The sequence below is a fragment of the Eumetopias jubatus genome, unplaced genomic scaffold (assembly GCF_037043125.1).
Source record: "Eumetopias jubatus isolate StellerSeaLion01/CBP00866 unplaced genomic scaffold, mEumJub1_p1.0 scaffold_3, whole genome shotgun sequence".
In the NCBI taxonomy this organism is placed as follows: domain Eukaryota; kingdom Metazoa; phylum Chordata; class Mammalia; order Carnivora; family Otariidae; genus Eumetopias; species Eumetopias jubatus.
In genome coordinates this window covers 165,987,678-166,131,856 of record NW_028274809.1, presented here as the reverse complement: position 1 = coordinate 166,131,856, position 144,179 = coordinate 165,987,678, and the positions used below count along the sequence as shown (strand labels likewise).

At 36.0% G+C, this 144,179-nt stretch overlaps 1 protein-coding gene across 11 annotated transcripts; it reads left to right on the top strand.

Moving 5' to 3' along the window:
* Positions 1-44,768: 44,768 nt before the first annotated feature.
* RBM26 (RNA binding motif protein 26) lies at positions 44,769-121,397 on the top strand. 11 transcript variants are annotated; one of them, XM_088021882.1, is made up of 23 exons: positions 44,769-45,290; positions 73,993-74,111; positions 74,756-74,892; positions 77,764-77,852; positions 78,502-78,719; positions 80,441-80,701; positions 81,680-81,919; positions 82,340-82,510; positions 82,857-83,012; positions 88,443-88,554; positions 89,656-89,815; positions 91,443-91,607; positions 92,242-92,373; positions 93,597-93,668; positions 100,486-100,611; positions 100,950-101,024; positions 102,648-102,815; positions 104,451-104,555; positions 107,622-107,822; positions 110,512-110,598; positions 118,881-118,994; positions 120,048-120,115; positions 120,643-121,397. In XM_088021882.1, the coding sequence occupies exons 1-23, from the start codon at positions 45,220-45,222 to the stop codon at positions 120,746-120,748; spliced, it is 3,153 nt and encodes a 1,050-aa protein (XP_087878008.1). In that variant the 5' UTR covers positions 44,769-45,219; the 3' UTR covers positions 120,749-121,397. The 11 variants fall into 11 exon arrangements, with proteins under 11 accessions (XP_087878008.1, XP_027961886.1, XP_027961885.1 ...); XM_028106085.2 differs by lacking the exon at positions 120,048-120,115 and having other exon boundaries at positions 82,370-82,510; positions 82,872-83,012; XM_028106084.2 differs by lacking the exon at positions 120,048-120,115 and having other exon boundaries at positions 82,370-82,510; positions 92,251-92,373.
* Positions 121,398-144,179: the final 22,782 nt, after the last annotated feature.

The following is a 144,179-nucleotide window of genomic DNA, read 5'->3' as shown; positions in this document are numbered from 1 at the left end:
AGGAACTTGGATTTTATCCTGAAGGCAAGGGAAAGTCAGTTAAGGACTCAAATTAGAAATGTGATGAGATAAAATTTAAATTTACAATTAATCTGAGGATGAGGTGCATGTGTATTCAGATTCGGGGCATGTAGGAAACTGAAAAAGAGCTACAGTAATCCTTGCAGGAGTCATGGTCACCTGGAACCATGCCGGGACAGTAGGCTCTCAGAGGCAGGAATGAAACCCGAATACCTCAGAGATATTCAGAAGGCAGACCTGGCTAGATATCGTGAGGGTCTCAGCCCAGGATTTAGTAGGTCTGTGGAAATATCTTGAAGCCAATAGTTTAATATAATTTTCCAGGTATCCTGCTGATTAGTCAGGTGTGGGACATACTGGCTCAGACTGCTTCTCAGAGAACTTGAGTGTCCAAAAAAAAAAAAAGAGAGAGAGGATAGATGATGGCAATTAGAAGGCCCTGGGGAGCTTTGGTGAAAGATCAAAGAGCCACGACTGTTCACATGTCAAAGAAAGAAAAGCCACAGGGAGGGAGCAGCTAGGGAGTCAAGATCTTGGAATCCATCTCACAGAGGAAAGACTGAAGCGAAGGAGGATCTCAGTTCTGAGTTAGGAACTAAAGAAGAAAGGATAGGAACACAGACCCAAATAGTTGGGGAGAGAGGGCTAGGGACAGGATGGAAGGAATTCTACTATGTATCCGCCCCTAATCCCCCAGCGCTTTTCCTCAGTGAAGCAGCTGGGACCTTTTTCGGAAAAGGTTACGGTGCATAAGGAGGATGGCAAGAATCATGTAGAGGATGAGAGGGGGCTCGTGGGAGACACAGAAATGTGCTGTGGCCTCTCAGAGAGCACTATCAAAGGAAGAAACTGTGTGTTTGTACTGGCACAAAAGAGCACACTGTGATTTTATTCCCATAGAGTTGCCAGATTTAGCAAATAAAAATACAAGATCCCCATCTAAATTTGAATTTCAAATAAAAATGGGTAATTTTTTAGGATAAGTATGTCTTATACAATAGTCGGGATGAACTTTTTTTTTTTTAAAGATTTTATTTATTTATTTGAGAGAGAGAAACAGCATGAGAGGGGGGAGGGTCAGAGGGAGAAGCAGACTCCCCGCTGAGCAGGGAGCCCGATGTGGGACTCGATCCCAGGACTCCGGGATCATGACCTGAGCCAAAGGCAGTCGCTTAACCAACTGAGCCACCCAGGAGCCCCAGTCGGGACGACCCTAAACTAAAAATTTATTCATTAGTTATTTGAAATACAAATTTAACTTGGCAACCTGTATATTACCAGGCAACCCTATATGAGAACTAAAAAAATCAGGTGTGAGCATTAATGCCTAATACTTAAGGTTGAAATTTACTATAAAAATCCTCTTAATTCATTAATATTTGTTTTATTTGCAAGCATGACTCACTGTCAATAGCAGACAGATCAACAAACACATGCTCATAATGTGGCAACAACCACAGACTGGTTAGCTGTGACTATTGAGCTGCTTCTTTCCTACCTGTGGCATTTCCAGAAACATCCACCTTCACCTCTGACTTCAAGAATTAGTGTTTCTTCACAGTGAACCATCTGTTAGGTTTTTGTTATCCATATATGATAAAAATGTAATAATTTCTCTCACACAACCCTAAACCAGTTAACCTGATATTAGCTAAAAGTAGAGTAACCAACTGGCTCAGTTTGCCCAAAACTGAAGGTTTCCCAGGACTTGATATTTTCAGTTTTAACACTGGGAAAATCCCAGGCAAACCAGGATGGTTGGTCATCTGCTTGTCCATGGTAGATCCTTTATTTTTTATTTTCATTTTTTTAAGGATTTTATTTATTTATTGGACAGAGAGAGACACAGCGAGAGAAGGAACAGAAGCAGGGGGAGTGGGAGAGGGAGAAGCAGGCTTCTCGTGGAGCAAGAAGCCCGACGTGGGACCCAATCCCAGGACCCTGGGATCGTGACCTGAGCCGAAGGCAGACACTTAACGACTGAGCCACCCAGGCACCCCATGGTAGATCCTTTAAACCAGTGATGTCTTTACGTTGACTATTAAGCTTTAGTTCTCAAAGAATGATCATAATTTTTCTCCCCAAAGAGCCTCTTCACTACTTAAATTCTCTCTCTTTTATATAAAAGGTAAGAATGTACTTTAAAAAGAGTAGATTTTTTTTTAACATTTTATGTCATATCACATCTTAGTTCTTAGAACATTCTCACTGGAAAAGTCTGTCAATTATAAGATCATATATTTTCTAGGTTAATTGTTAGTGATGCCATTTTTAAATGATTGAGTTAAGGAGATAGTTGATCCTTCAACAGCTGACTTTATCCCTTTAAATACCAATTTGGAGATATCCAATGATCCATGAACAATACAGAATGACAAAATACATGTATATATCTGTATATATTTGTATCCTGAAAGCAAAATATAAACAACTGGTGACCTATCTTACTCTTAGAACTCAAAAATCTTAGTTTTGTACCTGGAATGAATTATCCTCACACAAATTTTATAAGAAAATACTCATTCTAGTGGCTCAAGCATGTCTTTACCGCAGGGCAGAAACAGACAACATAATTTGGGAGTTGTGCTTAGATGAATTAAAACCTTCATCAGGATAGCAATGTTCAGGTCCTGATTTACAGTTATGAGAGAGGCTAGCTGCCAAACAAATACTGATTTTCTTCTTCTTACTTAAAAACAAAACTTTGATTTTATTCCAGGTAGCAATATGAACAGCTAAAAGACTCCTTTTCACAGCCTCCACTGCAGCTAGACATGAAATCCAGAAAGGCCCCTTAAGAAAGGACCACCAGCTTGCATGAAGCCTTTTTACTTTCTCTTCTTTGTCTTGTTTCTTGCCTGGAACTCAAACAAGGTGGCTGGAATTTCAGCAGTCATCTTGGACCATAAGGAAACTTTGCAGATAGAAGCCATGGCTGCAAAAGGCACAGTAGGACTATAGGAACAGGCTGAGTGTCTGATGACTTTGGCACTGTCCTGTGAAATGTAGGCCACCCATCCCCAAACTTCTACCTGAGAGACAGTTAAAGATCCCCGTTTGTTGTTTGCCACTACCTGCTAAAGGTAAATCTCAACAGATACAACTGTTAATTGTGAATATAAATAAAGATGAGGTGTTCTTGGATTAGTTTATAATAGTAAAACGTATTGTTTACTGTCTTCCAATTTCTGAAATACTTCCTAAATATTATGTTATTTAATCCTCATAAAGATTTATGAGGTAGGTATTGTATATACTCTATTCTTCATATAAAGACATTTAACTCAGAAATGTTAAGGAACTTCCTCAGGGTCACAAACTAGAAAGTGGTAATATTGGAACTCAAACCCAGAAAGGCTGCCATGACTGCTCTGGTTCTAAACTTCTCAAAGGTGAAAAAAAAAAATACAATCCCAGGGACAGAAAGCAAAGCAAATTTTATAGTTTTGATAGATCAATCATTCATTTGTGAAATTATGAGTATTTATTATGATCTTTGCTCTTTAATAGAAGCTGATACATAGAAATAAGACACACATCCTGTCTTTAAAGCTCCTGGTTTATGGTGAAAGAATCTACCAAATATCCTTATGAATCTGCTTAATAATTCTGAGGACATTATGAAACAGAAGGTCTTCCATCAGAATCCTTGCAATCCTTATCAGTCCTCTCCTCATCTCTAGCTATAGGCTTCGCTATTGACTGATGATGCAATACAGGATTCTAGTGGACTCTGTTCACAACCATAGTCATCACTGATTTGTGTATGTATTTCCATGATTTTCTGACAGATGGCAGTAAAATGTCTTGTGAGTGTCTTTTTTCCTAAATTGCACAAGTGTACTATTTGGGCTAGGGGAAAGAGTGGTTATGTGCTCCTCTATTCTGGATACCCTGACTTGTGTTCTCCCACCCAAAGCACCCCAAAAGCACCCCCACAGCCCTAGGCCCCATCATATCCTAACCTTAACCCAACAGGCTATGTCCCAGACAGATTCCCATGTCCTAGAATTAAACTTTTCCTCTCCATTCAAAGTCTTGATATCATTCAGTGGTCAAGGTAATGAAGTCCATAAACTAAGTTATGATAAAAATGGAAATTAGTCTTTCTTCTTTGTTTTCTTTCTTATTAAGACACACTTGAACACTAAAAAGTCTTAATTCATAGAACTGTGTGTGTGTGTGTGTGTGTATGAGTGAGGAGGGGAAAGAAAGAGGAAAGGGAGAAAGTTTAGTAAAGTAATAGCAGTATTAAAAAATATATAGTACTCTTATTATAATCCCTTGCTTATCTCCATCTCATTCCCCAAGTGAAACTCTTTGAAATACTTAACACTTTTCTCTGGTACTTACCTCCATATTTCTAAACAATCTGCTGATACTGGTATGTCTTCTTTAATTTCAAATTTATTTATTAATATCCTATTATGATAAATGAGGATTTACATCTCTTATACCACCAATCCCACTTTCCTTAGATCTGCCAGTCTCCCGGGTGCCTGGGTGGCTCAGTTGGTTGAGTGGCTAACTCTGGATTTTGGCTCAGGTCATGATCTCAGGGTCATGGGATCCAGCCCCAAGTCATGCTCCGTGCTCAGCACAGAGTCTGCTTGTCCCTCTCCCTCTGCTCCTCCTCCTGTGCACGCTGTCTCTCTCAAGTAAATAAATAAATAAAATCTTTAAAAAAAAAATCTGCTACTCCCCCAAGATAGTTACACCACAAGTTTTGATTAATTCAATATCCAGGGTTTACATTTTTATGGCTGTGTAAATGTTGATGCTTCAGAGTCATATTCTTTCTTGTAAAACGTTGTTTTTCCTAGCATTCACTGCCTCATTTTGTCATTTCTTAACATTAGTAACTGCTTCATTTCTCAATTTCTCATGGGAATTTTTATACATCAAATATTATTTTTATGAGTGTTCAAACATATCAAATAATCTATGAATTCTATTTGTCCCCACAGGAAGAATTTCCACCATCCTCCTGCTCCAATCTTGATTGACTTATTATTGGGTTTGTTGTGCAGCTGTCACGTGGGGTGTCCTTTTGCTATTATTACTCTGGGACTTTGCTTTGCCTCCTCCCTGTGTTGGATCCCTTTCATACTGTCATGTCTACTCCCTCATCTGCTGGACTACATTCTCTAGTAGTTTCCTATAAAAGTCATATGTTTGAGGGGAAACCCAAAAGACTCCACCCCAAAACTGCTAGAACTCATACAGGAATTCAGTCAAGTAGCAGGCTATAAAATCAATGCACAGAAATCAGTGGCATTCCTATACACCAACAACAAGACAGAAGAGAGACAAATCAAGGAATCGATCCCATTCACAATTGCACCCAAAACCATAAGATACCTAGGAATAAATTTAACCAAAGAGGCAAAGGATCTGTACTCAGAAAACTATAAAATACTCAGGAAAGAAATTGAAGAAGACACAAAGAAATGGAAAAACGTTCCATGCCCATGGATTGGAAGAACCAACATTGTGAAGATGTCAATGCTACCCAGAGCAATCTGCACATTCAATGCAATCCCCATCAAAATACCATCCACTTTTTTCAAAGAAATGGAACAAATAATCCTAAAATTTGTATGGAACCAGAAGAGACCCTGAATAGCCAGAGGAATACTGAAAAAGAAAAGCAAAGCTGGCGGCATCACAATTCCGGACTTCCAGCTCTATTACAAAGCTGTCATCATCAAGACAGTATGGTACTGGCACAAAAACAGACACATAGATCAATGGAACAGAATCGAGAGCCCAGAAATGGACCCTCAACTCTATGGTCAACTCATCTTTGACAAAGCAGGAAAGAATGTCCAATGGAAAAAAGACAGTCTCTTCAACAAATGGTGTTGGGAAAATTGGACAGCCACATGCAGAAGAATGAAACTGGACCATTTCCTTACACCACACACAAAAATAGACTCCAAATGGTTGAGAGACCTAAACGTGAGACAGGAGTCCATCAAAATCCTAAAGGAGAACACAGGTAGCAACCTCTTCGACCTCAGCCGCAGCAACTTCTTCCTAGAAACATCGCCAAAGGCACGGGAAGCCAGGGCAAAAATGAACTATTGGGATTTCATCAAGATAAAAAGCTTTTGTACAGCAAAAGAAACAGTCCACAAAACCAAAAGACAACCGACAGAATGGGAGAAAATATTTGCAAATGACATATCAGATAAAGGGCTAGTATCCAAAATCTATAAAGAACTTATCAAACTCAACACCCAAAGAACAAATGATCCAATCAAGAAATGGGCAGAAGACATGAACAGACATTTTTCCAAAGAAGACATCCGAATGGCCAACAGGCACATGAAAAAGTGCTCAACATTGCTCGGCATCAGGGAAATCCAAATCAAAACCTCAATGAGATACCACCTCACACCAGTCAGAATGGCTAAAATTAACAAGTCAGGGAACGACAGATGTTGGCGGGGATGTGGAGAAAGGGGAACCCTCCTACACTGTTGGTGGGAATGCAAGCTGGTGCAACCCCTCTGGAAAACAGTATGGAGGTTCCTCAAACAGTTGAAATTAGAGCTACCATTCGATCCAGCAATTGCACTACTGGGTATTTACCCCAAAGATACAAATGTAGGGACCCGAAGGGGTACGTGCACCCCAATGTTTATAGCAGCAATGTCCACAATAGCCAAACTGTGGAAAGAGCCAAGATGTCCATCGACAGATGAATGGATAAAGAAGAAGTGGTATATATACACAATGGAATATTATGCAGCCATCAAAAGGAATGAGATCTTGCCATTTGCAATGACGTGGATGGAACTGGAGGGTGTTATGCTCAGTGAAATAAGTCAATCAGAGAAAGACATGTATCATATTACCTCACTGATATGAGGAATTCTTAATCTCAGGAACAAACTGAGTATTACTGGAGTGGTGGGGGGTGGGAGGGATGGGGTGGCTGGGTGATAGACATTGGGGAGGGTATGTGCTACGGTGAGTGCTGTGAATTGTGCAAGACTGTTGAATCACAGATCTGTACTTCTGAAACAAATAACGCAACATATTTTAAGAAAAAAGAAAAAGAAGAAGATAGCAGGGGAGGAAGAATGAAGGGGAGTAAGTCAAAGGGGGAGACGAACCATGAGAGATGATGGACTCTGAAAAACAAACTGAGGGTTCTAGAGGGGAGGAGGGTAGGGGAATGGGTTAGCCTGGTGATGGGTATTAAAGAGGGCACATTCTGCGTGGAGCACTGGGTGTTATGAACAAACAATGAATCATGGAACACTACATCAAAAACAAATGATGTAATATATGGTGATTAACATAACAATAAAAAAATTAAAAAAAGTCATATGTTTGAATGCCCACATGTCTACAGATTTTTTTTTTAAAGATTTTATTTATTTATTTGACAGAGAGAGACACAGCGAGAGAGAGAACACAAGCAGGGGGAGTGGGAGAGGGAGAAGCAGGCTTCCCCCTGAGCAGGGAGCCCAATGCGGGGCTCAATCCCAGGACCCTGGGATCATGACCTGAGCCGAAGGCAGACGCTTAACGACTGAGCCACCCAGGCACCCATATTGTTCATTTCTAAGAGATCTTCTTTGCCATCTTTTTCACTTCATCCTGCTTTGTGTTTGTTTGGTTTTTAGAGAAGCAGTATCGTGAGGGAGGTTAGGTATGCACCAGGATATGAATATTTAGGGATCAGTTCAGGAAAAAATGGTTGGAAGCCTTTGGAGAAATATGAGAAAATAATGCATTAACCCACTTTCTAAGATCACCAGGAATGGTTTAGGATCATACTTTTTACTTCTCAAAGTGGCTTCAGGACTGCCCTTGGTTAAATCTATGGAACAACAATTTTTGAATTCAGATACAACTCAAGCTGTGCAGATTAGGTCAGAGCAGGCATTCGACAATCTAATGGATGGAGAATGATTTCTAACAAAAGGAGTCTATTTTCTTATTACTGAGTTCTCACCAGGACCAAAAGATCCATTTAGATTTCATTTTGTCTTCTAATTTTCTGGCTACGGGCTTCCTTAGGTTCAGAAGTAACTCAGACTGCTTCAGAGAGAGGATCGGTATTTGCTCAGTTTCCTGTTTTGATGTTATGCACAATAATAACTGACGTCCACAAACATGATCAGGCAGAATGATTTCCCAACGTTTCGTTCTTGTTTATGACCCTTTCTACTAACTGGGCTAAACTTACACTTTGTAGTTCTCTCAGGTTTCTTGCATCTTTTCTAAAAGACTGACCAAGTAGCCAAAAATCCTTACACCTTATCTAGCTGTTGAATTAGCTTCAGATTGTTCTTTTTCTCTCTCTTTTCTTTCTCCCCCAAAATGATCTAACAGCATTGACTTCTCTTTATGGAGTTCTAGAAAGTATGGGCAGGGACAAATATCACAGCTTCACCCTTCCCTCCACCTGGTTAGTCAACATTTTTATTCAGGTGGAATTGCATTTAATGTGAAAATCAGGGACACTGGAGTATATAGTTTGAGAATAATAAGGGAGATGCAGTCTATCCCTTTCTTTTTTTTAAGATTTTATTTATTTGTTGGAGAGAAAGAGAGCGTGCGCGTGCGCACGAGTTGGGGGAGGGGCAGAGGGAGAAGCAGGCTCCATGCTGAGCCCAATTTAGGGCTTGATCCCAGGACCCTGAGATCGTGACCTGAGCCGAAGGTAGGCACTTAACCAACTGAGCCACCGAGGCGTCCCCGTCCCTTTCTTTTGAAGACAGTGGAGGTCCTCATGTACTGATTACACAGACACAGAGCTGAGGCCTGGCTCCAGCAGTGCCTGAGCCACTTCCTCTCTCAGAAGAGACTCTCTGCCATGAGTCACTGCCCTGCTGTTACCAGCTGCTTGTTTGCTCAGCAGTAACACACCCCGCCCCCACCTCCCCACATGGAGATCTGGGGCATTGCCCCAATTTTCAGCTCTGCTGAGGTGGTTTGTGACTAATCCCCTATCTCTCCAGTGTCATTTTATAGGGACAAGAATAACCCCTATTTTTATTTACTTATTTATCTATTTTTGGTCATTTCTCTTATAGACTTCTCCTCATTTGTTTGAATGCAAGCTAAATTAAGTCCAAAATCGTAACTTTGTTTTGCAGATCATTTATTTAAAAATGGCTTTCTATTCTTCTTCCCTGTTAAGGCATTTTCTTTCCATGGGGGGAAAAACAGTGCAGGAGGAAGATCTTATTTCCTAGGGTACAGTTTACTGTATTTTCCATTAAATGCTGTCAGTAATTGTCCAAAATAAGGTAGAGAACTACAATCCTAGGCATTCTATTTAGGATCTGTTTATTCATAGTTTTACATATCATACCTCTCCTGAATGACAACGATTGCCAATGCAACCAAAGTTGCTGCACCCGATCTTCACACTATTCTGCAATGTCAAGCAATTTAAAAAAATAAATAAAGAAATAAATCATGATTCCACTATACTTGTTTCTTGGTTTTATTTTACTATAGTTTAAAACTGTTAATTAAATATCCTCCACCTTTTAGAATTGGTATTTTACATTAGAGATCTTGGCATGCTTATTAGCAACTTAACCTCCCATAAGGTGGAAACACCCACATGGAGGGGTTATGGAAGATGTGTCTTTGTGTATGTACTTAACTCCTATCACTAGCCTGGAGCCAACTGGATTAGAGAATTTTAAGCAGCCCAATTTTGTTAGAACATAAGGTGTGAAGGTGGGAATGGCAGGAGATGATGTAGGAGAGACAGTGTTAAAGAGCTTAAATTTTGTAATTTTAGAGTTTGTCATAGGTCTGGAGAGAAAGGCTGGGCATAAGCTAATTTTAGGACGTCTAAAATCTAAATTAGATCGATTTTCCTAACTTTAAGAGACTATATTTAAAAAAAAAAAAAACCCAGAGGAATAGATTATAAGGCTCCTATTTAGCTCAAGAGAGTTTAAAACTCCAGAAATCTATTTCTCATTATATAATTCAAATGGCATCAGTAATCACACCAATACTGAATAAATGCTCTATACTATATAGCTTTTGGTTTAGTCTATGTGTGAGTGAGTGAATGGGGAGATATCAAAAAAACCCATATAAATCACAGTGAATTGTTTGGTAATCTCACATTTAAATTATAGTGTTTTTTTTTAAGATTTTATTTATTTATTTGACACTGAGAGAGAGCACAAGCAGAGGGAGAAGCAGGCTCCCCGCTGAGCAGAGAGCCTGATGGAGGACTCGATCCCAGGACTCTGGGGTCATGCTGAGCTAAGCAGACGCTTAACTGACTGAGCCACCCAGGTGCCCCTAAATTATAGTTTTTAATGTGATATTACCTATACTCACACACACACACGCATGCGTGCATGTATGTATGTATATGTGGTGGAAATAAAAAGCATATAACTATGGGCAATGTCAGAGGGCAGCCATATGCCTAAGGAATAAAGTGAGATTATTTTTAAAATACTATACATCGCAACTTGTTTCTTTCCTACCTGTTCACTTCCCCCTCTCTCCCTTCTCTTCCCTTCTTCCTTCCTTTTCTGTTATTATTTCACAAAAAGGGAAGGAAGGAAAAAAGAAGGAAAGGAAAGAAAGGAAAGGAGAGGAAAGGAAAGGGACCCACATGTTGTGGGTCCCAGCCAGGCCTTCCATGCCTCATGCATGTTTGCAGACTGGTCATTGTTGCATAGTGCCAATGAAACATGATTGCAGTGCCACTATACATGGATAAGCCCTAGTCATTTTTTTGTAACACATGTACCATTTAGCAATATGGTATCTATGGCAGTAAAAAATTGCACCTAGACCCTGGCTGAAATGCATGTAATGTTCTTTGCTTAAGACAGTTTTAGAAACCATAAAAGGTAATTATCCTGGAGTTTCAGGTGAACAAAGTGTGAGTAAGAAGAGAAGCAGCAGATCTAGGTTTTCTGGGGTCTGGAATGTATTCAGTTTGGGAGGAGGGCCCTACCTAAGAAATAAAAGCTGACAAATTCAACATTTATATGGTCTCTTCCAAGGCCTGGGGATAGGCTTATGCAAGCAAGGGACCCTCAATCTTAAGCTTAAATCTGCCCTTGCTCCATTGGGAACTTTCTTTAGTGTGGCAGGCCCTTACCCTGGACAATCACAAAGCCATTGGCACCACTTAAACACATGTCCTCTGCAGGACACAGGAAGTCATAGTTGCTACCCATCTCAGCTAAAGAACATGGAAAAATGATTCAAGTGACAATGTTCTCCGTTATCCAAAGTTAGTTACAAAACTAGTACCACTCTAGATGCATAGGAGAGAAGTTAATCTATGGCATGCAATGGTTGCCTTATTGCAATATGGCCTGATTCTCACCTGGAATTAGTTGAGAAAGACTTCCTTAGCTTCATATCTTCTGTTTTTCTTTGCTGCAAATGTATTACTATAAGTTACACAATAAAATGTATAACACATATATATATGTCAGAGTGCTTACTTTTGCTACTCTTTAAAGCCGATTTCTATAAAACTAAGTCATTGTTCTACACTATGTTTCCAGAAATAGGGCTTCCTCAGAGAGGACACATATAAGCAGATATGATCTTCTGGTAAGTAGCAGAAGAGTAATATCAATCATTAGGACCAAGAGGCAAAGATCAGATCATAAAAAGGAAGTAAGGAAAAGCATCAGGAACCATGGTAGTCAGGAAAGAGATATCGACACTAAACATAGAGGAAATGTTACAATGCTGTTCATAACAGTACTACCCACATGGCACAAGACAGATGCTGAGCAGGAGTAAAATAAAGATTATACAACACTTAGAAGAGATAAGAAGTTCATTCCACAAATTCCTAAAATGGTAAATCCCAAGGAAGATTCTTTTTTTTTTTAAAGATTTTTTATTTATTTATTTGACAGAGAGAGAGATGGCGAGAGAGGGAACACAAGCAGGGGGAGTGGGAAAGGGAGAAGTGGGCTTCCCACTGAGTGGGGACCCCGACATGGGGCTCGATCCCAGGACCCTGGGATCATGACCTGAGCCGAAGGCAGACGCTTAACGACTGAGCCACCCAGGCACTCCCCAAGGAGGATTCTAATTGGATTATTAAGTAATGCTTCATGTTCTCCTAGTTCCCAGCATGGATTAACTTGAGATCAATACACCCTAACCTCATCTATCCAAATTCCACACCTACCGTTCATTACTAACAAAAGAACAGTGTGCTTGTGAGCTTCAAGGAGGGGGAGAGGAGAAAAGAAGAGGGACATTGGCTGTGGGGCTGCAGTGGAAGTTAGTATAATATAACACTGAGCAATAAAGCAGGCAATGAAAAGGCTATGGCAGTGGGAGGTGTCAAGGCCTGGTGATTGAGAAAAGACAGAGAAAAAGAACGTGCCAACTTTCAAAAATGTTAGAAAAAGAGTTCAGGAATTGAAGACAGAATATGATGCCAAGAATATGGACCCCCAGGTAATAATAGCAAGTGCAAACAGTTTGGGATTAAATAGAAGGAAAGGGAGAGATGGAAGATAATAGAGGAAGTAGGTCCTGAGTGGTTTTCCCAAAACATTGGTTCTTAAAGTGTGGACCCCAGGGCGCCTGAGTGGCTCAGTTGGTTAAGCGACTGCCTTCGGCTCAGGTCATGATCCTGGAGTCCCGGGATCGAGTCCCACATCGGGCTTCCTGCTCAGCAGGGTGTCTGCTTCTCCCTCTGACCCTCTTCCCTCTCGTGCTCTCTATCTTTCATTCTCTCTCTCAAATAAATAAAAATAAAATCTTTAAAATAAATAAATAAAATGTGGACCCCAGATGAGTATCTCATGAGAATTTGTTAAGAATGCAGATTCTCAGGCCCTGCCCCACACCTACTGATCAGAAACTCTTAGGTGGGATCCAACAACCTGGGTTTTAACAAGCCCAGCGGGGGATTCCAGCACAAGCTCAAGTTTGAGAACCACTTCCTTAGAACATCAGTTAGCATTTGCAGCTTGTGTTACTGGGAGTGGGCCAGTTTCTGTCTTGACTGTCATATGTTAAAGGGTTTTATTAAAAAAAAAAAAAGCCATGCAAAATTTTTGCATTGTGTTTAGATTTCAGGAATCAGTCACATATCCTTTTGTTAAAAAGATCTGCTACAGGGGCTCCTGGGTGGCTGAGTCGTTAAGCATCTGCCTTCGCTTCAGGTCATGATCCCAGGGTCCTGGGATCGAGCCCTGCATTGGGCTCCCCGCTCCGTGGAGAGCCTCCCTCTCCCACTCTCTGTGCTTTTGTTCCCTCTCTCGCTGTGTCTCTCTCTCTGTCAAATAAATAAATAAAATCTTTAAAAAAAATAAAAAGATCTGCTACAGAAAAGAATGTGATTTTTTTCTAACCACTCAGAGTTACAATGAACATTTTACAGTTCTGAAAATAAAAGACTTCAAAAGAGAAAACGGTGAACTTGCTGCTGATTCATTTGTACCAACCGATTAAATTTATGAACCATCATCAATTTTCACTCTGTTATATCATGACTTGAGGCAATTATTTACTACAGTGCTTCACAAAATGTTTACACTTATTCAAGTACAAGGGTTCTTATTGTGTATTTCACAGTAGATAAAATGGTTCTGCAGCACATCTTCTTTTTGGGGACAGGAGCTTAGAAAACAGAAAGTACACTATAAAACCAAATGCAATCCGATGTAAGACATTTATTCTTAACCTAGTAAACCAACGAGCAAAAGGCAATTTATTTGACTAAAAAAAACAAAACAAAACAAAAACCACCAGTTATTTGAAAAGGAGAAGTTCAGTATAAAGACCGTTAGAATTCTTTTGTTAGACAATTCTTTTGTTAGACAATACTATTGCTAGACAACAAGCAGACTTGGTCATCTACCAAAATGAATAAAAGGAGTCCGGAAATGTCAGGCGTAAAAAAGCAGCTACTATCTGGAAGCTTTGGGAGACATAGTAGTACAGGAGCAGGCTGTCCCCTATCCCAGGCTGAGAGTCTGACATCTTCAGAGAGGAAGTGGCTACCATAGTGATACACAGCCTGCTGGTCACTGAAGAAGTTGCCACTCGGGTATAGGCACTCGTCTGTAGAAAAGGGTGCACCAGAGCTGCAAGTTGTGAGTGGGCTGGAGCTGGTTTCTAGAAGTGATACACCATTGCCAGAAAGTTTAGGCAGGCCAGAGCTGCTCAGGCTTCTGGTAGGGAGATTATGGCCTTAGGGTATGGCTGGAGCTCCTTGGAACAGCCAGCAGCTAATCTGCTCTTGATAATATCTGAAGATAGGAATCTGGAAGGGAAGTGTGTTCCTGTTGCTCGCCTGGAGGGTCACACCAGTGCTGAGAGTCCAGCTGTAATATCACAAAGCAGGGCAAATAAAGGTGGATTTGTAGCTGAGAGACAATAAATTGATAACTGCACAGCCCATCCTCTGCCTATTCAGCTTCCATATGCGCTTTTCTCCACACATTTAGACCTCTACTCAACAAAACAACTCAAGTTTTCTACCCAATAATATGCAGCTGTCCTGGGGCGCCTGGGTGGCTCAGTTGGTTAAGCGACTGCCTTCAGCTCGGGTCATGGTCCCAGGGTCCTGGGATTGAGCCCCACATCAAGCCCCACATCGGGCTCCCTGCTCGGCAGGGAGCCTGCTTCTCCCTCTCCCTCTGCCTGCCTCTCTGCCTACTTGTTCTCTCTCTGTATCTCTCTGCCAAATAAATAAATAAAATCTTTAAAAAAAAAAAGATGCGGCTGTCCTTCGTACACATGAGAAAGCTCTCACCCTTTTCCCAAAATGGAAAGATGCACCGTTCCAAGCGTTATTGTAATTACCGTATGGTAATTCAATCACAGTCCAACCGAATATTCTGTTATCTAAAGGCTAAATTGTAAATGTAACCTTCAAAAACATGTATATAAAATCATAAATGAAAGAGAGAAAATCACTAATATATGCATTTATGCAAAGAGAAAATACACAAAGCTGCTACAATCCTTGCTCTTGTAACTGGCCACGAGGTTGTAGTTGATACTGGACTTCTTTCTTGTACTATCCTTTCCATATTTTGCTTGCTCTCAGGAAAGATATCACCTACTTGGGCTCTTTACCTGGTGGAATGATCCCAAACTTAATTCCTGAGGAGTCTGTATTCTCAATAATTTTGTCATTCATTCATTCATTCATTCATTTTTGGTCGCTGAGTTTTCCATTAATTTCAAAACATGAAAGTACTTGGATGACTAGGTAACCATTTGGAAAAAGATAAAATTAGATCCATATCTAAACTCCAAATAGATTAGAAATCTAAATGTAAATTAAAAAATCATATAAATACTACAAGAAAACATGGATGAATTCCTCTTTAACCTTGGTATAATGAAAGACTTTTTAATCATGATTCAAATTCCACAGACAATAAGAAAATAATACATCTGATTACATAAAAATTTAAAAATTTTGCATAACAAAACCATAAACAAAGTTTGTCATGAACTGACAAACTGTGAGAAATATCAATGACATATAAAATAAGCAAAGGGCTAATAATCTTAATATACAATGAAACTTAAAAGTGAATGACCATAGCTAAAGCAGTGCTTACTAGGATATTTATCGCATTAAATATTTATATTAGAAAGGAAGAAAAGTCTCAAATCAATAATGTAAGTTTCTAATTCAGGAATTAGCAAAAGAAAAGAAAAATAAACCCAAAACAGGAAGAATTCAAGAAATAACACAGACTAGAGTGGAAATCAACCAAATTGAAAATAGAAAAATAGAGAAAGTCAATGAAACAAAAAGCAGGTTCTTTGAAATGAATAAATAAATTGATAAACCTATAGCGAGACTGAGCAAGCAGCACAAAAATAGTAATAGCAGGAATGCAAGAGAGGACATCACTACAGATCCCACAGACAATAAAAGAATAATAATATGAAGAAGAATAAGATGAAAAAGACCAATCCTTGAAAACTACAAACTACCAAAACTTACCCAACCTGAATAATCCTATTACTATTCAACAAATTGAATTCATAGTTTAAAATCTTCTGAAAAAGAAATATCCAGCCCAGATTGTTTTACTAGAGAACTCTAGTAAACATTTAAAGAAATAAAAATAATTCTATACATTGTCTTCCAGAAAATAGAAGCAAAAATAGAATAAATGTAGGTAAATAGAAAAATAGAATAGAGGACACTTCCCAACTCGTTTAATGAGGCCAGAATTACTCTTGTACCAAATCCAGACAAAGACATTAGAAGAAAAGAAAACTCAGACTCATACCCTCAAGAACAGAGACACTAAAATCCTCAGCAAAATATTAGCAAATAAGATCCAACAATATATTAAAAAAACAATGCATCACAACCAAGTGGGTTTATCCCAGGAATACAGGGCTAGTTGGTTCACCATGAGAATTCAATCATTGTAATTCCCATACTAACAGCCTAAAGAAAAACACCACATGATCACTACCAATTAATGCAGAAAAAGGCATCTGACAGAATTTGATACCTATTTATGATAAAAACTCCCCCAAAAAACTGGAATACACAGGAAATTTCTCAACCCAATAAGCGGCACCTACGAAAACCTATAGCTAACCTCTAAGTTGAACAGCCTCAATCTAATATCAAATATATATATTTGAAATACATATAGATTTGCCATAGGCAAGACATCCACACTTTATGAAGTTGATATAAAGGCCTTCTGTAATGGGTGACTTGGGTCACTTGTTTGCATACATAACACGTAAAGAAAACCATCTTCCCCTTCTTTCCATTTTCCTGGGATATTATATCATTATCTTCAGAAGATCCAAATCTTTTCTGGTTTAAAAACACACAAAAAAAGCAGAGGCTGGTTCGAGTGTAGTGGCATTTACAATTCATTGATCACAGCCAGTTACAGAGTTCTCTGTTCCTGCTCCATTCCCACTGCTTCACTTGACTAGCCTTAAATAGAAAATTAATTAATTAATTACAAAAAAAACCCCAGCATTCCAAAGTGTAGTTTGTCCTTTTTTTACCTTTTTCAAGACAAAAGTTTCTCATATAAATGAAATGGCTTTCACTATAATTACAACAAAAAAAGTAGTTCTGTTGAGAATACCCCCAGGTTTTTCCTTCCTTATGTTAAGCTTGAAGTAATTTTATAATTTAGGTTGGATGCTGGAGAGGTAATATAATTACTTGTTTATGAAACACAACACATGATTTACTGTAATTACAAATTCCTGCTTCTCGGCGCCTGGGTGGCTCAGTCGGTTGAGCATCTGCCTTCGGCTCAGGTCATGATTCCAGGGTCCTGGGATGGAGCCTGCTTCTCCCTCTCCTTCTGCCCCTCTCCCTGCTTGTGCTCTCTCTCTTTCTCTTTCTTTTTCAAATAAATAAATAACATCTAAAAAAACGAAAACAAAAAAACAAAACCAAATTCCTTCTTCTAACATCATTAAGAGTGTCCTTTATAAAAGGGGTATCAATGAAAAGGCCCAGATTTGTCTTAATCAGAGAACTCTGTATTTTATTTGTATGCAGAGTTGGGAAATGGAAGTTCAACTTTTTTCTCATTAGACTCATTAATATTTGCTTCTGCACAGATGGAATGTTTATATCAGCTTGTAACAACTACGAAACTGTAATTAGTATACATAATTTTCCACACAAATGGCTATAACTCTTATTTAAAAAGAATTAAAGTACTTGTTTTTGTTTTCTTTTAGTATACAAACTTGGTAAGAGTTAAAATGTTTAAGACTAATATAAAGGAGTATTATGGGCTGAACTGTGTTCCCCAAAATTCATATGTTGAAGGTTTTTTTTTTAAAGCCAAGGAGAGGGCGGGAGAGGGGTAGTGAGAAAGGCAGAGAGAATCCCAAGCAGGCTCCACGCCCAGCGCAGAGCCGGTTGAGGGGTCCAATCTCATGACCCTGGGATCATGGCCTAAGCCAAAATGAAGAGTCAGATGCTTACCCAACTGAGCCATCCAGCTGCCCCTATATTAACCTTTAGTACTTTAGAATGTGACTATATTGGAAAAAAGGGCATTTAAAGAGGTAATTAAGATACTATATAGGTGGGCCCTAATAAGGAGTCCTTACAAGGAGATCAGGACATAGACATGCACAAGGGGAAAGACCATGTGAGGACAGAGCAAGAAGATGAACATCTGCAAGCCAAATAGGCTTCAGAAGAAACCAAACTTGCTGACACCTTGGTCAGAGCTATGAGAAATAAATTTCTCTTGTGTAGGTTATCCAGTTTGTGTTATTTGGTTATGATAGTTCTAACAAGCAAATACAAGGAGTTTTAAAATATGTTTTCCAGTTTGAGCTGTGTGCTAGGCATTGTGGGAAATACAAACATTTTAAGAAACAGTTGTTTCACTCAAGAAATTTAAAACATTCAGATTTAACTGGGCTGAGGACCACTGTGGTAGATTCTAGATTCTCTAATAAGCAGAATAATATATGTATATATTCTCTTACACTCTTTAATAAAAAGAAGAGAAAATTGAGTTTTCTGTTCATGATCACTAATCTTACAGTGTTTATTTATTTATTTATTTATTTATTTAAAGATTTATTTATTTATTTATTCATGAGAGACAGAGAGAGAGAGAGAGAGGCAGAGGGAGAAGCAAGGAGCAGGGAGCCCGATGCGGGACTTGATCCCAGGACCCTGGGATCATGACCTGAGCTGAAGGCAGATGCTTAACCATCTGAGCCACCCAGGCACCCTTACAGTGTTTTTTGGACTGTAATACATAAATCCCCACAATAATACATAAATGTAGTTTAATCATGAAAAAATTATTAATGAAAAACATTTCTTTCAGCTTAATCACACTATTGCAAGAAGCAAAAATGGTAAAACTTATGCTACATTTAATGGAGAATGTCCTCATGATCTCCAAACAGGTGCTCATTAACGACTAAACACCCACTGAAAGATCCTAATTTGAGGCCAGGAGACTGATGCCTAGAGCTGAGTAGAGAACAGGGTTCATGCACCAGGAGACCTAGAATTCAAATCCTGGTATCCAGGACTTTACAATTCTTACAAAACAGGAGAAGCTCTTGTATTTGTGATCGTTCTGAGGAGTAATTACAGAGAATTTCTCTCTAGTAAAAAGTTAAAAAAAATTATACAACTGTTTTTTCCACTTAAAAAAAAAACCCTCGGTTATTAGTTAAAAGAAGATATGTTGATAAATGAGCCTTGTCTGTTCTCTGTGGCTGGGAACAAGCTGTATAATCTGTTCCAACCTAGTCATCTACATTACTCATCTTTACCACTGAATAATTGAAAGTTAGCTCCATATTTAGCCACTTACTGCATTGTCTTCTCCTACATTCTTAATATTGTATTGCTGATAAGTTGATAATGTACCCCCTTATACTAGAAATAATTAATTAAAGGTGCTGAACTCTGGGAATATGAGCTATCAGCTTTCCTTTCCTCCCTAAATATTGAGTTTATTACTTGGATCACCTGGACTAGTGGTTAAGGTTAGCCCATCCTCTACTGAACATTGAATAAGTATCTTCAGGAAGCTTCTCCTGCAAATGAACTAATTAATTTTATCAGAAAAGACAGAAAGAAGCAAGTTTACAGGCGTGTTCATAGTACTTACAAGGACATATTTGCAACACATGGTAGTTGCTGAAAACTATATGAAACACATTCTTAGTCTTTGTCTATAACTTTTATGATGAATACTGAACAAATTAACTCCATTCATTGATTCACTTAGTCCACAAAGATTTGCTGAATGCTGACTGTAAGATGCTATCTTATATCAAGTCCTAGAAGCAAAGCCTGATATGAGGATTCTTGTTGAAATGATTAGTTGAGGAAATGATCTTAAGAGAAGGTGGTGAGAGAGGCAAGATGGAACAGGGGAAAAGGTTAGCAAGGATGTAATCTCAATCAAGACATCAGCTTCCATCGAGTTCCCCAAGAAATTCTCATCCCATCTTGAGTGAACGGGGCCAACTTTTGTGCCCCATGTTAGTCAGTTATCACATGGCGTGGCTGCTCCAGTCTCCCGTTCTGCTGAGAGGAAGAGAGCAATTCTCCTGAGATGGGGACAGCTGTGAACTGCTAACAACAGAAACTCAAAACAGCTAGGGGCCTGAGGATAGACAAATCAGCCAGATCAAGGGAAGGTGGCCACCAACCCAGTCCAGATGAATGTGTTAGAAATGGTCATGACTTATTAAATTTTTAGAAGCAGAATGTACTTTAGAGATTAGGTAGAGGGGCACCTGCGTGGCTCAGTCGGTTAAACATCTGACTCTTAATTTTTGGCTCAGGTCATGATCTCAGGGTCATGAGATCCAGCCCTGCATTGGGCTTTGCGATGGGCGTGGAACCTGTTTAAGATTCTTTCTCTCCCTCTCCCTTTGCCCCTCCTTACTGCTCACACTCTCTCTCCCCAAAACAAAACAAAACAAAAAACCACTCATTTTCTACATAAGCAGCACTGAGGCTCAGAGACATAGTCTTAAGAGTACCTAATTTGGCACAATGTGGATTACAGCATATACATAACTTCCAGCAGGATAATTTTATTATATCCTAATTCTTAATTCCAGAAATTTTTCTTTTGATTCATATATAGGTGGCAGAAACCTTATCTCTAATATTTTTCTTCCAGAGAACTAAAGGACCTGATAACATATTTTTGAGACTGATTTTGTAATAGGAAAGAATTAATTGCTCAAGAATAAGTAACTGGACTTCTCCTGCTTGCAATGAATTTAAGAAGAATTCAACATCTAAATTTAGATGACAATGAAAAAAGAAATAAAAAGGTAGCCCCAAACTGGAGATAAGAATAAGAAATAAGAGGGGCGCCTGGGTGGCTCAGTTGGTTAAGCGACTGGGCTCAGGTCATGATCCTGGAGTCTCGGGATCGAGTCCCGCATCGGGCTCCCTGCTCAGCAGGGAGTCTGCTTCTCCCTCTGACCCTCTTCCCTCTCGTGCTCTCTATCTCTCATTCTCTCTCTCTCAAATAAATAAATAAAATCTTAAAAAAAAGAATAAGAAATAAGAGATCAATTTCTTCCTCTCACAAGCGATGAGGCCGAAAAATCCCAAGCTGCAATAATGCCTAGTAATAAAAGAGCAGAAAGAGATGTCTCATCATTGGATTTTTTTATTAACGGCACTAAGTATTTTGACCACATTTTATGAGAAAGAACTTGAGAGAAACTGAGAGTTAGGACTCAATTTTCAAGTCTTTAGACTTGACATAGACAAAACCCAGGAATTTGACTTTTCTTTTAAAACATTCTTGCTTAAAGTTGTATTTATTGTCTTTAGGAATCCTAAAACTAAATGAAATAACCAAAATGGGAGGGTTATGAATTCTGTTTAACTTATCTATCTGTTTAGATTGGGAGGTCTTAACCTGAAGTCCTTGTGTGCCCAAAAGGTCCATGGATAGGATTCAGAGGGTGCTTGAACTTGATGGGTAAAAAAGTTTACATCTTTATTTTCAGTAACGTTTAACTGAAATTTAGAAAGTCCTTCAAATATGAATGTTGGCAAAAATCTTGGTCCCTGTGACCTTGTCACCGCTAGAATTCACAGATTCTTTTAAATCTCAGTGAAGTTGTTATAGATATCTTAAAATATCATTTATGCTAATCACTCCTCAAAGGTACAGCAGTGTGTTCTCGCAGCCTCCCTGTCTGGAGCAGGCCAAATGCAGTGTAACTCTGGCCCTTCAACCGGTGAAGCTACATAACCTCATAACAGAAATTTAACTCAAACAGCTTCCAAGAATTTTGGTATTCCTCGAGGGAACTTATCCATTTCTTGTGAAGCAAGCTATGGAAACTTAAATTTATGATATATTTTTGGTAATCTGGATTGTTAATACTTATAACAACAACAACAAAAAAAAACCCAAACCGGACATCAACGGGATACCTTATATGACATACACATTGCCCTGTCAAAGTTTGACCGTACTGATTCCTATTCAGTAACAATGGCCTTCACATGGATAAGTGTTCTAAAAATAAAATTTAACTTTGACTTGCCTATATTTGAAATCTGTTGTTATTTGGTGCATTTAAAAAGCTCATATGTTGTTACATTACAAAAATAATATTTTATAATGTTTTCAGTCGAATTACTTGTTTTTGGTAATCCTATATATTTTATGTTTTCAAAACATTATTCTTAGTAGGTATCCATAGGCTTTATCAGACTGCCAAAGGGCCCATGATATAAAAGAAAGTTAAGAACCCTGGAGTTGGGGGATATCTGGGTGGCTCAGTCAGTTAAGCATCTGCCTTTGGCTCAGGTCATGATCCCGGGGTCCTGGGATCGAGTCCCACATCGGGCTCCCTGCTCAGTGGGGAGCCTGCTTCTCCCTTTGCCTCTGCCTGCCGCTCCCCCTGCTTGTGCTCTCTCTCTGATAAATTAAAAAAATTAAAAAAAAAAAGAACCCTGGAGTTGGGAGGTATTTATTATTTATGTAAATCATGATATTAAATAGTCACTTTCACTGGCCTTTGTCTCTGTGTTCTGACTCAAATTAGTTAATTATTTCCTTAACTCATATTATCTCCTATTTTTATACTGTTAATGAGATGTACTTTACATATTATAAAATCCAACCATTTCAGGTGTACAATTCAGTGATTCAATTAGGAATCTTACTTTTTTTTTAAGATTTATTTATTTATTTTGGAGAAAGAGAGAGAGAGAGAGAGCACAAACGGGAGGGGCAGAAGGAGGAGAGAGAATCTCAAGCAGATGCCACTCTGAGGTCAGAGACCCACATGGGGTTTGATCTCACGACCCTGAGTCGAAATCAAAAGTTGGACATTTAACTGATTTCACCATCAAGGTGCCCCTGAATTAGTAACATTATTGAGTGGTGCAACCATCACCATAAGTCAGTTTTAGAACACTTGCATCCCCTCAATAAAATTACAGTCCTTAGTTCAACATTAGGTATATTAAAATTGTATCTTACCCCCTAACATTGATTATCATGTTTTTTAGATTATAGGAATTTATCTATAATAAAAGTCCTATGATTATGCTAACATTTAGCACGGCATGAGTGGTATACATTTTAGAAACAAGTTTATTTTAAAAATACTCTTCTAATTGATTCAGGTAGTAGTCATCAATGGATGCTCAAACTAGTGTGTGAAAGTTTGAGGAGTGGGCGCCTGGGTGGCTCAGTTGGTTAAGCGACTGCCTTTGGCTCAGGTCATGATCCTGGAGTCCCGGGATCGAGTCTCGAATTGGGCTCCCTGCTCAGCGGGGAGTCATCTGCTTCTCCCTCTGACCCTCCCCCCTCTCATGCTCTCTCTCTATCTCATTCTCTCTCTCTCAAAAAAAGAAAAGTTTGAGGAGTAACAGGATAGTTACACAATCTCAAAGTATCTTTCCAAAAGTCATCTATTAATTATAAGAGGTAACATAATAGTGTTACAGTGGAGAAACATGACAGGCACCACCTTAGCGAAATGATCAAAGTTAAGCACAAATAGACAAGTCAACAGCATATGCCTCCTAATGTGGTGCATTGAGAACACAGCATCCTTTCTATGCTATTCCTGTATAACTTGAATCTAATAATGAGAAAACATCAGACAAAACCTAATTTGAAGGACCCTCTACAAAACAATCATCCTGCACTCTTCAAAGATGCCAGTTTCAAGAATTACAAAGAAAGTTTCAGGACTTCCAAATCGGTGGAAAGTAGAGAGATATGAAAACTGAATGTAATGCATGATCCTAAATTTCTTTTTCTGTAATTGCCTTTACTGGTCTATTAGTAAAATCTGAGTAAAGGCTGTATAGTATATAATAGTGTTGTATCAGCAGTAATTTCCCAATTTTGAAAATTGTGCTGTTGTTACATAAGAAAATGTTCCTGGTTTTAGAAAATGCACACTCAGGAAACAAACTGAGGGTTGCTGGAGTGGTGGGGGTGGGAGGGATGGGGTGGCTGGGTGATGGACATTGGGGAGGGTATGTGCTATGGTGAGTGCTGTGAATTGTCTAAGACAGATGAATCATAGACCTGTGCCTCTGAAACAAATAATACATTATATGTTAAAAAAAAAAAGAAGATAGTAGGAAGGGAAAAATGAAGGGGGAAAAATCGGAGGGGGAGACGAACCATGAGAGACTATGGACTCTGAGAAACAAACTGAGGGTTCCAGAGGGGAGGGGCGATGGGAGGATGGGTTAGCCTGGTGATGGGTATTAAAGAGGGCACATACTGCATGGAGCACTGGGTGTTATACGCAAACAATGAATCATGGAACACTACATCAAAAACTATTGATGTAATGTATGGTGACTAACATAATAAAATAAAATTAAAAAAAAGAAAGTAGGAAAGGGAACGAGGAAGACTCATGGACGGTAAAAAAAAAAGAAAGAAAGAAAGAAAGAAAGAAAGAAAGAAAGAAAGAAAGAAAGAAAGAAAGAAAGAAAGAAAGAAAGAAAGAAAAAAGAAAGAAAGAAAGAAAGAAAATGCACACTGAAGTGTATAGCGGGAAAGAAGTATTGTACCTGAACTTACTCTTAAATGATTCAGAGTTTGTGTGTGTGCACATGTGTGTGTGCACACTCACGTGTAGAGAGAGAGAGAATAAAGGAGAAGATTATGTATGAGACAATAAAATTTAACATTTGCGGAATCTGGGTAGAGGTTATTCTGGAATTCCTTGTACTATTTTTGAAACTTTTCTGTAGGGATGACATTATGTTTTTTTTTAAAAGATTTTATTTATTTATTTGAGAGAGAGAGAAAGAGAGCACGAGAGGGAAGAGGGTCAGAGGGAGAAGCAGACTCCCTGCCGAGCAGGGAGCCCGATGCAGGACTCGATCCCGGGACTCCAGGATCATGACCTGAGCCAAAGGCAGTTGCTTAACAACAGAGCCACCCAGGCGCCCGGGATGAGGTTATGTTAAAAGAAAACAAAATAAAAGACAAACCTGACTATACTCACTGTCATACCAAAAGCTGAAAGTTCTGATACCTCAATTTACACTGCTATTAGTTGTTATTTAGCTGCCCGTAAATTTTCTCCATAGATTTTTTGGCTGTGCCCCATTGCTTCTTTCATTTGAATATTTGTGCTCTCCTCTTTTGTTTATTATTTCCCTAGGGCAAATGTTGCTGTTTCAAACATATGGCCATTTTCATTTTCTGCCATTCACCTACCAAAAAAAAAAAAATGCCAAAAAGGACCAACCATTATGATAAACTAAAATAAGCTATAGAAATGTGGAGCAGAATGAGTCATATATTTTGGGAGCCTGCAACTTTGGTTAGCTACCAAGTCAATTCATGACCTTGGGAAAAAACACTTCACTGCTTTGAACTCTATTCTCCTCATAATCTTTTTCAATACAGAGCGCTGAAATGATTAACTTATGATTGTGCATCACACTGAATCTCCTTGGTTTAGCTCTTAAAAGAGTTACTACAAATAAATATCCCTATAAATAGCAAACTTATGAAAATCTTCTTCTTGGTATTTTGGTAGTTGTTTCAGAACTATGTAAGTTTTTCATAATGCTCAAAGTATTACCAGCCCTGGCTGGGAGTAGACTTTCTCCCTGTGGACATTGTATTATTGAATAATATTGATAAGAATAGGAATCATGCAAGGGATTCATAGATCACCAGTATTTTGCCTTTTTTGTCTTTTCATTTCTAGACTGAAAGTACCCAATTTTTTTTTCTCTTCAAAGTTTTTACCCTCTGTACCAGGCCTGTTGTTTTTGCCTGCCTGGCGTCCATTCACCCCTTTTCTAGCATCAAGTTTAATTTGGAGACAAACCTCACACAACTCTGTTCATATGGTTCAGCTGGGACTGACCCAGGAGGATGAGGTCCACAGCACAGATCTGACCAATCAGAGCAGCACATACCCTGTCTACAACGATTGTAGGAATAGGCACACGATACCAAGGACCACGAGTCCCTCTTACGACTCTAAAATGAAGAAACTGGTGATCTCTTTCCACCGAGATTGCTAAACTGGGATAATGTAAGCCCATTATTTCTAGTAGCTATCTTGCCACCAGGAGGGGAAAATATGTCTCAGCCTGTTTCCAATCCAGATGAAAGCACAGGTGAGAGATAAAGGAAATAATTTCTTAATGCTTATTTGCGTGCCTAGATTGGGTATGCCTGCATAGAGATAACCTGAAGTTCGCTAATGGGGGTCAATATATTCCCCAGTTTTTGTTGTCGCTGTTGTTGTTTGGCTTAAGTTGGTTGGGAGAGCTCCAACAAAATCATGTGGTACATGTGGCAGAGATAGCTGGTTGCTTATTCAACATCCATTTTCTCCTCTACCCTTAGTAACATAATCTCAATTTTATTTAAGGTGTCAAATGTCCCAGCTTTAAAAAAAGTACTTTCCAACCTCCTTTGTAGACAGGTATGACTATGTTAACTAAATACTAGTCAAACATATATAGGTGAAAGTTACAGATTGGGATTTATTAGAAGGCTTTTATTAACAGAAAGCTTGGAGAAGTCCTGTTGCTCCTTGCCCTTCTACTTATTCCTGCCTAAAATGTACATATGATGGTTGCAATTCCTGTTGCCATCTTGTGACTTTGAGGATGGAAGCTATGTGTCAGGAAAAGCACTGTCAAAATATAGCAAGGCCTAGATTCCTGTTGTCTTTGTGGAACTCCATGCCAGTGTGGAGAGCCCACATTTGAACTTCTTTTACGTAAAACAATAAACCCTTAGGTGTTTAAGCCATAGCAGTCAGGTTTCTATTGCTAGTAGCCAACAAAATTCCCATGTAATATGATACATCTGCAGTCAAATACCAGTATGAAATACTTCACGAAATTCTTGGATTTATTTTCTGTGAATGGAAACTGAGGAGAAACAGAACAAGAATATTTTTGCTTCAAGGTATCATTAATTTACCTCATTTATGAATTTTAGGTGACAAGCAATAATTCTGGTTGCTACTACCTCAATCCTTTTTCTGATTATCTCTACACAATAAAGAAAATTCTAGATGGGTCAAATGTGGAAGTTCAGAGTCATGGGAGCTTGTAAACTTTCCTAATTTTTTGCCTTCTCTATTCTTAGGCTCATTATTCCATTTGAAGTCATGGTCAGTTTGTTACTTGGATTTCTTGCATCCAACCTTTGTTACTAAACCCAATTCTCTGCACTGGCATTAGAGTAATCATTCAAATATATATCATGATTTTAAAAATTCCTTGGAAAACAAATAAATGAACTGGAGTTACCAAAATTAGGCAGAAGCTGGAGGGAGATCAACACTTGAAGGAAGTGGCAACAGGTGAAGATATTTATATGTCATTTCTATCCTGAGGGCAGGCTCCAGAGAAGGAGCTAAAACTTGGAGAGAAACCCACAGCCATTCTGGCTTCAAGAAATAAGAAACAAAGCATAGAATTCGGGGTGACCACTATAGCCAGGAAGAAAAAGGGAAAATATACGAGAGGTCCAGAGGGGAGAGTTCCAAATACTCTGCTCAAATTTTAGTTAAAACCTTAACTCTAACTTGCTCAGGGCAGATTTAAAGTAACCCAGAGAAGCCAAAAGATCTGAACAGAGATGTCAGCTGCTGCCTTCCATAGGTAAGGCCGTGTAAGTCCAGTGATGTTAACTGCCTTTAAACAACAACAACAACAAGAACAAAACAAAATACCACTCTTAGCCAACTAGGAATAGAAAGAGAACCTCTTCAATTTGATAAAGAACATCTACAAAAGCCCTACAGCTAATGTCATACTTAGTAGCAAGAAAGCTGAAGTTTTCATGCTAAGATCAGGTACCGGGCAAGGATGTCTCCTGCACCACTGCCTTTCAATATCATACCATTAAGTCCTAACCAATGCACTAAGACAAGAAAAGGAAATGAAACTTACACAGATTGGGAAGGAAGAAATAAAACTGTCTTTGTTCATTGATGACATGATTTATGTAGAAAATCCCCCAAAACTGACAAAAAAACCCTGCTCCTGGAACTAATAAGCAATTATAGAAAGGTTGCAGGCTACAAACTTGATATAAAAATCAATTGCTTTCCTACATACCAGCAATGAACAAGTGGAATTTGAAATTAAAACACATTTTCCATATTAAGTTAGCAGCCCCTCCAGTGAAATACTACAAGTCTAATGAAATATATACAAGAGCTATATGAAGAAAACTCCAAACTCTGAGGAAAGATATAAAGATGAAATCAATGGAGAGATATTCAATATTCATAGATAGGAAGACTCAATGTCATCAAGATGTCAGTTCTTCCCAATTTGATCTATAGATACAGTATAATCCCAAACAAAATTCCTACAACTTATTTTATGGACTCTAAAGTTTATATGGGAAAAAGCCCTAGAATAACCAACTCAACATTGAAGGAAAAGAACAAATTTGAAGAGCTGATGCTACCTGACTTCAAGATTTACTGTAAAGCTACTGTAATCAAGACAGTGTGGTACTGGTCAAAGAATAGACAAATAGACAAATAGAACAGAACAGAAAGCCCAGAAATAGACTATGAATACAGTCAACTGATTTTTCTTTTTTTTTTAATTGAATTATGACTGACATATAATAGTTTTAGGTGTACAACACAATGATTCAATATTTGTATATAATGTGAAATGATCACTACAGTAAGTCTACCCAAATCTGTCATCATACATAGTTATAAAACTTGTTTTTCTTTTGTTGAGAATTTAAAGATCCACTTTCTTAGCAACTCTCAAAAATTCAATACGATAGTAACTATATTCATCATTCTATACATTATGTCCTCATGACTAATTTACTTTGTAACTGGAAGTTTGTACTTTTGACCCAGTTCACCCATGGTGCCCCCTGCCACGTTCTCTGGCAACCACCAGTATGTTCTCTGTATCTATGAGCTTTTTTTTTTAAGATTCCGTATATAAGTGAGAGTATATGGTAATTTTGTTTCTCTGTCTGACCAATTTCATTTAGCATAATGCCCTCAGGGTCCATCCATGTTATTGCAAATGGCAAGATTTCATTGTTTTTTATGGCTGAATAATATTCCATTGTGTGTACGTGTGTGTACATTTTTAAAAAATCTATTCATTCGTCAGTGGACATGGGCTGTTTGCATGTCTTGGCTATTGCATATAACACTGCCATAAACATGGGGATGCGTATCTATTCAAATTAGTGTTTTCATTTTCTTTGAATAAATATGTAGAAGTAGAATTGCAGCATCAAAGGGCAGTTCTAATTTTACTCTTTTGAGAAACCTCCATTCTGTTTTCCATAGTGGGTACACCAATTTACATTCCCACCAAGTGTGCACAAAGGTTCCCTTTTAACCACATCCTCACCAACACTTGTTACTTCTTAGCGTTTTGATAATTGACATTCTAACAGGTGTGAAGTAATATCTCATTGGGTTTTGATTTACATTTCCCTAATTTGTGATGTTAAACATCTTTTCATGTGCCTGTTAGCTATCTATATGTCTTCTTTGGAAAAATGTCTATTCAAATCCTCTGCCCATTTTTAAATGAGATTTTTGGTATTTTTTGCTTATTGAACTATCTGAGTTTCTTACATATTTAACCCCTTATCAGATAATGATTTACAAACATTTTCTCCATTCTATAGGTTGCCTTTTCATTTTATTGATCATTTCTTTTGCTAACAAGAGCTTCTTAGTTGATGTAGTCTTACTTGTTGATTTTGCTTTTGGTGTGGTATCCAAAAAATTTTTCCCAAGATGAATGTCAAGGAGCTTTTTCCTTATGTTTTCTTTTAGGGGTTTTAGAGTTTTGGGTTTTATGTTGAAGTCCTTAATCTATTTCAGGTTAGTTTTTGTGAATGGTTTAAGATAGGGGTCCAAAAAAATTCACTTACACCTCAAAAACAAAACAAAAAAAACATAGGGGTCCAATTCCATTCATTGTTTTGCATGTGAATATTCGGTTTTCCCAACACCATTTATTGAACAGACTATCCTTTTCTCATTGATTCTCGGCTCCCTTGTCAAATATTAGTTGACCATATATGTATGAGTTTATTTCTGGGTTCTTAATTCTGTTCCATTGGTCTATATATCTGATTTTACATCAGTACCATACTGTTTTGATTACTATAACTTTGTAAGATAGTTTGAAATCAGGAAGTGTGATTCCTCCAGCTTTGTTCTTTCTCAAGATTGTTTTGGCTATTCAGGGTCTGTTGTGATTCCATTCAAATTTTAGGCTTGTTTTTACTATTTCTGTGAAAAATGCTATTGGAATTTTGATAAGTCTTGCACTGAATCCACAGATGGCTTAGGGTAGTATGGACATTTTAACAATACTAACTTTTGCAATTCATAAAACTGGTATATCATTCCATTTATTTGTGTCTTCTTCAATTTTTTTCATCAATGTCTCATAGTTTTCAGTGTATGGACCTTTACCTTCCTTGGTTAAATTTATTTCTAAGTATTTTATTATTTTTGGTGCTACTGTAAATGGGACTGTTTTCTTTATTTCTTTTTCAGATAGTTTGTTGTTAGTGTATAGAAATGCAATGAGTTTTTGTATGTCGATTTTGTATCCTGCAACTTTACTGAGTTCATTCATTAGTTGCCATAGTTTTTCAGTGAAGTCATTAGAACATTATACAATATTGGTAGTCTTGGGATATTTTGGTACCCATTTGGAAAAATGAAGTTGGGTTCATAATTCACACTGTACTTCAGAATAAAGTTCAAATCTAAAAATCAATGAAAGAAACCACTGAAGTACTAGACGAAAACATGGGAGAATTCTTTATAACCTGGGAGTGGGGATGAATTTTCTAAATGTGACTTAAAATCTAAAAGGCTGTAAACAAGACTGATAAATTTGACTATGTAGATATGAAAATTTCTGCATGCTAAATACATACCATAAGTCAAAAGACAACAAAGTGGCAACACATAGCACAAGGGCTAATCACCTTAGTAAGGAGAGACTGCAATTTAATAAGGACCAACAACCCAACAGAAAAATGAGCAAATGATTATGAACAGTAAGTTCATGAAAAAGAAATACAAACAGCTCTGTCACTGATGTTCAATTAACTCAATCATAGTAAGAAAAATGTACATTATACACAGATACATGTCACCTATCAGACTGATAAAATTCAGAAGTTTGGTAACATTCAGTTGGCAATATTGTGATGAAATAGCTGCACTATTCCTGAGGGAATATAAATTGGTAAAACCTTCACATATGGTAATTTGGCAATATCCATTAATTTTATAAACTCATATGTCTTTTTACCTAGCATTTCCACTTTTGGGACTTTATCCTTTAGATATACTCATTACATATACAACATGGCACATGTATATAAGGTTATTATTAAAGAATTATTTGCAAGAGAAAAAAATCAGAAACAACTCAAAAGTTCATCAAATGGGAACATGTAAATAAATTATGATATATTCTTAAAACGCACTTGCTATCCACTATACAATTGTTTAAAAAAAAACGAGTAAGTTCTCTATAATAGACTTATGGAAAGATTTCCAAGATATATTAGTGATAAAACTAAGATACACAGAAGGTGTATGATATGCTTATTGCATAGGAAAAAGTGGATTAGAATGAGACTTTATATTCATATTTGTCTGTGTATTCATAAATAAACTCTGGAAGGATACTTAAAATAATAATGAATGGTGTTTTTGTATGTGGAGGGGCTGAGAACTGAGTGAATGGGAATATGTTTATGTTTTATTACATATACAAGAATTAAACTTAAAATGTGTCATATCTTACCAATCATGTTTAATGTTGACAACCGAAAAGTTTTCATTATAGCTTCGTCCACCTTACCAGAACTAGAAATCTTGGTAAAAAAAAATTTTTGGAAGCACAGGCTATTGGAAAAAATAAATGGAAAGAATGAAATTTCAATTGCCTGCCATTTCTAAATAAAATAAGTGATATTGATAACTTCTTTGTAAATATATTTTTAACTGAAGGATTTTTTACTAATACATTTTATTATTTAAATAATAACTACATATTTTTCAGAATCCAGCACCTCTTAAAACAGAAAATAATTTTCGGTAGTAAGTTAAAAAACAGAGCAAAAAATGTTTGAGCTCCCTCTGCCGGCTCTGTAGTAGCATATCAGAGTGTATTTTGGTTTTATTTAGAAACAAACTGGCACATGGTTAATGCCATTAATTCATTTGCCAATATTAAAGAGAGTAGTTTTAAACTGTGTGTTTTCCATAATCTTATAAATGTTAAGTTCTGCTAATATGCCACTAATATTAGCAAGTAAGATGAACATTTCAATATAAATGTTAAAGTTTATTCAGTATGTGTCTGTTCCATTTAATATATCCCTAAATATGGTACCACAAAAGTGGGTTGTATAGAAAAAAAAAATTTCAACATGCACAATATGTACAGGGGTATTTTAGCTTTTTAATTTATTATGGCTTTCAAATTTCAATAATCATGTTACTGTTGTGTTAGTATATTCATATTTAATTGATTAAAATATATGCATATTTTGAAGCAAAGAGGAATGTAAAATATTTGCATAGTTAAGCAATAATTTACATGACAATTCTGAGTATCTGTAGTTTTTTGTCACGACAGCACAATCTGTGATGTGCTTTGCAAAATTATGATGTGCTTTGCAAAATTCAAGTAACTCTTCTTTTTATGATTTCTATTTTTATCTTCCAGATCATTGATTAGTGTCTCATTGGTGACCATCTGATCCTTCTCTTTATCCACTAAATTCTTTATTTTTTTTGTGTTGAACTTAAATCTCTTTAAGGATGCCTTTTAAAAAAAACAATTCAGGTTTTTATCCCTCTTTTTTTTTTATCAGTTCCATTTTCCTCTTGTTTGTTCTATTACTCTCTCAAACTACTGGTGCTTCTTGCTTCATGTGTTCAATTCTGGTTGTTGAAATATGGGGAATTCCCCATGTGGTGGAAGGTAAAGGTATTTCCAGTCAATGGCGTGCTGGAGCCCCCTGTTAGCAGCCTGTAAGAGCTTCTTTACAAGAATTTTGCAACCTAGTTGTTTGGACAACTTGTATTAAAAACTATCTAAACTTAAAATTACATCAATTATATTTTAAAAGGCAATAAATACTAAAAACTTTTCCTAATTATTCTACTCTATTTTATTATTATTTGTGCCCCTCAGGTTATTTACATCTATTGTATCTGTATGGTGGAAATAGTGTACAAAGATGTGTTACTGTGAATCTCTTTCCAGCTCTGCATTCGGTGATATCATGTTGATAACCTGAAATTGGTTAGTTTGGGAGTATATACCATGGAAATTGGCAACTGCTACAGAGCTGGACTTGATTTATTGTTTTGTTGATTATCTAGATATAAAAAAGTGATGCAGAAAGTGTTACAGACACAAGCATTTGGTAAAAATCAGCTAAAACATTTTGTCAGAACCGATTGGTTGTAGGGAATTTATAATAAAGAGTATTGTATATTTATTTGTGTACAAATATCCTTTGTATCAGTAAAACTTATGTACATACATATGTATCCATACATTTTATTTTCTAGAAAGCCAGTTACTAAACATTAACCTGTACAACACCAGTCTCTGTACTCAAAGTTAGTATTGACAGGAAAGCAGTTAATTCTCTCCTGATGCTCCTGGAGGAATCACTGTTGTACTACTCACGCAGCCTCAGTGGTAGTGCTGTGGTTTTAAAAATATGTCCACAAATTCTTTGATGCACCTCCTTTCTAAAGATGAGGACTAATTCTCTCCCCCAAATGTGGGCTGTATGGTAACTCTATAAAGAATAGGATGTGATAGAAGTGATGGTATTAGATTTCCCAGAGATGCATGCAAACGGCGGGGGAGGGGGTCTGATACGGAAAGGGGTGGGGATGGATGAAGCTCCAAGTTCCCTCCTTTTGGCCCCAGCACTTCCCTTTATCTCCTGACTACTTGTTCTCCAGACATTTGACTACCTGCTCTGTTTGGGATGTTCTGCACTTCCACAAGCTAAAAAGTCTCGGACTCCTTGAGGCCATTAGCAGAACAGGCTCTGGAAATCAGGCAAATTGGCTTGAAATGTCGGCTCTCCCACCTCCCACTGTGCAATGTGCCCAAATCCCTTGAGTCCTTCCTCTCAGCCTCAGTCTCCTCATCTCTGCACTGGGGACATGAATAGTATGCACATTATGGGATTCATGTGATGAGTAAATGCATGTCAGCTCCCAGAACTCCATAAACAAAATACGCTATTCAGGACCCTGGATTGGTGGAAAATGATGACATATTTCTTCTTTAATTTACAAAGACATAGACAATCAAATGCACCTTATGCTCTACAAAGCAATTGCCTTACAATGATCTCTAAGCAGCATTTTCCCCCTAAAGGTCTCTTTGCTTAACACATTCCTGGAACTTTTCTTTTGAAGTTGCCTCCAGCATGAGTATCTTTCGTGGTGACAAATCTCTTTCCTTTGGGGATGCATTAGACAAGAATGGCCAAGCAGAGACAAGTGCAGTATTAAGAGGGGCATCCTTTCGGTTAAATGTGAGGGGCAATTGTGAAGTTCTAATCTGGTCCCAATACACATGTCCAGCTCTATCACCTGCCACAGCTCCCTGTCCAAGGCACTCAGAATTCCTCAAACCTCACCATTTCCTGAACAAGCAGAGCCTTTCCCTGCTCCCAGGACTCTGGATGGACTACTCCCCCTGAATAGAATGGCACAGCCAGAAATATCCTACTTAACTGCCATGCCCCAGCTCACATTCAACCCCTTTGTAAAGCTTCTTCTCTGCCAATGGGGCACATTAGCACAGTGGTTAAGTAAAAAGATGTGAGCGTGCAAGAATAGGGTTCAAGGAAAGCAGCAGACAAGGTGGTGGACCATGGAGCCAAGTGGCATAGGTCTGAATCCTGCCTCTACAATGTGGTCACAAGCTCTGTGATCTTAGATGAGTTACTTTACTTCCCCATAATCAGTTTCCTCAACAGTGAAATAAGATAAAGAGTGGTAGCTACGTCAAAGATCTGTTTTGGAAATTAGATAAACACCTAGAATAGTACCCAGCAAATATTTGCCTAATAAAGTCCTAGATCTATCATTTCTTAGCTAGGTGACCCTGAATGGGTTATTTAACCATTTTGCATCTCAATTTCTTGACTTTAAAATGAGGATAAGAAAAATAATATCAATTTCATACTATTTTTGAGGATTAAATAAAATAATGTATGTAATTTGCTTAGTACATTATCATATGTAGAGCCTTGCATATGGCAGGATTTCAACAAAATGGTAGTTTAAAAAAGTTGGTTGTTTCTTCTGAACTCATAATGCTTTATTTATGTCTTATTATATCAAATTATATTATAATAGCCCAGACTGGGAACTCCTTGAGAGGACAGGAGCTTTGTTATTATTCTTTGGATAAAGGGAAAACCGGTTCAGCTGGCAACTAGGATGTGAAAACGGAACTGAAAGTTGAAACAAAAACCACAACTTGTAAAACCATATTATCACTCACAAAATAGAAAAACTGTACAAAAAACCATGACACACAAGACAAATTGTTTTCAGACTCTGAACACCAATTCATCAGACCTATGGTATTCTGAATAAGACCACACAGACAGACCAACCTAACAATAACTCCACAAAAAGTCATGTGTCCTAAAGATAAAACCACTGATCGTTCCAGTAACTTCCTAGTTTATAAATTCGGAGCAATCTCTGCCAAGGCCATCCTGTGACTAATTCCGGTTCTACAAAGTCTGTATAGGTATTCTTTTGTAATTGGCCACCTGTTGAAATGTTGAACTCTCCATAGTGTACATTCTCCCTTGTAGCAGCCAGCTAATAAACCTAAATTTGAAAAAAGAAAAGGACTATCTATTATATGTTAGGTACTGGGAATAAAACAAGTGAATGGAAAAAAGCTTTTGCTTTCAAGGAACATGATCTTTTAATGTGGTAGATAGACGACTATTAACAATACAGGCTGATATAATTATAATAGGGATGCACTCTGTGAACACTCAGTCCAGTCAGAAAAGACTTCCTTGAGGAAGTGATTTTTAAGATAAATCCTGAAGTGTGATTTAGAGTTAAGTACAGAATAGGGTTGGGCGTGGTCAATGTTCTAAACAGCAGGGTCTGCTTGTGCAAAGAAGAGAATAAAGGACAGTGTGTTTTGGAATAGAATAAAGGACAGCTAGGAATAGATTGAGGATTTTACAGGCCTAAGGCATCAAAAATATTATAATGCTGTTCCATTCGAAAGTCAAATTCAAAATAATGCTCATGACAAAATACATGTAGGAAATTCCTTCTGTTTTTTCCTATCATGTTTAGTTGGATACTTTAATAAAAGAAATTCCCAAATTCTCTAAAAAATATATCCATGTTCCTGTTTTGATTTTTTTTTTTTAAGATTTTATTTGTCAGAGAGAGAGAGAGAGAGAGAGAGAGAGAGCGCAAGCTCAAGCAGGGAGATTGGCAGGCAGAGGGAGAAGCAGGCTCTCTGCTGAGCAAGGAGCCCAACATGGGATTACCTGAGCTGAAGGCACTTAACCAACTGAGCCACCCAGGCATCCCCTATTTTTATGTTTTCTTCAGCATATACCAGTTAGCTTATTGCGCCATAGAGTATTGTTTATTTGGGGAACTATACCAATACTTCGGTATGGCAGCACCATAGAGTGTGAAAGGTGAAAAAGTGAGATGAAGTTGGAGAGCTAGACAGACACCAATTAATGAAAGATTTAGTAAAATGTGGTTAAAGATGTGGTCGTTGTTGTTGAGTGATCTGAGTTCGAGCTCTACCATGCTTGAGTACTCCCTGAATGTACTTAGACAACTCAAGGCTTTAATTTCCTCAGCTATAAAATGGGAATGTTAAATTGTGAGGATTAACATAATATATATATAAAGCACTTAGCACAGTGCTTAATACCATAAAACACACTAAATTTCAATTAGATATTATCATGAATAAATCTGTACTTCAGCCTGATAAATGGGGAGTCAATAAAGGATTTTTATTATTTTATTATTATTTTTTAAAGATTTTATTTATTTATTTGACAGAGACACAGCGAGAGAGGAAACACAAGCAGGGGGAGTGGGAGAGGGAGAAGCAGGCTTCCTGCCAAGCAGGGAGCCCGATGCAGGGCTCCATCCCAGGATCCTGGGATCATGACCTGAGCCGAAGGCAGACGCTTAACGACTGAGCCACCCAGGTGCCCCAATAAAGGATTTTAAAGTGTGACATGATTAGCATGGGATTTTATGGATTTCTTTGGCTGCAGTGTATAGCCTGGGCTGAATGACAATGAGTAGATTCTAGGTGTACTTATGAGGAAGATTCAATAAATATTAATGATTAATTGGATGGTGGTTGAAGAGATATATGCATATATATGTGTGTGTATACACACACACACACACACACATGTTCATATTCACATACGCACACATTTACAAAGTCCCTTGTACAAACTGCCATAGATGATGACAGGTATAAATCTCAGTATCCAGAGGAAAAAAATCTGTAATATTATTAAAACCCTCTGTCAGGGAAATGACGTGATGTTTATGTTGTCAAAATAAATTGAAATAGAGTAAGAGGAGAGTATGGAGTATCAATGAAATAAGATTGATCATGAGTCGATAACTGTTGAAACTGGATGATAGGGAAGATTATACTCTTTTCTGTGTTTGTATATGTTTAAATTTTTCCAAAATAAAAAAAACTTTTAAAAAATCTATTAAGGCAGGGACCTTGCCTGTCTTGTTTACATCTGTATTTTCAGGACCTAGAGAAGTTCATAGCACATGGTAGGCTCTCAATATAATATTATTTGTTGAATGAATGAACACTGGCAAACGAGACTTATAACCTGGGTGAGAGTCTTACAGCTTAGGCTCAGAGTCAGGACTCCTGGGGTTCCCTTCATCTTTCATGATACAAATAACACTCCATTAGCTATTAATGCCTCATAACAAAAACAAAAACACACCCAAAGAGAAAGCAAAGCAGATTGACAAACTTCACTTTGGAATTCCATGAGAAGTAGGTATTTACAAGCTTATATGCATATGATCCCCAGAGAGCCTCAGTGGGGACTCTGCCATCATTTCCTTTCATTGCTTTTTTCCCAACAAATAGTTATTGTGGAGCTATCTCTGTCCTTCAAGCCAAGAATCAGAAGAAAACTGGGTATACCCTTCTGTCCCTTCCCCTCTCATTCTCTGGCTAGTAAGAAGTGAGGGGAGGAATGAACCATCTTTTGAAGAAAGTTCACCTCTACGTTTAGTTATTTCCTTAATAGCCTTAGGACAAAAATATCTATTACAAAAGTAATGATATAGAACCTTAATTAGGGCTTTTGAAATTCAAGCCCAATTTTATTGAAGGCCAGTACCTGAGCAGAGGAAAATGACCAATGACACTGAAACAACAAACATCGGCCACACTTAAATACCCACGAGACACTCTCTAAAGGTTTAAAGCTGTGCTGTCCGATACCATAGCCGTTAGCAATGTGTAGCTATTGAGCACTTGTGATGTGGCGTGCTTAAATTGTGATGGCTACAAGGGTAAAATACATACTGGCTTTCAAAGACTTAGTAACTAGAAAAAAGTGAAATATCTCAATAAATTTTATATTAATTACACACTGAAACGACAGTATTTTAGTTACTATGAGCAAAATAAAATATATCAAAAGTAATTTCACCTTTTTTTTAGCTTTTAAAAAATATGGCCCCTAGAAAATGTAAAATTACATATGTGGCTCCTATTATATTTTTATTGGACCGTGCTTTCCCAAAATGGAAGAACTTTTCCTCTCCTTATGTGGAATAAAATAAAAAGCTCAGTGTATTAATAGCACAATTCCTAGTCCTTTTACTCTATACTGTTCTGCTAGGTTTTAGATCCCTTCCATTAAAGTATTGCTATAGGGAGTCATTATAACCAATTAAGGGTATAAATGGAGTGCCCACTAAAGAATCGGTGATTGTCCTTCAAATTCTTTTATTGCAACCAGAAGTACTCTGATCTTTTTAAGGGGAAAATCATAGTATGTCCTCTGATCCTATTTTACGCTATTAGCAATTGCTGAAGGGTTTCCTCTTGAATTACCAAAGGACATACCTCACCGCAGCAAAGCATTATTTCTCTTCTCAAGTTATTGGCTTCTAGTCTCAGATGAAAAAACTATATTCCTTTTATTAACATGATCTTGATTCTACTGCTAGGGAGATAAAAATCCTAGCATTTTTATGTTAAAGGTGATTTGCCTCCTTTTTGTTTTTGTTTAAAAACTCCCAAATTTAATTAAGCTTTCTAAGTGTGTACGTTCAGCTCACCACACTGAAAACCTCTCAATGGCTGCACATTATATTTTTATTATTTTTTAAAGATTTTATTTATTTGAGAGAGAGAGCGAGCGCATGAGCACACGAGCAGGGGGAGTAGCAGAGGGAGAAGAAACAGACACCCTGCTGAGCACAGAGCCCAACATGGGCTCAATCCCAGAAGGAACCCCAGGATCATGACCTGAGCCCAAGGCAGATACTCAACCAACTGAGCCACCCAGGTGCCCCTGCACATCATATTTTAAATAAAATGTTGTTCAAAAATCTTAACATGTCCCTTATCTAATTTGGCCTATAGCTATGTTTCCTCCTGACTTAACATACTCTCACCTCTCTGACCTTTAAGTCCTGGCCCTTCCTTACCTCAGGAACATCCCACAAGCTATTACATAGGCCAGAAATGTTCTTGTCTCTGTTTTGCTTCACATGGCTAACTTGTACTCATTATTCCCTTTTCTTAACCATTTAAATATCATATCCTTAGAGAAACCATGCTTGAGCATTTCTAGTCTAAACTGTTAAAATGGTTCATATTTCCCTCTTTATAATACATAATATATTTTGTAAGTTTTCTCCTGTATGATTATTTGTTAGAAGTCTGCCTCCTTAAGGAGATATAGTGTCTTTTTTTGTCCACCACTGTATTTTCAGCAAGTAGTGGTAATGTTTAAAACAGAGGAGACCTTCAGGAAACATTGCTTCAACAATGCATTGGAAAGGCCCAGTAGAGTGCAAGGGTTGAAAACAGGAGATTAGGAAGTAACTGATGAAACAAGGTACTCAGGGAGGCCACAGGGAATTAAATTCAGAACATTAGTTGGAGGATAAAGTATATGTACACCAAAAAATAAAACAATAGGTACTAAATCAATGATGGCCAGAGAAAGTTGTAGAATGTATGTCTTGGGAGGGATCTTATTAAATTGAGTTGGGTAGGGATGGTTTCAAAAAAGTAATTGGGCCAGAAGCTATGGTTAGATTTTGTTATTAACTATGACTTTAATTTATAAAAATAGAATGAATCAGATAACTTGTGTCATAAGTTGGATTCTCTGGGGAGATGTTGAGTTAGAGTTAGAAGTGCAAAAGGTTTACTGCAGAGTAGCACTTGTGGAAGGGAAAGAGAGGAAGCAGGACTGGGTAAGGAGAGCCATCAGACTGCCATGCAAGATCTGAGAGAGCCTCTATCACCAATGTTGAGTATGTCCTTATACTATGCCTGACTCCGTCTTTGGCTGAGGACAGGCATGGGGGAAAGGGGCTGCCCTGACAATAGTGTACCTTCAGCTTGAAAGCTCAGGTGAACCTAGAAGGAGTTAACAGCTGGAGGCTGTCAGCTAACTACATGCTTTCAGTTGGGCGGTGAGTCCTTTCTTGAAGGCAGATCTGAGAAGAGCAACTGTGACTACCACACATTATAGGATGCCAATTCAACCCAAATTAATCTACAAATTCAATAAAGGATTTTTATTTTATAAGCTCAACAATCCTGTTCTAGGAAGTATTTGGAAAAACAAAGGTTTAAGTTAAGTAAAATGTGAAAAAAAAAAGAGCATAAAGGAGGGATTTGCCCTATTAGGTACTAAGATAGTCTATAAGATGTTGGTAAATATAAACAACAGGATTTTTTGTTTCGGTAAATAAAAACAACAGGTTTTATTCTTTATGACAGGTGTAGTCATAGACAAAGAGACCAACTGAAGAGTTCAGAACCAGAGCCATATATAAATGGAAATACAATATATAATAAAAGTGGCACCAAAAACCAATGAGAAAGGGTAGACCGCTGTGTAGAATTTCAGAGAAAAATTGGCTTGCCATCTGGAAAAAAAATAGGCTAGCTCCCCACCTTACACCAAATAAAGGAATGCGTTCCAGAGAGAATAAAGATCTAAATGTGATTCTCTGGAGAGTAATGAACTATTAAGGAAATAGAACACATAGAATATCTTTGTGATGTCAAAATGCAAGGTCAGTTTTTAAACAAGAGCCCAAAGGCACCACTGAGAGTAGTAAGATTATATCCATCAGCTAGGAGAGAGAACTGGGAGAAGCTAAGAAGGAGTTAACTACACTATAGAGAATCTTCCTAGGATCAGGGCAGCTAAGTAAGCCACGAGGAGATGTAAGTCAATTAGGAGGTATCATTATGACTCGCCTGTCCAAAATATTTTCCCTGCCTCCACTTCCTTCCTATTTAAAATTAGGCAAGTAAACATTTTTTAGTTCCAGACACTGTGCTAAGCATAGTAAGTAAAAGGATAAATAAGCTTGAGTCCTAGTCCTTAAAGAGTTCATAATCTAGTTAAAGAGACAGAGGAGAAAACTAAATAAGATGTTTTAACTCATATCCTACAGGTAGGGACCAAGAGGCAACTATCTCTGCCTAGGGCATCAGTGAGAAGCTGGTTTTTGAGCAATAAGGAAAGTCATTCCAGGCAAAAGGAACATCACTAACAAAGTCACAGGGATTTGAAAGAGCATGGTGTATTGGAAAATGTTAAGTAGGTAACCTAATAGTGAACATTCTGAAATGTTTGTTACTGAATGCAGAAAGCATTCTACAGAGGTTGTTTTAGTCTTTTCTTAGCAGCATTGATGATCACACTAGCTAATTATCACTTTTGAAGGCAAAGCCAAAGATGAAGTACTGAAGTGATAAGCGATAAATGTTAACGGTTAAGAAACAGAAGCATGCTACAAAGCACTGATGACTAAACGTGGAGTAATAACAAGCACTGTACAATGGATTTAGAGGAGGAAGAGGTCGCTGTCAATTTCATTGGTCAGGGAAGATTTCATGGAAATGGCAGAGTTTCACTGAATCATTAAAAAAAATTGAGAGCTGACTGAACATATCAGGGGCTGTGCTGGAGCAGGAGCTTCAAAACTATAGTTACTAAGGGACAGATAATCAGATACTTGCAAAAAATAAAGCAAGATTGCTATAAGAGGCAAGCATAGGATGACGTGAGAAAACCTCAGAGTGACTCTTGGTTTAGAGCAGGGAGGTCAGTGATGGCTTTCCAAAGGTGAGGCTGTATGCACTGAATTATGATGGATGAATAGGATTTCATCTAGTGAAAGGGAAGAAAAAATTTTCTGCAATAGCCCCATTTAGTGTGAGAACACACCTCTTCCAAGGAACATGGAATAGCTCGAGATAGCTGAAGCAAAGGCTGAAAGGCAGTGAAAGAACTTTCTAAGGCAAATAGGTAGGGGTTTGATTACGAAAGGCCTTTTATAGAATGTTGGAAGAATATGACTTTTATCCTGAAGACGATGTGGGAGTTGATGAAGATTGTAAGCAGGGAAGTGACATGATTACATCCAAGTTTCACAATGACTGCTATTAAAGTCAATGATGATAGGGCGCCTGGGTGGCTCAGTTGGTTAAGCGACTGCCTTCGGCTCAGGTCATGATCCTGGAGTCCTGGGATCGAGTCCCACATCGGACTCCCTGCTCGGCAGGGAGTCTGCTTCTCCCTCTGACCCTCTTCCCTCTCATGCTCTCTATCTCTCATTCTCTCTCTCTCTAATAAATAAATAAAATCTTTAAAAAAAAAATAAAGTCAATGATGATAAAGGCAACCGAAGATGAACAGATAATGGGGGCAGCATAAGAGGCAGAGAGATTAAAAGGCTGTTGCTATTGCTTAGGAAAAATCAAAGAAGACTCAAACATACAGTAGTAGTGGTATTAGGAGAGAATGGGTAAGGTTTGAGCAGCCAGAGAAAGAAGTGGAGGCGTTCCTCAGGGAAATGATGTAGATAAATGTTTGGAGAAGTGGAGGGTGAGCAAATCAGTTTACCTGGGGTATATAGTATTTGGTAGAACAACGATGATTAGCTTTGGAAGGCTGGAGCAGAGGGCCAGTTAAGGAACAGTTGGTGATGAAGTTGAAAACTCAGCCTGAGACAAGTCTATTAAATAAACAGGCTAAACAATTAGGATTTTACTTTTCCCATAGCAACATTAAAATATCACTTTTATTGTTGTAAAATATACATAAAATATACTATTTTTAACCATTTTAAGTGTACAATTCAATGGCATTAACCATGCAACCATCAATACTGTTCATCTCCAGAAACTTTTCAACATCCCAAATAAAACTCTTTCCCCATCCTCCCCTGCTCTCCCACCACTGGCACCCAAGCATTCTACTTTCTGCCTCTTAAAGAGTTTGGTTACCCTACGTACCTCATAAGTGGAATCATATGGTATTTGTCCTCTTGCTTCTAACTTATTTCACTTAGCTAAATCACTTTAATCAACACCCTGGCTAATCAACACACTGAATTCTAATTTCATTCTACTCTACGTGCTATATTTTAAAACAAACGTCTAGCTTTTCTTACTTGACAATCTTTCCCACTTATTGCTTAAGGACACTTCAATCTAGCAAATTATAAACTCAGAGTTCTTAAGGACAATTTCGTCTACCACTGCCTACCACGAGAGCTTTTTATTGGTCTACTTACTCTAAATGTCTTTATGTTGCTAATTATTTTCATTTCATTATAGCTTACGGGCACTAGACCTTTTGCAAAATCCCACCTAGTACCTTAACCATAGTAAATAATAGCAAATAAAACACAGACATGATTCAAACTTCCCCAGGAGAACGGAAGTTTATTTAGGACCTGATATGAAGGCTCTTTTGATACTATTTAATTTCCGATCTGTAGTTGAATCGGCTCTAAATGAAGAGAATTAAAAACACACTGTTCTTATCTTTAGCTGGGGAAAACTCCGAAGTTTCAGATGCTTGAAAACTATTTCAGAACCGTCAAGGTTATCTCACCTTTCTTTGGGGGCATCCCTAGATCATTACCTCTCTGCGATCGAATCCACTAATTTTGGACAAGACACTAATCCTCTGAAGTCTCAAAGAGTTAGATTACACCAGCCTGTGCTTCCCAATCTTGTCCACACCACAGAGCACAAAATATGGTACTGCAGGACACTGAGATAAACGGAGGAGGCAGTACAGCACACCTGGAACCCACGGGCCGCCGTGCGTCCTCGCACAACGTGTAGACGCTCTCAAGGAGCGCTCCAGTCCAGAGGTTCGTTCCAACTGATGCGCCATAGCCGTCTATTACATAGGACGAAGTGGGACTCCCACTGTTTCTGGAGTCAGCGGCCTTTGCCTTCTTGTAAAAAAAGGAAAAATTTATTCCGTACGCTGGCCAAGTCGTAAAAAAGCACAAAGGCCACGAACCACGCAAACGAGCAAAAAATTGAAGTACCGCACTCGACCAGCGCGCTTTCCGCTGGTCTTACGTCTCTTCCCAGCAGGCTCTGGGAGTTACCGCGAGACTTCATCAATTCTCGCGAGATTTATCGGCAGCCATCTTATTGGGGGTGCTAGGAGCCGGGAAGACCCCCCGAATCGTTCCCATTGAGCTGCCCTTCGTCTTCGCTTTTTTCACTTTTGCCTCTTCTGCGTTGCCGACACCACGTTATCCCGAGGCTGAGTGAAAGCCCGGATCTAGGCGTGTGTCGCCCTCCCGGTCCAAGAAGATTTGCTCGAGTGGAGGGAAGGGGGGAGGGCCCGGGCAAACCGTTGCTGCCTCAGCCGGCGTCCGGGGACGGGGAGCTCCTGGCACCCCGTGGATTCCCGGCCTGCGACGGTACCCGCAGAGCTGTTCGCCGATCGGGGCTCGCGGGAACCTGCCACCGGCGCCTCCCACCGCGGCCCACGCGGGCGGCGCGCGGAGGAGGGGGCGGGGGCAGCGGCGGCTGTAGCGGCCGCGACCTGGGCGGGCGGAGGAGTGTGACGGGCCTCGGGGCCGCTGTGGATGGTTTCTAAAATGATCATTGAAAACTTCGAGGCACTCAAGTCCTGGCTCAGCAAGACTCTCGAGCCCATGTGAGTATCCGGGGGCTATCTCCTTGCAGGGATGGAAGTGGGAGATAGGCGGGCACAGTTCCCGAAGTGCCTGTGATGGAGGCCGAAGCGGTGAACAGAGATCCCAGGGTTTTGTGTTTTTTCTTTTTCCACCCTCACTTCCAGGTTCAGGAGACTCCAGAGAGCTTGAGCTGACCTTTATCTTACCGCTGAGTTGGTCCTTGAACTGATACCTTCTTCTCTCGTTTTCCCGTTATATGTAGACCGACTCGAACCTACACACACATTTGATGAGGGCCCCCAAATCGGTTTCTTTTATTTTAGTGAATCCGAGCCTTACCTCTTGCCCAGACTATTTTACCTTGTTTCTTTAAATGAAGTGAATGGCCCGTATTAGGGATTAGGGCAGTTCTAATATAAGCCACTCACGTTTTACCTAAATACAGTCCCCGAAAGAAAGGCCACGTTTCCCATGTGCTATCTGGCTCACCCGCACCTCTCTTAACTGATTGAAGATGTAACAGGTGCCAAGGTGCCCAGTAAGATTCCCTTTTCCTACTTACACGTTTGTTAGCTTGGAGAGGAGGAAGAAAATGTTATTTATCCATATGGGATATTTGGCAGTTTTAAGTGGGATGCTGTAGATGGACTGTGGGGAGGGGGTGTTCAGAGTGCTGGAATGTTTTATACTGGAAAAAATAGTGTTTTAAGGATTTATCTTTTAATACATACAAAATATATTTTGGGCCAGGTGCTATATCAAAGTTAGTTGATATACAGTAAACAATGAAAGAGGTTAAATCCACTCATCTAATAAGTTTATTAAGTGCCTGCTGTATATTGTGGGAGGCTTTGGTGGCAGCTTTTAAATTCCAAAGTTGAGAACACAGTAATAAATAAGTTTTAAAGAAGTAAGATAACTTCAGATTAAAATAGAAGTGGTGGTTGTAATAATAGAGGGTCATATAAATGATTAGAAGGCCTCTCACAGGAGGTAGCATTTGAGCAACACTTGGGGAGAACGAACCATCTGGGTCAAAGTCTGGAGAAAGACTGTTCCTTGCAGAAGGAACAGCAAGTGCAAAGGCCCTGTGGCAGATACGATTACAGTGTGTTCCAGGAAGAGAAGGAAGGTAACTGGCTGCAAGGAACATTGTGATGGGGGAGAGAATGGAATAACATGAGGTTGGAGAATTAGGCAGGGGCTGCATTATTTTGGTTCTTTGAGGCCATGGTCAAGAGCTAGGATCTTATTGAAAATACAGTGAGACCTTAGAGAATTTAAAGCAGGCAGGGACTGATTTGATTTTTTAATTCTGCTCGCTTTGTGGAGATTAAGGGGGCAAGAATGAAAGTAGACTATTCTGAAGGGCATTGTAGGCAGAAATGTGGGTCGTTTATATTATAGTGATAGTGGAGACAGAACGAAATATGTCTTATAAGTAGATCTGATAGAACTTTCTAATGGATTGGATGTGGGAGATGAGGGAAAGGCACATCAAGGATAATGACTAAGAAGTTAGCCTGAACAGCTGGATGGATGATGATAGAGAAGGCTGGGAGAGAACAGGTTGAAGGGAGGTGGAAAGGTAATTGGTGTTTGTTACACATCCAAGTTAGATATTTAAGAGGTGGTTGGGTTGAGTCTAGAACTTGGGCAGGACTAGAGAGTCACGCAGAGAGTATTTGAAACCATGGAATTGTGGGAGATTTCCTAGTAAGAATGTGTTGCTAGGTAAGAAAGGAGGGTCCACATCTGAGGTAGAAGACTGAGATTTATGTTACTAACGAAAAATATATGGCAAGAGAGGCGAGTTGTCAACTTGATGGGATGCTGCAGAGTGGATGAAAAAGGTGGAGTCAGATGAGTGGTCCTTAAGTTTGGAAAGGTAGAAGTCATTGGTGACCTTAGCAAAATAGTTTTATTGAAGTGAGGTGGTCCAGATAGAAACCTTATTTCAGTGGATGGAGAAGAGAGCGTGCAACAGTGGTTGTAGTGATTTAGAGGACGAACTCTGGAGTCAGAATGGCTGGCTTTAAATATTGCCTCTGCCACTTACCAGCTGTATAATATTGGGTAAATTACTTAACTCAGTGCCTCCCGTTTCCTCATCTGTATGGGGAAATAATAAACATGTATTAAGAATCTTTAGACACTGCCTGGTTTGTAATTAGCACTCAATGAATATTAGGTGAACAGAAAACGTAAAAAAAAAGTTTTGAGTTTAAATAGCACTCCTTCTTAAAAATATTTTTTTGAGTTATAGTTAACGTTATATTAGCTGCAGTTACACAAGGTAGTGGTTTAACATTTCTATTTTATGCTATAACCTAAAAGAAGATTACTTACAGTTATGTAGTATGTATACTTGTGACTTTTATTCAGTTTTAATAAAGCATGTTTCAGATATCATAGCCTACTTAGATGACTGTAGCACTGCAGTCATTACTGTTAGGATAAATAAGGCTGCTAGTACAGCCTAGACAGTGGTAAGAATTGGGATTGGTCCTTTCATAATGTATATTGCTGTGGTAAAATTGAGACTTTATCCAAGTTCCTGTCCCTTTCATTGCATTTCAGGTGAGTTCTCGATGACTTAAAGCTGATTCCAATTGTTTAAGACTTGTGGTTTCTAACCTTGGTTTTGTGAAGCTTTAAGATGTGTTTGTTATCTAAAGGGATTTTTTGCTTTACTTTAAAAGTATAATTGCTGAATAGCACCTATGTGAAGGAGAAACATTTGAAGGACCAAGGGTAGGATATAACTCAAAACTTGTATGGAACTTTCTAGCTACTTGTGCTAGTAAAGTATCTCATGGTTTGGGACTTCCCCTGCATTTTGAATATGTTAATTCAGCAAACATTGAGTACTTAATCTGTACTGAGCAGTGTGTTAGATATTGGGAATATTGGGAAACAAGCTGCAATAACTATCTTCATATTGTTTACCATTTAGCAGGGAAGACAGATGTTGAACAAGTAATTATAAGACCTTTGAGTATTATGAAGTCCAGAATGCTGTCAAAATGTATGTTTGGAAGGTCAGGAAAGGCTTTTGCTGGTATAACATTTGATCTTAACTTAAAAGGATGAGTAGCAGTTTGCTAGGACAAAAGGGTGGGAGAGCTGTGAAAGCATTCTAGGTTTTGAAGAACAGATTGTATGAAAGCCCTAAAATGAAAGAAAAAAAAATATCTTGGGGAAAATGAAATTTTTGAAAAAAGAGCAAAGGGAGGAATAGCAGTGGATAGCTCCAGAGAGAGGAGCTGGATCATTCAAGACTTTGTTGAGTCATGTTAAGGATTTTGGATGTTAATTGAAGGATAGTGGGAAGCCAGTGAAGGGTTTTAGGGCAGGAGAGTTTTCAGATTGACATAAAAACAAAAACCCAGCCTGGTTGCAGTGTTTTGGCATGAAATGAAAGTCGGTAAATCTGCTTGTTATTTGATTATAAGGTCTGTCGACGTGTCAGGGCTCTTGAGTTTTGTGGGTTTTTTTTCCCCATAAATTATTGAAAATGTAGGTGTTAAAATTGGCATCTTGAAATACTTAAGATTGAAATTTTGTTCTCTCAAACATTTGCTTAGTCATACTTGCTGTAATAAAATGAAATTAGATGTTGGTCTTTTCTTTAACATTCTCTTTGCTAATGTGAAGTCCTGGAAAAACAATTTTAAGCTTTTTTTTTTGGATGTTCACTTTTTCTGTTTTTGTTTTCTAAACAGAAAAGGTTTTCTCCTGTATTTTGAAACTTTTTATGAGTTTACACATCACTAAATGTGGTAACTTAATAAAATCATGGACTATTTTAGCTGGAGGGAAACCTCAAAATCAAATTTGAAAAAACTCCTTAATTTTTCAGAAAATGGAGAGGCAGATAGACTTAATGATGTGCCCAGATTTTGTGAGGTTAGTAGTAAAGAACAGAATGCATAGTTTTGTGCTCCTGCTGCTATGTAGTGGTGTGGCGGTAACGTGTAGTGGAAAGACGCCAAGTTTTGTAACCGTACAAACTAATGTTCACATCTAATTCCTGCCACTTATTAACTGAGTAATCTAGGCAAATGAACCTCCCCTTTCCTTATTGGTATAATAGGGGGAGTTATACTTAATTTCTTTTTTTTTTAAAGATTTTATTTTATTATTTCACAGAGAGAGAGTGAGAGAGGGAACACAAGCAGGGGGAGTGGAAGAGGGAGAAGCAGGCTTCCCGCCAAGCAGGGAGCCTGATGCGGGGCTCGATCCCAGGAACCCGGGATCATGACCTGAGCTGAAGGCAGACAACGCTTAACGACTGAGCCACCCAGGCGCCCCTGTACTTAATTACTTTTGTAGTTGAAAGATTTGAGACACATTTTTTTAAAAAGATTTTTAAATTAATTCATTTAGAGAGCCACGCCCCAAGAGAGAGTGTGCAGGGTGGGGGGAGGGAGAGGGAGAAAGAGAATCTTAAGCCGACTCCCTGCCGAGCTTGGAACCCTGCAGGCTCATCTCACAACCCTGGGATCATGACCTGAGCCACCAAGAGTTGGATGCTTCACTGACTGAGCCACCCAGGGGCCCCTGAGTCACATTTTTAGGAGCCTAGCCTTTCCCTCTGTCCTTAAATACTGCTTGACTAAACATAAATAGGTTACATTACTTGCTACTGTTAACTCTTATCACTACCACTGCTGCTGCCACTACCACCTGCATTTGTATGCATTGTTGAAAGTTTTGTATTACTTCCAGTTCTGAGAGTTGGATTGTTACCTCCGGTTTGCAAGTGATGACACTGAGGCACAAATTTAAGGTACTTGTCTAGAGTCACACAGCTAGCCATAGCATGTGACTAAACAGTAATTTAAACTCCTACTTTTTTGCCTCTAGAGCCATGTTCTTAATTTACTACCACACAATATAGTGTATTCTGCCCTGTTACTGTATGCACTTTTTTACTATTACGTTTTCATAATACTAGCTGCAGTTATAAAGGAATAAAGTTCGGAAGCATCATGGTTATCAGTGCTTTACAGTTTAAGAAAAACTTTTTCAGAGTTTTTGTAGTCTCTTTCTCCCTTCACCCACACTTGTTAACTATACCTTTCTCACCACATTAAAATTATTTTTGTTCCTGTTTTACAGGAAGAATTGAAAGGTGATCTTTTCACTGCTGAACTTTATTCCTGTTTCCCTTCTTTGATCTTTCTCTTTTTACAGACTCCTTTTGGCATAAAAAGTCAATTTCCTAGTCCTTAAGGAAGAAAAACTCAGCAACAATAGCAGCAAAAACAAAACAAAAAGTAAAATCATACTTTTCTTCCAGTCATTTTCATGCTAGCTTTTCTTTTCACTAGTAAATCTAGAAATAGTAGTCAGTCTTTAATTTTTCACTCCTTTTTCCCCAACCATTTAGTTCTTAATCCTTTGTCATATAGTTTCTTTTTCCTTATACACAAACAAAATTGCTTACCTCAGTGTTACCAATGAATTTATTAAATGTAGAGATTTTATATAAATTTTATATTTATCCTATATGTATAACATAAAGCAGTGTTGATGCTGCCTTTTTTTTTAACTTCTTATATCTTGAATCCCTAATACTTTGCTTCTCTTTCTTCTCAAATCAGCTCTGTCCTTTTTAGTTCTTTTTCTTGCCTTTTAATTATGTTTTTTCAAATTCTGTTTCCATGCCTTTTTTTCCCCTCAACTATTTCTACTCCTGTCATCTCATTCACATTCGTTCCCATGGATAGTTTCCATTATAATCTGTTCCAGTGGTTCTTAAAAAGTGTGTGTGTGTGTGTGTGTGTGTGTGTGTGTGTTGGAGTCTTTGAAAGTTTGATTAAAGACTTCCTTCCTTAGGATATTGCATATATATAAGTTTGCATTGAATTTCAGAGTTTTTTCAAGAGAACCTCTAGTCTCTACATTATTTTTCACGTATGTATGTTTAGACTTAATCTCTCTTCAAAGCCTTAAGCTCTTATTCCAGTTGCTAGCTGTGTTTCTACCTGGTTCTCCCATATGAACTTCAAACTACATTTCTGAAAATAAATGTTCTCTGAATTTACTAATCTGCATTTCATTTCCTCAAATTTTCCAGGCTTGAAATTTTAGCTTTTCCTCCCTTCATCCTTTCCCCCTTCAGTTAATCATTGAGTTCTATCTCTTTCTTTTAATAATTCTTACTAATGACATTGCTCAGTAGGGGCCTCACGTTCCTTATCAAACCCTTGCAGTTTTTTTTCTCCCTTCTAGTTCCATCCTGGATGCCCAGCCTTGTGTATATATCCTTTGATTTGACCAAAATCTTCAGCACTCCTAAATAAATTGCATACATTTTGACTTAGCTTTCAAAATGTATAATCTGTTTATCTTTCTAGTTTTATCTTCCCACTTTTTTTGTGAGTCTTAATTTCAGCAAAGCTGAACTTTTTTCTGTGTCCCATTGTTTATCCTGTCCCCTTTCGCATCTTTCAGAGGGTAACATTCGTTGAGGGCTGCTTATATTGTAATCATTGTGTGTTCATTGAGTGTGAGCTAGAGTCTGCTATTTCCATTTTAAATATGAGGAAATTGAGTCATAGGCAGATTAAGTAATGTGGTTCATTCATAGCTAGTAAATAATGGAGAAAGGATTCAAAACAAGACATTTTGATTTCAGAGCTTTGTTGTGCGCTATAATATACTGCCTTTCTCCATTTCCTTTATATATGTTGAAATCAAAGGTCAAGGATGATTCCAGTTTTTTCAGAGTATTATTTATGATCCATCCATCTGGAAGGAGTGACATGATTCTTCTCTCATAGCACTAGTTTGCATCAGTTATGACATTCATCACTTGCATACTTGTTTAGTAATTAATTCTCATTTATTTTGTCTTCATTATTAGAATCTCAGGTCCTTGAAAGTGGACTCCAAATCCTAGATTTAACTATCTTCCTATTGTATACAGCACCCAGCACATGCCTTGTGTGTAGTATATCAAATGCACTGGTTGAAATTTCTAGTCTGTGTAACCATAACCTAAGCAGAGAGAAGTGTAAACTCTAAAATCTGCCATACTGTAATGAGAATTTTATTTTCAGAGCAGCAGATATGTGAGCAATTTGAAAAGTCACTAATCTCTGGGTCTGTTTCTCTTTATTTTTACTTCATAGCACCTTCAGATTATGTAAAGCTTAAGTGACTTTTTTTTTAGGGGGGAAAGGACACTGAAAAATATTAATAACATTTACTCAAAGTATTTTTGAATTCTGTTATGTGCAAGCTGCTGGCCTCCATGGAGCTGCCCAGAAAAGAATGCCAAATGATAATTCTAGTCTGATGAATTTTACAGCTGGTAGAAGAGTTTTTCTATAATTAATTATTGGTTAAAATATTTTTCATTACCTTCTTCATCCTTTTAACTTTTGTTGAGTTAACTCATTACCACATTTCACTGCTGCAACCTTATTTGACTTTTTCATCTGAGTGCTGAGTAGTTAAAATGGATTTAGCATTTTCTATATGTTTTAGCATATCCTTGTCTTTGGCTTATAATAGTTCCCAAATAATTTTGTATGCATATAAATCAAAAGAGATACTATTATGAGCAAAACAGAAAGTAAGGTATTCCAGTGTTTGGTGTCTACACATCAAGAATGACTAATTCAAGCTTGAGCTAAAAAGCTTCTAGGAATATTTTTTTCTTCCTCCTGCTTCCTTAGTCCCAGAGGATAGAGAATGAGAGAAATGAGTGGATGGTATAATCCCTTCCTACCAAACTTAGTCACTCACTTACTCCCACTACCTCATTTCTGTGGAAAAATCCTTTTCAATCTACAAGTAGTAACTTCTCAAACAGGTGAAAGTTTATTTTTAACTTGGGGTCATATTTAGTATTGTGTGTTTGTGTGAAATAATGGAATTTGCTTGAGATCTGTTACCTAGTGATTCTTCCTGAGATATTTTTACCGACACACAAGCAAATACGTTTATGTATTCTTTCTCCTTTTTACGTAATTGGTATCATACTTGGATGTCCACATAATACATAAAAGTGTTGCCTTTTTTATTAAGGTTACATAGTATTTTAATTTACTGGATATACCATAATTTAACCATCTGTAGCGATGAATGGGACAAAAAGTACTATAGTGTATATATTTACCACATGACACACTCGTGTATACCCATCACTTTGATTCTGCTGTTAATATTTTAGTGTACTTGCCCCTACCCTTTGATGTATTTTAAAGTAAATTGCAGATGTTAGTGAACTTACCCCTAAGTATTTATGCCTATCATTAGAGTTCAGTATTTATAGTTTTTTAAAAAAAGTTTGATATAATCTGTATACAGTAGTGTACACAGATCTTAAAGTGTATCCTTTGATGAGTTGACAAATGTGTACATCTTTGTAACTCAATTCCCTGTCAAAATAAAGAACATTCCCATCATTCTGGAAAGTTTCCTCATTCCCCTTCCTGTGCTACCATTTACCCATAGAAATAAGCACTGTTCTGATTTTTCCCCAGTGTGTATTAACTTTGCCGGTTATGGAACTTTATATAAATGAAATTTTAGAATAGGTGCTCTTTTGAGCAGGACTTCTTTTTACTTCTGAAAATGTTCTTTTTTTTAATTTTTTTTTTTAAGATTTTATTTATTTATTTGACAGAGACACAGCGAGAGAGAGAGCACAAGCAGGGGGAGTGGGAGAGGGAGAAGCAGGCTTCCCGCTGAGCAGGGAGCCCAGTGCGGGGCTTGATTCCGGAACATGATCATGGGATCATGACCTGAACTGAAGGCAGACGCTTAACGACTGAGCCACCCAGGAGCCCCTCTGAAAATGTGCTTGAGATTTATCCATATTGTTACATATATCTGTAGTTTGGTCCTTTTTACTGCTGAGTAGTATTCCATTGTCAAATGCATGCTATGTAGTTTTAATAATGCCAGTGCTATTTTTTTTTTTAGTATCGACTAGTTAATTTAACACAATTTTTCTTTTTCTTTTTAATTGAAAATAGTACATACTTGTTTTAATAAAAACTCAAATAGTATAGAAATATAAACCAAAAGTGAGTCTTCCTAACCCCCTTCTTGATTCCCATATGTAAATACAGAATTGTATATTTATAAAAATAAACATACATGTACTATGTTTATGTAGGTATATGCAGTTGACCCTTAAATATCACTGGTTTAAATTGGACGGGTCCACTTATACATGAATGTTTTACCGTACTGTGAATGTATTTTCCTAATAACTGTTAATATTTTCTTTTATCTAGCTTTATTGTAAAAATACAATATATAATTATATATAACATACAAAATGTGTGTTAATTGACTGTTTATATTGTTGGTAAGGTTTCTGGTCAACAGTAGGCTAGTAGAGTTTAAGATTTGGGGGAGTCAGAAGTTATACACAGATTTTTGATTATGTGGGAGTTGTCACCCTTAACCCTTGCACTGCTCCAGGGTCAACTGTAATTTTTTTTAACATAGGATCATGTTGTTCATATGTTATTGTAACTGATATGGGTAACAGACACTGTACATATCCTCCCATACCATTCTTTGGTTTCCTGTTCTTCCCAGTGGTTCCATAGTATTACATTATGTGAATATACTATATATATTTGTACTTTGTAGAAAAAAAATTAGCTTATTAAAGTATTAAATACCTGCACATAGTTACAAGAAAGAAAACTTGCCAGAAGACTTTGAAATGAAAAGTTAAAGTCCTTCACACTTCTTACCCTAGCACTTTTAATATTAATATGTAGTCTTTATACCTTTAAAATGGCTGATTCCAGTTTTGAGTAGCTCTACCATAGTTTACTAAATCATATTTTTACTTGTAATTTAGTTCGTTTCCTAGGGTTTTTTTTTTTTACTTTATAAATAACTGCAGTGAACATCTTGCCATATGTAGTTTCTTTTTCTCTAACTTTTCCTTCTTTCCTTTCTTTCCCTCCCTCTCATTCTCTCTCCATATCTCTCGCTCCCCTTTCCTTCTCTTTTTTGCTTCTCCTCCCCTCCCCACCCCCCTCCCAGTTCTCATTAGAGAGGAATTACTTTCCAGATGTCAGCTAATACTGTTGTTGGAGGCCTTTTTAACATTAAAAGATATGTGTTTTGAAAGCTCAGCCAGGTGTGCTTTTGGTGGTGGTGGTTTATTTATTTATTTATTTTTAAAGATTTTATTTATTTATTCATGAGAGACAGAGAAGCAGAGGGAGAAGCAGGTTCCCTGCTGAGCAGGGAGCCCGATGCGGGACTCGATCCCAGGACCCTGGGATCATGACCTGAGCCGAAGGCAGACGCTCAACCATATGAGCCACCCAGGCACCCTGGTGGTGATTGTTTAATAAATCCGGTAGTTCAGATAAACTTGTTTTTTGAAGTCATGTACTGTGTTGTGGCAAGTAATTTCTCTAGTGTTCTTGTCTGAGAGCCATTTAAAAAGTGACAGAAGGAGAGAGAGTATGTCAGTATAAATTCTGGTCTGTTTTTGACTTTATAACTTTCTGCATCCTGCTATTCTGACACTCCCTGATGCTTTGCCCACATTCTCCAATTATTAATTTTCCATTGCTTACTGGCAATTTAAAAGTTATGAAAAAGCATTTCTACAAGTTTAAGATTTATACAAATCTTAAAGTTACCAAAAGTGAAAAATACTTGAATGATTACAGATTCTACATATTATAAGCATTAAAATACGCTGTTCAGCAGATCATTTGTTGCTCTTTGTGATATAGTTTTTTTAATTGAATAAATTTGCTGAGTAACACTATAAGTTTAAGGTGTAAAGTGTGTCACTTTAATTCATTTATGTATCTTAATATGATTGTCGATATAGTGATATTTGTCACATAATTATAGTACAGTATTATTGTCAGTGTCTCTAATACTGTGAATTAGGTCTCCAAGGCCTCTTTCCTACTCATTACAAGTTGTACCCTTAAACACCATGACACCTGTCTCCCTCCCCCCCATCCCTGGTAGCCACCATTTTACTCTCTTTTTCACAGATTTAAGTTTTTTTATTTTTTATTTATTTTTTTTTAAAGATTTTGTTTATTTGAGACAGAGAGAATGAGAGAGAGAGAGAGAGAGCACATGAGAGGGGGGAGGGGCAGAGGGAGAAGCAGACTCCCCGCCGAGCAGGGAGCCCGATGCGGGACTCGATCCCGGGACTCCAGGATCATGACCTGAGCTGAAGGCAGTCGCTCAACCAACTGAGCCACCCAGGCGCCCCAGATTTAAGTTTTTTTAGATTTCACATGTAAGTGATTCATACAGTACTTATCCTTCTCTGTCTGATTTATCTTGCTTAGCATAATGTGCCGAAGGTCCATCTTTTTTTTCACAAAAGGAAAGGTATCTTCTTTTCTTGTGGCTGAATAATATTCCATTGTATTTATGTACCACATCTTTTTTATCCATTTATGTGTTGATGGGCATTTGGGTTGTTTTTAGATCTTGCTGTTGTGAATAATGCTGTGATAAAAATGGAAATTCATATATCTCATTAAAATCTTGTTTTCATTTCCTTTGGGTACATACCCAGAAGTGGAATTGTTCACTGAATGATAGATCTTTTAAAAATTTTGGGGGAACCTCCATGTTATTTTTTTTTAGTGGCTGGGCCACTTTTTGTTCCCGCCAACAATGTATGAGGGTTCTCTCTTCACTACATCCTCACCAGCATCTGTTGTTTCTTGTCTTGATGGTAGCTATTCTAACAGGTGTGAGGCAGTATCTCTTTGTTGTTTTGATTTGCATTTCCCTGATGATTGACGATACTTAACATCTTTTCATGTGTCTCTTGACCATTTTGATGTTCTCTGGGGAAGTGGCTATTTAGTTCTCATTTTTTAAATTGGAATGTTTCCTTTTGTTTGTTTTTGAGTTGATGGAGTTTTTATATCCTTTGGATATTAACCCCTTCCAATTTATGGTTTACAAAAATCTCCCTTTCTGCGGGTTGTCTTCCATTTTGTTGATGGATTTGTTTGCTCTACAGAAGCCTTTAGTTTGATGTAGTCCCACTTGTTTTTGCTTTTATTGCTTTTGCTTTTGCTTTTGGTGTCGTGTCCGCTTCAAAAATTCATTGCCAGTACCTATGTAAAGGAGTTTACCACCAGTTTTCTTTAAGACCTTTGTTTCAGGTCTCTTAAGTTTGAGTCTTTAATCTATTTTGAGTTAGTTTTTGTATATGGTGTAAGATTTTGGTCCAGTTTTAGTTTTTTGCATATGACTTTCCAAATTTCCCAACATTTATTGAAGAGACTATAGACTGCTTTCCCCATTGTAAATTCTTTGTTATAAATTAATTGACCATGTTTACATGGGTTTATTTTTGGGCTCTGTTCTGTTTTATTGATCTATGTTTTTATGCCAATACCACACTTTTAATTACCTTGTAATATAGTTTGAAATCAGGGAGTATGGTGCCTCTGGCTTTGTTCTTTTATAAGATTGCTTTGACTATTCAGGGTCTTTCATGGTTCCATACAAGTTTTAGAATTGTTTGTTCTATTTATCTGAAAAATACTATTGGAATTTTGATCAGGATTGCACTGAATCTTTAGATTGCTTTGAGCAGTGATGGACAGTTTCGCAATATTAATTCCTCCGCTCCATAAACATGGGATAGTTTTCCGTTTGTTTCTTTGATTTCTTTCACAGTCTTGTAGTTTTTGTTGTACAGATCTTTCACTTGCTTAAATTTATTCCTAGGTATTTTCTTATTTTCGGTGGTATTGTGAAAGGGATAGTTTTCTTTATTTTTCAGTGTTTCATCATTAGCATAAAGAAATGCAACTGACTTCTGTATGTTGATTTTGTATTTTGCAACTTTACTGCAATCATTGATTAGTTCCAAAAGCTTTTTGGTTGAATCTTTGGGTTTTTTTTTTTTTTAAATAAAATCATGTCATTGGGAAATAGTGAGTTTTACATCTTATTTTCCAATATGGATGCCTCTTATTCTTTTGACTAGCCTAATTGCTCTAGCAAGGACTTCCAGTTCTATAGTGAATAGGAGAGATGAGAGTGGGCATCATTGTCTTATTCCTGATCTTAGAAGAAAAGCTTTCAGTTTTTCTCCATTGCGTATAATGTGAGCTGTGAGTTTGTCCTATATGATAGCCTTTATTGTGTTGCGGTTATGGCTCTAGTCTGTCAGTTAAGGTTTTTTATTATGAAGGGATGTTGTATATTGTCAAATGTTTTTTCTACATCTGTTGAGATCGTGTGATTTTCATCTTTCATTTTACTGATACGATGTCTTACATTTGTTGATTTGCATATTTTGAACCATTCTTCCATCCCAGGGATAAATCCCATTTGGTTGTGATGTATACTCCCTTTAATGTGTTCTTGCATTTGGTTTGCTAATATTTTGTTGGGAATTTTTGCATATGTATTCATTAGGGATATTGGTCTGTAGTTTTTTTGTGGTATCCTTATCTGGTTTTGGTGTCAGGGTATCCTTATCTGGTTTTGGTGTCAGGGTAATGCTAGCCTCATAAAAGAAGTCAGGAAGTGTTTCCTCCTCATTATTTTGGAAGACTATGAGGATGATTGGGGTTAATTCTTTAGATGCATCATAGACTTCTCCACTGAAGCCATCTAGTCCTGGCATTTTCTTGTTTTGGGAGATTTTGATTACCCGTTCAATCTCTTTACTAATTATTGGTCTGTTCAGATTTTCTGTTTCTTCTTGATTCAGTTTTGGTAGGCTGTGTGTTTCTAGGGATGTATACATTTCATCTAGTTTATATAATTTGTTGGCATATAATTATTCATAGTACCTGAAGAGTTTATGTATTTCTGTAATAGCTATTGTATTGTAATGCCTTCTTTTTCATTTTTTTTTTAAGATTTTATTTATTCATGAGAGATGGGGGTGGGCAAAGGCAGAGGGAGAAGCAGCAGGGAGCCCATTGTAGAACTTGATCTCAGGACCCTGGATCAGGACCTGAGCCGAAGGCGGACCCTTAACCAACTGAGCCACCCAGGCACCCTTCTTTTTCATTTCTGATTTTATTTTTTGTTTTTTTTTTTGGAGCGTTCACTTCTTTTCCTCTTAGTCTAGCTAAAGGTTTATCAGTTTTGTTTATCTTTTCAAAGAACCAGCTCTTAGTTTTGTTAATCCTTTCTGATGTTTATCTGGTATTCATTTCATGTATTTCTACTCTAATCATTATTATTTTCTTCTAACTTTGGGCTTAATTTATTCTTTTCTTTGTTCCTTGAGTTGTAAAGTTAAGTTGTTTATATGAGGTATTTCTAATTTTTTAATATATGCACTTACTGCTATAAATTTTCCTCAGAACTGCTTTTGCTGCATCCCACAATATTTGATATGTTGTGTTTATTTCAAGATAATTTTTTATTCCCCATTTGGTTTCTTCTTTGACCCAGTGGTTTGGAAGTACATTGCTTAGTTTCCACGTATTTGTAGATTTTCTTACTTTCCTCTTGTTGATTTCTAGTTTCTACCAGTGTGGTTAGGGAAGATAGTTGGTATGATTTCTGTCTTCCTAAATTTGCCGAGATTTGTTTTGTGGCCTATCTTGTGCTCTGTCTTGGAGACTGTTCCATGTGCAGTTGAGAAGAATGTTTATTTTGCTGCTGTTGGATGGAATGTTCTATATAGGTCTGTTAAGACCATTTGTTCTGAAATGTGGTTCAATTCCAATGTTCCCTTGTTGATTTTCTGCCTTGATAATCTGTCCATAACAGATAGTGGGGTATGGAAATCCCCTACATTTACTTATTGTATTGCTGTTTGTTTTTCCTTTAAGATCTTTTTTAGTTGCTTAATATATTTCATTGCTCAGGATTTGGGAGTGTGTATATTTAACATTACTATATCTTCTTAATGTATTGACTCTTTTATTATATAATGACATTCTGTGACTCTTGTTACCTTTTTTGGCTTGAAGTCTATTTGTCTAATGTAATTATGGCTCTGCCCACCTTTTTGTTTTTGTTTGCTTCGAATGAATATCATCTTCTATCATTTCACTTTTGAGCCTATGTGTGTCATTAGAGTGGAAATGAGTCTCTTGTAGGCAGCATGTAGTTGGGTTTTGTCTTTTTAATCCATCCAGCCATTCTACTTTGATTGGTGAGTTAGTTCATTTATGTTTAGGATGATTATTGATATGTAAGGATTTACTACTGCTATTTCGTCTTTTTTCTTCTGGTTCTTTTGTTTTTTTTTTTTTTTCCATTGTTTTTCCTTTTGTTTCTGTCTGTAAGTTGGTTTTCCATGGTGATTTGCTCAGTCTCCCATTTTTTTAGTTTCATGTCTCTGCTGTAGATTTTTGCTTTGTGGTTACCATGAGGTTACATAAAAAAAATCTCTTAGACAAGCAGTCCTTTTTCTGCTAATAAAAATTTATCTTCATTTGCCTATAAAGATTCCATCTTTTTAAACTTCCCCTTTTATATTTTTGATGTCATAAGTTGTATCTTTTTTTTTTTAAAGATTTTATTTATTTGAGAGAGAGAATGAGATAGAGAGAGAGAGAGCATGAGACGGGGGAGGGTCAGAGGGAGAAGCAGACTCCCTGCTGAGCAGGGAGCCCGATGTGGGACTCGATCCCAGGACTCCAGGATCATGACCTGAGCCGAAGGCAGTCGCTTAACCAACTGAGCCACCCAGGCGCCCCATAAGTTATATCTTTTTATATTGTGGTTTCATTATCAAGTTGTAGCTATATTTTTAATAATGTGCTTTTTAAAAATTTCTAATTTTTTTTATGTTAAGTAGGCTCCATGCCCAATGTGAGGCTCGAACTCACAACCCTGAGATCTAGAGTCATATGCTCCACCACCTGAGCCAGCCGGTGCCTCTTTGATACGCTTTTTTAAACCTTTGTGCCATAGTTAAAGAGTTTGATATACTATTCTAAAAAAGAGTTACAGTATTTTAATTCTGAGCATTCTATTTATTACCTTAATCAGAGTTTTCTGTACTTTGGTCTTTTCATTTCAGCTTGAAGAGCTCTTTTTAACTTTTTTTTTTTTTGGGAAGATATATTTATTTTAGAGAGAAAGAAAGGGAGCAAGCAAGCATGGGAGGGAGGGTAAGAGGGAGAGAAAGTCTTAAGTGGATTCCATGCCGAGCATGGAGCCAGATGCAGGGCTCATTTTAACGACCCTGAGATTACCACCTGAGTGAAAACCAAGAGTTGGACACTTAGCCAACTGTGCCACTCAGGCACCCCTTAGCATTTCTTATGAGGATGTCTAGTGATAGTGAACTCTCTCAACTTCTGTTTGTCTGGGAAAACCTTTTTTCTCCTTTGTATCTCAAAAATAACTGCTAGTGGCTGGTGGTTTTTATCTTTTGAGGGTTTTGAATAGGTTATTCCATTCTCTCTTGGAGTATAGAGTTTCTGCTGAGAAGTCAGCTGATAGCCTTATGGGAGTACCTTTGTAGGTTACTCTCTTTTTTCCTGGGCTTTAAAATTCTTGTTGACTTTTGACAGTTTTCATATAATGTATCTTGGAGAAGGTCTTTTTGTGTTGGTATAATAAGGTGTTCTGTTAGCTTTGTGGTTTTGTATATCCAGTTCTTTCCTTGGGTTTAGGAAGTTCTCAACTATCATTTAAATATGTTCTGTGCTCCCTTCTCCCACTCTTCTTTTTTGAGATACTTTTATTGTGGGGCTTGAATTCATGACCCTGAGATCAAGAATGTTACACTTTACTGACTGAGCCAGCCAGGTGCCCTGGGTTTTTTTACTTTTTAAAAATCTTAGTTCTTTCTCCTCTTCCATCTGAATCATTTCTATATTTCTATCCTTGAGTGTGCTAATTTTCTCTTCCATAGGATCTTCTCCATTTCCAGTGCATTCTAATTCATTCTTCATATATTGAGTTCTTCACCCCAGAATTGTGGGTTTTTTTTTTTTTTTTACAATTTTAATCTCTCCAGTAAAATACTCCTTTTCTTTGTTAATTTTATCCCTGAGATAATTGAGTTGCTTTTCTGAGTTTTCTAGTAACTCATTGAATTTCTTCATAATAGCTGTTTTATATCCCTTATCAGTTAGATCACAGTATTTCATGTCTTTGAGTTCAGTTGCTGGAAAATTGTCATTTTTTATTGTGACACTATATTACTGTGACTTTTCATGGTGTTTGATAGGAAGTGCTTCAACTTCGCCATTTGAAGTAGTAAACATCTTTCTTATTTTAGGCAAGGTTTTGTTTGCTTTGATTCTTAACAATTCAGCAGGTTTGTAATTAGGAGCCTTCATTTTGTTTCCCAGAAGGTGGCACTATAGTACAAGCTTTTGGTTTCTCTTACCAGAGCTGACTCACGTTAAGGTTGTTCAGCAGGTACATTTAAAAGAAAAAAAAAAGGGGGACCAAAGGGTGGCTGCAGAGCTTGGGGAGAGGTGTATATTTAGCACTTCAGGGTTTTGGTATGCTAGTGGTCTGCGGGGGATCCTCAAGTTGGTGGTGGTGGTGGGGGTACCAGAGGTCCATGGGTGGTCCTCTTACCTCCCCGGGGCAGATAGCAGGAGACCCTTTCCTTCAGTTCTCTTTGCCTACTTCCCTTTCCTTCCCCTCTTCCCAGTCACTGTGGTCTCTCTGCAGAGAGAGCAACTGGTTTTTGTAGCTTTAGCATGCATGGTCAGACAGAGCCCTATTCTCCTGCCTTTACCCACCACCTCCTCTGCTGCAAAGGTTGTGCTGGCTTCCTGCTGGACCAGGCACCACCTTGTCTGCTGTTGCTATAGCCTCTGTGATCCAGTCCACTCACTTCTGGGTGCACAGATGGATAGATCTCTCAGGTGTTCTGCTATCCTGTGCAGAGCTGCTTTTTTCCCTCTTCAGTTATGGATATCTAATTAGTTGTAAATCAAAGAGGAGAGAAAAAGGGAAGGAGTCATGTTGCAATGATGCTGATGTCTAATATAGTTTTAAATGTAATAAGTACTTCAAGACCTTTTGGGGGGCATTTTATAAGAGATTGCCAATGTGACTATAGTCATAGGTTTATATTATTTTCATATCTCTAGTACTTTACCTTTTTTTTTTTTTAAAGATTTTATTTATTTATTTGACAGAGACAGCGAAGAGGGAACACAAGCAGAGGGAGTGGGAGAGGGAGAAGCAGGCTTCCCGCGGAACAGGGAGCCCAATGCGGGGCTTGATCCCAGGACCCTGGGATCATGACCTGAGCCGAAGGCAGACGCTTAACGACCGAGCCACTCAGGCGCCCCTTTACTTTACCTTTTATAAAGTTTCATTCTTTATAATAGTGAACGAGGTAGATCCCATTTGAAAACTGTTCATACACTTGCAGTGACCAGTCTCTGAAGTTTTTCATGCACTCTCTCAAATTGGATTCTCTTAAAGTTTGAAGCTTCTGATGACATTAAATAGCCAGAATTGGAAGAACATTTCTGTGAGGAATTAGGACTATTCATTTTGGTTAGGAAGAGGCTTTTGAATCCAGCAGCCTTTGTTGGTTTCAGAGTTAGATTAAATTTTGTTGCCATGCTGAAGTGTTTGGACGTTTTGGGGACTAGCTTGTGGTATACTGGGAAAGATAAATCTGGGTAGTAACTTGATCAGATTTTTTTTTTTTTTTAAAGGATACTGGGGTGTGTAGATGTTTGATTATGTAGCGTTTTTGGAGGCAAAGAAGATTAGTTAGCAGTTTTTTCTTGTAGATTTAAGAGTGAGTTGTGAAATGCCTGAATTTGGACTTGGGCAGGAGATTGAGAAGAAATGGCAATATTCTTGGGACTTGTGTACTGAATATATATGAGGAGGAAAGGCAAGGAGGAAAGACTTGTCAGTATGCTGAGACATTTTATTGACTTTTTTTGTATCTGTGACAGGTCTTTGAACTTGTCATAATTGGTTTTGACCTAAACTAAGCTGTTTTTTGTGAGTTTTTGTTGATAATACTCTTGATTTAATGTGCTCTTACATAGTATGGTAATTAGTTGATACTTTTCAACACATTGTAGTTGGGTCTGGGGAAAAGGTAGACATAGTTACCTAGAATCCCTGTAGGGGAAACAGACAAGCATAGCATACCCATAGCAACAATTTAACAGGACAGACATGCTTACAGATCTTAAGGTCTGGCATTTCAGGAAAAATTTATAGAATGTTTCTACTTAGTTGAATTTTGTTATTTATTTCTTCCAAAGGGTTAAAATTTACTCATGAGTATTCAGAAAGGGGGATTCTGTGGCTCTTGAAAAACAGGTAGGGGGAATTTCTTTTTATTTTCAGGTTACATACTGAATTATTTTAAAGTTCAGTTAGCTAAGTTTTTTTTTTTCAGACTTCTTAGTGCTATTTCTTTTGGATAATTCTGTCTCTTCTTGGTTATGAAAGAAAATGGTTCCTGGCTTCCTCTCTCTCTTAGTAACTGAAAGGATGAAATACCTCGGCTCTGGTTTATAAGTAGGTAAAATGTGAATATAAGTAACTGAAGAGGTAGCCTTTGGAGGCCAGAGTCCTTTCCCAGAGAACTCAAGTCTTCTCTGAATTGGAATATAAAACATGTACTAAATGTGCAGTTTTGCTGTGGGCTGCCATATCAGCATTTCACCTCCAGTCCCACTTTTAAGAGAGAGTTCTGTGACATGATACTATAACTATACCTGTCTGTGCTCAGTTTGCCATTTGGGCTACTGTTATTTGCTGTGAACAGCATAGAGTTTTCCAATCTGAGTTGGTGGGCCTTGTCTTTGAGAAGATGAGGATTGACTTTGTCTTTGAATCAGTTACTTAACAGATACTTTTAAAATGAATTTTAAAACCGTGGTTCTCAAGTGTGATGGGAGGACTCCTGAGCTTTCCTGAGACCTTTCATAGGGTCTGTGAAGTCCTCCCTTTTCTAACTATAGATCTGTATGAGGTCAGATTTCTTTATGCATTTCAACCAAAATAGTATATCCCAACAGATTGAATATAAAAGTAGATATTAAAATTGTTCTGTCATCTTTTAAGCCAGACATTTAATGGTATTTGCAAAATTGTGACACATTGTCAGTTTTCTCACCAAATTTTTATTCTGTTGTAGAAATATAATTGTTTTTTCATTAAAAAATAGGGTATTTAGTTTCAGGGGAGGCTTTTACTCATGGAACTCTGCCCATCCCTGCCCTGCGTAGGGAAATGACCCAAACTGGGGAAGATTCTTGAGTAATTTTCAAGGACCAATATGATGCAGGAGGAGAGGAAAGCAGTCCCCTTTCCCTGGATTCACTAGCTATCAGAATGATGTAAACCTGGAGCTGCTCAGGGCTGTTTTTGTTGCCATGTGGAGAGGGCCTGCTTAAAATGAAATGAATTCAAGGGAAAGCAGAATGGAAAGAGGGTCCTGGTGATATCATTTGAACTCCTGAATCCAGCTGTGCCTAAAGTTAGCCTTACACCCTTAGAGTCTCCATTTATTAAATTCCTCCTTTTGAATGCCACCCCCCCCAAGGGCTTCTTATATTAAATTGTAGGTTTGTTATTTATTTGATTTGTTATTTTAAACTAATTTAATTTTTTTCAGTTTTGCTAATATGGTAAATATTGATGGATGTAGCCCTTTTAAATAAAAGCTCTTTGGAGTTCTCTATAGTTTTTAACATGTAAATCGATCTTGAGACCAAAATGTTTGAGGACTACTGTTCTCAAGGAAAGAAGGCATTGCTGCTATTTCTTGGGTAATACAGGGAATGAGAGAACTGACTGAATAGTTTTCAGTGTTGTAATTACATGTAATTACATGTAGTGGTTAAGTTTGCAGTGGTAAGAAGTGATTTGTATTACGCTCATGGATGGATCATGTTTAGATATGAAGTGGGTATGATAATTCTTAATGAATAACTTTTGCTGTAGCTAATTACTACATACAAATAATCCATTTTTGCTTCCTTATTTGAATTGAATGAAACTGTATAGTAAACAATGGCAATTGAATTTTTCAGTGTATGTATTATATTTGTTGTAATGGGATTTGGAGTTTTAAAAGAGTAATCCTAAGTACAGAATAATAGAACTATGACTTTGATGCAAATTAGATATTTTTCTTGAATATAAAGTGAAAATTTGGAAGGAACAGATGTGGGTGTATATCCGTGTTCTAAAGTTACTGAGTTAACATATTTAAATTTAATTTTTAATTTCCACTGCCACCTCCAGCTACACCTTCTCAAGATTACCAAAAATGGAAGCTTGGGTTAAATTCCTTCAGTTGTCTTCCACTGAATTTCTAAAGCCTCCAAGAAACTTGAGCAAAGCAAAACAAACTTCTTTTTGAAAGAATGTACTGGAAGGCTAGCTTTTCTTGTTTTCCTTGTCATTACTATTTTGAAAGTCCTAAATTGAAAAGTAAAAACTAATATGAAGAGTGTGTTAGGAAGATTAATTTACAGTCTTTATATCTAAGAGTGATTTGATTCATGTCAGTTCTTTTGGGAGGTTTTATTTTATTATTAACATTTGATTTTCTGCATTGCTTTGGCTTCTCCAACTTTTTTAGCATATGTACTTCCCTCCTCAGATACTTTTGGAAAAGAATGACCTTCTTAGATGGTTACCCCTACTAATGTTTTTCATTATTATTACTGTATCCTTAACACAAATTCAAAGATTGTTAAAATTTTACTTTTATGCCTTTAAAATCATTGGTTTGAATGACTTCATGGTGATCTGGACATTTAATTTGTTAAAGCTCATTGAGCATTTGATTTTAAATCTTTAAAGAGGTGAGAGATTAGATATCCAGCTGTTCATGAATACTCTGTTTTCTCCAACTCACTGGACTCCTGTGCCTCATGTATAAGTAGGTGTCCAGTTCAGACCTTTTTTGTTGGGCTCCCTCGGCCTGGGCTGTCCTTTTTCCAGATAGCCCAAAGCTTGCTTGTACTCCATTTTGATCCCTGTTTAAATTCTGATCCCTGTTTAAATGGTTACTTCATCAGGGTTCTTCCTTGATGATTTCATCTAATATATATTCATTCATTTTTTTCTCCTTTCTTGTTCTTTCCTCTTTCCTTCTCTTCATTCCTTTTACTCTGTATTTTATCTTCATGCTTTACATTATTTTTCCTCAGAGCACTTGTCTACATGTCAATATGTTGTGTGTATCTATGTACGTATTGTGTCTCCTCCACTGGAGCTTCAACAGCCCCAGTGTAAATTCTCTGAGGACAAGGACTGAATTTTTTTTCGAAGTTGCATCATCAGGATCTAGAACAGTGCCTTACATAGTAGGTGCTTGTTAAATATTTTTGAAAGATGAATGTGATATTTGGAAGATAATCAACTTATTTTATTCTAAGTACTTCATGAAGATGAAAAAGAAAGGGTCCTTGATAAAAGTGAGCTGTTGATCTAGTGAGATAGATTTGTATCTGTTCTCTCTTTCTCTGTATTCTCTCTTAGGTACTGTGTTAGGCCCAGAGGCTACACATGTGTGTAAGAACTTCTGTTTTTGGGTTTTGGTATGTTTTTGATAAAACTCTCTTATATAGCACGTATTTTATCTGTAGTGCCAGGTCACTTAAATTTTTTTATTGCTAATATTTACAAAATAATTGAAAAGAATACTATATTATCTTATATTTCATATATTTGTCACAGTATTCCACAAACAAAATTAAACCTAAGGATTATACTCTTTCAGGTTTGTGAGGGATTTACTATTCAATCCAGTGCTTATCTGCCAGGGGCTGTTCAGCCTGTGCTTGAAACCATTCTAATGATGGAAAATGCACTTTTCTTTCAGGCAGTTTATTCTGCCTTTGGGAGGCCTCTGATTATTAAAAAAGTTCATCTCTATTTTAAGCCAAAATCTGTTCCTTCCACTTATTGGTTCTAATTATATCCCGTGGAGGATGTCTTGAATAAGTGTAATCTTTCTTGTGATAGCCCTTCAATTATTTGAAAACCTACCAAGTTCTCTCTGACATTTCAATTTTCCAGGCTGAGAATCCCTTGTAAGCTCTCTGATACTGATATCCATTTACCATTCTGGTCATTTTCTGGGAATCTGTTTGAGTTTGCTTATGTATTTGTAAAAGGTGACACCTTGAAGTGAAAGCAGTGGCTCTCCCTACGACTTGGGAACTGCGCTGTTTCCTCTCTAGTACTGTTTTCTTATTGCATCTTTATGATTTAAGTTTTCCCCCAACCATTTCACACTTTATCTCATTTGACATACTAAAATACTTAGTTGCTCCTCCTCCACCCCGCCTTTCACAAATGCTGTTGGCAGGTCGTGTCTCATGCTGGCCTTATTTTGTAGTTTGTTTTGCCCACCCAACCCTCTCAATCCCCCAACACACACACACAGACACACACACACACACACACACACACACACACACACGTAATTGGAGTTGGAGCACTCTGTGGTTAGTTTGATGCTTTATTGGCAGATTAGTCTTTATGGAACATAGAATCAGTGGGAATTCAGCCTGTTTGCTTAGATATGGATGAAGTCTGTCACTCAGTGTTCTTTGTACTTAAACATTTTCAAAATCTGTCCCCTTTCTCTCTCTGATCTGAAAGATTTCAGTCCCACTTTTCTTTAACTGTTTCTAGAATGCTAGTAACATAGCATAGGGTAAAGTCTAGCTCTGACAAGATCTGTTCATTCAGACTGCAAACCTATCATCAGCAGTGGCAACTGGTGCCGTAAAGTATGTATGAATAGTCTTGCTTGCCATGGAGACTTTTTTTTTTTTTAATTATCCCTTACTATCTTAATATAATTTTCTTTTGATTAGGTAGTTTAAACATTTTTACTGCATTAATTTTGCGTAGCAGGTTGTTGCTGGGTGTTCAGATGAAGTAGCATTGGCACTTTTAATTAAAACGTAGAAAAGAGAACGCGTATTTTACCCTTTCTCCTTAATTTATAACGTGGCATATTATTAAACTTCTATAGTTCAGATATTCTTTTACTTAGCTGTAATTTACAAGTACATATCTTTTTTTGTTTTTAAAAATATTAAATATGAAATGACTTTTTATCGGATTTAAGAAAAATTGCCTCTCAAATGTAAATTCACCCATTTTGCCATTAAATGTGAAATTATAAACCTTGTTTCTACTGTATAATTTGCAGTTTAACAAATTTTAAAGAGTAATTTGCCCTTTCAGACTGTGTCAAGGATTTAGAATTTTTGTGTATGGTAGTTGATTTGCTGTGGTGGTTGTGATTTTATTTTATTTTTTTTATTCAGTTCAGTAGCTTCCTGTAGGAGATGTTGAGCAGTGATTGTTCAGGAATGATTCTGTCTTGTTTTATAAAATTGTGGTCTATAAACCATAATAAATACAGAAATCACAAAGGCCTTTTTCTGCATTTTTTTATAAAGATTTTATTTATTTGAGAGAGAGCTCGAATAGTGGGGAGCAGAAGAGGGAGAGGGAGAAGCAGACTCCCTGCTGAACAGGGAGCCCAACGTGGGGCTCAATCCCAGGACCCTGAGGTCATGACCTGAGCTGAAGGTGGACACTTAACTGACTGAGCCACCCCGGCACCCTTATATTTTTAACTGCTAAAATTTTGATTGACTTAAAGTATCATATTTAGAAAAGTAACGGAGTGGCAGTGGAATAGATTTGGTGTTTAGTTAAGAGAAATGTAAAGTCACGGTTAAGTCATTAGCAAGGCCATTATTAAGTTGAAAATTCACAATAAGACCAATGTTGAATTAAATTATAGGATTTGGACTCAATGTGGAGACTCTAAATTTATTTATCTATTTTTAAAGATTTTTATTTATTTATTCGACAGAGAGCGAGAACAGGAACACAAGCAGGGGGAGCGGGAGGGGGAGAAGCAGGCTCTCAGTGGAGCAGGGATCCCGGTGTGGGGCTCAATCCCAGGACTCTGGGATCATGATCTGAGCTGAAGGCAGAAGCTTAATGACTGAGCCACCCAGGCGCCCCTCTAAATTTGTTTATTAACAGCAGTTGCAATAAAACAGTATAACATAGTGGTAGTATTATGTTTCACAGTGATTTTTCAGTAAACTGAAGTATGTTTAGCTTGATGTCTAGTTAAGTGTTTAGTTGACTGTGCTTATTCAGATTACCTAACCTGAATAGGCATTGTTTCATGATTCGTCATGCAGTATTACCAAATTGCTGGATGTAAGTATAGCTATAGATCATCATGAGGTTATATTTGTCCCATTTCTTTGTGCTTATTTCATCACAGATGTAAGTATTTCTGTGCTCATTATGATAAAACATGAAAAAATCATAAATCATTTTGTCTGTATTTTTTTAAAAGGTTAGTTTATATTGAAGTAAATTTCAAAGAAAAAGTCTTTACAAAAATCTTTCATGTACCATTAAAGTAGAATTTTTTCTTGTTTCTTGTTTAATAGCCCATTTCAAGTCTTTGTAAATAAATGGAAATAGATCTATGAGAAAAGTATGATTACTGACAAATTATCCTGCAACTTAACTTAGTAACACAGCAGACATTTATCCCCTCATGACATTTATCATTCCTGTGTCAGGAATTTGGAAGCAGGTTAGTGGAGTATTTCTGGCTCTGAATCATGAGATTGCAGTTAAGCTGTAGATCAGTTCTGCAGTCTTCTCAAGGTTCTACGGTGACTAGAATCGGCTTCCAAGCTCATTCACATATGGGTATTGGCAAGAGACCTCAGTCCTCTTGACTGTTGACTGGAACCCTCATTTCATTGCCACATGGTGCTTTCCATAAGGCTGCTTGAGTGTCCTTGGAACATAGCAGCTGTTGTCTCTAGAAGTGATTCCAGAGAGAGAGCAAGGATGATGCCACAATACTTTGTATGTCCTAGTCTCGGAAGGTAGACACCATCACTTCTGCTGTTTGTTTAGAAGCAAGTCCCTAAATTGAGCCTACTCTCAAAGGGTGGGGAATCAGGCTCTACCTTCTAAAGGGAGGAGTGAAGAATTGGAAGACGTATTTAATGACCACAGTAACGTAGACTAGGAAGTCTTAGAACATATGATAAATGCTATACTAGTTCCTTAATAGACTATTTGTCAGTTCTGACGCTGTATTAAATTTATCTGTGTAGCCTTTATAATACAACAAAGCAAAACACAAATGGTTGAATTACGCCTGTTGATTCACTTGCAGTCAGGTTTTTCTATAGGTGTTTTCTACTGTGCAACCAAAGTTCTTCATTGTCTTTTTCTTTTTAAGATTTTATTTATTTATTTGACAGTGAGAGAGGGAACACAAGCAGGGGGAGTGGGAGAGGGAGAGGCAGGCCTCCCACTGAGCAGGGAGCCCGATGTGGGGCTCAATCCCAGGACCCTCGGATCATGACCTGAGCTGAAGGCAGACACTTAACGACTGAGCCACCCAGGCGCCCTCTTCATTGTCTTTTTAAAGATGTACTTTTCGATTCAGTGACCTAGGTTACTGCTATACTTTTGTAGAACTGTTACAGAATAGAGCTAATAAATACAGTATGTACAGTTCATGGCACAAACTAGGTGTTCGGTAGATAGATGTTAGTGCTTGGCTGTTGCTACTATTTTATTCTTATTTAGCCTAACTTGTAAAATGACCATTAATTACATGGGTAACAATCTTAGCTTAGTTGAAAAACAGTTATCTGGCTTTTTGTCAGGATTGGGCATGGCTCAGGCATCAAAAACTTTCTTTGCTCACTCTGTTCCTCCTTCACTTAGCCCCCACTATCTCCCCCCATCCAAAAAAAAAAGCAATAACCATAATTACTTGTTTGTACTTCCACATATTTATTATTCACATATAAGCCAATCCAAATATATAATTTCTTCTCTTTCCCCCACACAAATGGTAACATGATAGCCGGTTTTCTCTACCTTGCTTTTTTTTTTTTAATTTATTAACATATAATGTATTATTTGTTTCAGGGGTACAGGTCTGTGATTCAACAGTCTTACACAATTCATAGCACTCACCATAGCACATACCCTCCCCAGTGTCCATCACCCGGCCACCCCATCCCTCCCACCCCCCCACCACTCCAGCAACCCTCAGTTGGTTTCCTGAGATTAAGAATCTCTTATGGTTTGTCTCCCTCTCTGGTTTCGTCCTGTTTCATTTTTCCCTCTCTTCCCCTATGATCCTCTGTCTTGTTTTTCAAATTCTTCATTATCAGTGAGATTATATGATACTTGTCTTTGTCTGATTGACTTATTTTGCGTAGCATAATACCCTCTAGTTCCATCCATGTCGTTGCAAATGGCAAGATTTCATTTTTTTGATGGCTGCGTAATATTCCATTGCATATGTACACCACATCTTCTTTATCCATTCATCTGTTGATGGACATCTAGGCTCTTTCCATAGTTTGGCTATTGTGGACATTGCTGCTATAAACTCTACCTTGCTTTTTGAATATAACAAATTGATAAGGAAAATTTCTCTATGATTGGAACACTTCCTCATTCTTTTTTTGTGTCTTTTTGCTGTATTCCATTCCCTTGTGTAGATTAGTATAATTTCTTTTTCCAGTCCTCTGTAAATGGACATTTTGCACATTTTTTATTTTGCAGTCAGTGTGACAATGACCTGTGTATGTGTCACTTTGAATATGTAAGTATGTCTGTAAAGTAACTTCAGGGAAATAGAATTGCTTGGTCATTTGCACTTGTGATTGTATGCTACCAGTCTCCTCACAGCAGCCACAGTGTTTAAAAACTGTGTATCCCCATACCTTATCTGCAGAATATATATTCATATCTTTAGATTTTGCCAGCTTTATAGCTGAAAAATGGTATTTCAATATAGCTTAAGTGAATTTCTCTTACGAATGAGGGTGTATTTTTACTCATATTTAGACTTACTTTTTCTCTTTAGTATCTATTCATATTCTTTATCTTCTTTCCCTTAGGATTTTGGTCTTAACTGATTGATAGAAACTACATATTAGGAGAATTCACTTTTTGGAATGGGTTAAATTATTTGAACTTTTTTTTATTTGTCTTTTGACTTTTCATTCTGAAGTTTTTGCCTTTGTTTTTGTATAATCAAATTACTCTTGTAATACAGATTTCTGTCATTATTCAGAAAGCCTTCATTACTCCAGAGTTATAAAATAACTTCCTTGTTTTTTTCCTAATACTTTAGTGGTTTCATATTTTTCAGTTTTAGATTTATCGTGGTGTATGGAATCAGTTATAGAACCAACTTAGTTTTTAATAACTGTCACTTGTCTCAATATCATTTATTGTATAGTTCATCTCTTGCACATTGACTTGGACGCCACCTTTATAAAATCAAAATTCATATATTTATTTATTTGGGTCTGTTTCTAAAGTTGTATGTTTTCACGTTTTCTTTTAGTGCCCTCTCTGTCTGGGTTTTCTAGCTGTTTAGTTCTTGGGGTAGGGGAAAGGGGAGGGCACTTTTTGTGTTTTTACTGGTTCCACGCTAATAGTTTTTGATGCTCTGGTACTGTTTTTACTTTGTTATAACTTCTCTTTTTAATAATAATAAAGCCTACCGAGTTTAATACATACATTAGTACAAATGTGGAAGAATACGGAATAATGGCTATGTATGTCATGTAAAATATATTACTATAAGGGAGAACTTATATTTCTTCATTGCCTTCCATGGGGTAGGTGCTTTTTACATATAATTCAGTTAACTATCATACCAACTAAGTCTGTTTGTAACTGGAATTTTTAGAATGTGCAGTTGTTTATGGCTAAATTTCCTTCAACATTGCTTTTTTTCTTCAGTTGTGATGCAGATCCATCAGCCCTAGCAAAATATGTTCTTGCTTTGGTAAAGAAAGACAAAAGTGAGAAAGAGTTAAAGGCATTATGTATTGATCAACTGGATGTATTTCTTCAAAAAGGTAAGATCTTTGGTTTAAAAATAGTAGTTTATTTTAATAAATCCTTTAAAGCAAGACTTTCCATAATAAAGGAACTCAATAAGAGAACAGACTCTAATTATAGCAAAGTTGAATAAACAGTATTATTACTGATTATAGTTATAGCTTATTTATAATGAAAACCTTTTTCATTAATATCTTTATTCTCTTTCTTAAAGGAAGCCGATATTTCTCCTTAAAAGATTAAGTAAATAAATGCTTGTTTATTTAAAAATCGTACTGCTTAAGAAACTACTTGGGATGTTGTCTAGATAGTGTTTCTAACTTTTTTCACTTTGCTACCATCTAGATGATAATATTTGTGTTTGGCACTCTGGGCGCAGGGTACCTGGAGACTAGTCATGGCTGGAAGCCACGGGCCCAGAAGCTCTGGCCATCCTAGTTCCACTACCCTGAAATTGAATAGGTTTAGTATTACCATAGGATTTGTGTCATGACACACTGGTTGGGAAGCTGTTGGTCTTAGTTTAATTTCTAGAGTTATAAAAGTCAGTGTGTATTTCATCATATTGAACTCTGATGTATAGAAGGGGAGAATTCATATCTTAGCAAATGTCTTTAATCTGCGGGTTTTTGGTTTTTTGATTTTTTTTTTTTTTTGTTAGAGACGCAGATATTTGTGGAAAAGCTTTTTGATGCTGTGAATACAAAGAGTTACCTACCTCCTCCAGAGCAGCCATCATCAGGAAGCTTAAAGGTAGAATTTTTTCAGCACCAAGAAAAAGATATAAAAAAAGAGGAGGTAAGGATTTGTGTTAAACTTTAGATGTTCTTTAAAAACATATAAGGAATAATTAAACTGAGGTTTACTTGCTTTGTTTGTATCAAGAATCCTCAGGACCATCCCTAGGAGCAGTCATAGGACTTAACACACAGTCATACTCATGGCTATGACTTTACAGCAAAATCAACAAAAGGAAAAAGTAGGTGTTGCGAAGTCTGGGGGAAAACACACATAAGCTTCTAGAGGCTTCTCCTAGGAGAGTCACAAAGGATGCCTGTAACAAGTAGTTTTCAACACATTTGAACTAGGGAAGCTCAATAGAGACTTAGTGTCCAGGGTTTTTATTGAGGGCTGGTCACAGATGCACCTTCTGTCTACTAGGTACCAAAATTCCAAACTCCCAGAGGAAAGCATGTGTTCAGCATAAAACCATATTGTTGACACAAAGAATTCAGGCATATAGTGAGCTATTATTATCGGGGAATGATGGGAACCTTCCAGAAATCAAACTTCACAGACACCAGCCAAGGGCCTACCTTATAATAAGCAGCCCTTTCTAAGAATGACAGTCTCAGACTTACTTTTTAACTCTTTTCTGTATAGTATCTTACAGCTGTGGACTCGCATTATCTGTGTTCTGTGAAAATAATTAGATTGACGTTAGATCTCTTTGCTTCTGTCCTGCCTGAATTTTGTAGGGGGCTGTTTTTAAGGTAGTCTCGTAAAAGGACCTTGACAGGGCAGTGGGCATGACTTCATCCTTTTAAGAGTTTTAGAAGAATTCACCTTTTATACCAGATTGCCATTCTTAATAATCATAAAAATTCAGATCTTCTTAATTTGATGTTTAAAGATTGTAATTCGAGCAAAACTAATTGACAGTTAAGCTGGTATATTTCTGCAGTTGGCCTAGCTTTAGGTCAAATAAATCTTGGTTAAAATTTTGGATTTATCAGTCAGTGCTGTATGACCTTGAGAACGTTACTTTGCCAAGCCTTAGTTTACTCAGCTGTGAAATGGAAACACTGTAGGGTTGTTGTGAGGAATAATAAAATGTTGTCTATAGAGCACTTGGCGTAGTGTGTAGCACATAGTATGTTCTCAATAAATGGCAGTTCCTATTGTTGTTGAGAGATTGTTGTGTGGTAGAAGATGTGATTGGGTTTTTCCCCCCTCATACTCTTTTTTTCTTTACAGATTATGTAACTAATATTTGTTTATTATGTAATAATATAAACATATGTATAACCTTACATAGTAATTCTCAAATATATTTTTCTGTATCTGAACATATTTACACACATGCACATGTATATAGTTACACAGACATGCGCATAAAACACCCCTATCACTTCTCAGTGAGAGAAGACCAGAAATAATTTTGTGCATATTTCATACCTTACAGTAGGGGTTCTATTAATAAGGAAGAAAGGGATAGTTGCTATTGTGCTGGCAACTGCTTACACCACGTAGAGATACACAATAATTTATTTAAGTTTTGCCCACCAATGGAAGTTTGATGGGTTAGTTCTAGATTTTTGCTATTGCAAATCATATTTTAATTCTTAGAAAATCTTAAGTAGTCTTCTCTGGATTTGAGAAGCAATAAGAAGTCTTCCCTCAAAACGAGTTAGTGGCAAAACCTTAAGTCTTAACGTCTATGGGCATAATAATATTTCTCCACAGTTTTCTTGACCAGTTGTGAAGGATATTTATCCCTGATCTTTCAGAACTGTCAAAATGTCAGATGACAGCCTGGATTTAAAATACCGTGGGTATAGTAAAAGTTCCCAGTTGAGCATGTACTGTGGAATATGATGATCTGTCAACATAAATTATTCGCGAGTGTGTGTTGAAGCAAGTAGAAGGGAAAAGGTGCATTGTACCCTGTTTTTTTTGGGGTGGGGAAGGGTCGAAATGGGTGGGAAGAGGAGAATGAAAGTATAAGAAAAAGACTTAAAAAAAAAGGCTTTTAAGCAGTGTTTCTCAGAGTTTGGCCTATTAATAGGATTTCCATTTAATTTATCACCCAACATTGGACACTTCTGACTGTAAGAGACTCTTACCCAGAGGGGTATTGGAACAACTGGCATAAACTGGGGCACTGTTTTATTATCCTGTAGACTGTCTGCATCAGATTGTCTTAGAGTTCTTATTAACAATGCAAAATCTTGAGTCCTATCATATTTACAGAAGCCATAGGTTCAGTATTTCCTGTATTTGTTTATCCTCTAAATCTTTTTTTTTTTCTAGTAACACCTATTAATGTCCTATGTGACGGTGTTCTAGACAGTATAGTGTGGAAAATTCTGGCCTCAGAAAAGTAGCGCACTGATCAAGGGAATGTTTTCCAGGGCTGCTTTCTATTAATAATATAATACGAATGGAGGCCCCTTGTAGGGAAGAGGAATATATAGCTGCCATACTGCTGAGAACTGGAGAACTGTTTGACCTTACATATCATTTTCTCTTACATCTCTTTTTCTGACTTGGTTAGTTCTAATGCATTCTGCTCTATTTCCCGATGTGTGTGGTGCCTGGCCAAATCCGTGAAACCAAAACATGAGTGTATGTTGGACTTTTGAAAGAAGAACTAAAATTGACTTTCTACTAATAATGTTAAAATGAGGACATTTGCCTAAGTGTTTTCTCACCACTGTTATCTAAGATAAACATTTCTGAGTTTCTTTAGCATTCACTTCAACTTTCAGCAAACCTTTCTTCTGTGGTTAAATTAAATGATTGTACTTAGAAGAGATTTATTTTTTTTAATACTTTTAGAAGAGAACAATTTCACGTCTGTGTTTTAATATCAGTTAAATCATTCAGATAGTAACATGGCAAGGAATAACTTGCTAAACTTAATGCAAATTTTTCTTTGTATATCAGATCACAAAGGAGGAAGAGCGAGAGAAGAAGTTTTCCAGAAGACTAAATCATAGTCCTCCCCAGTCAAGTTCCCGATACAGAGAAAATAGGTGATTGATTAATTGAACCATGTTCAGTGCTTAGACATTGGATATCTTTTATATGAATGCTTAGACTTGATTATCTTTCGCCTAGGGGCAAGTAATGTCTACTCTTCTTTTGGTCTAGGAAAGTGTAACTCAGTTCCTTTCTTACTAAGAATATCTGTGTCACATTTGTAGGTCCTGGAATTGAGATTTAGAATAGTGCTTGGCAAACATTATTATTATATTTATTTCCTAGCTTTAAATTCCAGTGAAATCTTAATGTGAGACCTTTTTTTGCATGAAGTTTCCCTTTAGTGTGAATAAATTAAATGCTTTTGAAGCCTTAAGTGGGAAAAATAGTGTGGGCAGTAGATGCGCTACATGCCTGTAAGTATGAGGTTGTGTCTATACAGGACAGCATGTGCTAGGAGACGTGATGTACCGATGCCAGATGTATAGATGTCTTTGTGTATAAGGTTAGGGATTGAGACTTTCCTTAAAAGGGGTTTTAGAGTTCTTGAGCAGATCATGTTCAGTTTTTCAATTTGAGTTTCCTATATATGTGGTGGAATAAAGAATCATGATGTTTACAGGAATTAAATGTGACTTTTGCATTTAATGAGTATTTTCTCTATCCACTTACTTTCCTAAAAGTGATCATTTATTTTTTTAGAAGTCGTGATGAGAGGAAAAAAGATGATCGTTCTCGCAAAAGAGATTATGATCGAAACCCTCCTCGAAGAGATTCATATAGAGACCGGTACAATAGAAGACGGGGCCGAAGTCGAAGTTACAGCAGGAGTCGGAGTCGAAGTTGGAGTAAAGAGAGGCTTCGTGACCGGGATAGGGATAGAAGCAGGACTAGAAGCAGAAGCAGAACACGAAGCCGGGGTAAATAATCCATACATATGTATGTTCTGATTAGCATTCTTCTATTGTGAATATGCTGTATTTGAGGGTTTTAAAAATGGTTTTTAATTTTTGTCAGTGTTGTCTTCATTTTTTCTATTTTGATGTATTTTGTGGTCCAAGTGAATGCTTTTTTAAAAATTTCTTTTAAAAATTTTATTTCATGTAAATTAAAACCCCACAATCACCACTGCATGCCCATTAACAATGACTAAAAGTAAAAAGGCTGACTTTATCTAATATTGGTAAGGATAGAGATAAACTGGAACTCTCTGGAAAACACTTTCACAGTATCTTAAATTTAAATCTACACCTACCAAATGACCCAGCCATCCCAACTCCAAAGTATTTATGTAAGAGAAACAAAAGTGTATTTCCACACAAGAACTGTACTCAAATGATCATGGTACCTTCCTTTGAAATGGACAAAAACTAGAAACAACCCAAATGTCATGTGAATGGATAACCTGATGCATTCATACAGTGGAAGAAAAGGATGGAACTTTTGATATATGTCACAAAAGGATGAATCTCAAAATAATAATGCCGAGTGAAAGAAGCCAGACAAAAAGAATATACGTGTATATAAAATTTTAGAAAATGCAAACTAATCTCTGGTGACAGAAAAAAATCAGTGGTTGCCTTGGATGGAGTAAAGGGCAGAGAATTATCAAGGAGTGCAAGGATATTTTTGGGGGTCATGAATATGTATCTATATTATTTTGGTTATGATTGGTTTCACACGTATATACATAGGTAAAATTCATTAAATTGTATAAATATGTTCAGTTTATTATATATAAGAGTTATATTTTAAAATTAGGAAAGCAGTTAAAATTCTCATTTCAGATGAGTATATTTGCAAGAGCATGTCATTTCCAACATGTATAATTTTTCTTCCAATGTGTGTTATTTAAAGGAAGATACTGGAGGCAATAAAACAACTAAAATACTTCAAGTAAAACACCTTTACTCAAACTTAGATTTTTTGCTACTCTTTTAGCTTTTATCGTACAGTCACCTTTAGTCTTTGGGAAATAATACTTACAGACTTTGTATAAGCTTTATACTTCTCTCTTACTCTTAGAGTTTTCCCTTTCTGTGATCTAGGCCTTCTGCACATTGCTTCACTTAACTAATCTTCTTCATACCTTTTCTCTCTCCTTGGGACCAAACACAGCCCAGTTAATGGTTTTATTCATGTTTAATATGAACTCCTTTTCCTTCCTCTTAGCTCATCCGTTTCCATCTTCAACAAATAGTTTTCACTATTTAATACTATTAATAGTGTATACTATTTATTTAAAAAGCCATGCTAGGATCTTTGGGTGGATTACAACTAAATGTTCATCACAGAAAAAATAACCATACTTTTATTGTGTATTTTGTTTTGTGGGCTGACGTTATGCATACTAAGATTGCACTGAAGAAAATAAAAGATCTCTTTTCTGTAAACAGCCCTCCAAGAAAAAAAGCTCATTAAGTACAGCAAATTTTGTGTGATTTTTATAGTTCAGGTCATATTGAAAAGAAATAGCTTATCTTGGAACATTGTGTATTCATTTAGTAGTTTTTAAAAGAAAAGGGGGCTTGTGTACAATTTGAACATTTTCTCTCTGTTTAGCAAAAATACCACTGTTTTGTAGATCTGGGACTTTTTTTTATAGTGTATAATTTCATAAGTTATTTGTATTTTGTTGCAGAAAGGGATCTAGTAAAACCTAAATACGACCTGGATAGGACAGATCCACTAGAAAACAATTATACTCCAGTCTCTTCGGTACCTAGTATTTCATCTGGTCACTACCCTGTACCTACTTTGAGCAGCACTATTACAGTAATTGCTCCTACTCATCATGGTAATAACACTACTGAAAGTTGGTCTGAATTTCATGAAGACCAAGTGGACCATAACTCATATGTAAGACCACCAATGCCAAAGAAACGGTGTAGAGACTATGATGGTAAGTCTTCTCCTGTTTCCTGAAGTACTGAATTAGTATTTCCAGTTGACTAAATTCTGCAAGTTTAGGTTGCAGTTATTCATAGAAGGCCCAGTTAATGGTGGTAAGTTAGTCTTAGGCACTTCTTGAATTCCTCAGTATTATTTAAACCTTCATTAGTCACTACTGACTATTGTATATCCATCTAAAGATAGTGCTTATTTACACCTAAGTCTTAATATATTTTTGGAGTTTACAAACAGGAGTAGTATCTACTGAGTTGTTTATCTGGGAATCTGCTACTGAAACATTCTTGACAAAACTCACTTCTTTAGAAATCAGTGGTCATTGGCATGTAATTAGAACCTAGAAATGTGAGTATCACCTGTAAGAATTTTATAGATGAAGACTCTCAAAGTTTTACTGTAAAAGTTTTTGTAAATTGTACTACAGTTGCAATATTCTGAAAGTTTTAAGTGAGATTTATTTATTTTTAAAGATTTTATTTATTTATTTGACAGAGAGAGACACAGCGAGAGAGGGAACACAAGCAGGGGGAGTGGGGGAGGGAGAAGCAGGCTTCCCGCTGAGCAGGGAGCCCGATGCGGGGCTCGATTCCAGGACCCTGAGACCATGACCTGAGCCGAAGGCAGACGCTTAATGACTGAGCCACCCAGGCGCCCCTTTTAAGTGAGATTTAAATAAAGGAAATGAAAAATAAGGAAATGCTTCTGATGACAGAAAATATGTAAAAGTTTTGTATCCTCTTGCTAGCTAGGTATACTCATTTTAATTTGTGGATATACTTTTTTAATGTGTATGTTAGCTATATTTACTTTGTAAGTATTTTATGTTACTGGAAATTAGCTCTTGTGTTATGGTTAGTTATACTGGCCCAATATTAAAAATATTCTTATTTTTAAATATCTTACCTTTGTTAACTTACAGAAAATTTATATATCTGACACTTTCCATGTATCTAATTATTCTTCCTTACAGAAAAGGGTTTCTGTATGAGAGGAGACATGTGCCCTTTTGACCATGGAAGTGACCCTGTAGTTGTAGAAGATGTGAATCTTCCCGGCATGCTGCCTTTCCCAGCACAGCCGCCAGTTGTTGAAGGACCACCTCCTCCTGGGCTTCCCCCACCTCCGCCAATTCTTACACCTCCACCTGTGAATCTGAGACCCCCAGTGCCACCACCAGGCCCATTACCACCTAGCCTACCACCTGTCACAGGTAAGTAAATCTATTTGTTTGCCAGTACCTATTATCTGTCCATTCATAGCCTTTTTAAAAGTTAATAGTTTGATGCTTGCTTTTGTTAAAAATACCTAAAATAATCCTAAAGATGCCTGCTAGAAACCAAGGGCAAGATACTCTTATTTAGAATATATCCCCACTTTGCAGGCTTTGCCAAACCTATGGTTTACTGTGGTGTGGAGGGGCCCTGACTTAGCACATCCCTGATGAATCCCAGCTCTCAGTAGTTCTTTATAGCTTAAGACAAACCTGTTTTGGAATATAGTAAAAGGATATTTTACCCTGAAAAACTAATACAGTTGTAAGAACTTGAGTTTATAGATATTATAATTTTGCTGATAAATGAGAATATCATGTTTGGATATACAATAACTTATTTTATTTGTTTGCTTTCAGATGATATTTCTTATTCTTTGGTTTTGACAGGACCACCACCTCCACTTCCTCCTTTGCAGCCATCTGGCATGGATGCTCCCCCAAACTCTGCAACCAGTTCTGTTCCTACTGTAGTAACAACTGGCATTCATCACCAGCCTCCACCTGCTCCACCCTCTCTTTTTACTGCAGGTGCAGTTTTGCCCCTCTTTATATTCATAATGTAGTGAGGTTTTAGAGCAGAGTTTAGATAAGGAATTTAAAAATTTTTAGAGTGACTAGCTCTGTTAGGTTTATTTTTCTCACTAAAATCATGTAGAATAAAATGTAGAAATGGTGAATGTATATTAAATGTAAGTCCTCAGGATTTTTATAAGACTAAATTATATTTTTTATTTAACTTATTTTTATAAAACTAAATTTTCTTTTTTATATATATAGCGTGTTAGCTCTGTATTAGTAGTTATATAATTTACTTTTTCTATTATCAATATAAAAAATTACCAAGTGGCGTTTTATAATTGTTTTTTAATTACAGTTTTTGTATTACCAGATACATATGACACAGATGGCTACAATCCTGAAGCCCCAAGCATAACAAACACTTCCAGACCTATGTATAGACACAGAGTACACGCACAAAGGCCTAACTTGATAGGACTAACATCAGGGGATATGGATTTGCCACCCAGAGGTACTATTCATTAATCTTTTCTTCTTATTTTCATATTAAGAGTGGCAAACATTTATAAAGAATATGGTCCTGCATTTATTGGGGTTGAGTAAGGGATGGTGATTAAGTTTATTCCTCCGATCCTTTGGTCTCTCTTAAGAGAAAAGGTAATGTGTGGTTCTCTATTTGTGTTACTGGTGACACTTTGTTCTGTCACTCAAGGGGAAAGGAATTTCCTGTAAGTACATATTTTCTTTTTTTTTTTTTTTAAAGGAGAATAAATCTTTTATTTATTTTTTTAAGACTTTTATTTTTTTGAGAGAGTGAGCGAGCGAGAGGGCACGTGTGCACAAGCCAGAGGGAAAGGCAGGGGGAGAGGGAGAAGCAGATTCCCCACTGAGCAGGGAGCCCCACTCGGAGCTTGATCCCAGGACCTTGGGGTAACCTGAGCTGAAGGCTTAACCGACTGAGCCACCCAGGCACCCCAAAAATACGTATTTTCTAAGGTAGCTTTTTTGGGGGTACTTTGTATCTTTTGCAGTCTTTTGTTTTTTTTTTTAAAGATCTATTTATTTATTTTAGGGGGGAGGGGCAGAGAGGGAGAGAGCGAGTAGTAAGCAGGCTCCATGCCCAGTGGTAGGCCTGACGTGGGGCTTTATCCCATGACCCTGAGATCATGACCTGAGTCTAAATCAAGAGAAATGAAGTCACATGTTAAACTGTGCCACTCAGGCGCCCCTGTCATTTGCAGTCTTAATTGGTTCATTTAAACTTTTTTTTTTTAAGATTTTTAAAATTTATTTATTTGTGCAGAGAGAGACAAGCGAGAGAGGGAACACAAGCCGGGGGGAGTGCGAAAGGGAGAAGCAGGCTTCCCGCGGAGCAGGGAGCCCGATGCGGGGCTCGATCCCAGGACCCTGGGATCATGACCTGAGCCGAAGGCAGATGCTTAATGACTGAGCCACCCAGGCGCCCCTAAACTCTTGCAAGTAATGCTTTAGTGGTGCCTGGGTGGCTCAGTTAAGTGTCTGCCTTTGGTTGGGGTGGTGATCTTGGGGTCCTCGGATTGAGTAATGCTTTAATTCCTGAAGATTTTTTTTTGTAGTTTGGATAATGAAATAAGTTTATACAAACTTTTATAAACTTGTGCTTGATATGTATTTTACATATAAGAATTTGTTATTGGTTTGCTTATAATATTTTAATCAAAAGGATTTATGTTACAGGAAGTGATTCATTCGCTTTTAAAATTGTCTTAGAGGAGACAGACTTTTTGCTAAAATTTCTAAATGAGAGAAGATAAGAGTTTAGACGATAAAATCACAAGCTGGGGCAGCAAAACTGCTCTCCTGGAGGTGCAAAGTGATATGAAGGTTTAGAGGAAGGGAGAGAGCTCACAATAATTTGAAAGAGGGAGCATTGGCTGCAAATATCAGGAAGTGAGGGGTTGTCATCCATAATGGAAAATACATGTAGGCCAATAAAATATTTTTTTTTTCCTAACTACTTCAGCTAACTTTTAAATCCCATTTTCTTTGTGGTCTTGCCTTGTTATCTTTTTTTTCTAGTGGGGGAAAAAAAAAATCATGCCTCATCAATCATGAATAAAAGTCCAGCTTGTTAAATAATAGTACCTAAGGTGGTTTAGTAAACTTGTGATTACTTATACTTTGCATTTTTTTATTTGTTCTTTGAAACTATCAAATTCTGCATCTGTTAACTTGATTGTTCAGAGGACTTTTTGTTATAGAGGTGTGAGGAACATTATACTTTATACCCTATTTAATTTATATCATCTTTCATTATACAGGAAAGCATTTCATGTGGATGCCACTCTTCCCTCACACCTTTTAAATTCTCATTGAGGAATTCTAATAGCTATCATTAACAACAACAGAAGAAAAATATTTTTTAAGAGTTTTTTATAAAGGATGTAAGATTGTTTATAAATGAAAATTATAAGCCACTTAAAATTGTGGCTCTTCATCTCCCAAGTCTCTGCTGACTAGTTCAGAGAAAACCCCTTTCTTTGAGTCACTACTTAGCACCTTTCTTTTCATCATACCAATACTCTTTGCTTTTACTGGAACCTCCTACATGAAGTCATCTCTTTCTTACCTTGCTGCTTAGGTGTGGCAAAAATATATGCTACTGCAGATCAGTATTTATTAGACTCATTCCAATGCCAGGCAAACTTTTTTGATGGTGATTAAGAAAAGGAAGAGGGATCATACTCTTTGCATATAAATCTTACCATGTAGAAGTTGCAGTTGTGGCAATTTCAGCTCCACATGTGTGTAGTTACAAGTTACAGGAAGTGGCCCTATTGAGAGAAAAATGTCTAGTGTGTATGGTTAGAAATCTGAATGCCTTTTCCTATAGAATCACTGTATAGAGTGATTATTTTAGGACTGTTCTTCATATACATCACATAATATTTTTTGTGAATTGGTTTAGGAATATATTTTCTACTAATAACATTGTTTTTATGTACCACAGAACTGATTTAGCACCCCATTTAAATTGAGTAGAACCTATATTTCTATTTCCTCATCTTTTTTCATTCTTCCTCCTGCCAAAATGTTTTCATCTTTTGCCTATTTGGTTTGAAATTTATTTTCCTGGATGGTGACAGATACATAATTAAAAGCTTTTAATATTATTTATTACATAATTAGTGTACATTTCTTATAGTCTGTAGATGATGGCCTTAATTTAAATTTGTCATAGACTATTATGTGATAATTATATTGTTATGTTTCGTACTTTAAACTTGATGGGGAATCATCATCATTAAACATATGAAAAAATTTAGGCCCATTGATACCGTAGAATTACGTGACTGAGAGACTTTGAGAATTGTTCTTTCCAGATTTCTAAGGAGGTAAAGAATTTGATAGATGTTCCTTGACTGGATATAGGTAGGAGTAAGGGCTAAGTGGTTTTCCATTTGCTGTCAACAAAACCAGTGCTAAAAAATTTTAAGCATAAAAGCAATTTATTAAAAGGATATTGTGGGGGTAAACTCAGTATATATAACTAATAGACACTAATTTACTAATTATTTAATGAAATACTAAATGTATTTATTAAATACATTTACTGATTGTATACCAAGAGGAACTTGGTAGGATTTGGTAGGAAAATAAATTTAGTTTTGGAAGTATTTAATTTGTTGTGTCCTGGGGCATTTGAAGAGAAATGTCCAGTTGGAGATAGGGTCTGGACATCAGGTCTATAAGAGACAGATGGTTTAGAACATACAGATTTTTAATCATGAGTGTGTAGAACAGTGGTTCTTAATCTTTTCTTCTGTGCCATTAGTAATTGTGGGAGGTACAGGGAGATGGAATGAGGCATACGCAAATCTGCAAGCCTGACTGACATAGGTTCTGAAAGCCCTTCTCATGTGTTTCTGATATACTCTCCTTCCCTTTGAGAATCACTAAAAATGATGAGTGAAACCATGGTAATAGATGTCTTAAGGTGATTGTGTAGAGTGAGATTGGAAAGTCCAAGTAAGTAGCTTGGAGAATGCCAGTATTTGAAACAGTGGGCAGAGAAGAGGGAGCTTACATAGGGCACTGAGAAAATGAAGTCAAAAAGGCACAGACAAAAGCAGGGAGGTGAGAAGTCCTGAAAAATAAGAGAAGATAGGAGAGGAAGGTGATCAACAGCATTTAATGATCAAGAGATCAAGTAAGAGAAGGACTGGGATGTATTTATAAGCTTAAGCAACAAGTTTTAGAACATCAGCAAATTTAGGATGAGCAGGTTATGTGCAGTAATGAGAGCAGCTGCCAGTTTTTGGAGGATTAGTGAATGGGTGGTAGGGAAGCAAGTTAGCAAGTGTAACATCTCTTTAGGAAATAGCTGTGAGGATGGGGAGAGAGGGAAGGCTGTAGCTGGAGGGGAAGTAGTTTTACGAGGTTTCATTTAAAAATGGGGTAATTTGAGCTTGCTTAAATGTTGATGGGAAGTGCCAGTTTAGAGGAAGAGGTTGAAGAGGAAGGAAAGCAGCAGAGCTCGGGGGCACTGATTTTGCTAGTTCTTTATATAGGATGAGTTGCTGGAAGGAGAATCCAGAAAGTTCAGTAGACTAGGTGAAAAGTAATGCAAGTTTGTACCAAGCTTGTTTCAGAAATGAGAGGAAATCTATGCAAGATGAATTGAAGGGATGTGGCCATGGCACTCAGAAATCAAATAGTAGTTTCATTAATAGAAATGCTTAAGAAAGATTTGAAAAGTACATTTGATATGAAGATAATTTGTACTTTGTATGTACTCTGAGTTTTGAGAAACCTGTAGGATTTTCAGAACTAGATGGCCAGAGAAAACCGACAAATTAGAAATTGAGGACTGACTCTCAGAGTTCATGTGCAGTAGAGAGATTGATGGAGGTCAGAGTTGTAGCCATCCACGAGAGAGGTTGTGCTGAAACACCTTAAGTTATTTTGGTTAGTTGTATGTTTAGAAATATTAAGAATAAGATATATGCAATCAATTTATCCATCTTTAAAAAGGAATTTAAAATTATATTTTTCTATGTGGATTAAAGTTTGCATGTTTTAAGCTTTAGTGTAGTTTAGGAATAATAGGTTAAATATACCTGTGTTTGTCACATTCCAACTAAGTAAATGAAAAGTGTTGAAAGTAACACACACACACACACACACACACACACACACACACATCTTTTGCACTGCATTTCAATCTTGAATACCTTTTTAAATCAAGTATGCTGGGGCACCTGGGTGGCTCAGTCGTTAAGCGTCTGCCTTTGGCTCAGGTCATGATCCCAGGGTCCTGGGATCGAGCCCCGTGTCAGGCTCTCTGCTCAGCAGAAGCCTGCTTCTCCCTCTCCCCCTGCTTGTGTTCCCTCTCTCACTGTCTCAAATAAATAAATAAAATCTTTAAAAAAAAAAAAAAATCAAGTATGCTTTGTGTTACCCTGTTGATATTTAAATAGGCAACTTACTTCAGTCACAACTTTTTTTTTAAGTTATCAATTCCTAAAGGTCATTGTATTAATGTTAAATTTTGGATAAATTTAAATTTGAATAAATGTTAAATTTAGATTGTGCATTTGATTTCAAAACTGTGAACTCGAAGCTTCAAGATGGTTTATTTGGACATTTATTTTTGAGGAGGGTCATGGCAAATGGAAACAGTGACGTGGATTCCGCCCCCCCACCTCAAAAACAAGTGGCTTGCAGAGTCATATTGTAATTTGACATGTAAGAATTACTGAGTCTTCTTTAGTTAGGTATGAAATGAATTCAGAATAAGTTAAAATCCCTTAGATTATTATATTTGAATCTACATTTATTTCTATTTCTTTTAAAAATGTATATTTGGACAAAAAGCCAGAACTTTGTTTTCAGTATGCATTTAAGGAAATAGCTGTGATAAACAGAATATTAATCTGTGCTCTCTTTTCTTTTCAAATAGAAAAGCCTCCTAATAAAAGCAGTATGAGGATAGTAGTGGATTCAGAATCAAGGAAAAGAACCATTGGTTCCGGGGAGCCTGGAGCTCCTACAAAGAAGACCTGGTTTGATAAGTAAGCTGGCAGGGAAAATTGAGGAATTTTATTGTACAGTGATTTTTAGGATACTGGAATATTATTTGGCAGTATAGTATTCTTTTTCAAAATGAGCTTTGTATAATTCTGTTCTATAAGCAGTCTCACACTATAGTGTACATTGATTTCTAAATATGTGTAAGTTAATTGGTACTTGGAAGGCATTGTCATATAGAAATGGTGTGGTAGGCAAGGACACAATTTTTCCTTTTTCTACCTTTCGCCACCTCCAGAAAAAAACACTGCTGAACTTAGAGATGTCACTGAAAACTACCTGTATAAAGGATAGTCATGAGCCCACTATTAGAGTTGGGTCAGGTTTGGGAGGAGGCTTTTAGCATGTGGCCAAGTCCTATTAGGAGCTGGAAAGTGATCTTTTGGGGAGCAGGGGAGGCTGGATAGACTTTAAAGTTGTCAGGGAAGGGCTTCAGAGAAAGAGGGAAGGCACAAAGATGTTGGGATGCATGTGATGATTCTCTTATAAATTTGCAAGTTAAAGGAGGGAAGGAGGATCACACTTTCAGAGCCTTAACATCATTTAATAATGGATAATATCTAGTTCTGGCTCTGCCTGTAATTCTGTGATGTAAGGCAAACAGTGTAACCTCTCTGGGCCACAGTTTTGTTCTTTTTTCAAGTGCCAAATGTGTGGTTTACAGTTTTGACTTTTTTTTTTTTTTTAAGTTGGAAAGTGGTTGAGACGGTTGTACCTTGTTTTTAATCAGTGTTTTAGAATAGGATACATTTCAGTAAGCTAGCTTTTGCAGAAGTGCAACAAAAATTGTATATGCAAATTTACTAAAAGAGCACTGGACCTTTCCTGCTTAAGTAGGCATGGATTTGAAGTGGAACATAATAAATGGCATAGAAGAACCCTTCTCAGTTAGCTTCTATGAAAGATATGTATGGTACTAATTTGGAAATTTCAGTTTTTGGAAGAAAATTTAAATTTTCTTTATCAACCAGTAATTTCAGTTTTGAAAAAACAATTGAACTTAAATTGTAAAACTTTATTAATTTGTGCTTGATAGGGTCAGGATTTATAAATAAATGTATTAATCAACTTGATTTTTGTTACAGGCCAAATTTTAATAGAACAAACAGCCCAGGTTTCCAGAAGAAGGTTCAGTTTGGAAATGAAAATACCAAACTTGAACTTAGAAAAGTTCCCCCAGAATTAAATAATATAAGCAAACTTAATGAACATTTTAGTCGATTTGGAACCTTGGTTAACTTACAGGTAAGAGCTATGAAGTAATTCTCTTGTCTTTGCTTAATTATTTAGGGAGGGAGTTTAATGTAGTAAGAAAAATACTTTTATAAAGGAATACGGGAAATTTGGTGACATTCTAAATTTGGAAAATTGGAATGAGTTGAAACTATTTTTGAAACAGTATGTGATTTTGAGTGTTTTGCTTTCAGAAGGCAGTTTTGATTGATTATTATATGCCTCCTACTTAATATAAGTTATTATAAAATTTTAGCAACTTGAATCAGAGTAGGAAAATCTAATCTTTTTTAAATTATTTTTTATTATTTTTAAATATTTTATTTATTTATTAGCGAGAGTACAGACAGGGAGAGTGGCAGGGAGAGGGAGAAGCAGACTCCCACTGAGCAGAGAGCCTGATGTGGGCTCAATCCCAGGACCCTGGGATCATGACCTGAGCCAAAGGCAAACGCTTAACTGACTGAGCCACCCAGGTGCCCCGGAAAATCTAATCTTTAATAGTGTTCATTTCCTTAGTTTCTCTGAAGCATTACAGCAGAATGCTTCTCAGGTTGTTTTCGCTGCCTGTATAGTGGGAAGCACTTAACAGATAGTTTTGGGGCCCAAACACCACGTGATCCTTAATTAGTTTAAACATTTACTTTTTCCTCTGTCACTTTTGAACATCCTTAAGGATTAAATATCAGTATATTTTGTATATGACTTCACCTATGATTAGACTTTGGCTTGGGTATACATAATTTGTGAGGTTATTTAGTGTTGAGTTTACATTATATGATATGTCGAAATGTTGAAATAATGTTGGGCTTTTTTTCCAGTTTGTACGATGTTCTTTTAAACTAAAATAATTATTTCCCATAACCTGATAAAAATAAGTTTTGGAGAGTACAACTGAAGTCGATTATTTGGAAAATTTTGCTTTCTTGACATTTAAAAAATGATATAAAAAGAACATGAAAAAATGTATGCTTCCTTGGTGTGGGGCAATAGAAGTTTGTATAGAATTTAAAGGAAATGTTTCCCCTTCAGCTCTTTGTGTCCTTCTCATTCCTTTCCCCATATATCCCCATAATCCTCATAATCCTATTATTGTTAAAAATATATCATGTGTTATTCTAGTTTTTTTTTATTTCTGTGTCTATCTACTTACCAATTAGCACACACAAAATATATATATATATATATATACACACGTATATATATATACATACACATAAATAAATATGTGGGCCTGTGGTACACGTATTACCCCATAGTTACCTAATCTTAAATATCTCTGAATATCTTTTTATAGCAATTCAGTTTTATCTACCACATTTAGATGGAGACACAAAAAAGTTTTCAGAATATTCTTTTCCTCGTACAATTTAACTGCCCTGGTAAAATTAATTTAGGAAAATTGCCAAAACTGAGGAGCAAAACATGGTATCTCACTATTGTTTCAGATTGCATTTTGTACAGTCCTTAGTTAACATTTCTTTGGGGGTGAAAGTAAACTATGGTAAATAATGTAGGTATAAGAAAGGGTAAAGATAGAATATTACCTGGAGGGACCAGAATTTCATCTCGAGGAATTTTACTGGATGAAGCAGTGGATTCTTTTGGAATTCACTATTCTTAATATTTTAAATCTTAGGTTGCTTATAATGGTGATCCTGAAGGTGCTCTTATCCAGTTTGCAACATACGAAGAAGCAAAGAAAGCTATATCAAGTACAGAAGCAGTACTAAACAACCGCTTTATTAAGGTTTATTGGCACAGAGAAGGAAGTACCCAGCAGTTACAAACTACTTCTCCAAAGGTAAGAGAGAGATTTGTGTGAAATTCACTGCTTAGCTCAGCATAGTGTTTAAGAGCAGGTGTATTGCAGTCAGGTAGACTTGAGTTCAGATTCTGGCTCTAACTCTGTTAACTAAAGGCTGAAGGAACTTACTTAATGTCCCTAACCTGTTCTCTCATTTTATTGTGAAGTTAATTCCCTAGTTTAGACAGTTATAGGATGCGAAGATGTAAAGCATATAGAAAAGTCCCTGGTAGATAGGAGGTACTCAGTATGTGGTAGCTGTGCATATTCCAGAAACTCAGACTGTGTGTTCATCTTGGAACTCCTTCCCTTCCTCTCTCCCTCCCTCTTTCCCTTTCTCTTTTTCAGTCACTGAACCAGTCACTAAGTAATATTAGATCAGTTGCTTGTAGGAGGGTTTATAGCAGTTTGTTTCTCGATTGAATTTCCTCCTGTTCATTATTTACTTGATAAATAAGTTAATTTATGCAAAGAAAAACATCTGTATATGTGTGTGAAGGAATTTGGAAGATAGGTTTTGATTATAAGCTGTGCTTTTAAAACTGCATGGGCATTTTAATAACGAATAACAGAGGTTACTTGACATTTTCATGAACTAATCCTCTTGTTTAACATTTTTTCTTGTTCTGAGGTAATGCAGCCGTTAGTCCAGCAGCCCATTTTACCTGTTGTGAAGCAGTCGGTCAAAGAGCGGTTGGGTCCAGTACCTTCAAATACTGTTGAACCAGCAGAAGCCCAGAGTGCCAGTTCAGACCTTCCTCAGGTAAATGAAAAGTCTTCTCCTTCTGTCTGTCCCATAACAGGTTCTCAGCAAATTAGTTTCCCTTGTGATTTGAATTATAGTTAATTGTATATATTTTATACAGAAATATCATAGTCTATACATATATGAACTCCACCTGTAAATTTTCTTTTTACCATTAGCATAAGATTTTCACATTCTGCTTTTCCTATAGTATTTGAATTTTAAATTCTTCTCTCTCTAGTTAATACTTGAGTTCCCTTTCACTTTGTGGAAGAGTTATTTTCAAGCAAAACTGCCTGAAAAATGAAGTTCAGTACACTAAATCTTATTTTTCCCATCATCTTTAACTTAACTAGATTTCTGTTCCAGAGAAAATGATACAGTAGACTGCACCGGAAGCTTTTGGGAAGGGAAGGCTTTTCAGCCATCAGGTTTTAGCATGCTTGATAATACTGTTTCAGGTTACTTATGCAGCTCTCAGAACTTGGCATCACTTATTCCTGACTTTCAGATTCTCTTCTCCACATGTCATTCCCTTCCCACTGCCTTCCACACTTGAGTGGCAGTTTCTTGTTTCTGCCCTCTCAGTCTCTGAAACTTAGCTTTCTTTTGTCTCTAGATGTTTCAGCATTTGCTGTTTAAAGTAGTGTTAGGATATAGTTAGGATGCTGTTTTATTAAAATAGTCTTCCTAGATAATTCCTGAAGAGTAAGATAATGAGATTCTGTGAAAACATGCAGAATGGAAATTGATAAATTCTTAGTTACTGAAAAAACCCCGATTACAATAATAATTCCCCATCCTGTTATCTCAAATCATCACCAGAAACAGTGCATTTGGCTATAAAAACATACTTTAGGAAAGAATGGCTTTTATTTTTTAAGCTCAAGAAGCAGGCACATATTTTAATGACTCATCTGATATTTATAATGGTCACACTTTCTACTTGTCAACATAGGATTCTAAGAATTGATGATTCTGTATCAGTGGAGGGGACTTTAGTAAATACCTGGTTCAAACCTTACTTTACATCATAATTGTTTATGATTAATACTGCATACTGTTTGTTTTCCCACACACATTTTCTTTCTGTCTCTGTCTTTGAAAAAGGCCCAAGTTTGTGTGATTAACATCTGTATACTTAATGAGTCAGTATATGTTAGTAGAATCCGAATGTTCAAAATCCCAACAGACCTGTATGTTTGGGGAAACACTGAATATGTCCATTTTAATTTTTTTAGAATGTAACTAAGTTATCTGTGAAGGACAGGTTGGGTTTTGTATCAAAGCCATCTGTTTCAGCAACTGAAAAGGTAAGAAGAATAATAGCATGATGTGTTTGTCTTGGCTTCATACATGTTTTCAGGTGGCATCTTAATTTTTTAATTTTTTTTATAGTTCTAAACTCTTGCTTCTTAATAGTATCTGTATCTCTTATTCCTACCTTTTTGCTTTCCATTTGCTGAAAAAGAAAAATAATTGCCTATACTTTTTTTACTTTTTGCATCAGCATTTTAATATTTGCCTCTCACTATATGTCCATGTGCTTCCTTCTTTTCATTTTCTCTTTTTATTTACTATATTTTCTTTAGAGATATTGTGCATTTTATTTTTTTTAATTTTTTATTGTTATGTTAATCACCATATATTAGATATTGTGCATTTTAATTTGAAAACTCTGGCAGCCTAATGGAAAAGGCCACAAATTAGGAATTTTACCGGAGTTTGAATTCTGGCTCTTCACTTACTAACTGCATGATACCGGGCAGTGCTCTTAACCTTTCTGATTCTTTTTCCTCATTGGTGAAATGATGTTTGTAAATTTGTGTTGCTCACAGGGTTTTGTGAGGATTAAATAAAATGATTCATTTAGAAGTGTTTTCTAATTGGAAAAGATGATGTAAATGTAAATTTTTTATTTATTACTAACAGCTATTGTACATAGCCTGACGATTGTCATTTGTCATTTCTTTTTTTAAATGGTGGGGTAAATACTGATTAAGACCATTCATGGACCTGTCTTACAGTTCTATGTAGATGTGTTATTTATTTTTTTCTATTTAGGTATGAGTGAATGCTCTGGTCTTTAGTCTTATTTGGGGTATATGGAATCACAGAATAGGATTAGATAATTTTTCTCATTTCTCTGTCCTCACTTTAAAAAGAAGGTAAGGCCCAAGTGGATGCACTAGGAATTGAGTCAGGACTGGAAGGTGGGTCTCCTCTATTTTACATCCATGGCTCTTTCCATTATTAAGATTATGTAGGAAGTTGACTCCATATGTTACATAGAGCATTCCATGAGATGGCTAACCTCTCTCCACTGGTTCTTCTGTATATTCTTTTCCTTATTTACCATGTTAAACTATGGCAATTACAGAAATTTGAATCCGAATCTCATTCTGTATTTCAGATTTTTATCTTGGGCACCTCAGCATTACTTCAGGCGTAATGTGCTTAAAAAATGACGATTTCCCACATAAATTAACCTCTCTTCCTCACCCAACCTCTGGAAGTTAATACCACCATTTACCAAGTTGTGCAGTCATTCACTTGTATTTGTCATCCACTTCTTTTTCTTCCACCACCTTCAGTTTCCAGGCCTCTAGATGTGGTGTCCTAGCTGTATGCCTGTCCTGTAGTTTATATATCACCATTGTAAAAAATCCCAGCCTTATTTTAATGTTAACTTCTTACAGAAACTTTCATTTCATCAACTAAATAACTGCTTGATTCATAGCTCATCATACCTCGGTTATTTGGGCCACATATCTCCTTGTTAGTCCTTCATTCTACCTTAGCAGGCCCTTTACTGCTCATTGTTCCTCACTCTTTCCTGCCTTTTTCTTTTTCTTTTTTTGGTGTTGATTTTCCTGGAGTGCATTTTCCTCTAAGTGAATTCTAGTCATTCTTTTAAAGATTGAAAATCTCTTTACACTATTCTATAAAATCTTCACATTTTTTCCATATGATGCCTCCCTTTTTTCCCCTGAATTTGTCTATATCTTACTATGGTACTGAATTTAGCACTATCTAAATATTTACTTTGATTAGGTTTATCCACCTTGATAATAAGTAACTAAGGAATAAAGAAAATAAAAAAGTCTGTTATACTTTGTGTAGTAATGACCAATTCTGGAGAGGTCTAAAAACTTTATGCTTAGCATCTGTTTATGTCAAGATTTAGACTCTGAAATTGACGTTACTAATTATAGCTTTTACAGCACCTTTCTGGTATGTTTGCTTCTGTTTTTGTTTTTTTAATGTGTTTTATATAGCTTTAGGATAAAAGGGATACACATTTGGAATTGATAGTATACATTTACTAATATAGTTACCACTAACTGAAAAATCACTAATGGTAGTATTTTCATGAAAAAATACTGTAAATACTGTAAAGAATCTTTTAAGGAAAGCAGTTACTTACAAGTGTGTAACTTTCAGTCATCTTCAGTGAACCTGTTTATAGAATAGCATTTTGTTTTTGCTTATTCTTGGTTGTTCCCATTCCCCAAGTTTATAGGGGTTTTTGCTGAAGAATCCTTAGAGGTTAGTGATTCAGAGAAGTCTTAGGAAGGATAGAAGAATGTTTCCCATCATCAAATTGAAGGCTGGGAAATACTCAAAACTAGTATCTGTACAGTATCTTCTGTCGTTATTAAAGCAAGTAAGTATAAAAATGTAAAGATTTTCCCCTTCCTCTCAACAACACTGAGTAAACCCCTCAGTGATTCTTCTTTATTCTAAAAGTCGTTTTTGTGAGAGGGTTGAGAGAGGAAACTTAAAACCTAATTGATACTGCTAAATCTTAAGGCATTGTGGTAGCTATTAAATAGATATTATTTGGAAAGAGTGATCAGTGAAATGATGTTTGAGTACCTCTCAAGATAGAGCGATTTATCAAGAATAAAGGTGGCATCTGATTAGTCTACAGAAAGACTTAAGACTGTCCAAATTATCTCCCTAAGACCCTTCTTAAAGACTAAGAAGGTAAAATGATTAATCACTTGAATATTTAATGTTTGTGTATCATTATTAGTTTCAAGTGTATTAGACTTTTGTGATACAGGATGTTATTGTTCCTTAGCAGCTTAGCAGTAGTTTCTTTCTCTCCCCGCCCCCCTTTTTTTAATCTAAAAATATATATCTCGGTCTCTTTGCAATATGATATGTTAACATATGCACCATGCAGCTTTTAAAAGGGAAATTGTGTGGTATACTGAAGGAACATTGCAAGTCATTGGGAGACTTCAGCTGTTGATATAGCAGCTGACATTAGGTATGATCCTGAACAAATCTTACTCTCTTAGTTTCCTTAACTATAAAATGCAGTCATCTAAGTAACCCTTTGATTTTTAAATTTGCATTTGTTGTGTAATTTTGCTACTTTAAATATAACAGTAAAGGAATTTATGAGTTTCTTTTCATAACTGTTACTGACTACTTTTGATTTTTTTTTAATACATTGATCTCTCTCAGGATTATTACTTGGATTATTTAGTCAGAATTATTACCAGGATTGTTTTTCTTACGGAGAGAGATGATTTCTGTAAAATTACTTATATGCTGAATTTTCTGGGAACCAAGTTCTTTTTTAATAATTTTTTACAAGATAATTTTTTCCCCCCTTCCATTCTTACCCACGAGAAAAATCTGTTTTTCTCTTTCTTTAAAGAACTAGTAGTAGTTATGGCTGGTAATATTTTACATAGGAAATAAGATAAAGAGGTGTTAATGGATTATAACTTCTATCTTGTTAAGAAATTGACTTTTGTCTTGGAAAGTGAGAGGTAGTAGTGATGTGATGTACATTTTAGTAACAAAGCACATATGATAGTTTTCAGCTCACCCTTTGAATTCAACGGACCTTTGAGACCAAACCTGACGAGTATACTACAATAAAGGAAAATTAAAAGCAATAGCTCATGAATGTACACATAAAAATCCTAAGCTAAATAATTAACAAATTCTCAGTGATATGAAAAAAGATAATACGACCTGGCCAGGTAGAATTTATTCCAGAAATGCAAGATTGAGTTAACATTTGAAAATTCACCACATTAACAGACTAAGGGGGAGAAGGGTGGGAAGAACCTCCTATGATTATTTCAGTAGAAAAAGCGTATGATAAAATTTATTACTTTGTCACAATAAACAATACACAAAATAAGAATAGAAAGAAACTTCCTTAATTTGATAAAGTTTATCTTCATAAAACATCTACAGCTAACATACTGAATAGTGAAATAGTGAATGATTTCCCTCTTGAGATCAGGAACAAGAAAGGATGTCCATTCTCATCACTTTTTTTTAGTGTAGGGCCTAACCAGTATAGTAAGGCAGGAAAATGAAATAAACGGTGAAAAGGTGGCAAAAGAAGAAACAAAACTATATTTACTCACAGATGACATGATAGTGTATGTGAAAAATCCAAAAGAATTCACCAGCCTTTGGCGTTAATAGGTGAATGCCATAAGATCAGTATGTAAAAATACAGTACATGCCGAAACCTGTTTGGAAAACAGAGAAGGTGTGGTTGTTTGAAAGACCACCACCTATGCTTTGACTTTGTTCTTAGGAGTTGTAGCACGTTCTTTTCTGTTGGATTTGTCGTTTCCTTCCACTGGTTTCATTCTTAACAGATTTTCTTCTCTTTTATCACAACTCCATCCTTGTCTTTTGAAAATACAGACATCCCTTGCTATTCATACTCTTACTATCTAAACTCTAGAACCGGATAGATTCAAATAGTGAGCAGTATTTGTGACTAATAGTTCATTGTTTCTAAGACATTTTGTTTTCACCTTTCAACACCTCTGAAATTAGGCTACATCTTATTGGTGTTTGTGGCAACCTTTATGTCTCTAGTAGGGGTACATTGTGATAATGTGTTTCATAGTGATGTTTTGAGCTCATTGGAATATGTTAGCTAATGTTCTGTTTGTATAGAAGGCAGTTCTTGGATAAAACAAGGATGTGGGATGCTTTTAGGAGTAAAGGAGTCTTCTCATTCTTGTCATATAGTTTTATTCACTTTGAATCAGCACTCCTTAGTCTGATATCAGATGTTAATAAGTATACTTTGAAAAGGAGTGCTCCCTTCTCAATGAAATTGAAGAAATGCCAAATTAAACAAATTACATGGGTTTCTTTACTTCAGGCCTTCTCACAGCTCTTACGGTAAAACGCATTTTGAAACTAGAAAGTAGGTTTATGTTATTTCCAACTTAGTATAGAAATCTTTTTGGTCACAACTTTTCAACTTTTTATGGAGCTCTCATGAAGAAAACCGTTTATGAGACACTCAGACTGTTTTTAGCACATTATCTTGTGTTTCTTTATAAAGTTACTCTGTTATACTTGTATGATCACACAGTTTAGCATTTTGTGGTATGGTAAGGTAGCATAGAAGAAATTTTTTTCTGGTATTACAGAGAATGGTGACTGAAGTTAGACTGCAAAGTAAATCTGTGTTTACTCCATGTTTTACTGAATGCAGCCATTTCATCATTAGTGATATCTGGGTATTATTTTTCGTTATTGAAGAAAATTATCAGTCAGATTTGATACACATCAAGTATTGTAAAGAGCCTTTATTTTTAAACATTAGTTGCATTGTATGGAACCAGCATAATTAATGGTGTTCTAGGTTTTTATTTTACTTGGAGGCTAAAACATTCTTGAATACTTAGAATAGTGATGAGTTGTCTAATCTTTGTGATGTTTCCTGATCTAACTTCATGATAGAACATTAGAAAATGGTGTCTGATTGATACTTCTCTGATAGACCCATATGTTTATATTTTAGTAGCTAAAAAGGTAGGGCTCTTTTTCTCATTGATCATCTTCTGTTTGTGTAGTTCTTTTAACCCCTTTTTTTGGTAGGGAACTCCCTTAACACTTGGGAAAACTATGTTTTTTCCTCAGGGAAGTTACATTTTTCACACATATGGTTCCATGTTTAGTTTTTATAACATTTATAGATTTCCCTTAAGGGATCTCTGGACTCCTTTATTAAGAACTGTTAACTAACCACGCCACAGAACCTACAACTTTTTGCTTTTGAAGAATAAAAAAGGTAGCCTATACACTCTTATTTTTTTGAATTGGCCCTTGTGTAGATTGTACACTTCAATCTATCATCATTTCAGTTTACTTTAGTGCAAAACTATTCGTTGAGTATTTACTACATGCCTTGGCACTTTCTAGGCATTGAAGATAGAGTGGTGACCGAAGCCAAAAAAAAAAAAAATCCCTACGCTCATGGAATGAATTTTTGAGTTTGTAAGGACATTAGATGCCATCAACTTAAACATTCTCAGATGAACAAACTGAGGCCCAGAAAAGGTGCCTGAAGTTACCCAGGGTCTCACAATTAGTTGGTAACAAGGTTTAGGTAGTAGAAGAAGCACAAAGAGGAGAAATAAATGGTTTTGTTGGCTTTACTGTGTAGACAAGGAGAGAGACATGTAAATTAATATATCCATTAGGTCATTTTAATTAAATGTTTGAATAGCTGTAGGAATAAAATTTCATGAAAGGATCTGGGTAGAAGAAACAAATGATTAGGGCTTTGTGGAGGTCTTGACTGTTTGGTGCTGAACCTGAGCTGGGTTTAAGGGAATAAGGTCACTTAGAGGGATCAATGCAAGCAAAGGAATGGAGGAAGAAAGCATTTTCTTAAGTTCTTAAGAAAGGTTAATTTCAGAACTATAAATTGCAAATGATCATGTTAAATTGAGGGACAGTATCCGTTTTCCTCCTGTGTCATGCTCTTGTGTACTGTGTTTGCTTTAGTCACTAGGAATATTAAGTAAATGTTTTTAGCAACTAATATTTTCTCAGTTATATAGTGATGTCAATGTTTTTTTCTTTATTTCAAGTTTTTGTATGTTCTTTTTTTTCTATAGATATATGCTGTTAATTTAGTTTTTTTATTTTATAGTTTATGCCTCAGTCATACCCTTCCTTTCAAATCACTAAATGTGATTTAGTTATTATATGTATATAATAGACTTATTTCAATGTACTGGTTTTTGACAAAAGTGTTTTAAAATTGAGTTTTGTAGGAAAGATAGGTAATCACAAATGCTTGGTACATTTTTTAAGAAATTGAATTTGTATTGGTAGGTGTTGTCTACATCTACTGGCCTAACTAAAACAGTGTATAATCCAGCTGCTTTGAAGGCTGCACAGAAAACCTTACTTGTTTCCACCTCTGCCCTTGACAATAATGAAGCACAGAAAAAAAAACAGGTAAATACAGATAATAGTATACAAAATGTGCATGTAGGAAAGCTTTTCTGCATGTATGTGTTTTTTCAAGGCTTATCACAAAATAGAACTAAAAGAAAAAAGTGTATGTTGGGTCCAGTGAACTTTTATTTTTCATAGTTTAGCAGTAAATACTAATTTTGGGGGAACAAAAGCTTCTCTTGATTAATCTTTGAAACTTACATACATATTTAACTTGTACATAGCAAAACTTTACATTTAATTGTTGCCAAGCTGCTGTATCTACAACCGTTTCTTTCCTCTGGAATATCTGTTTTATCAGTAAATATTCTAATGATATTTTTGGTCTCTTTCTCTAGGAGGCACTGAAACTTCAGCAAGATGTAAGGAAAAGGAAACAAGAAATTTTAGAAAAGCACATTGAAACACAGAAGGTAAAATATTAAAGTTGGATTTGGCAAAATGTATTTATGGTGTTATAATTTTAAGTAAATTTAATTTCACACTATATAGCTAATCCTAAGAAATATATTTTATGTAATTGAAAAGGGTAAAAGTGGAATATTTATCACTGATAAGGTATATATCAGTTGATCAACGTATTGGGGATGAAGAGCATTAAATGGTGAACTGGGGATTGGAGTGGTTTAAAGGAACTGGGGTGGTTGACTTGTGAAAATAAGGAGTATTTATCCAGATATGTTGCTGCACAGTAATTTATCAACAGATAGTGAATTGGAACATTTTTCTCAGTATTGAAATACGTACCTTTCTTTAATTGGCTTGAGATCCTCTAGTTTTGTGTTGTCCAGTATGGTAGCTAATAGCTTCATCCAACTTTTGAGTACTTGAAATGTGTCTAGTCCAAATTGATATGTGCTCTATGGATATAAAATGCGTACCAGATTTCAAAGATGTAATACAAAGGAAAAAAGTAAAATATCTCAATAATTTTTGTTGAAATATAGCATTTTGGATATATTGAGTTAAATACAGTATTAGTTAACTTTACTGATTTGGGTTTTTAAAATCTTTTTAATGTGGCTGCTAGAAAAATGTAAAATTATTTGCATGGTTTGCAGTATTTCTTTTGTACATGGTTGCTCTATGACACTTAATTAGTGTCAGTTTTTTTTTTTTTTAAAGATTTTATTTATTTATTTGACAGAGAGAGAGAGACAGCAAGAGCAGGAACACAAGCAGGGGGAGGGGGAGAGGGAGAAGCAGGCTTCCCGCTGAGCAGGGAGCCCAATGCAGGGCTCGATCCCAGGACTCTGGGATCATGACCTGAGCCGAAGGCAGACGCTTAATGACTGAGCCACCCAGACGCCCCTATTTAGTGTTAGTTTTTGATTATGTCTAGTAATAAAGGTTATGACATTTCAGACTATTGAAAATACAGAAACTTCTTACATTTTTGCTTATAATTTCTAATTTAAATTTAGATACAAAGAGAAATTACAGTACTTTATACCACAAACTGAAACGACCTTGACTCAGAAAACCTATAATATGTGGTATCTTCTGCCCCGTATTGCCTTGTTTATCTTTTGATTCCTGTCCATGTTGGGGATATCGTTCTTAGGCCAGCCAGTTATTGTTCCCTGTAACAAAGTAATTAATTTTTTAAGATTTCATTATGTGAAGGAAACCATGAAACTTCCTCTGGTTCTTTCTGGGTTGCAGACTACATTTGGAGTAGGAATACTTAGAGGCAGTAATATCCACAAATGGATTGGAAAGTAAAATTACTGATATTACTTCAAATTGACTTTTCCGTGGTCAGATTGAATTTCTTAGGGTTGTGTGCTTTGAACTTATGTTCTGAAAGACCAGTGGTAATGTGTAATTCTTTACAAAGTGTGCCAAGATTAAGACTTGAATTGAGATAGTACCACCAAATCTGTTATTCTGCTTAGTAGTTAGTTGTAAGCTTTGCCATGAGTATATAAACTAAAACTAGTAGTTACTTATTTTTATATTTATTTTGCTGTGTTTGCTTTGTTAATAATAGGAGGAATAAGTATCTTTTTCTCTTTTTTTAAAAAATTTGGCAGATGTTAATTTCAAAACTGGAGAAAAACAAATCAATGAAGTCTGAAGATAAAGCAGAAATAATGAAAACTTTAGAGGTTTTGACAAAAAATATTACCAAGTTGAAAGATGAGGTCAAAGCTGCTTCTCCTGGACGCTGTCTTCCAAAAAGTATAAAAACCAAGACTCAGGTATTTTATTTTGTGTTGTTCTTCATTTTACTGCTTACCAAGAAACATTAAAATGCTACACTGTATTAAGATTGTTTTCCTTTTAGGTAATGTCCTTTGCTTAAAATCTGACTATTATATGCTAACATTTTTCCCCTCCTTCATTAATTAATAGTAAATATATACAGACAAGCAAACTCTGTTAATCTTTTAAATCCTTTCTCTGTTAATTTTTTAAATCCTTTATATTACAGTTGGAAAGTCAGTAATTAGGAGGATAGTTATGGATAATCTTGAAAAGATAGCTTGAGGACAAAGTGATACAGGTACTTGAATGCTTGATAAATAGTTAAGTGAAGAGTTTGAGCTTTATTTTATAAGGAGTTCATAGTATAAAAGGTTAATAAACAGAAGTAACATTCTGGAGGCACTTGAGTGGCTCAGTCCGTTAAGCATCTGTCTTGGCTCAGGTCATGGTCTCCATTTCCTGGAACCGAGTTCCTCATTGGGCTCCATGTTCAGTGGGGAGTCAGCTTCTCCCTCTCCCTCTTTCCCTCTGCTTGTTCGTTCTGTCTCTCTCAAATGAATAAATAAAATCTTAAAAAAAAAATAACATTTTGACAACGTTATATAGAATTGATTAAAAGGGAAATTCAGGCAGATGAATCCATTGGATGTGAATAAGTGAGGAAGAGAATTTCTTGTGGTACTAAGTGATTTTTAAAAACCTCCAGTTATACAATATTTATACTTGGTCTTGTGTGTATGTATGTATATGTATAAAGTTATGGGTTCATATTGATATTTCTGATTCTATCCAGTACCACAGGGTTCTTCTTTTCCTCCTCTTACTCCATATTTTGTCTCCCGTTCCCATACTGACAGCTTGCTTCCCACTAACGTCAGTACAGTACTCATTTGCAGTCATTTAATACATTCCACGTATTCCCAAATTACTACAACAATACCACCTCTGACAAGAGGTTCAGATTTATTTGTATTCTTTACAAGCTCACAATATATTCAACTAAGGGCATAGGGTCTGAACTGTGGCCTAGGATTACTTTTTTTCCCTTTTGTGTGGTTATGTCATCAGTTTGATAAAGTTAAATGTATTTCTATTTGTAGTAAGTTTTGGGTCCCCCTCCCTTTCATTCTTGCTGACTTTTATTTTTTGAATAAATAAAACATTAACATGATTTGAAAGTTAAATTACATTAAAAAAGTGAACATAGAAGACCTTTTCACTTTGATCCCTGCCACTCTGACGCTCTCCCCATTCTTCCCTCCCTCTTGGTGTGTGTGTGTGTATTCTTCCCAGCGCAAAAGCATACTATATAGTGCTCGTTAACACCTTGTTTGTTTGTTTTCACAGTTATTTCCTGAAAATTACTTCATATCAGTCCATAGAAATCTCACTCTGGCTTCTGTATGGAAAATGAATTATAGGGAAGTGAGTGGAAGTAGAACCAGTGGGGAAGCGACTGTAGTAGTGTAGACCAGAAGTGATTGATGGCTTGGGCTAGGGTGGTAGGACTGGAGATACAGAAGGAATGTGTGGATTAAACAGGAATGTGTAAAAGTCCTTTGTATAAAAAAGTTTTTTATAAGTGCAGGATATTAATTGTCACTTAATTATTAATTACCATTTTCTAGATGCAGAAAGAATTGCTTGACACAGAACTGGATTTATATAAGAAGATGCAAGCTGGAGAAGAAGTCACTGAACTTCGGAGAAAGTATACAGAATTACAGCTGGAAGTATGTTTCACCACAACTACACAGTACGCTAAAGAGGAGCAGATGTAGTCATGGTGGTCAATTTGAAAATAGATCTCCCTCATTCTAGTCAATGATTGTTGATAGTCTCTGACATACATACTGGGAGTTGATATAGGAAAGGAGAGAAGAAGTTAGCAAATTTTTCAGAACTGGTAGAGAAAATCTTTTATTTAATGAGGGGTGGTAGCAGTTCTGCCTGTACACCCAGGTCCTTCCACTTCTAGTGAGTTTGGTTCCTTTTCTAATTTTAGTCTCCTTCTCCCTGGGACCAAAATCTATTAAAGTCTTTTCAGGTATTCTTACAGAGATACTCTGTGCATATATAGGCATATTATATTGAGTTGCTGTAAGGATCAGACTTCAGTGGAGAACTGTATTAAAAACATGCTTACTTAAGTTTTGCCTATAGATGGTGCTGTGGATGTTTATAAAAGAAAACAAACTACTTCTAATTTAGCTGCATGATTATACAAGAAAAAATCTAGTGAAATTGATTGTTACAATGAGCATTTGTAATATTTAGCAAAAAGATGTTTAAAAATCAGAATTACCTTTTGAAGTACAGAGACATTAATGTCAATGCAGTTGGTCCTTGTCTACATTTATGATTGATGCCACAATTAAAATTTTTTATTTTTTAGATTATTTTGCCTTCATCTGAGAATTACGCTTTTTTCCCCCAAATTTGTTAGCACCTTGATGATTTTTTTCTAATAGGACATATTCTGAATTTAGTACTGGCATCCAAGTATTAAAGACTTAACATTTAGCAGCCATTGTGCTTGTCTCTATCTTGTCTGTCATAGAAAATCATAGGATGGTCTCTAAACCTGCATACATTTTGCATTCTCTGAAAACCTGATAGGGTTGCCTTTGTGTCCTGGCCAAGATAACAGGTTTTGAAAAACATAGATTTCTTTCATGTTAATATAGAAATTGTATTTTCTTTATTATGGAGATTACTTGCCTGTGTTGGTGGCACTTTAAAAAACAAGTTATTTTTAACAATTTGGCTCAGAAATTTTAATAAATAAATAACAGTTCTACCAGTATTCTTTGTTAGTCCACGCTTGGTTTCTCTATTATGATACAACTAAATGCCGAATGGCATTTTCTGGTTTCCTTTTATGATGGCTAAATTTTAGTTTGTAGTTACCGTTGGACTATGCAGTAATGCAGTGTTTCCCAGAGTGTGTCATTGACAACACCAATTCCATTTTTTGTTGACAGGTTATTAGTGCAAAAAGCTTGTGAGGCCGGATAAATTTGGAAAAGGTTGTATTAAACATGCTTGTTGCCATAGGGTTTCTTTAGAGGTTTTTGGTTCTTGAATCCCTAAATATACATATTCAGTATTCAGTACTGCTCAAATTTATTTGTCCATGGATCCCCTTTTTCAGGGAACGTTTTGAGACGGTGTTCCTCAGAGCATAAGTCTGTATATGCTGCTCCATTATGAACATTAATCCTTGACCTATGAAGTTTATTATTTGGATTTTAGATTATTTTAGCAAGTGTTAAGGTGAACTGTCTTGAGATGAAGAAATAAATATTTATACTTGAAGAGATTTGTCAGTGGTGCCTGCTTGACATTTCTACTTGAATATCTCACATCCTTAGACTAAACCTGTTCAAAATTGAATTTGTCTTGCTCCTAAATTCCATCTACACAGTTACCCAAACCAGAAATCTGGGAATCTTTATTGATTCCTCCCTTTCCTTCATTATCCATATCAATTAATTTCCAAGTTTTATATATATTACCTCCAAATATATCTTAAATATGTTTACTTCTCTGTGTTGCCACCGCTGTAGACGAAGCTTCCATCTTCAGTTGTTGGAGCTACTTTAGTAGCCTACCAACTGGTTTTCCAGCTTGTTTTTACCTTTCCTCTACTGTGTTCTTAAAACTAGTCAGAACAACATGTTAAATACCGATTTGATTGCATCACTATGCTTTTGTGTTTAAAATGTTTTAACTGATTTTCACGGCCCTTGGGATAACATTAAAAATCCTTAATTGTGGTCCTTAAAATTTTTCATCATCTGGTTCTGCCTATCTCTCTAGCTTCATTTTTTCATCCCATGTGGTCCAGCTGCACTGGATTTCCTGTATTTTTAGAAGTACCGTTTTTCTTTTGACCTTGATTCCTTTGTTCATGCTGTAGCCCCCACCCCTCACCCCTACCTTTTTTGTTCTTTGTTTCTTCTTTGATTCATTGAACACATATTAAATATCTATTCTGTCAGCTGCTGTTCTAAGTGCTGGGTATCAAGTAGAGAATAAAACAAGTAAAAAATATCCTCGTGGAGCTTTCATTCTAGTATCTTATTCATTGCCAATCATTAATGTTCTTTTCAAGTCTTTAAAGTGTTTCCTTATTCTTTGAGTGACTTCTCATTAATGTTATTAAGTAACTTGGTTGCTAAATGTCTCTTACCCCTCTAGGATTTGAGTTTCAGGAAGGTAAGGACTTGCACATAGGAAGTGTTTGTTAAATATTTGTGCAGTGAAGGAATGGTATACTATTCATATAGAACAATGTGATGGAATATAAGGTATTGTGCTACATTGGTTGTAAAATGATAGTATAAGTGACTAAAATGATGAATTTGAGATAATTATACCTACTGAAGTCAACAGGCAAACAAATACACTATTTAAAAGTTATAAGTGGAAAAATGAATTAATTGTGTATTATGTATGTATTAAACTGAAGTAACATTTTAACATTCTGTATTTGGAAATCAAGAATTGCTGGTCTTTTTATGATACAGTCTGATTATCTTGGAAAGTAGGAACTTAGAAAAAGTTACATTTAATAATTTCAAAACATTGTTTAAATTAATGTTCTTTTGTTTTCTAATTTCATCAGCTACCTAAATTTGCTTTCACTTTAAAAACTAAAACTAATTTAAATTATGAGATCCTTTCATAGGCCAGCATTTGAATATGATGTCAAATTGTATAAAAGATCTACTCCTCTGACAGAATATATATAACGTGGCTTGTGATGTTTAACTTGTGTGTCTGATCTCTTCAAGGCCGCAAAACGAGGGATTCTTTCATCTGGTCGGGGTAGAGGAATTCACTCAAGAGGCCGAGGTGCAGCTCATGGCCGAGGCAGGGGTCGAGGTCGAGGTCGAGGTGTGCCTGGTCATGCTGTGGTGGATCATCGTCCCAGGGCATTGGAGATTTCTGCATTTACAGAGAGTGATCGAGAAGATCTTCTTCCTCATTTTGCGGTACTTTCTTACTGTCCAACAAAACACATACTGATAAGCATTGTTGGGGATGATGGATATTGAAGGGGAAATTATGAAAATATGAGTAATTCAAACCCATTAATCTGACCAAAGGGTTTGATTAATCCATAATGATCTTTTGCTAATTATTTAAAAAACAAACAGGGATTTTTTTTGTTTGTTTGGTTAATTGGTATCTGGAAGAAATGTTGCTATTCTTAACAGTAGGCCTTCAGATACTATGAAAGGAATGATTTAAGTTTTGCTATTTCAGAAGGGGATGTCCTATAGTTTAGTTTCATTTGATACATATTTTGAAGAGAAAATTTAATACATCATATAGCCACCCAGATTTTTTTAAATTAAGATGGAATTTTATTTGTTAATACTGTATTCTTGATCTAGCTGACCTTCGAAATGAAATAAGACAAAATTTTGATATATGATCTTGAAGTTGCCTTTATTCACTGGCAGGATATAATTAAAGGGAGTCAGTCTAATATAGACCTATGAGAAAGGAGAATGCGATTCTAGTCCTGGCCTACCCATTATTTAACTTGGACTTCCTGGGATCTGTTGGGCTCGTGTGCAGAATGGAAATTACACTTGCCTAAAGGCCTTTTCAACTTAAATGTTGTGGTTCTTAGTGGTATCCCAAAGGTTAGTTACTAAGCATCGGTCTTGCCTTTAGGACTGTAGTAACTGCTCTGGAGATAGGAAGGAAATAACCAGTTCTTTACCTTCAAGGATTTTATATATATTGTTTTAACACAAAGCAGTTAAAGTAAACTGCAAACATAATTTATCACGTCATCAAGGTAAATTTATTAAAAACTGTAAGTACTTAGTAACTTAGAAAAGTATCTTTCACACAGGCATATGATGGAAAAGGAATAATACAGGAGAATTTCATGAGGTAGGAAAACTGGAGCTTAGATCTTGAAGGGATCAATAAACTTATAGATAGGTACACAAATGATTGAATCTTTTGGAAATTCAGATTTAAATGTTTGCCAATCATATTCTAGGCTGTTAATAGAAGTTATAAAGGTGAAACTACTTTGTCAGGACATAGGGAATTATTGAAAGAAATTGTATATATTTAAGAAATAACTAAAATGATTAATATTTAAGGATGAGGAGTCTGGAAAGTCCCATGCTTGATGGCTTCAAAGGGAGAAAGAAAGGAATCAGAGAGCTAGAAAGGTTGTTAGAGATAATCTAGCCCAATTCTTGCCTGTTACCCACCCCATCTTCCCCCACCCCTTTCACAAAGGAAAGGAGATCCAAATAATTAAGTGTTTTGCATACAGTTATATAGCTAATCAAGAAACTAGCAAAGAATATGCTAAATCCAAATAAACCAGGTGAGTTTGTTGTGAATGTATTTTAGTGAGACTAGGATGGTTTTGGTTTTACAAATATTCAGAGCCTCTAAATGGAGATTCTTGCATACATTTAGAGATTTGAACTCCTTTCAAAGTTAGTAATGGTAATGCACATTTAAAAATAATCATTTAAGAATGCAGGTTTAAAGTTTAGTTCTCTGTCTCAACCTGGGATTTGAACATGGGACAAGTAACAGAGACAACCCATTATTATAGGACCATTGACTGTTATAAATTGTGATTAACAAAATGCCTTCATTAATTTATACTGGAACCAGTAGTATTAATAATAAAAATTATAGCTAAAAGTTATAGAGCATTTATTTTGTGGCAGGTATTATTCTGAGTGCCTTATATATAATTAATTATCTTATGAGTTATCTCAACAACTCTGAGGTACGTACCTTTATTATGCGCACTTTAGAGATGAAGAAGATAAAGCATGAAGAGATTAAGTAACTTGTTCAAGTTCACACAGCTAGTAACTGACAGCTGAAAGGAGCTGATTGATGCTAGAGTCCATTATCTTTACAGAAATTTCGATATGGGGAATAGGTGTGTGTTTGTGTGTGTGTGTATTTAATGAGATTATAGTTATTTTGTTTTTGGCTAAGAAAGATGTAAGGTATGAGTAATGATAAATGAAGGACTAGAATTTTATATACTAAAGATTGCTATTTAAGGGAAATATAAAGGAGAAATCCTACATACAGAAAAAATAAAATCCAACAAACCAAAAGCAAGCATAATTTAATTTATTTAGTTTTTTTTTTAAAGAGTGTGCAGTGTAGAGGAGTATGTAATAGGAGTGAAAGCAGGGTCAGTTCGAATGTTAAAAGACCTGGACTCTCCTGACATTTAACTTAATTACTTTGGGAAAATTATTTAAATCCTCTGAATCTTTTTTTTTTGCACCATCTTTGAATTGGGAATGACACAAAAAACTCATAGAATATCCTGAGGATTAAATATTCCGTTTTAGAAAGAACTTAGCATATTCTAGGATTGGAATAATGAAGGAAGTACATTAAGGAAGCCCAGTTATGACCATTGTTTCATTTTTTTAAAGAATCATTCAAGTATAAGTTTCCCTAATTCGAAAAAGTATAGAATTGTAAATAGGACCATTCTTTATCTTATAATGTCAAGTACTAAAATGAATTATTCATCATTTTTTTTTCTGTTAATCACCATGAATTGTTATATATTCTGGGTTACATTTATGGGTATTTTAAAAGCCATTAGGATTTTGGATGTTTCAAAATATTTATTTGGAGGAAATACTTCTTTTTAATTTAAAGCAATATGGTGAAATTGAAGATTGTCAGATTGATGACTCTTCACTTCATGCAGTAATTACATTCAAGACAAGAGCAGAAGCTGAAGCAGTAAGTATTAGAAATCTGATTTGTTGAAAATTCAGATTTAAATGTTTTATAAGTATTGCTTTTAAGTCTTAATATAAAAGAAATTTTTTTTAACTTACTAAATAACTACACCTCAACAGTAGATAGATTATGTGAAGTAATTCATGGCCACAAAGAATGAGCAGTTAGGCAGTTCTACTTATAATATGATGTAATTAGAATAGTCACCAAGTTGAATATAAAGTTGTATTGTCTTGAGACACTAGCAGTTCTCCTTCCTTTCTCTTTCACAGGGGATAGGGCCACCCGACTTTCCATTATCCTTTTTCTCAGCTGGCCCAGAACAAAGTCTGCTTTGGCAGAAAGAGTGATGAGAGATAAGGTAGAAGCTGAGATATAATCCTGATGGCGGATCTTCTAAAGCATCCCTCATATGCTACTTCCTAGTCCCAGTAGGCTGAACTCTAATGTGTCCCTAGCTCAGCATATCCCCAACTAAGCCTCTGCAACTTTTTGCCCAAGGCATGATAACACTGCTCTAGCTTTTAGGGTCCTTTTAATATAGTTGTCTTAAACCATGTATCTTGAATTGTCTTTATAAAGAATGAGTATATGCAACCTTGTCTTTCATCTGGGTTTAACAGGTTAAACAGGAAAATGGGTATGAAGTATGGGAGATTTGATAGGAACATTTTTAGCCCTGTATGTTCTTTCTTCAGGATTGTAGAGAAATAGATGTACCATCTTGTCCTTGGAAAAATGCAGTAAGAGTTCCAAACAGTTAACCTAATGTGAATGGAAAAGTAGTATGCTTTTCAGAAGTTTTAAGTGGATTGTGGTCTAAAGTTTTAAAAAACTTTCTAAATTGATTTATCCTCTTTGTAGTGAATACTTCCTGATTATCACAGTGGTGCCTAGCCTGGTAGGAGTTGCTCTTGGAGCATTGTAACCAGTAAAAGACTGTGGGTCTGAAAAGTCTCAGTAAGTGTTCAACTGGGGCTTGTAATAACTAGTGTCAAGATTAGCGGTGTAGGAGGTGGATGGTTTTATAGAATAGGAGTTCCTGGTCTTAGAGTTTTGTTTTTTTAAATCTACTTTTGGGTAATCTTTCACTTTAAAGATCTTTTTTGAGAGTAAAAAATGTTACTGATGGGAGTTTAAAACTCTCATAAACAGTGGTTAGTTGTCATTGTACAAATGGTTAAATGTTTGTTAAAACTTCTTGCTTATGTGGCTGAGAGAAAAAAAACCTTTTACCTCTGAAATAATTTTTGAAAGTTTGGCTTTTGGAAAATTTATTGACATATACCTTCTTTCTTGGGTGTTGCTTTTTCCACCTCAGATGTGTATACTTATATGTCCATATATATATATGTTTATACAATGCATATGTTTTCCAAATGAATAGCAATCAATTCAAAAGACTGAGATTAATGTATGACAAAGACTTTAAAACACTGAATTATATGGAGGTTGAAGAAGTGACAAAATAAGTTAGATCTAATAAGAACTATCTTTTCAGAGTAAATACAAGTTTAGTTGGAATTACTTAATAGCCTGAAAGGAGGAACTACCATTGCTATGATAAACATTTGGAATTAAATTATAGGAGTTGTTAATCCATAATCATTTCCTTAAGCCAAAAAAATTCTTTTTTTTTTTTTAAGATTTTATTTATTTATTCATGAGAGACAGAGAGAGAGGCAGAGGGAGAAGCAGGCTCCCAAGGAGCAGGGAGCCCGATGTGGGACCCGATCCCAGGAGTCTGGGATCATGACCTGAGCTGAAGGCAGACGCTTAACCATCTGAGCCACCCAGGCGCCCCAAGCCAAAAAAATTCTTAAAATTTTGTAACCTTCTAGTGTAGGAAAGAATAGAAAACTAAGTTGAAGCTTATCTTCTCCAAGCAGGATATAGGCTAAAGCATTGGTTTTCAAACTTCTGGATTTCAGGGACCATTGAAGTTTGGTAATTTAAAAATTAGTGTTTGACATAGAGGCACCAGTTTTTAATTTCGTTAAGGAAGAATGCTTAAAAAAGACAAAATAGATTTCATGTACCGTCACCATCATTTTATAAAATAAAGAAAATTTTAACACTGAAATGTCAGAGATTATAAATTCAAGGTAAATGATAGGCTTTCTTCCCAAGGAAAGAAAATTATCAACCTTTTCTAATGCTTATTTCCAAATATTTCTTTGTTCTTATTTTCTGAACCCTTGTCCTAGATGAGCGATGAATGTCTCTGTATTTTCTGTAATCAATAGATGGCACAGTATTTCAAAGTGAAAGTACAAGATAAGGTACTTGAGACATTCATATATGACTGAAAAGTGAGAAAGGATGTACCAAATTTAATCAACCACGTTGATGGCCTTTAAATTGTTTTTATTCTTTTACAGTGCAGCAGTGAATATTCTTGGTGCATATTTCTCTGTGTACATATGTAAATATGACTATAAGATATAGTCTTGATACATTATTGCTGGATGAAAGGATATGTGCATTTAAATTTTTGATGGAGAGTTCTAAAATTGCTCCCTTCATCCCCCACCCCCATATAGGTTGTACCACATTTGCTTACCCACCAAAGATGTATGAGGGTGCATTTTCCCCACACACTTGCCATAGTGTGTACTCTGCATAGTGCTTTGCTTATATAAAATACATGGGTACTTAAGCCGCAGTATGGTATCAGTTTTATTTTGGTAAAAATAGCAACTCATTTCAGTTTTAATATACACTTTACTCTTATTAAAATTGAACACTTTCATATTTGTTTAAATGCTCTTTATTTCTTTTTCTGTCAGCTGTTAATGTCATTTGTCTACTATCTTGCTGAGTTCTCTTCTGATTTTTTTTCTGATTTTTTTTCTAGAAAATTAGCTTATAAGTTCCAAACATTTTAATGAAAATTCATATGAATTTTATTTGGTGTAAGGTGTGAAATAGGGAGCCTACTTGATTTCATTGAGTAACAGCTAGTTTCCCAGACTTAGGTGAAATACCCTTAGTATGTAAAAATTTTCCATGTTTATTGGGTTATGTTGGGGATTCGTTCTCTTCCATTGATCAGTTTTCTATCCATGTGCCTCTTCTGCATGGCTTTAATTAAGCTAAACTTTATATTTTAATAGTTTGTCAGGGCTGTTGTTTGGATTCCCTCATATTATGCCCAGCTATTACTCATTTTTAGCATCTTCCTGGTAGATTTTATATATTTATTTTCTATGTAAGCTTTAGAATAAACATAGCAGGTTCTAAAATGAATACTTTATGGGAGAATTAACATCTTTATGATACACATATTCCTCTAGAACATCATTGTATTTCAGCCCTTTATTCTTTCTCTAGGAGCATTTAGAGGTTTTCTTTATATAGACTTTATATATATATATATATATAAAATTGATATAGGTCATGTACGTATGTTGTGGATTACATAATATATAATATATAATGTAAACATAATATAGTAGTATATAACGCATAATGTAAAATATATATAACATGTATAATTCCTTTATATAAATAAATACATTAGTTTTCCCCCAGTCATTTAACTTCTAGTTACTTTAAATGAGGTCTTTTTTTCCACTGTATTTTCTCTTGATTGTTTGTATGTAGAAAAACTATTTGTCTGTTTTTATTAAATATGTAGCTGCCATCTTACCAAATTATCTTTTGATAGATTTTTAATTTTGTTGTCCTGGGTTTTTCAGGTAATCATATCCATCTTTAATGTTTATAACTTCTTACTTTCTGTTAGTTAATACCCTTAGAAAAATGTTAAATAACAGTAGTAGTAATTGTGTCTTTACTCATGAAATGACGTTCATTGTCTTCCTTGTGAAGTGAATGAAAATAAATGAATGAAAAAATTTCTAATAATTTTAGTATTATATATGATGCTGGCTTTTTAGATTAAGGTAGAATACAAATGATTCCTGTATTTTGAAAGCTGTAGAGATTTTTGGGTTTGATCAGAAATGGATTTCATCATAATTTTTGTGTATTTATAGAAATACGGGGGGTTTGTTCCCTCATCTATTTATATTGTTTCCTGAGACTGAACTAACCATTTGCTTCTGGTACAGATTCCCCACTGTATTGTATTTTTCTTTGATAAATCCCTGAAGTCTGAAGTCTGTTTCTTTTTTTTTCATTTATTTTTATCTATTTTTACTTTAAAAAATTTATTGAACTATAGTTGACATACAATGTTATATTAGTTTCAGGTGTACAGCATAGTGATTTGACAGTTCTCTACGTTACTCAGTTCTCATCATGATAAGTGTAGTCACCATACAACATTATTACAATACTATTGATTATATTTATTATATTCTTCATCCATGTGACTTGTTTTTTAACTGAAGTTTGTACCTCTTAATCCCCTTCAGGTATTTTGCCCATTCCCCAATCCATCTCCCCTCTGGCAACCGCCAGTCTGTTCTCTGTATTTGAGAGTGTTTATTTGTTTTTTTAGATTCTACATATAAGTGAAATCATATGGTATTTGTCATTCCCTGACTTACTTCATTTAGCATAATAACCCTCCAGATTCATCATGTTGTCACAAATGACAAGGTTTTTTTTTTTTTTTTTTTTTTAAGATTTTATATATTTATTTGACAGAGAGCACACGTAGGCAGAGCAGCAGGCAGAAGGGGAGAGAGAAACCGGCTTCCCGCTGAGCAGGGAGCCCGACGATGTGGGGCTTGATCCCAGGACCCTGGGACCATGACCTGAGCCGAAGGCAGACACTTAACGACTGAGCCACCCAGGCGCCCCGATTTTATTCTTGTATTTGTCTGTAGCTTTAATTCAGTCTTCAGAAGTAAGATTGGTTTGTAGATTTGGGGGAGGGGTATAATATTTTCATCAGGTATCACTATTACTTGGCTTTATAAAAAGTAATTGAAAAGTTTTCCATCTTTGTGCTCTGAGTTAATTTTAAGTAATGTTGGAGATATATTTTCTTAAATGTTTAATAGAATTTATCTGTGAAAATATCAGGGTCTACTGATTTTTTGACCATGTATCTTTTTAAAATCTTTTTCTTTTCTGTAGAAAGGATTTGTTTATATTTTTTTCTTTTAAAGGTTTTATTTAATTGTCAGAGAGAGCGAACACAAACAGGGGGAGCAGTAGTCAGAGGGAGAAGCAGACTCTCCCCACTGAGCAAGGAGCCCGATGGATGAGGGACTTGATTTCAGGACCCTGGGTTCATGACCTGAGCCAAAGGCAAATGCTAAACCAACTGAGCCACCCAGGCGTCCCTATATATTTTTTTCTTTCTGGCTTTACTTTGTTACTTTGGTAGTTTTTCATTTAGATTATCAACTGTTTTCATTAAGATGAGCAAATTTAATTTTATCTTCTTTTGAAGTTATTTCCCCCACTTTCCTTTCTTATTTTGTATAATTTTACATTTAGCCCCACTTCCACCTTTATAACCACTACCACCTTGCTCAAATAAGCATCCTGTAGAATACATTTATTTATTTATTTTAAAAAATGTTTTATTTATTTATTCATGAGAGAGAGAGAGAGAGAGAGAGAGAGGCAGAGGCAGAGGGAGAAGCAGGCTCCCCACTGAGCAGGGAGTCCGATACGGGGCTTGATCCCAGGACCCTGAGATCATGACCTGAGCTGAGGGCAGACGCTTAACCATCTGAGCCACTCAGGCGCCCCTAGAATACTTTTAAACAATTAACATTTTATAAGTAGTTACGAGGTTCATTTTTTAATATACATTTTAATAAAATGGTTGCAGAACTCTTGAAGCAACTGCCACAGTATTGAAAAGTATTGATCTAGTTGATATTATACTATTAAGCAATAGTAAGACAGTATGATACTGGACTTGGCCAAAAAATTCCAGAGGTCAGCAGGACAAAATAATGTCAGAATAACCAAGAATATTCTGAAAAGGATGAATAGTGATACCAAATTCATTATGAAATAAATAATATAGTAATGGTATGGATAGACAGGTAATAAAACAAAATAGAGTTCAGAAAAAGACCTAAATATATAAAAGAATTGTACAGGATTACAAGGAGATATTTTATTTAAATCAGGAAATTTAAATTGACTAATCTGTAAATGTTAGGACAACTGAGTATTAGGAAAAAATTATACATTATGCCTTTATTTTTGGTATCAAAGGTGCATAAAAGTTTTTTCTTTTTTCAATACATATGATTAGTAAAAAGCTAGGGGATTCCTAAAAGTAATCTTAGTGTGGAGGGGGCTATTTAAAGGACTGGCACAATCTGGAAGCCGTAAAGGTAAACACTGATAAATTACAGTACATGAGAATGTAAACTTATTTATGACAAAAAGAACAGCAGCAACCCCTTTCCCTTCAATAAAAACATGCACTGTAAACAAAATCAAGATCTAGTTGAGAAAAGAATAGTTCGCCAAACAAATAGGACAAAGTTCCACTCAAGAAATTAGTTTAAATATATTTGGTGTGGGTGTATGTGTATATAAATAGCCATTCAAGAAAAGTGAAAAATCTATTGGTATGACTATGAAAACAATTCTGTGAAATAATTGGATTAATAATATAAGAAAGAAGGTGTACAGACCAGTAAAGTATGTTCCCATGTACATATCCTACATATGTATATACACAAAGCCTCTTACTATGTGCATAGGACTTTTTTTAATGTGTTGCAAGATTTTTTTTTCCAAATTCTTCATAGGATAGTGGTTATCTCTTCAGGATGGGACAGTCATGGATTATATTTTACATTATGTAACCTGAAATTTTTGAATTTTTTAAAAAATAAAATGGATGGATTGTATTTTTTTAAACTTTTAAAGATTTTATGTTGCAAATTACATAAAAAATTTGTGTATTTAAAAAGCAAGAACTTAGTTATCTCACATTTATACAGCCAAATAGTCAAAAATTTCCAATGGAGAATGTTGATAAAATGTTAAATATACCTAGCTTTGAAAATCATCCTGTAAAATGTTAAAAACTTTTGAGGGTTGTAGACTCACCTTATAAATTTGAAGATATATGTGCTAAATATAGAGATTTACAATATTTGGTCATCAGAAATGTTCGTCAAGAACTTATAGAAAATGTCATTAAAATTTTTTAACTGGATGAAAAGAGCTTTATGAGTAGATATTTGGTATGACACTATTAGAATTCCTTATAGTAATGTATTTTTATGTAATAGTTTTAGCTTTAAAAAACTAAGTTTTTAATCTTAAATATCATATATAAGTACTTAAAAAATGTTTTAGTTACATGACACTGTGATGAGGCCATGGACTAAAAACTCCTGAACTGCATTTTAATAGGTATAAAATCTCTTAAATTTATCATAGATTTATATGTTCAGATTTAAAATTTATACCTGGAGACTTTAATATCACACAACTCATGGTCAGGTGTCATTGAACGTGTAATTGTTTCTAGATTTCACATTATGCTATACTTTGAGGTTGTGCTATAAATCTTTTGTGACTACGAGTTATTCTGGTATGTTGCTAACATTGATTTATATCAGTTCATGTTACTTTAATTTGAATGCACGATTTCCTAACCAGCCATTTAATTTAGCAGATACTAAGTTTAACTTTTATGTAGTTCTGAAAGCTTTGTAGGAAGTACATTAGTTTCAATAGAAACATTCAGGGGTTTTTTTCTTCATGGAAATACTTATATTTCATAAGGGTTGATACATGTCAAACGTATTTTTAAATACAATGTGATACTTTAAACTACTGATGTAATTTTAAAATGTGATACCTTACACATGCAAAATTATTTTTATGTTAAAGGTTCCCAGTTTGTAGTTACTATATATATCATTCATAAATTAACAAGAATTAAAATGCAATAAAATACATTTAGCCTGTTGATCCTAATTTGGATGTTAGTTCAGAACCTATAGCCAGAATCTTGAATTGTCTTGAGATTGTTACCTCCAGTAGCCCTTATCATTGTATTGTAAACATGCAGCCATAGTTATAGTCAGATGCTGGCCATTCGTATAATAGCTCTGCTCAAGCATGAGAAAGTGTTCTTCTTTTCTTTTTAAAAGTATTTCCAACCACAAAGCTGATTTTAGAAGTAAATAACCATTAAAAGTAAATTATAAATTATAATAATAAATAGTAAATGGCGAAATAAATAAACACAAAATAAATGGATAGGTGTCTTCACTTTTGTTTTACTAATTTAATTTAAATATTAGCTACTATAACATTTCATTTTTTTCTTCAGAAATTATTAATGTTCTACGTTCTAATGTTCTTAATTGTTTTAGGCTGCAGTTCATGGAGCTCGTTTCAAAGGGCAGGATCTAAAACTGGCATGGAATAAACCAATAACTAATATTTCAGCTGTTGAAACAGAAGAAGTTGAACCTGATGAAGAGGAAGTATGTTTGTTTTTTTTTTAATTTGTTTTGGCCCTTAAATGTTCACATTTTTATATGAAATGTGATTTTATGGCTGTGATTTTAACATAAAACTTTTATTCCTGAGCCATATTCCAGGCAGGGGATGTCAGATAAATGCAGACAACTTTAAATTTTCTGGATTAATGAGAACTATGGATTGCTAATCCAAAAAAAGAAAGAAAGAAAATCATATATATACTCAGTTTTCATTTACTCTTAGAAGACAGTAATTATTCTTTAGATTTTTATCCACAGGAAATCTTGTAATATTTTAAATTTTAGAGTATATATCCTACTCATTTGCTTTATTAACATTTCAGGTTTCCTTTATTTTAACTCATACTGTTTTAGTTCATTAGAGTGAATGCCTGCTATATGGTAGATACTGTGATAGGCACAAAAATGAATAAGACACGGTCCCTATCATCAAGGAGCTTATAATCTGGAAAGGGGGGTGGTGACGACACATAAGAAACTAATTATAATGAAAGGCAGAGTGATATGCTCAATAAAGATTTGAACAATACGCTGTGGGAACCCAGGGGAAGGAGTAATTACTTCTGTCCAGAAGAATCTTGAAGAAGGTGGTGACAGTGGAGCTGAACCCTAAGTGATAAAAAAAGCTTTCCATAACCAAGAGCTGGGACTGGGAATAGAGTTGAGAGAGGCATTTTAGGTGTGGAAGAGGAATAGGTGTGGAACAGTCCATTTTTCTTGGGTACAGCAATTAGTATGATGGCTGAGAGGTGTGAACATAAAGAACAATGAAGTGGGAGAGCCCTTTGAAATCATAAACATAAAAATAACTATTTTGTTTGATGATGAAATAAGCTGTAGGAAAAAGTTGAGGTTAATAAATAAAGGTAAGGTGGGGAAACAATGATTCCATGTTTTACCTTTGTTAGATTTTCGTAATGGCACTTCATTTTGTTTGAAGAGCATTCAAGGCTGTTATACATATCCGTAGTCAAATGCAAGAATAAAATGTGTATTTTGAAACTCATATACATGATTTGTCATTTTATGTTTTAGATTATACCTTTGTCCTTCCATGAGTTTGAATTGAATGGGGAGAAAAGCAGGAGAGCTCCTGGTATTAGGTATTTTGAAAAGTTTGAAAAGCAGTCTGAGAAGCTTTTATGAAGGGAATGGGGAAAAGCAAGGAATGCTATAAAAGAAATGTTTGTTACATATAGCAGAAAAAAATATAAATCTATAAATCTTGATAGACATTTCTACAAGTTATTGGTTGATTTAGTGTCCAGGGTTAGACAGGGTAAGTCAAAGAAGACTTAAATTGATGTTTTCTTTTTTAAGCACTAAAGGTATTGAGCACTGTTCTGCAGGTGTAGAAGATGGCATAATTTAATCAAGTGAGGCAGGAGAAATGGCATGTACAAGGGCTTCCTTGGATATTGTTTTAGTGCCTGTTTGATATAAGCAATAGAATAGATACTGTAGAGAAGCCACTGAGTGGATAAAGTTTGCTTTTCTTTGTTCTTGAGTATTGTAGCTATAGAAATACCTTTTGTATTCACCTCTGTTGAGAGAAATCAGTATTTAAAAGTGTCACCTTTTTTCTTTTCTTTTTTTTTGGGTAAATTCCTAAATGCATTTTAACCTAAAGTTTCAGGAAGAGTCTTTGGTGGATGACTCATTACTTCAAGATGATGATGAAGAAGAAGAGGACAATGAATCTCGTTCTTGGAGAAGATGATTTGACTGATCATTGATCTGCATATGCTAGAACTCTACCTGTGTTTCATTAGTATTATCTAATGTACTTTTACATATTTGTAAAAACAATTTTTTGGTAAAATGTGATGAAGATGGATTTCACAAATAGACAAAAGAGAAGAAAACTACCTTCTGATCCTGTATTTTGAAAGATTGATGTTTGCATTTTATTTCAGTAAACAGTTGCTAAAGACATCACACTAGAAACATATGCAATGTTTTTATTACATACTTCTACTGAACATTACGGAATTCTTTGGGTTCTTTGTAATTTAAAGAATAGGTCTAAAAACTTATGACCAATACTTGTTATAACTTAGAGGATTTTGTTTTACTCCAAATAAGGAATGAATTTGCATTTAAAATCTTAATGAATGTTTTCAAAAATGAATAGATAACATAGTACTCTAACTAAAGTCTCCAAGTTATGTATTCATAATATTACATAGTAGTATGCTTAGGCTTTACTATGTATTAGCCTTTTGTTGGACTTGTGTATGTATTTTACCATATGGGTTTTAATGATAACGGTGTATGACTGCTTTGCATTTGAGTCCTTATGCATTCAGATGTTAAAAATAAAGTGGAATGGTCTCTTGAAAAGAAAAGAAAAAAAAAAGGCAATGACAAAAAAAAAAAAAACAACCCACAAAGGCCAAGACAACGTTCCTTGATTTTAAAAAAGAAAAAAGAAAAGAAAAGAAAAAAAATTAAAATAAATAGACCATTCCAGATGGTGATCTACCCTTCCCCCCAATTATCACAAAAGGAGCTATAATCACTAACTTATTAATAATGGTTACTGATACCTTTACAATAATGTACAATCCAATGTTAAAAATTTATACCACTTCAGTTTGGTTTGATCCTATAAATTTTCAACAGATGTCTTAAAATTTAAAAGCAGGCTGATTAGTTTGGAACCAGACTTCAAGTAGAGCTAACATTTGGTGAATAAGAAAACATCATATTACATTTTGGATATATGAAAGAAAACTTGACCATTTGAAGATGTATGAATAAAGAAATGTACTATAGATACTACTTTAGGAAAACACTGTTTGGTAAGTGTTCCAGTCTGATATTTTAAGTGTGCATTTCCTATACTTGTATAAAAATCTTTGACATTTGCAACAGTATTGTGATTTTTAAGTGGATTTCTCTGGCAAATGAACGTGATCGTTGAAAGTTGATACAGCAGTTTCAGGAAATAAATGCATTCTTTGTAGAATGAGGGGGTGGGAGATTACATATTTATCTTTCAAAATTCATCATTTCAGTTGCAAGTGTTTCTTGCCCCTCCTGAGATTACAGTGATTATATTCAATGTCACATTAAAAAAATCACTTTCTTCCCATACTGAGGTCCTCACAGTCACAAACTGTAATTCCAACACCATAATCCTCTGTCAGTGGGGTAACTAATGGATTCTGTTCCTCTTTTATTTTTTTCCTCCCACACTTAGGGTTAAAATTGTATATATGTTCTTGATGGTAATACTATTTCATAGGAATGTTTTGGCTTGCAATTGGTACATGTATTAATATTTAAAATTTCAAAATTGATTTCTTTTGTCAAAATAGTGACTTTACTCAAAAACTTCTTAGATCTGTGATATATTTTTATGTAGTCTCTTGTATGTTGACTATGTGCTATTCTGATTCATTAGGTAAGTTTGTTTTCTTTTCTTTTTAGTAGTCGTGAAAGGTGCCAAATTGGCAGAGGCTCACGTTTCTTCTCTTTACACCAAACAGGTATTATAAAGAAAGAAAATCTTTCAAAGGCCAGTTAAATCTCCATGCTGATTTTTGGCTTTATAATTTGACTAGTAAATTTTAGCCTGATTTTTAAAAATTATTGTAAAATTCCCTTACAATGTAACTGAAATTACCTCCTACTTATTTAAATCCATAAATAGCTTATCAGTTTCCCTAGTCTTAAATTCTCTAGAAACCTAAAATTAAAATGTTTTAAACCATGTTGCTTTGAATGAATCAGAAAACAAGTGTGTTTCTATTTTGTCCCAAAGAATGAGGATTAAATATTACAGACATTAGGTTCACAATTACATTTTTATTATCATTAAGATGATTTTAACTATAAATATTAGTACTTGGTTGCGATTGGATTTTTGAAATTAATGAATATGCTTATAAATACTAGTACTCTGCATGTACTTTCATGTGTTCTGATTTAAAACTTAAGGTATCCCTTTGAAGTAGTTGCTAATTCCCATTTTACAGATAAGGAAACTTAGGCTAATAGAGATGGAGTGACTTGCCCAAAGTCACAGCTAGTGAGTGAAAGGACTAGATTTGAGTGCAGGCATTCTGATTTCGGTGCCAACTTTTTTTTTTTTTTAACTCTACATTGCTACTCCTTCCTAATTATTGATTGAGCATGAGATTCTGTTTGCAGTAAATGTGGTAGTTCTTGTACAAAATTGGTAGACTTCTTGGTCATTAGCCAGTTCATACCTTTACCCTCCCTTCTAAACAGCACTTTGTTCATATCTCTGTTATAGTACTTATGTTGTAATATAATTTATCTGGTTTATATGTCTGTCTTCCCCACTAAATTACAAGCTCCTCTAGGAAGGGGACCATGTCTTATTCATCTTTTTATCTCTAGTGATTATCACAAAACCTGGCTCATAGTGGGCACTCAGATGTTTGTTGGATGAATTAATGAATGAATGCATATTTAAATCTCCAATAATGGAGTGACAATTACATCCCTTGTTAATTCTTATCAATTTTTCAAAAATCTCTCCTGAAGGTCTTCTCCGTTATTGAGACCATTTTGCTAAACAGTTGAACAGTTAGGTATTGTAACAGTGGGGTTACAAATACTAATGGAGGAATATACATGTAGTCTTAATGGAATTTCCACAGCAATTAAGTAAGACATGAATAATTTGGAGTATTAAATGTTGCAATCAGTTTCAGGAGTAAACTAACCTATCAGTGTAAGAAAAGAAATGCCAAGAGCCACCAATCTAGTCCATCCCACTAATTTTTTTATAGCCAAAGATGACCTAGCATAGAGCTACCAGATGAGAGTTAAGAGATTTAGCTTTGGGTCCCAGCTCTGCAACTAACTCTCCGGCCTTAGACAAGTCTCTTAACTTATCCAGGGGTGTTTCCTTGTCTGTAAAATGAAAGGGGTTGGACTAGATGATCTTAAGGTCCCTTTCACACCTGTAGTTTTCTTGGTAGTATATTTGATCTAAAACATAAAACAGTTTAATATATCTGTACCAGTTCTCCCTACCTGTTGATGCCGTTGTTGTTTCTGTCATCTTATCAATGGAAACAACTTAGATTTGGTTATGATAATCTGTATTAATATGTCTTGGTACAGTTTTGTATATAGTGTTCCCAAATGCTTTTCTGGCACAAAATTCATTTAACCTCTAAAGTATAGCTAAACTTCCCTGTCACTGGACTTAGTAGACTGTCTACTTACTTTTCCTTTTGCTTCTAAACTCAAAGTCTAAAACTCTTTCCTGTTACAATGTGCTACCTAAAACTTGAAACACATATTTAATTCTACAATTCTCCCAACAAGTTCTTTGCTTTAGTACAGATCTGGGCTGAGTTTGAAGTGAAAAAAGGATTCAGAACAATGTAGGTAGCTGCTACTTAAAGGAAAAAAAATGAGGGAAATTGTATATTATTGGTTAAAAGATTGATTAGGATTACCTCAAGGGATGGTTGAGTTGTCATTTTTCATATTTCACTCAATATTTTATGTCTACTTAAACAGTGTTGTTTAAATGTTATTGAATAATTGTAAGATTTTAAAAATTAATTTTAGTATTTAATTGATGCCCAACCATTTAATGAAATCATGTTGCAGGAATGGGAGAGTATTCCATAGCTCTTGTTTTATTGTAATATGATCAAGTGTATCAACCAGTAGACAAAACTTCAGTGTTTTAGACTGATTACCTGTAGAAAGTATGGTTGAGCTTAATTCTAGGAAATTTCCTGTGACTAGAACTGTTTTATGGGGACTGTATTTCCACTCTTACTTGGAACACTAATCATTGGCTCTAAGGGTTACATAAGAAAGCAAAACATTTGCTTGTTTGGTATGTTGAAATATCAATGGTTATTTTAGAGTGTTACACAAACTTCACCAATCTATATTTTCTTTTTTTCTTCCCCTTACACATAATGTGAACCAGTTGTAGAAAATTAGTTTTAGTCCTCCTAGAATTTGTAGAAATATTTATAAGCTTTTTTTCTTCCCTTACACAAAAATCTTTTAAAACAAAAATGTCCTGCATGAAATTCTAGTTAATTAAATTAGTTTACTTTTTGGTCTTTTCTCTCAGGGCTTTTATTCTTCTAAAGCCCTATAAGTAAAAACACAAATTTAGGATTAAGTCATCAGTGAATGATGTTTGTAAGGCAGAGAGAAAATTTCCTTTTCCCAGATCTCAGGAACTACCTTGTTCTTGTTAACTTCTTGAACTGGCTAGTTGCTCTAAGGTATGTATACAGGCTTTTAGAGGAGAGTAGCTTTTTTTCTCTCTCTCTCTGATCATGACAAGAGATGATCTTCCAAACTAGCGACCTAAAAGTTCTAAGAACGAACGAAATCTTGGTGAAATGACTGCCATTCTCACTGTTTTCTAATGAAAACATCATATTGGGTTAGTAGGAAAATTCTGAGTTTGGTAAATAACTTTCTTGCAGTTTATCAGTAATATGTATTCATTACGTAGTGTAATTGAAAGCACTTTTTTGTTTTACTTTTTTTTGGTATCAATTTATTATTGTTCCTAATTCCTCCCTCCCTATTGCTTTATTTCATCCATCCACTTAACTTCCCATCATCCAAAGTTAGTCTTCCTTTGTATACCAAGCACTGTCTCATTCTGATGTGTTCCTTTTTATTTTTGGTTGTTTAATCATTGTGCTTAGTACAGAATTTTATGTCCTATAGTGTAATTAAAGAATGAAATGGTTATCATATGGAGTTTAAGGAAATTAGATACACCTCACAATTACTTTGAAATCACTGGGAAATTTAAGAAAATTGTTTTTTTTTTTTTTATATATACACTATCTTGGATTTTGTTCATGATTTCTTAAAGTTACTTTGCCTACCCACGCTTCTTTAACAATTGACTATCTTGTCAGTTACTGCATTTCCTGAGCAGAAATTGTAGATCACAGCCGTGTTGTAGCGCTGTGATCTTTGTGGCTTAATGTTCTAAGGAAGCATGATGCAGAGAGGTTTTGTTAAAGTCATTTAACCCAAAGCTGATTCTTTGTGAAATTTGTCTGCAACTTTATTTTGATTCCTTTCTCAAATAGATTTTTTTTTAAATGTTTAGAAAAGGTGGAGATCAATTTATGGTGTGATTCAGTTTTTAGATTTATTTAATATTTTCAAAGTTTTTTTTAATAGTCTTCTCTTTTTCCAGCAGAGAGAGATCATCATTGCCTGAATTTAGCTTTGTGACTACAACAGCAAGACCTGTTCCTGTCTGGAGACGACTGTTAGAGTATCATCCTATCATTTTATGTTTCCTCTTTATCAATTTGAATAGATGTTTACATGTACTATAATTCGCCTTTTGTCTTTTCGCAGTTCTCTAATTGCTACATCTGAGTCCAGAAGTATGTCTGAGTGTGTGCTTTGTCTGACCTTGCTCTTATCTTAAACGTGTTCTCCCCTTACTTTATAGCCATTTATTTTTTAAACACTAAGAAGGAAAAAGACCTCTTGGCTTCCTAAAATGAGATAAGTTCAGTCGCAGCCAAGTTGAAAATTGTGTCTAGGAAATCTATAAAGCCATGATACTGTGTTCATTAGCATGAACAATTTAGAATGAAGAAAATGATTAAAAAGTTAAGCATGGGTCTGTTTTTAATTTTTCTGGGTTTTAGGATACATTTCTGGGGTTAGGATAGTCACTTAAAAGATTTTGAACAGTTGGTAAAATACTTTTTTATACACTGTAATAACTTGCCTATTTCTTCTCAGTATACTTAATTGAAATTGTTACCAAGGCCACTTACCCAAGTAATTTTTTTAAAAAATTTCTTAGCTCTTCACAACCAACAAGGAGAATAATTTTCTTTCTTTTCAAGTAATACAGGATGATCTATGGATTATAAATACTGAGAAATATCTATTAAATGTCTAATTTACGCAGTTTTCCCATATTTTCCTCACTTGCAATCAAGACATCAAAGACAATCTTAAAAGCAAGGGGAAATTGTGTTGTGTGTCTAACATTGTTAAAGACTATAGTTTTCCTGTCTTAAAAGGTGTATGTTCATAGTATTTATTTATAAGCAGTATGGCTTAGAATTATTTATAAAGAAAGCGATTAAATCTGATTCTAAATATTCACCCCAAATACCCTTTTTGTAATGAGCATCATATAAAGAAGCTTTCAGAAAATTAATTTCTTAGTAGTCCTTCATAGACTCTCATGAGGCATTTGAGAAATTTGGAAGTTATACTTTAATAGAAAAGTCCAAATTATACTTGATTTTATTCACCCTTGTTTTTTTAATTTCTGTCAGCCATGCTCATATTTTCACATTTTTTTTGCGCAAAGTTGACTATTCTGCAAACACTTCTTTTTCTTGAGTGTGCAGTGCATTTGTCTTCATGAAAAATAAAAAGAATGAACACATCAATCATAACGTAAATTATTTTGATCCACATTAGTTGACAATAGCTTGGTTAATATTAGGGTTGTGTTTAAAGGAAAAGTACATATTTTGGAAGGTCTTCTAATATAATTATGACCCAGTAACCTACAGGGCATTTTTAAAATTAGACTTTTGTTTTAGTTCATATTTGCAAACTAGCATATAGCCACAAGGAGTTCAAAGATATTTCCCAGAATAGTTCAGTATTTTTTTTCTTTTCAAGGAAAGAAGATTCTCTTCCCCCGTGATAGTGATTTACTTGCTAGGTTAGAAACCCAAAGAACATAGTCTGAAGAGACCATACTTGTTAACAATTTTGATTGGTTCTTGGATGTGGACCACATACCAGCACCCTCAACTTTACTTTGTTATCTTTCTTTTTCTTTCCCTTGCTTTTAAATTAAAAACAAAATAAAGCAAAACAAAATTAAACATGCCATTGGGAATCAGAAGTCGAGATGATTTGATTCTCATTAAGATCATTGTGCTTTTTGGAAAATTTCTGTGAGAGCCAATAGGTCAGTTATATATTTAAATTCCTATATGTTGATTAATTAAAGATAAGGATTTTCATTATTTCATTTCCCTGAGTAGGATTCTCATGGAGCTATATGTAGATAACTGTACAGAATCACTTTTGTGTAATTGAATGAAGTGGTTTACCTCTGCACGATAGCATTATGGAAGCCTTTTATATATCTTTATATTTTTCAATATACTTAGATTTTACACTATTAGCAGCTCTAGTCATGCTATATTTGTTTTTTTTTAAATAGAGTTTATAAATATTTATGCTCAAAATACAGATCAACTGAATATTTTTGGTCTTGTTTACAAGATAAATAATACTTTAAAGTGATGCAGCCCAAGTGTCTTAGGAAAAAGTTATTGGTGCTAAAAAAAAAAACCACAAACCTTTCAATATCATTTTTGAACCTGTTATCTAGATTTCTCTAGGCTTTAATGTATGATCACTTGTTACTTATTCTAATCTAGCAGCATAATTATAAAAGTGGTCTGTGGTAAGTCAGGTAAAGAGCCCAGCCTGTTAGAAACACCCCATACTTTAAAGATATGGTACAGAATTACAGTATACTTATTTGTGCCCAGCTTCCAAAAAAGAAAATCATTTCTTCAGTTTGTCCTTAGCTCTTTTGGTAAGAGGAACTTTAATCTGGCTAGAATAAAAAAAAAAAAATGATACATTCAGCATGGCTCAGTTTTCCTAAATTTCAGGTGGAAAACTTTTCTAGTCCTAAAATATGGTGTAATCCTACTCTGCTTCAAATTCCCATCTGTCTTTAACTGAATAGGAGGCAGGGTAATTCTTACGTATTAATAGAACATTTGATGAGTTGTAAAGGAATGTATTATTTACGTTGCACAAGTTTTGCGTTGATGTGTAGATTGTTTTCTACATCTAGAAGACTTCATTCCAGCACCTTAGTGAATGTTCTTAAGATACAATTTTTAAGTATCAGCAAAGCATTCATAGATGTTTACTTTTGATTCTCAGAATCCTGAACCTGTTTTGGGTGTGATATTACTTCAGAACATGTTATCTGGCACAAGATTTCCTTTAATAAGTGGTTTAGTTTTACTCAGTTTCTGTGGATTGTTGAACCTAAAAACACCAAAGGAGTCTTTTCTTGTCTGGAGACTGGATTGTTCCAGTTTTTAATACCTGTGCCCATAAGTATCCCATTTCACGAATGTGTGTTGGCATGGGGAAAAAATTCCCTGCTCTTTGAGTGGAGCGAAAGTAATTGGTTAAGCTGTAGCAGCTTTTTTTTTGTTTGTTTATTTTTCAAAGTGATAATAAAACTTGAACTGAAAAAGGTAAAACTTGAACTAGAAAACTACTCTTGTATGCTTAGAATGTTTATAGTATTATATGTTTATGTGGGGTTGTCAACATTTTTATTATTTATAGTTGAATTATGTTTTGTTTGTTAAATATCCATAATGTTTATTATTTTTATATTTTGAAAAATTTTTAAATAAAATAGTCTTACTAAAAACAGTTGTTAACTTTTTAAAATTGTCCTGCATCTTGCATCAGTTATATTAATATCGAATAGAAAGAAAAATTTGCAGCCCTCAGGCGTTGCACAGTTGAGAATTCTGAAAATATAAATATAAATATATATATATATACACACACAAGTGCCTCCAGGTTGCCTCTCTACCATCCATTCCCACTTTAAATTGTTCTAATTCACCTTTGGTACCAATGTGTTATTGGCCTAATGACTCCTTTTCTAACATATATACAAGTCCTCCATACCCTTCTCCGTAATTCCTGCCTCTTTACTGCTAGGATTTATCTCTTTATTCTCTTTGGGGGCCAGGAAGTTTCTCCTTACCATGAGTAATAAGGATAAAATACTATTGTGATGTCAAAGAAAGACTGCCGTATATTCTGAGGTGAAATTCGGTGTAAAGTGCTTATGTTGTCAACCTTCAAAACCATTGAAAGTTTCCAGAACTTCCCTCTATAATTTTCAGTTTTCACCTCAGTGTTTGTTCTCCTGATTTGACCTGCTTTTTCAGCATTCAGCATGCTCATTTCATATTTAATTTCACTGATTGAAATATTGCTGTATTTTTTTGTTTTCATTGCAGATATACCTTCTATCATCTATAACGTGGGTTAAATAAGCTTTGGTAATAACCTGTCTTCCACTTGTGACACTGCTTCTACAAGAAAACACATTATCATCTCAAAGTGCATAAGTCTTGATAAAAATCTAGTTAAAGAAATCTGGTTATGAAATAGTGGAGGACTTTGGTTAATAATGTACTGGGTAAAATTATTTTCAAAACGTACTTTATATAGTATATACTTTACATATCCAGCACCTGTGGAATATTTGCAGATTATTGAGCATATTGTCAACCTTCACTTAACCTGAAAAAATATTTCTGCACGAAGTATGAATGTATTTGGTCTTTAAAAAAAAAATTTTTTTTTTAAATCACATGTAATAGTGTATTGTAGAAAAGCTAAAAATTAAGACAGGATGATAGCCTATTTATAAATGATGGAACATTTAAAAATGGGGTTATATAATGTACACTGTTTTGTAGTCTTTTTTCATTTATGATAATAGGTTCATACCATTTTTTTTAAAGCCCCTCCAGTTGTAGATGAATCATAATGTATTAAATCCTCATTTTGGGTGCATAGGGCCTTCCTTTCCATTCTTTATTTTAATATAAATGATTATGTACCCTTGAATATCTTTGATTATTCCTTCAAGATACATTCTCAAAACTCCTGGGTTAAAGTATACTTGTTTTTAAAACTCATGATAACGTTTTCAGTTTGATCTTTTACAAAGCAGAGATATATAAACATGTAGGTACTTTAATAATTTGGCTTTGGAGAACAGCATAAATTCAGTTTTTTGCACGTGTTGAAACAATTTATATTCATATTTTTACAGGAACCAACCAAATTATGCTTGATAGAGTAGTTCAGCTCTGATGCAATAGTGACACTATTAGTATTTTCCGCAGTATGTTGCCAGGATTTTGTATACCATACCAGATTTTTTTTATAGTCTCAAACTAGTCTGTATTGAAAGGACAGATAATCTTTATTAAATAAAATAAATGGCAGAATCAGGACTGGAATTTCCATTTCTCAATACCACAAGCACTAGAAGAATGCACAAAGACCACATAATTTATAGAAATGACAAACTCCCCATATTTTTTTATTTCAACTCTCCAAACTGCTTTTCTTCAGGAAAACATGATGTGTTCTCCCCATGAAATTCATGAACATTTGTTTCTGAAACATAAAGCATGAAGTAGACTGAATGAAGGAAATTATGTAGAAGTGGGAAGTTGATGGGTTCCATATATTTTCCTTCTTTGTCCTAAGCAAAAAAAAAAAAATTGAAAATCCATTTTCTTCTGGGAAGAATAAAACCCCTTGCAAACCATGAACATTTTCCTGAGCTATTTTAATGGTGATGTTTTGTCTGATATTTATCTAATACACTACATTGTATGACATTAATTCCAATATTAGAGGGTTTGCAGTGTTGTGGCGGAGTTTTCTTGCCAGGCTTTGACCTCTTAAACCTAGAAATGTGTTACTGAAGTATGCAAGAATGCGCTTTGTGTTCAGTGCTGAGAATCATGATTCTGATTGTCTAAAAGATAGTATGTAGTGTATTTGTTTTGAGGATTTTGAATTTAGGAAATGGAGTTAGTAAAAAGACTTCTGACTTCAGGGAGGATAGGGTACAAGTTTCACACAAAGCTTTTAAAATCTCCCACATTTTTGAAACATTTTTAATGTTAAAGTGTTAGCTTATTCCAAAGATCTCATTTAAATAAAAAGTTTCAGGGACGTTACCATCCTTTTTTTTTTTTTTTAAATCTCTCTGACTTAAGACTTCATGGTCATCACTTACTAGAAGTTGATGCCAGGAAGAAATACTTAGAGATGTCTGCAATTCTGGAGTTAGAAATGGATAGCAGTCAAATTTGTACTAAGTTTAATGCAGTATTTAGTTTTTGTGTGGTAAGTCCAGTAGGTAATCTGCCAATTTCACTTTTTATTTTTTTTATCAAGTTAATATTCAGAGTTAACAGATTAAAGAATGATAGAAAAGAAGATCTCTGGCTCTTAGCAATTGTCATGTCTGAATGAGGTAAGAATTTAAACATCAAACAGGTAACTCTTAAAAATATTCTTTGAGTACTGATCTGATTGTTAGCCATGATAGCCCTCACATATGTCATATTTGTAATACTAAATGGATGAAAACTACATATACTGGAAACGAAATAGCATCCTAACCAGTGATTGGTTAGCCTAGAATAGGTTTTTTTTTTTTTTAAAGATTTTATTTATTTGAGAGAGAATGAGAGATAGCACGAGAGGGAAGAGGGTCAGAGGGAGAAGCAGACTCCCTGCTGAGCAGGGAGCCCGATGTGGGACTCGATCCCGGGACTCCGGGATCATGACCTGAGCCGAAGGCAGTCGCTTAACCAACTGAGCCACCCAGGCGCCCTAGAATAGGTTTTTAAATTTTGTTTTATCAAGATACCCGTGAAAAAGAGGCGAGAATCCTCAAATTGGGAGTATTCAGAAAAGAAGAGAGCCTTTTAAGGTGCTGAAGATGGGGAGACTAGATTTAGTCTTGGCATTTGTTAAAGTTCTAGTTAAAAGAAAGCAGCCTACGAGCAAGTAATGCATTTGTATTTTTGGCTTTTCCCCCCAACTGATAAGCTTTATTGAGCATCATATATATATAAAATTTATTAAAAATACACCATCAGGGCACCTGAGTGGCTGAGTCAGTTAGCGTCTCTCACCTCAGGTCTTGCTCTCAGGGTTGTGAGTTCAAGCTGTGCTGGGCTCTACGCTGGGCATAGAGCCTACTTAAAAAAATATGTTAAAAACATGCATCCAAGAATACATTTATACAGGGTCCCTCTTCTCTTCCTCATGGGGAAGCACTCAATATAGGAGTGATGACAGCAACCTGAATGAGTTCCAAGGTATCCCCCTCACAAAAAAAGACCCACCCTTTTTATCTGCCACAAGAGCACCTCAGCACAACTTATATTACCACATAAAGCATAAGCAACACCATTCAGACCTAATGCCCAACCAAGTTTAATTTCCTAAGATTTTCTTTTTTAATTTTATTGTTTTTTTAAGATTTTATTTATTTATTTGACAGAGTTAGTGGGAGCAGAAACAAGCAGGGCGAGTGGGAAAGGGAGAAGCAGGCTTCCTGCCGAGCAGAGAGCCCGATGTGGGGCTCGATTCCAGGACCCTGGGATCATGACCTCTGAGCAGAAGGCAGACACTTAACTGACTGAGCCACCCAGGTGCCCCAATTTTCTAAGATTTTCACTGTGCTATATACTTAAGTAACCTACCTGTGACTGCTCTTGCCCAGATGGACCTGGGAATTTTCCAAAAGGTAAACACTTAGGGCCTTCCTCTGTGCAATTCTAGCTATGGTTTACTACGAATCATAAACATAGAGGACTAATTTTTTTTTCTATATACTAACATCAAACATTTGGGAGACAAATTTAAAATGCAATGCTAGTTACAACCATGAAAAAAAAATGATGCACCTAAATGTAAATCTAACCATGTACAGGACTTGAATGCTAAAAATTACAAAATGCCAATAATCAAGGAAGACCTAAATAAATGGAGAGTGGGAGTTCTGGGAGTTCATGGATTGGAAAACCCACCATCATAAATGTGTTCATTCTCCAAATTCATACACAGATTTAATTTAATACCAAAATCCCAGTAAGTTTTTTTTATAGATAAGATTATCCTAAAATTTATATGGAAAGGCAAAAGAATCAGAACACAACAGTTTTAAAAAAGACGAGTAAAAGGAATCAGTCTATCCAAGACTTAAAGCTATAGTAATTAAGACTGTTTATAATGGAGGAATCTTCATGGGAAGGATAAACACATGGATCAATGGAACAGAATAGAGATCTCATAAAGATGCACACAAATATGCCCAACTGATTTCTGATAGGGTACAAAACCAATTGAATGTAGGAAATAAAATTTTCAAATGATCCTGGAACAATTGACATCCATTGGCAAAAACAAACACCCCTCTCCCTGACCTAAGACTCCCACCTCATTCAACAATTAACTCAAAATGGATCAAGGATTTAAACGGAAAACTACAAAACTTGTAAGAAAAAGAAAAATCTGTGGAATCTAGGGCTAGGCAAAAGTTCTTAGACTTGGCACCAAAAATATCAATACGGCATGATAAATTGGACTTCATCAAAATTTAAAACTTGCTCTGTGAAAGAATCTGTTACAAGGATAATAACTACAAAGTGGGAGAAATTTGCAAGCCACATCTAGTATGTGTCAGCACTGGTATCTAGAACATAAAATTTTTTTTTTTAAGATTTATTTACTTATTTGAGAGAGAATGAGAGAAGTAACACGAGAGGGAAGAGGGTCAGAGGGAGAAGCAGACTCCCTGCCGAGCAGGGAGCCCAATGTGGGACTTGATCCCGGGACTCCAGGAGAATGACCTGAGCCTAAAAGCTTAATAAAAAGCAAACAATCCAACTAGTACATGGGGAAAAGACATTTCACCAAAGATAATATTCAGGTGGCAGATAAACACATGAAAAGATATTCAACATCTTCTGCCATTAGGGAAGTGGAAATTAAAACCGTTATAAGGTGTCCTTACATACTACCAGAATGGCCAAAGAAAAAGGGACAAAACAAAATACTGGCAAGGATGCATAGAAACTGGATCACTCATTGAGGCACCTGGGTGGCTCAATAACTTAAGTGTTCACTTTTGTTTTCTGCTCAAGTTGTGATCTCAGGGTTCTGAGATCAAGCCCTGCACAGGACTCAGCGCTGAGCGTGCAGCCTCCTTAAGATTTTCTCCCTCTGCTTTTGCCCCCCTTCTCTCTCTAAAAGAATTTAAAAAAGAAACTGAATCACTCATAGATAGCTGGTGGGAATATTAAATTGTATGGTCAGTCTGGGAAACAGTGGCAGTTTCTTAAATAGCTAAACCAACTATCATATCAACCCATAATTATACTCCTGGGCATTTAACTTATTTTCACACGAATACCTGTATATAAATGTTCACAATAATAAACCACTGGAAGTAATCTACATGTCTTCCAATGGGTGAATGATTAATCTGATACATTCATTCCGTGAAATATTACTCAGCATTAAAGACAAAAGAACAAAAACCACATTATTGATATGTGCCGCACCTTGGATGAATTTCCAGAGACTATGCTGAGTGGGAAAAAAAAAAACCTGCCAATCCCAAAATGCTACTTACTGTGTGATTCCATTTATATAACATTCTTGAAATGACAAAATTATAAAGATGGGGAACAGATTACTAGTTGCCAGGTGTTATGGAGGTGGTGGGTGTGAATGTAAAAGGACAATATGAGAGATCTTAAGGTAATGGAAATATTCTGTGTCTTGACTATCAGTAGGTGGTTGTTAAATTGTACTATAGTTTTTGCAAGATACTACCATTGGAGGAAATTCGGTAAAAGATACGCAAGATCTTTATTTCTTACAACTGCATATGAATTTAAGTTATCTCAAAAAGCTTAATTTTAGAAAAAAGTAAAGGGAGAGTAACATCTAGTTCCATCTTAGGGCACAATCTGGGGAAACGTCTTGGAAAGATGTGTGCTTCTCATAAAGAATGAAGTCCTTGAAATCAATTGAGTTTGCACGCTTGGGTATTTCTGCAAGTACTGCAGACTTTTCCCACTGGTTACATACCCAGTGCCAGTAAATGAGGCAGTTCTGCATACACGGTGACTCTTTTATTCTTCCCATCAGCACTGCTGCCTGAAAGAGACTTCATGTTGAGAAATGTCAGAGCTCACCTATGAAAAGGTGGGTGAAGATTAAAACAACTGATGCTTACCTTGTTTTCCCTGCCCTTGACCATAGTTCGGGGGAGGGGGGTGTTGAAATCATCCAAAAGAGAAAGAGAACATAGAACAAAAGCAAAATTATAAATTAAATGCTCTGAAGGAAAGAAACAGTTTTATAGAAGTATAAAGCAAATGAACCCTACCTCTGATGTCAGGAAAGTCTTCCAACAAAAAGTGATCTTTTAGTTGAGATCTGAAAGCTGAGCAGGAGCTTACTAGAGGGAGAGCATATTCTTGAGGAATGAACAGTTTTGTGCAAAAATACCATGCAAGACCAAGTATGGCATATCTGAGGGCAGAAAGAAGCCCAATGCGACTGCAATGCAGTGGTGATAAACAATTTGAGAATTATTTAGTACAGAAATCTTAATCTATGGGTGAGAATGAGATTCCTAGACATCACATATAGAGTGAGGAGGTCTACATTTAATACAGATAATGTAGGCAGATTCGGCAAAGGAGAATTAGAAAGGACAGCCAAAGCAGTAGGAACAAAACCAGGAATGGTAGTTACAGACAGCACCCCCCCCCCCAAAAAAAAAGCTTTAGGAAGGAGGTGGTGATAAAGTGTCAAATGTTAAAAGGCAAAGTAAGAGGGAATGTGAAAGATGTCCATTGGATTTTAGGATAAGGAAGTCATTGACTCTGGAAGATGCTTTTGTCTGGGTTTTTTGTTTGTTTTGTTTTGCTTATTTTTTAATGATGGATTTGGGAGCCAGAATGGATAGGATGAAGAGTAAGAGGAAGATAAGGATATAGAAACACAGTATATGCAGGTTTTTTGAGATTTTTAAGGGTAGAAGAGAGATAGAGTGGTACTTTGAAAGGCAAGTGGGATAAAGCGAGGCCAGAAAATCATGTTTAAATCTTTACAGAAAAGTTCTAATAAGGTAGAATGAACAATAATGATAGTTTAAGGGGCCTAAAAACATGGAATAAGAAAAAATCCAATGCACATTTAGAACTTCCTTTAGAAGATAATAGAGACAAGTAAGGAGAGGAGGAAAATTTCATGTTTTTAGAAAGTTTGGTGGTAGAATTCAAAGAGTTCCCATTAGATTAGTTCAATTTTCTTTGCAGCTACTTAGGAATATCATTTGCTGCATAGCCTCCACCCTATAAATAGCATTCCCGCCCCACCTTTATCATCTTTCCCAGTTATACCTGAACATTCCCTAAATATCTAGCCTTAACTAGTCCCCTCTCTTTCTTCTACGCCAGACTCAACTGGACCCTTCACCACTGCCTCCACTGCTGGTCACAGCGGCCTCTGTTAAAACACTGCTTTACTGGATACCCCCAAACCTCACAGTCCCTCTCCCCTGCCCGCACCACACCTTCAGGGCAGCAAACCTGCACTGCAGTCTGAGGAAGTCCATGATCCTTCTTCAACTCTATCAATCTTTGTTCCTGGGATTCAGTGCATAGCATCTTTTAATACAGCTCCTTTTATTCCTTGCCCTCTCAAGCCAGTGAATAAACAGGTATCTTGCCATCTCTTTTATAATCCTTTTCTGCTCTATCTACTCTCCTGGTATTGAGGGGGAAGAAATTCCCATAAACATCAATTTATGAAAATAGGTACTGAGAGGATGGCCAGGAACATGAAGCAATTGGAATATAAAGGGTTTTAAAAGAAATAGAAACTAGGATAGAAGGAGTCTGGAAAGAAGGTTCAGAGCATGGTAAGAACTTTGAACTTCATCCTGAGGTGTTGGAGTGGGGGGCACTGAACGGTTTGAAAGTTTAGAAGAAAGAAGGGGATGGAGTAGAAGGAGGACAGAGAGCAGGGCAGGGAAATGTGAAGTGATTATTTTTGCAGTGATGAGGAGGATGTACTGGAGGCAGGGAGGACATTGGACATAACAAGGGCAGAGACTCCAGATTTCTAAGCTGAGCAACAAAGTTGATGGTCGTGTCATATGCTGAGTTGGGCCAGTGGGATTAGGAGCAAGTTTGCAGGACAAGAAAGGAAGTCGAATTCATGTGTGACATGTTGAGTTTTAGGGCCTTGTGGCATATCAAAATGGAAATATCGTCTAGGCAGATGTCTGCTATCTGAAGTGTAGGAGAGGAGTCTGGGATGCAGATACAAGTCTAAGAACCATATATACTACATGAGTGAGATTCCCCAGTGAGGACATGTAGCATGCAAAGTGGTAAAACTAAGGATGGTAAACCCCAATATTTGCAAGGGATAGAAGAGGGGGTACCCTTGAAGCAGATGAAAAAGAGTTGCTAGAAAAAAAAGACCTAACTGAAAGGATGTTACAAAAGCCAGTGAAGGAGAGAACATCACAAATGGGGGCTTGATAAAGTAAGAAGTCAGTAAGATCAAGATGGAAAGGACCTGTGGATCTGCCAGTTCAAAAGTGCATAGGCTTATTACACGGAGCACTTCGTGTTATACGCAATGAATCATGGAACACTTCATCAAAAACTAATGATGTAATGTATGGTGACTAACAATAAAATAAAATTTTTATAAAAGTACATAGGAAGTTTCATGGAAGGAGGAATCAGACTGATGTTTGGTGGAGACTGAACGTAGGAAATTCAAAGCAGAAGGCAAAATTTAGTATGGTAGCTTGAAGACTTTGCTGGGTAAACGAAAGGAAAGGTCTGTATTTTTTAGACTGAAGGGAAAGAATCAATGGGAAGGAGGAGATTAAGAATGTAAGAGAAGTTGTTTATAACTGATAGATATTTCAGGGTGCACCATGGAAAGGGCTGACAGAATGAGTTGTGAGAACAGTGATAGAGTATGCTAGAACATGGTCACCACAGCCTGATGATTTGAGGACTGCCCAGGTGTGATGCCAACAGAAATGCATGAAGCTAATGGAATTTTAAGTCAGTTTTAATAGAAAGTTCTTTTGCTCAGAACTCAAGGCAGCTGTGACATGCTGGGGTATGTAGATGGCTGTTTTTACCCAATCCCTAGAAATCTTAACACAACTGAAACATAGTAATTTCTATTTACAAAGCTTAAGTAACTTGCTCATAATAAGCACCCAAATGTTTGTGAAATAAATGGATTGGGTTACCCTGGATTTTTCTGGGGGAAGGGAGAAGGAAAATTATAAAATAAAAAAGAGTGTAGGAAGGGGTATTGAGGAGAGGGAGAGTCCCAGGGAAGAAAGGTGTAATAACAAAGCCTAATACCAGAATAAAAACACCCAGTGTAAGGAAAAATACGTTTGTTTATGCTTGCTGCAAGTAAAAGAAAAATGTTCTTTTTTCCCTCAGAACTTTCTTTCTTTCAGTGACTGTATCTTGATGCCAGGGTAATGAAAATCAGAGTTGGTATTTTGGTTCCTGCCACTACTTCCTAAAGACAACCAGCATAAAATGGCTGGAGTAGGGAGATGGAGCACCTGGGTTTAAAGAAACTGTGTGACCTCAAGCAAATAATTTACAGTGTCAGTCTCAGTCTTCTCACATGTAAAATGGAGGTAAAAATAGTACCTTCTCACTATTGGTACCCTTCTCACTATTGAGAAAATCTGATGAAATTATGTGGATTAAGGATTTTCTTGGGAAATTGTAATGGCTCAATGGATTCATAATTACTTGAATGGCTCAGGAAATGGAAAATATTTCCTGTGGGTTCCATATCTTAGGGAAAAAGAAAGGCCTAGATCGTTTTAAGGAAAATGGATGCAGTGTAGGTCCACCACCCACTCCCAGTGCCTCTTTCAGAAATAGTAATTGAATTTACCCTCAGACCTGGTCTGCTTTAGATATAAAGAATCCTGGGGAAGGCTAACCATTTCCCCCTCTCTACTCCACCTGCTTCTAATATACTTTGAAACCCTAATCTAAGGAGGTATGGCAACTGTGGAATAGTGAAAATTGATCTCTTTGTGTTGCCAAGAACTCAGGCTGCTTCAAGTACCTCTTATGAGCTCAATGTCTTGGGGAAAACTGGCTTCAGAGGTATATATGCCCTGGAATTCCAAAATTATTCAAGGTTGAGAACAATCACTCCATGCCTCTTTTTCCATAATATCTCAGCCTTCTCTGTGTCTCTACTCCATTCTGCTCTCTCTACTAGATAGAAACTCTTTTCTGTACTTTCCAGTATACATTTTGGGGAAGATTTTCTAATTAGCTAAATAAATGCACTCTGCTGTCCTTTATTATTCAGCTATTGCAAATACAACAGCAGTGGCAACAACAACAACAAAAACCCACAGATGAGTAAGGAAATATATTAAAAAAAATCCCAGTGGCTTACAATAAGCTTTTATTCTTTTGCATGTCCACAGGTTGATGGTGATTCCACCTATCTAGAACTGGGGTCAACTGGGAAGCTTTGCTTGAGGCTATGGTTTGGCATTAGCTCTGTTTCATGTACATTCATTCTGGGGCCCAGGCTGAAGGAGCATCAGCTTCCTGAGCATTCTCTTCTGTGGAGGATAATCGAACAAGTCATGCTTCTTGAGACCTCAGTCTGGCACATTTTCACATCTACCCATATTTCATCAGCTTAAGCAAGGCACTTAGCCAAAGCCACTGATATGGTAGTAAATATACTCTTCTTAGTCTAATAAAGCAATGTCACATGGGAAAGAGCATGGGTGTAGAATTCTAGAACAGGAAGTTATGAAGAATTGTAAACAATGATTCAAACTTTGTCCCGGACAACTATAATCTATGTGTGCATCAGGTGCCCACTCTCATCTAATCTTTGGCTGTACTTAACAGAAGTCTGCCGAGTAGAGCAGCCTATAGTGAAAACGGGTCAATGGGTGTGACCCACATGACTCCTATCTAGTGTGTGAACACTAGGAAAGGTGTCAATAGCATGAGAGAATAGAGAATAGAGGGGACTAGATAGCCCTCATTCATAACATTTTACCATGAATTTGTTTCAAAAGTAAAGGTTAGTCAAGTCTGGAGGTATATTTGTTGAATGAGTTATGATTCAAAAGAAATGAAGTTTATGAATCTTCAAATAGTTGAGTCTTGATACAAATAACTACAGGCAGTCTTTGCTCTAGACTACCCCAATGTACATGAATTTCACTTACCACAGTTTACTTAAATAACACCAGTCCCACAACACTATGATTCAGAGTCAGTTACCACAGTATATTAACTGTGATTGCTTAAAGTATAAACTTCAGTGCTAGGTCTTAAGTCCACAAATCACTGTGTAAATAAGAGATGTGCATCATGGTCAGTGAACAATCACATTGCTTCTTTCAGAATCTGTCTGTGATTGGTCACTGTGCATCTTTTATTCAGTTCACACATGTATAGCAAAGCATGTCATTGTGTTGCCTTCTTGTCTCCCAGGGATAAATTCATGTAAGAGTTTATAAAAATGGGTAATGGAGTGTTAGTTACACCAGCTTAAAAGTGATGGAGGCGGTCATTTTTCTTTCAGGGGCAAAGAATAGAAGGGAACAGATAGCTGTCAGGGAAGAGGGACTGACTCACAACTGGTGCTTGGACTTATAAGGGGATCACACAGCTGATTCTGAAAGTGATAAAAGATGCTGGAAGGATGCATACAAGACCTGAAGTGGGAGCATCTCTTCTCCCCTTCTTCCCCTGCTAGTCCCCCAACAGCTCCTCCCATTGGCAGTTAGTCTAGCAAATGTAGTTTGCAGATACACAATCAGAGCCAGGGAGGTAGAAGGGTCGGACTGGGTCTGAGAAGCACTAGGTAAGTACCTGCAATAGCTGCCATCACTATTTCTCCTAGGGATTGTTGCAAAAATAAGATTACTAATGCTTTGCTTTGATACCTCAGATCTCTGAAGAGGCGTGTCTACAGGACCACTGTCAAAAATCTGCTACCCTTGTAAGTCATGCATTGAAATAAATGGAAACATGTTGCCCAAATATCAACCAGAGGTCAGTTACAACCACTTTTTGTTGATCCACAAAAATCAGACATTTCCTATCCCCTCAAATTATTGTTATTTGCTAATAGTTTATTTCATTTCTCCTCAAATGGCTAACCTTTGTGTGATTCCATGTCTAAGAACTTACCTTGTGTTCTTTTATCTATTCTCAGGCTGTGGGGTTGCTTTTTCTCTACTCTCTTTCTTATTTGCCTCTCTACTTCTGGTAATGAGGTATCCTGGGTGTTGATTCTTTGAGAGTGTTTTTCAGTTTGCTACTTAAAGAAAAAGAGGCTGAGGAATCTGAGATTTTAATTTATTTCAACTTTCTCGGTTTCTTTCTTATACCTCTGCTGGCCCACTGGGAAGAAACAAGTCCACCCCTTTGGAGAATTTGAATCTTATGCTCTGGAAAAGAAAACAATGGCTTGTACTTACTTCTTAATATAGTTCTTATTTTCTTTTACATATACTCTTTTACACATAATAAGCATTTATGTATGATAAAGATAGACAACTATAGCATTTGAGCTGTTTTAAAAAAACACTATTATGAAGTTCTGGGGTCCTATCTGACACCCACTTGTACGGTGGCAGTGACACCTGGGTAGAAGAGGATAATGTGAATATACAGAGAAAGTTTAAAAATTACTAATTGGACAACCAATTGAAAAACTAATATAGATGATAAGTCTTGCTTATATTCTAATTTCCATAGCTATCTTTTCAAATATGTGTTTGATACCCTAAGATGCTATAAGAAAGTTACCAATTAAACTGACCAGTGCTTCTTTTTCATTGTATTTTTTTGTGTTTACTACCTTTTATGGCAAACTTTTAGAGGTACTTCATTTCTGATTACAAAATAATTTTAGTGTATTTATTCCAGTGAGCTGAACTAAGCTGTTACTAGTTTTGAAAAACTATGCCTCCATGGCTTTAAGGGAAGATTGGATTGGTACGAAATACCAATTGAGGTCTTTATGCCTGGTGACACCATTGGTTGAGAAATACTAAGTGAGGGTTCTAAACAATTATATATAATGTATAATCTAATATATAACATGCATGCACATATAATAAACAAAACTAACATTTTCTATGAAGTATTCATTCCTATTGATCAATGAAGTATATTCTAGTGGAAAGAGTCTTCGGTGATAAGGTTTGGTTCAGCCTCTACTACTAATTAGCTCTGTGACCTAGGCAAAGTCATTTAACCTTTCTGGGACTCACTTTGCTTATCTGTAATAAGAGAGAATAGACCAAGAGTGACAAGCAGGATTCATCTTGACCACTGACTCCAGAGAGCAGTCTGTTTGTTAAGTGCTGAGTTGAGAATTCTAAAGCTGAGTCTGGGCTTAATGAGAAGGAGTGCCATGATCGATTAGTGCTGTCTGCTATGGGTGCAGGAGGTGGAGAGCGGCACTGAGAGGGCCATATATTAGCTGTCACCCTAGACTAGATTACCTCCAAGGCCACTTGTACTATGCCATATAATTCAAGTTATTCATCGCATAAATTTAGGTTTATAAACATAAAACAAACTGGAAAAACAAACCTAAAGGTTCCCTGATCTAAATATGGATTTTGGAAAAATACACTTTTTCTTTTTGGAAATAGGAATGAAAAAGGAAGTTTCTGCTGGAACTTTCTGAAAGAGTTTTAAAATAATGTAAATTTATTTCCCTTCACTCTTCCATTCTCTCATGAAATATTTATTGAGTACCAACTTTGAAATTGACACAGTGCTGCATGTTAAATATTTGCTGAATTGAAATGGGGGATAGAAAGATGAATAGACACAGCCCTTGCTCTTGTGGAGTTCATGGCCCAGTGGAGAAGGCATACATCCTAGCAGGTAATTCCAATACAACATGTTAAATGCTGTAATGGTCTTATGAAGCTCAAAAAATGAAATGACTAACTTTGTCTCAAGGAGTTGCTACAGGTTCTATAGAGATGACATCTAAGCTGAGTGTTAATGGATGAATAAAAACTCGTCTAGTAGAGAAGGATGGTTTAGGTATGTTGGCACTTTTGAAAAAGAGTTTCTCCCCACAAATTATTTATATTTTCAGGTTGTTTTGATTGAAGTGGAGTCTAGAAAATTGAAATATAATTGTTAATGAGGATTCTCATGTTTAAGAAACTTTAGTCCAATGACGTGGGCCTGGAAATGTCATTTGAACTGCCTGAGAGAGGAAGAATGAGGAAGTTCAGATGGAAGTTTAAAGATCTCTGGGTGATAACACCAAGAAATGGCTCAGAAGCAGAGAGGACAGAACTGTGTTGATCAAAACTGGAGAGTCAGAGAGAATGGGAGAAGGCACACTGGCTGGAAAGGAGGCTGGGGATTGGAGGGGCTCATAAGGGAATTTGTATAAAGGTTTGGAAAGGGGTGGCCTGAAATCAAGGGCCTC

What these genes read in the sequence shown, in the direction of transcription:
- RBM26 (XM_088021882.1), top strand. Translation starts at nt 45,220, where the DNA reads ATGGTTTCTAAAATGATCATTGAAAACTTCGAGGCACTCAAGTCCTGG. An exon ending in AAGCACAGAAAAAAAAACAG is followed by an intron (nt 100,612 to 100,949) that starts GTAAATACAGAT and finishes CTCTTTCTCTAG; the next exon opens with GAGGCACTGAAACTTCAGCA. An exon ending in AGGAGAGCTCCTGGTATTAG is followed by an intron (nt 120,116 to 120,642) that starts GTATTTTGAAAA and finishes TTTAACCTAAAG; the next exon opens with TTTCAGGAAGAGTCTTTGGT.